We start from the raw sequence: 144179 nt of genomic DNA on the forward strand, positions 1-144179 counted from the left end.
TAAAATGCAAAGCACCTTTTTCTCTATCCTCTTTTTGACTTGTTTTAAGTATATTGTAAACAAAATTTAATTAATTAATTAATTTTTTATTTATTTATTTTTTAAATGACTTAGCTTTTATTCATTAGTATCTTGCATCTTAGAAGAAACAAAAGACAGACAAGTTAGTAGAGCCAGGAGAGCTCCCTGGACAAATGCAATGAAACAGGTGCAGACAGGGCTCAAGAATCCATCTGAACAGATGGAGGCAGCACTCTCTGAGAGTGGGCCCGGACCCAGGGGTGCTCCAGGATCTGCGCCAAAGACAGCCGATCCAAAGGCTGGTATCTGAGAAGCTTGGAGATCAAGTCCTGGGCCCCCAAAGGTATTGACGGAGGAAACCTGATGTCCACCTCAGAGATGGGGTGTGCACAAACCAGCCAAAGTCTGTAATCTTCACCTCACCCCTGAACCCCAGCAGCAGATTCTCTGGCTTGATATCCCTGTGAATCACCTTTTTCTCATGGCAGTATGTCAGAGCATCTGCTAATTCCTCCATTATCATGGCTGTGTGCTATTCATCCAAAGTGTTGCTCTTTTGCAGCTCCTTGTAGAGCTCACCCCTTGGAGTATATTCTAGAATCAGATACACCCGGCATGCATCATGGAAGTAGTTGTATAGGCGTAGGATATTGGGGTGCTATAGATGTGCCTGGATCTCAATTTCCCGGTGCAGCTGGTACACCAGTCCTTCCTTTTCTATCTGGGACTTGAAGATGACTTTCAGGGCCACAAGGAAATGGCTTTCCTTGAGCCGAGCCAGGTACACGTTCCCAAATTTTCCCTTGCCCAGAGGACGCCCGATTTCAAAGTCCTCAATCGTGAGGCGCCGCACAGGGGGCATGCCGAGCTCCACGAGGCCTGCTGCAGCTGTTCCCTGATCTCAGGTCTGCTCCTCTTCTTCATCTGCGGGCTGCATGCTGCCTGACTGCATTGCAGCGTTTGGGTGGCTCCCCAGGAGACAGCAAGGCAGCAACAGGACACCTTCCTGGGCCCTTTGGAACTGTCCTCAAAAGGGGTGAGGGTAGGCAGCAGCCAGGCTGAAGCGCTTCAGACACCGACGGCCCCCCACAAAGCCTCAGCGCAGCGCACGGAGCCGCACCTCCGGAGATCAAGGAACTCAACAAAATTTAATTTAAAAGAAACCAAGGAGGAGCCAAGTTGGCTGAACAGCATGGAAGTTTTTCGTGTGCCTCTCATCCATGAAATACAACCAGACCAACACTAAACCATCCTACACACCTAGAAAACTGATTGGAGGATTAACACAACAATCTGCACAACCTCAACCACAGAATTCAGCAGGTACAAGGCGCAGAGAAGTGAATTTGGGGAACGAGAAGCCACAGAGGGTAGGGAACTGCTTTTGCGGGAGGAGAGAGGACACAGACTGGGAAGGCGGGGGAGAATACAGGAAAAGCACCCCTCCCCAAAAGCAGCTGGAGAGAAAGTGGAAAATTGGAAATAGCCACAGGGACTAAACTAAAAAGGGAGAAAGGAGAGGGTTTAAATTCCATTAAAACTGTAAACAAGGGGAGTGCAAAGGCTGCAACTCCACAGCTTGATACCTGGCAGTGCTCTGGTGGGAAGAGCAAATCCCAGAACAGAATGGGGTCTGGGAGGTTCTCAGGCCACATGGGGAAAAGCAGTTCCAATGCTGAAAGGATATTTGGTAGAGACTGCTGAAGCCACCTGGTCCCAGCAGACCCCGGAAAATGGCAACATTCACTGATGCTGGAACAAGATCATTAAGGGTGAGGCCTGGTGCCGGATGTGTGTTGTGATTTTCCATAATCCCTGAAATGCTGCTACTACACTGTCTTGTGAACTTTTTCTGGGGAGGGCTGGCACCTGGCTGCAGTCTCGGGGCACCAGCAACAGCAGGGGTCCAGCGGGCATTCCTGGGTGCAGCCAACATTCAGCCATTGCTCATTCAGCCATTGCTTGGTGAGACCCTCCTGCAGAGGGGCAGAATGGGTCAAAGCCACAATGCTCCAGAAGTAAGGGGCCGGGGAAAACAGCCGCATCTGAGACAAAATTTGGGAGAGAGGTACCACCTGGGGCCTTGTCACAGACAGTGAAAAAGCAGGGAGTAAGTGCACAAAACCTGAAGACAGAGGACAGGTGAGCAATTGCTAACCCTGGAGAACAGACTGGGTAGCTGGGTGGCGCCATTTTCACTGCTCTCATGCATGCGCATATGCACCTAAAGCTCCACAACCCTCCACCTCAGTAGGCTAGCAGCGCCATCCAGTGGAGAGCGAAGCTGTTACACTGAGCCCCGCCCAACTGGGCCAACTTTGCCCTTCAAGAACAGAAGTCTCACCGCGGGCTTAGTTGATGGACTATAAAATGCTACAGAGACTGACTTCTAGGAAAATGAAGTAATTTCAGTCCTACTTCAATCTGTTAGCAGGTTCATCCATTCAATTTTCTTTTTTTCCTCTTTTACACTTCTATTCTTTTTCTTGAATACAGAAAGAAAAAATTTTTATTAAAAATATTTTTCTTTAATGTTTATACTGTATTTTTTGCTTCTGTGTAAATTTTTCCAAATTCGATTTTATTTCAATCATTTTATTTTAGTCTACTTCAGTGTATTCACCTTTTCAAATTTTCAAACAAATTCCTTTTTTTTTTTCTTTTCCTTTTTTCTTTTTCATTTCTTTTCTTTTTCTTGAATGCAGAAAGAGAAAAACTTAATTTTTACTTTCAATTTCTTTAAAAATCTCAATTTTTTACTATATTTTTTGCTTTTATGAAATTTTTTTCAAATTCTATTTTACTTCCATCATTTTATTTTAATCTACTACAGTGTATTCACTTTTTTCAAAAATGCGAATGATTTTTTCTATTTTTCTATTTTTCATTTCTTTTTTTTTGAATACAGAAAAAGAAAAAAATCATATTCATTTTTAATTTTTTATTAAGAATACTTTTCTTTATTTTTTTCTACAATATTATTTACTTTTGTGTATATTTTTTCAAATTCTATTTTATCCCACATCTCATTTTACTCTACTTCAGTGTATTCATTTTTTCAAACTCTCAAATGATTTCCTTTTTTTTTCTCCCCCCCCCTTTTTCTCTCATCTGTCAAACTACTTTCAACACCCAACCAAAACACACCTAGGATCTACGATCATCTATTTGATTTGTGTGTGTGTGTTTAATTTTTAATTTTAATATCTTTTTTAGTTTTAATTTTTTAATTTCAATTTTTCTACCTCATTAACTCCTTTTCTCACTTCAAAATGACAAAATGAAGGAATTCACCCCAAAAGAAAGAGCACAAAGAAACGACAGCCAGGGACTTAACCAAAATAGATACAAGCAAGATGTCTGAACCAGAATTTAGAATCACGATAATAAGAGTACTGGCTGGAATTGAAAATAGATTAGAACCCCTTTCTGCAGAGATAAAACAAGTAAAAAATAGCCAGAATGAAATTAAAAATGCTATCACTGAGCTGTAATCAGGGATGAAGGCAGTGGTTGCAAGGATGGATGAGGCAGAACAGAGAATCAGCGATATAGAGGACAAACTTACAGAGAAAAATGAAGCACAAAAAAAGAGGGAGATGAAGGCAAAAGAGTGCAATTTAAGAATTAGAGAAATCAGTGACTCATTAAAAAGGAACAACATCAGAATCATAGGGACCCCAGAAGAGAGAGAAATAGGGGTAGAAGGGTAATGTGAGCAAATCATAGTGGAAAACTTTCCTAACCTGGGGAAGGACACAAACATCAAAATCCAGGAAGCAAAGAGGACCCCCATTAGACTCAACAAAAACCGACCACCAACAAAGCATATCATAGTCAAATTCACAAAATACTCAAGCAAGCAGAGAATCATGAAAGCAGCAAGGGAATAAAGTCCTTAAGCTACAAGAGAAGATGGATCAGGTTTGCAGCAGTACTATCCACAGAAACTTGGCAGGCCAGAAAGGAGTGGCAGGATATATTCAGTGTGCTGAATCAGAAAAATATGAAGCCATGAATTATTTATCCAGCAAGGCTGTCATTCAAAATAGAAGGAGAGATAAAAAGTTTCCCAGACAAAAATTAAAGGAATTTACGACTACTAAACCAGCCCTGCAATAAGGGGGACTCTCTGAGGGCAGAAAAAGTGAATATGTATGTATGTGTGTGTGTGTGTGTGTATTTATATATATATATATATATATATATATATATATATATATATATATCAAAAGCAACAAAGATTAGAAAAACCAGATACCACCAGAAACTCCAACTGTACAAGCATCATACTGGCAATAAATTCGTATCTTTCAGTACTCACTCTAAATGTCAATGGACTAAATGCTCCAATCAAAAGACATAGGGAAATAGAATGGATACAGAAACAAGATCCATCTATTTGCTGTTTACAAGAGACCCACTTCAGACCTAAAGACATCTTCAATTTGAAAACAAGGGGATGGAGAACCATCTATCATGCTAATGGTCAACAAAAGAAAGCCAGATTAGCCATACTTATATCAGACAATCTAGACTTGAAAATAAAGACTGTATCAAGAGATGCAGAAGGGCACTATATCATAATCAAGGGGTCTATTCACCAAGAAGACCTAACAATTGTAAACATTTATGCACCAAATGGGATAGCACCCAAATATATAAATCAACTAATCACAAACATAAAGAAACTCATCGATAGTAATACCATAATAGTAGGAGACTTCAACACCCCACTCACAGAAATGGACAGATCATCTATTCAAAAAATCAACAAGGAAACAATGGCTTTGAATGACACACTGGACCAGATGGACTTAACAGATATACTCAGAATATTTCATTCTAAAGCAGCAGAATGTACATTCTTCTCCAGTGCGCATGAAACCTTCTCCAGAATAGACCACATACTGGGACACAAATCAGCCCTAAGCAAGTACAAAAAGATCGAGATCATACCATGCATATTTTCAGACCACAATGCTATGAAACTTGAAATCAACCACAAGAAAAAATTTGGAAAGGTCACAAATACTTGGAGACTGAAGAACATCCTACCAAAAAGTGAATGGGAGAACCAAGCAGTTAAAGAGGAAATTTAAAAATATATGGAAGTCAATTAAAATGATAACACCACAACCCAAAACCTCTGGGACGCAGCAAAGGCGGTCATAAGAGCGAAGTATATAGCAATCCAGGCCTTACTAAAGAAGGAAGAAAGATCTCAGATACACAACCTAACCTTATGCCTTAAGGAGCTGGAAAAAGAACAGCAAATAAAACCCAAAACCAGCAGAAGACAGGAAATAATAAAGATTAGAGCAGAAATTAATGCTATCAAAACCAAAAAAAAAAACCCAGAAGAAACCAGAAGCTAGTTCTTTGAAAGAATTACCAAAATTGATAAATCACTAGCCAGTCTGAACAAAAAGAAAAAGGAAAGGACCCAAATAAATAAAATCAAGGATGAAGGACGAGAGATCACAAACCAACACAGCAGAAATAAAAACAATAATAAGAGAATAGTATGAGCAATTTTATGCCAATAAAATGGGTAATCTGGAAGAAATGGACAAATTCCGAGAAACATACACACTACCAAAACTGAAACAGGAAGAAATGGAAAATTTGAACAGAGCCATTACCAGTAAGGAAATCGAATTAGTAATCAAAAATCTGCCAAAAAACAAGAGTCCAGGGCCAGATGGCTTTCCAGGGGGATTCTACCAAACATTTAAGGAAGAGTTAACACCTATTCTCTTGAAGCTGTTCCAAAAAATAGAAATGGAAGGGAAACTTCCAAACTCTTTCTATGAAGACAGCATTACCTTGAATCCAAAACCAGACAGAGACCACACTAAAAAGGAGAACTATAGACCAATTTCTCTGATGAACATGGATGCAAAAATCCTCAACAAGATATTAACCAACTGGATCCAACAAAACATTAAAAAAATTATTCATCACGACCACACGGATTATACCTGGGATGCAGGCCTGCTTCAATATCTGCAAAACAATTAACATGATTCATCACATCAATAAAAGAAAGGACAAGAACCATATGATCCTCTCAATAGATGCAGAGAAAGCATTTGACAAAATACAGCATCCTTTCGTGATAAAAAACCTCAAGAAAGTAGGGATGGAAAGAGCATACCTCGAGATCCTAAAAGCCATATATGAAGGACCCAATGCTAATATCATCCTCAGTGGGGAAAAACTGATAGCTTTCCCCCAAAGGTCAGGAATAAGACAGGGATGTCCACTCTTGCCACTGTTAATCAACATAGGATTGGAAGTCTTAGCCTCTGCAATCAGACAACACAAAGAAATAAAAGGCATCCAAATTGACCAGGAGGAGGCCAAACTTTCACTCTTCTCAGAAGACATGATAGTCTATATGGAAAACCCAAAAGATTCCACCAAAAAACTGCTAGAACTGATTCATGAATTCAGCAAAGTTGCAGGATATAAAATCAATGCACAGATATCGGTTGCATTACTAAACACCAACAATGAAGTGACAGAAAGAGAAATCAAGGAATCGATCCCATTTACAGTTGCACAAAAAACCATAAAATACCTAGGAATAAATCTAACCAAAGAGGTGAAAAATCTATACACTGAACACTATAGAAAGTTTATGAAAGAAATTGAAGAAGACACAAAAAAAAAAAAATGGAAAAAGATTCCATGCTCCTAGATCGGAAGAACAAATATTGTTAAAATGTCAATACTACCCAAAGCAATCTACATATTCAACGCAATCCCTATCAAAGTAACAGCAGTATTCTTCACAGAGCTAGAACAAATAATCCTAAAAGTTGTATGGAACCAGAAAAGACCCCGAATAGCCAAAGCAATCTTGAAAAAGAAAACCAAAGCAGGAGGCATCACAATCCCAGACTTCAAGCTATACTACAAAGTGGTAGTTATCAAGACGGTATGATACTGGCATAAAAAGAGACACTCAGATCAATGGAACAGAATAGAGAACCCAGAAATGGACCCACAAAGATATGGCCAACTAATCTTTGACAAAGCAGGAAAGAATATCCAATGGAATAAAGACAGTCTCTTCAGCAAGTGGGACTGGGAAAACTGGACAGAGACATGCAGAAGAATGCACCTGGACCACTTTCTTACACCATATACAAAAATAAACTCAAAATGGATGAAATACCAAAATGTAAGATAAGAAGCCACCAAAATCCTTGAAGAGAAAACAGGCAAAAACCTCTTTGATCTTGGCCACAGCAACTTCTTTCTCAACACGTCTCCAGAAGCAAGAGAAACAAAAGCAAAAATGAACTATTGGGATCTCATCAAAATAAAAAGCTTCTGCACAGTGAAGGAAACAATCAGCAAAACTAAAAGGCAACCAACAGAATGGGAGAAGATATTTGCTAATGACATATCAGATAAAGGGTTAGTATCCAAAATCTATAAAGAACTGATCAAACTCAACACCCAAAAAACAAATAATCCAGTGAAGAAATGGGCAAAAGACATGAAGAGACACTTCTCCAAAGAAGACATCCAGGTGGCCAACTGACACATGACAAAATGCTCTACATCACTCATCATCAGGGAAATACAAATCAAAACCACAATGAGATACCATCTTATTGGTATGGCTAACATTAACAACTCAGGCAACAACAGATGTTGGCAAGGATGTAGACAAAGAGGATCTCTTTTGCATTGTTGGTGGCAATGCAAGCTGGTGCAGTCACTCTGGAAAACAGTATGGAGGTTCCTCAAAAAACTACAAATAGAACTACCCTGCAACTCAGCAATTGCATTACTAGGCATTTATCCATGGGATACTGGTGTGTTGTTTCAAAGGGACACACGCACCCCTGTGTTTATAGCAGCACTATCAACAATAGCCAAAGTATGGAAAGAGCCCAAATGTCCATTGATGGATGAATGGATAAAGAAGTGGTATGTACACACACACACACACACACACACACACACACACACACACACACACAATGGAGTATTACTCGGCAATCAAAAGGAATGAAATCTTGCCATTTGCAACTACGTGGATGGAACTGGAGGGATTATGCTAAGTGAAATTAGAGAAAAACAAAAAATCATATGACTTCACTCATATGAGGACTTTATATAGAGACAAAGCAGATGAACATAAGGGAAGGGAAACAAAAATAATATAAAAACAGGGAGGGGGACAAAACAGAAGAGACTCATAAATATGGAGAACAAACTGAGGGTTACTGGAGGGGTTGTGGGAGGGGGGATGTGCTAAATGGGTAAGGGGCACTAAGGAATCTACTCCTGAAATCACTGTTGCACTATATGCTAACTAATTTGGATGTAAATTTAAAAAAATAAAAAATAAATAAATAAATAAATATATATATAAAAAATAAAAATAAATAAATAAATAAAATATATAAAGATCAATAATAAAATATTGAATATGTTCCTATATACAATAACAAAAATGAGAAAATAAAATTAAAACATCAGGACAATTCGTAATAGCAACAAAAACCATTAAATTCCCATAATTAAATCTAAAAAATATTTGTAAGACTGTGACACTGAAAATACTGTCAAGAGAAATTAGAAAAGACTTAATTCAATTGAGAGATACAGCATTCGTGGTTGAAAATGTACTAATTTTACCTTACCAATTCTCCCAAAGATTCAACAATATCTGACTGAAAAATTTCAAAAAAAAAATTTTGGGGGAAAAAACTGACAAGCAGATTGTAATTTTTTTTAATGCAAAGAGCATAGAATAGTTGAGACAATTTTTAAACAGAACCAAGTGGGAGAATTTACCAAACCAGACTTCAAATTTAGTATAAAAATCAGTGAACATGAGTAGAAATAGAAAGTATTTAAAATTAAGTACACAGGGGAGGAAACATGGAAAAATGAAGGGTTCTGTAATCTCTGGGAAAATATCAAGCAACTAAATATGTGTAATTGTGTGGGAAATGCAGGAGAGAAGCATCAAAGGAAAAGACTTCAAAAGGGAAGGACTGGAGAAGGTGCAAGGCCTTAGGACATGTTTACATAGTTGAACGTGGCTGCAGCTCATAAGGAGTGCCTAGAGCCATTAACATTGTCCAGGGCTGGATCCTCCTTCACACCTGACCCTTCCTAGTGTTATAGAACCAATTAACTCGAAATTCACCCTTGAAAAGCTAAACCATTAGATCGATTAACATATTTGCTTAGCTAATTTTATGCACGCAGTCTTTAGCAATTATCCTAATAAAAAGAAGCTTCATTCTGGAGTCGGGCACCTATGAGGACCTTCATTTGAATGCACTTTGTGGACTCATCTTTTGCGACTCCGGCCGTACTCCCTGCAACATAATTGGGAGTTCCAGAAAGAAGTAGCAGATATATTGCTGGGGGAGGAGGAGAAGGGATAAATTATATGAAGGTAAAAGGGGCAAAATTTTTCTAAATCTAAAGAAAACTATGAATTCAAAGATCCAAGAAACTCGATAAATCCCAAGAGAATAAAAATATAAATCACAACAAGTCACATTTTTTTTTATTTGAGAGAGACAGAGACATGTGAGTGTGGGAGGGGCAGAGAGAGGGGGGTAGAGAGAGAGAATCCCAAGCCCAATGTGAGGCTTGAACTCAGGAAACCACAAGATCCTGACCTGAGTGGAAACCAAGAGTCAGACACTTAACTGACAGGCACCAAGGCGCCCCACAGCAAGTCATATTTTATTCAAAATGCTGAAAAACAGTAATTAGAAACAAGTTTTCAAACTATCCAGAGATAAAAGAAATATTACATACAAAAGGATAAGATTGACCACAGACTTCTCATTATAACATTTGTAAGAAGAGATCAACATCTTTAAAGTTCTGAAGAAAAATCATACTATAATCTTACTCAAAGTTAAAATATTTTCTTAAACTCGAGCAAAATAAAATATTATTCAAGAAACAGAAGCTTGAGAGAAATCACTGCAAGCAAACATACACTACAAAAAAATGATAGAAAGACCTCTTCAGAAGGAAAAAAATAAGATGATAACCCTGATTTATACAAAAGAATTAAGAGCTACAGAAAGATAATAATGTGGATCAATACAGATGTTATTTCTCATCTTAAATATGCTTAAAAAGATAATAATTTAAAAAATTATTAATATAATGTTGGGTTCATAACATAAGTAGCACTGAAATATATGGCAACAATAACCAAAAAGATGTGAGAGAAAAATGGCTGTATACCGTTGGGAAGTTCTTACCACTTCCATGAAGTAGAACGTTATTTGAAGTTAGATGTGATAACATAAACATGCATACTGTAAATTCTAAAGCAACCACTAAAAAGGATAAAACCAAGAAGTATATCTCATAACCCAATAGAGGAGAAAACAATTAAATCATAAAAATACTGAAATAATAAAAAATAAAGAAAATAGTAAAACAAAAAAAAGAACAAATGTAACAAAGAGGAAACAAATAGCAAGATGATTTAATCCCATACATTGAAGTCTCCAAATATGTCCTATATGTATAATATCCATGTTACCAAAAAGAAATCTCTCTGACACTACATATTACACAAATGGTATCTCAGCTCTTATCTGCTGACCTTCTGTAATGGTAGATGTTTGCACCAGGGCTCTATAAGAGACTAGCAATTGTCCAAAAAAGTAATACTTTGCTCCTACAGCAAGGAGATTTTGAATCCAGAATCCCAAAAAACACCACCAGATGGCAGTAATTGACTTTATCTGCAAGTGTCTAGTGAACACCTCCAAAATCATGATGTGTGCGTGCCAGTTGTTGTTCTAGACCCTGGCCAAATTCAATACTATTTCAGTGTATAAAGTTAGCAAGTTACTTATGTTGGTTAATACATCTAGCAATATCTAAATACATCTAACAATATTCAAATAGCCTGCAAGGACCAAGTTTATTTCTTAGTGTTCATCCAGCAGAGACTATTTTATTCCATACCTCCATGGAATGTATCCCGAGATCCTGGATCAAGTTATTCTTAGAAAATTTATTGATTAGGTTAGCTCCTGTATTTTATCTAGTTGGATTAACCATCTTCAGCTACTCATGTACATCAACATAGTGTTTGGTTTTTTTCCCCAAAGTGAAATTATCCTGCTATACAACCAGAATGAACACAGAAAACAAACAAACAAAAACCTGGGGAAAAACTAGATACCCCAAAACAAGAAAATGGTTAAATAAATTGTGGTATATTCTGGTAATAAAACATTTTATACCTTGGTGAAAATGAATAAGCTTACATTCCCTGCACTATCTATGGCTAGTATATATATGATTGAGTGAAAGTCATATCTCAAAAGACTACATAACATATAATTCCATATTTTGCCCCTAAAGCAAGCAAAACTAAGCATATTGTTTAGGCCTGCTTACATACATCTAAAAAATATTTTTAATTAAAAAAAAAGAGAATTGCATACCTCCAAATCAGAATTTTAGCTGTTTCTCAGGGGAAACAGACTGGATAGGAAAAACATATAGGTAGATAAAACATATTGGTGATATTCAGTTGAAGTGAACACAATAGCAAATTTATGGTGTTTGTTATATTATTAAGACTTTCAAAAGAGAGAGAAGATAAAGAAGGAAATGAATTCACTATTGAATGGCAGAGGGAATCTGTTAATAAGTGTAAGTCACAAAGAGAGTCCGTTTAAGACCTTCCATCCTTTTATAAGCTCTCCCTCACCCCAAGACCCCTGTGCTGCTCAACCAAACTATTCCCCCAGGTTCCAAGGAAAAAGAAAAAGGAGTATTTTTAAAAACGTAGCTTCTTAAATGAGATTCTCTGCATAATTAAAGTGTTACAGCTGCTAATAGAGGTCTACAGAGCAAAAATGGAGACTAGACAAAAGTCGTGGCCAGGAAGGTCTTGTAATTAGAGGAGTTTGTATGAGCACAAGTCCATAGGTATGACAGTCTGATGTGACTACGGGACTTTATGGTATTTTGAGGACTAGACTGTGGAAGGCAGAAGGGATTCTGCAAAATACAAGCTGAAGACTTCATCAGATGGATCATTTAGCTAAATGGCAATTGACCTTGCTTCTATTCTAATGTATGCATTAGAAATTATCATGTATGTTATAAATTCCCTTCTAAGACCAGCTTTACCTGCTCCCACAAGTCATGTGTTTTCATTATCATTCAAAACATGTTCTAATTTGTATAATGAGTTAGTTTTTAACTCTGAGTTATTTAGTAATACATTTATTACTTTCAAACAGATGGGGATTTTTAAATTTTCATGTTGTTATTCTAGCCTAATTTCACTAGAGTCTGAGAATATGCTTTACCTGGTTTCTATCATTTTAAATTTGACAATAATTGCTTAATGGCCAAGAATATTTTTAATGTTCAAAGTATACTTGAAAAGAATGTATTATGACATTATTTGCTATTGAGTTCAATATTTGTAAATTAAATCATTTTTATTAATTATGTTGTTGAAATCTTGTATACTTATCAATTTGGGTCTGTTTCTTTTTTTTTTTTTCTAATAGTTACTCAAAAAAAAAAAAAGAATTCAAATATTCCACTATGGGTGCTTAATTTTTGAAAATCTCCAAATCTCCCCCATGAGAATCCACACAGAAATTTGGGTAAGAAAACCAAAAATCTATGGACAGCATTATATGAAGTAAAACATGAGCCAGAATATAAAGTATCCTACAAACCTCTAACTATGAATGGTAAGAACAATCCACCAACACCTACAAGGCCTGTGCAGCATCAGTGCCTATACAAGAGATAGCACAGGGGAGCAACAAAGCATTTGATACACTAAGATTTTAACATGTATTCACCAGAAATCTTAGTAAAATTTAGAACACAGTTGAAACTCTCAGGGATTTGTGCGCCCTATTAGTTGGCGAATACAAGCCTTTTGCAATTACATCTGAAGGGGCTGGGATAGTGTAGACCCTACCATCCCTCAACATAAACCAATTAAAGCCTCTTCCGGCACAGAGCTCCACACTGACTAAACTGCTGGGAATAGAATCCAAAGTAACCAGGACAGGGGAAAAGACAATACCGATTAAATGGCCAGAACAAAACGTAGTATTTCACAATAATAACAAAAGAGGGAGCTCAAGAGTCATAACGTGAGAAAATCTGTAAAACCATGCCTTCCCCATACCTTCTAGAAGTTAAGATAATTAGTTTCATGTAAAAATGAGCATCAGAAAATGATTGTAGTTATATATCACTCAGAATTAATAAGAGCAATTTGTAAGAGCAAACATAATAAGAAGCAGAATAAACTCTATACAGGCAATGAGAGCATAAACAGAAAAACTTGCCCACAAAGCAAAGGACAACTATATCCTAATGTTTTATAATTATCTGAAGTTATTAACACAATGATCTACAATGTGAAAGAGAAACATAATCCAGAATTATCAAAACTCAAAAATTAATTAATAACACCCAAGAAATAATTCAGAAAACAAAACACTGTTTCAAAAATGAAGATTAGACCAGAATCAACACAAAGGAAAATAAATACAGAAAATGTCAGAGGGAAAAACAGCCTTAAATTAGGAAAAAGTTTAAAGTACAAAGGAATTTAATGGCTCCCATATGATTCCATTTATATGATAATCCAGGAAAGGTAAACTCACAGAGACAGAAAACAGAACAGTAGTTGACAGGGGCTGGGGGAAACAGGAGGAAACACAGAACAGAGCTGTTCCGTGTCTTCGCTGTGGAAAAATTTACATGATACTGTGCCTTTGTCAAAACATATAGGCCTATACCTCAAATGTAAAAAAAATTGAGTGCAAAGTAGAGATTAATAACAAGATTAAAATGATTTTAAAATCTACAAATAATGAACAGATGGAAAGAATATCTAACATAGATATGATGAAATTTCCCAGAGAAGAAAAACCAAAACAAGGAAATGGAACAATTACTAAAAATTATTATTCAAGATGTCACTGAAAGTTTTTAAAGAATTACTTGAACTTAGATATTAATGAGGTAAATGGCATACCTGGGGAAAAAATCAAACCAGAAATATCAACACTGATTCATAGTTTAGTAAAAATTATTAGTCTTTAAAGAAAAACAAAAAAGAATCTTTTACACATTAATGAAAACAGGACCAAATAACTTCTAGAGGAAAGGTCTTCAGATAATGTATAACTATTTTCATACCAAAAGGAAATACTTATTTATGTATATGTGTGTGTATGTACATATGTACATGAAATGCTCTGAATATATCTGTCAAGTCTATCTGGTCCAGTGTATCATTCAAAGCCATTGTTTCCTTGTTGATCATCTGCTTAGATGATTGTCCATTGCTGTAAGTTTGTTATTAATTGATGTATACGCTTGGGTGCTCTCAAGTTAGGGGCATAAATATTTACAATTGTTATATCTTCTTGCTGGATAGATCCCTTAATTATATATTGTAGCCTTCTTCATCTCATATTATAGTCTTTGGTTTAAAATCTCATTTGATATTAGTATGGCTACTGCAGCTGTCCACCAACACCTACATTAGCCTGATAAATCCATTAGCCTGATAAATGGTGTTCCACCCTGACCTTCAATCTGGAGGTGTCTTTGGGTCTAAAATGAGTCTCTTGTAAGTAGCATAACTGTGGGTCATGATTTTTTATCCATTCTGATGCCCTGTCTTTTAAATGGAGGATTTAGTCCATTTACATTCAGAGTAATTGATAGATATGAATTTAGTGCCCTTGTACCACCTGTAAAGTCACTGTTCCTGTAGATGGTCTCTGTTTCTTTCTTGTTTCTTTTGGTATCTTTCCCACTCAACGGTCCCCTTTAATAATTCTTGCAGAGCTGGTTTAGTGTTCATAAAGTCCTTTAGTTTTTGCTTGTCTTGGAAACTCTATCTCTCCTTCTATTCTGAATAACAGCCTTGCTGGGTAGAATTCTTGGCTGCATATTTTTCCCATTGAGCACATTATATGTATCATGCTACTCCCTTATGGCCTGCCAGGTTTCTGTGGACAGGTCTGCTGCTAACCTTATGTGCCTACTCTTGTAGCCTAAGGACATTTTGTCCCCAGCTGCTTTCAGAATTCTTTTCTGAAATTCTTTTCTGTCAGACCAGTGCTAGTAAAGATGCACCTGTAGGGAACAGCAGGGTGAGGTTTGTTGTAAGTAGTTCCAGCCTCCATTGGTGGCACTGTTTTGGCTGGTGAAGTCCCACCAGGTACTGGGTGGGGGAATGGCATCACCCCACTCTCCTTTCCTGGCTAGGGGAGCTGCTGCTCACCTCTGTTCAGTTAGACTTCACAGACAAGCAAACCATCTCCCTTCCTATGTCCTACACTTCAATCAGATCCCTGCCTTCAACCCATTTGTGCCTAAGTTGTCAACATGCCCAGTGACACATCTCTCCTGTGTTTTATCTCTGGTGCATGGCTAGTATTCAAAATTACTAATCTTAAAAGACAAGGTGAGCCAGAGGCCTGTACACCCCTCCAGAGGAGATCCTCACAGTGCTGTGCCTGGTCCTGTTATGTCCATGAAAATAGGCTGCACAGATGTACAGGTGCCTGGAGTTTATGGTGAAGCATAGCCAAAAGCTGGAACCAGGTTATCTGCCCTATGCACACACTTCTGTCCCCTGCTGTTGAATGGTTGCTCAAAGGCACCAGCCAGGTCTTTTGTCCGTGGAGAGGAAATATACCATCTTCCAAATGCATAGCAGGGAAGAGAAACTTTCTCTCCCACTGTGACCCAGGGGCTCCCCACAACCCACTATCCGCTGTCCACTGCTGACCTTCCACCCTCCTTTCCCCAGGAGCACTGCTGCCCTCTCAGATTGACTCCCACGAATGGTAGAGAATTCCAAAACCTCGGAATTTCAGCTCCACTGTTTGCAAATATTGCAATAATCATTTCCTCCCAATTCCCCAAAGATTCTCAGAAAATCCTTTTCTTGTGCAAACCCAGTGCCATGCTCTCTCACCCTGTTTCCCTCTCCTTTCTGTAAAAAGGTCTTCCTACTCCTGTGGCACTGCAGCTTTTCTCTCCCCTAATGCACGTCTCCACACCTCTTAACCTGCCACATTCTCTCCTTCAAATTATGCAGATTGTTCTCTTAATCCTCAGATCAATTTCCTAGGTATTCAGAATGATTTGATGTGATCTAGCTATGTTTGAGGAAGGACGCAAGCCCAGGTTACCCCTACTACTCCACCATTTTAACTCTTCCCCTCGTTGAGTGCATATTTAGATGTGATTGAATTATAACAAATTATAATGTTGATCTGTTGCCTTTTTAAAACATTTGACTGAAAATGTGGAAAAACAAAAGGCCTTCCAGAAAAAAATCTAAATCCTACTCCGTGGGAATGTCACCTTACATGGGAAAAAAAAAGGCAGGTATTTGCAAATGCAATTAAGGATTTTGAGATGGGGAGAGGATCTTGGATCACTTCGGTGGAAACACATGTACCTTTCTAAAAGGGAGGCACAGATGAAGGCCAGTGAAGATGGAGCCGAGAAAAATTTGAAGACGCTAACCTTGAAGATAATGTGATCTGGCTACCCCAAGGAATAATGACAGCCATTGGATGAAGGAGGCAAAGAGCTCCATCTAGAGCCTCCAGAGGGAGTGTGGCTCTTGCCGGCACCCTGATTTGGTGACCCTCTGAGAGAAAACATTTCTGTTGTTTTAAGCCACCAAATTTGTAGTGAAGCATTACAGCAGTCACAGGAAACTAATCCAATTACCTTGTAACTTTTTCCCTTTATTTTTCCTTTGCCCACTCACTATTATAATTTCTCTGCCATCTTCTCTAACGTGTCAGTAACCATTCTTATTCTCAACTTGAATAGGTGTTGGTTTGTATTAGGACCAACATAATTATCATAAACTATAAATAAAAGGATTATATACATTTTACACATGCAGTTCTAGGAATAAGAAAAATTAACTAGCTCAAGGACATACAGTCACTTTTATAACTGATTTTAATCTCCATTCAGATAACACAAATGACATTGTTCTTTGTACCACACCTGTGATAATTTGTATATCACAAATTACAACCCATTAACTGGTGGCCCTATATATTTTATATATATTATATTTATAAATTCTTATCCAGCCAACTAATATACATGTCTTTTATCCTGAGACCTAGACGTAAGTACACTGGTGACACCATGAACGATAAAGCTCCATGGAACCCATTCTCAATGTGGTCATGAGTAACTTGAACTCCAACATTTTGAAGTCTTGTAACATACATAAGTCCATCATCCCTTACACAATCATACTGACAGGTAAGAATATAGGTTGATGGCAAATTCTGTAACTGAGAATCATTGGCTAACAAGGGAGATACTCTGATATCCATAAGTGCTGGCAATGAATAATTATGTCTTCCGAGAACTGGTTCGGTATAAACATGGTTTTTTCTATACTTCTTGGGTAAAAGAGTACTCCAGTTAACAAACTTAAACAGGTGTCTTGATTCCAGAGGCATATGTTGGTTTCTTCTCATTGCTTGGGTAACTGTTTCATCAGTGGTGATATATGAGCTAATGAGTTTTATGCCCAAGTCCTTTGTTAGAATTATACCATGCTCATTTTCTTGGTGAGATGGCAAACAAGAATCTATTATCTGTAAGACAGGGTAAATTAAAGCTTGAAGCTTGATTTTATGCTTTATTTCAAGATCAACCTGCACCTGAAAAAAACATAATGATGTCCTATAAGCAAAAATTCCAAAACTTCAGGAGGGAGAGATTTAATTTTTAAAATGTAAGCAATCATGAGATAAACAAATCTACATAAATTGATGTGATAAAATATTATTTTCACAATATTTATAATGACCTTCAGTGGCATAAAAACTTGTCAAGCTCATTTCAACAGTAAAGTTTTAAAAATGTTAGTTGTGTGTGAAAAAGGGAGAGAGATAGAGACGCCCAGGTATAAAACAAATAAGTCCCAGGGATGTCATGTATAGTGTGGTTACTTGGTTAATAATCCTGTGTTGTATATTTGAATGCTATTAAAATAGTAAATCTCAAATGTTCACATCACAAGAAAAACAATTTGTAGTTATGTGTGGTGATAGATGTTAACTTGACATATTACTATGTTGATCAATCTGCAATACGTACATCTATCGATCATGCTGTACACCTGAAACTAACATGATGTTGTATGTCAATTGTATACTGATTAAAAACAAATTTAAAACAGACAATGTCAGGAAGTGAGGCACTACTGGGGTGTACCCAAGAGCAATTTGAGAGACTGGGAGCAGCAGCTACAGGAATCTCAATCCCAGGTAGTGACAGAAGTAGCAGCAACCTGGCTTTGTAACCACTAATAGCACACACCTTGCTAGATTTGCTTTAGCAATTTGATGCCTTATTGTCAACTGGGTTGGTGCATCAAATGAGTTCATTACATTGGGTAAATGGGAAAAGAGAGAGAGAGAGAGAGAGAGAGAGAGAGAGAGAGAGAAACATGCATACATACATACACAGAATGAGGTTTTTGTCAAAAATCACCAATGCAAATAATCTAAATAGGATAACCCTGGAGGAAACTGACACTATAAATAAATCTGCAAGAATTATTGACTGATGGCACAAAAACAGACACATAGACCAATGGAATAGAATAGAAACCCCAGAACTAGACCCACAAACATATGGCCAACTCATCTTTGACAAAGCAGGAAAGAACATCCAATGGAAAAAAGACAGCCTCTTTAACAAATGGTGCTGGGAGAACTGGACAGCAACATGCAGAAGGTTGAAACTAGACCACTTTCTCACACCATTCACAAAAATAAACTCAAAATGGATAAAGGACCTAAATGTGAGACAGGAAACCATCAAAACCTTAGAGGAGAAAGCAGGAAAAGACCTCTCTGACCTCAGCCGTAGCAATCTCTTCCTCGACACATCCCCAAAGGCAAGGGAATTAAAAGCAAAAGTGAATTACTGGGACCTTATGAAGATAAAAAGCTTCTGCACAGCAAAGGAAACAACCAACAAAACTAAAAGGCAACCAACGGAATGGGAAAAGATATTCGCAAATGACATATCGGACAAAGGGCTAGTATCCAAAATCTATAAAGAGCTCACCAAACTCCACACCCGAAAAACCAATAACCCAGTGAAGAAATGGGCAGAAAACATGAATAGACACTTCTCTAAAGAAGACATCCGGATGGCCAACCGGCACATGAAAAGATGTTCAGCGTCGCTCCTTATCAGGGAAATACAAATCAAAACCACACTCAGGTATCACCTCATGCCAGTCAGAGTGGCCAAAATGAACAAATCAGGAGACTATAGATGCTGGCGAGGATGTGGAGAAACGGGAACCCTCTTGCACTGTTGGTGGGAATGCAAATTGGTGCAGCCGCTCTGGAAAGCAGTGTGGAGGTTCCTCAGAAAATTAAAAATAGACCTACCCTATGACCCAGCAATAGCACTGCTAGGAATTTATCCAAGGGATACAGGAGTACTGATGCATAGGGCCACTTGTACCCCAATGTTCATAGCAGCACTCTCAACAATAGCCAAATTATGGAAAGAGCCTAAATGTCTATCAACTGATGAATGGATAAAGAAATTGTGGTTTATATACACAATGGAATATTACGTGGCAATGAGAAAAAATGAAATATGGCCTTTTGTAGCAACGTGGATGGAACTGGAGAGTGTGATGCTAAGTGAAATAAGCCATACAGAGAAAGACAGATACCATATGGTTTCACTCTTATGTGGATCCTGAGAAACTTAACAGGAACCCATGGGGGAGGGGAAGGAAAAAAAAAAAAAGAGGTTAGAATGGGAGAGAGCCAAAGCATAAGAGACTGTTAAAAACTGAGAACAAACTGAGGGTTGATGGGGGGTGGGAGGGAGGAGAGGGTGGGTGATGGGTATTGAGGAGGGCACCTTTTGGGATGAGCACTGGGTGTTGTATGGAAACCAATTTGTCAATAAATTTCATAAAAAAACAAACAAACAAAAAAAAGAATTATTGACTGAATGAAACCAAAGTGAATGGAAAAAATAAATATAGCTATTGAAATGATATTTTATCATAAATTTGAAAATTAAAATTAAAAATTAGCATTACAATTAAAATATTTTAAAACAGTTTACAGTTTAAAATAATATTATTTGCCTGTTAAGCAAGTTCCCAGCAACATACTATAAATTTTAAGAAATATTATTTAAATGCAGAAGTACAGAGACAGAAAAGAGAAAAAAAGCCAATGGATAGGTAGCTTACCTTCTGAAAGAATGGTGATATTTGGAAAACAAAGGGATGAAATTATTTTTAAAAACCTTGTTGATATTCCATTTGACATACAAGGAGAGAATGTGGAATATGTAACATGGAGCCCTTTTTTCTTTCCAGAGGTGAAGGGGGGTGTCCTGAGGTTCACCTATGACCCTGAGAACCCTAAAGGAGAACCTGAAAATAATTTCCAAAAAGCAAGTGTCTAGGCTAGAGTGTGGCATCTGAGACAATGATATCTGGACAAATGAAAACGCCTGCTGTAACTAGAAGATGTACCTGTAAGTCAACCTCTCACCAGAGTAGCTGGCTGAACTCAAAGGAGGGAATCAATTGAAATCCAAGATGTACCTCAGAAAGGGAAATAGTATCCCACCACCTCTATGATGCTCTCTCAGGGCATTAGAGGCTTCACAAGTTTAGAATGAAAATGAGCCAAGACAATGTTCCTGACGGAAACTCCCAAATCTCTCCCAAGTGTCCTCATGAAGATAGATGATTTACTGAGCCAAAGTCTACCATCAACATCCCACTGCCAATGTCCCAAACCTAGACAAGGAAACAAACAGCCCACATCCACAGGGAGAGGGCAAACAGAAACACACCAACCAACACCTTATCTGGCCCTAACTGTCCTTTCTGGAATGTCATATGAAATAAATTGTTTTCCCACAAATGTGTCACTACTTACTATGTCTACGACCTTACTATATCATTTGTTGCTTTGCCAGTCAATACCTCTTCCTATCTCTCTGTCATCCTTTGAAGCTCATTTTAAAGTTAACTCTGAAAATACTGGAAGGGCACCTGCTGGTCAGATCCACCAAGTTTGGCAATTTTACCCTAGTTTTAGCAACCATGTTATCAGTCTAGTATGAATCTTCTTAGATGTTTTCTATATATTTACATATATTTCTAACCAAAAATGTATGATTATGCATGTAAGTACCTGATCAAAGTTCACTTCTCTATCTTCAAACGCCTCTAAACTTCCAAAACTCTCTAGCTCTTTCAGGTCAATGATCAATTTCCCCTTACCTTTTAAAAATGTATATAATGGATCTCTCTCCTCGATTTTGAATTCCACAAGCACTGATAATATCTAAGTTGTCATTGTATGTCTTACCAGTTCTAAGATAATGAAAGGCTAAGTATAATATTTTTTAAAAGCAGAGAAATAACTAAATCAAAATTGCTGCTCAGTTTCTAATTCTAAGAGGACATTGTGTTCTCTTAGAACCAGAAACCAGAGGACATACGAAGCAGTAAGAGACTTATAATGAGTAGGTCCCAACAATAACACTTAATTATTGAATTATCTATAGCATTGTTCTTTCCTTCTAGATCCACATGGACTCAAAGACAAATGGCCAGAGTGCAAGAGTGCAAATAAGCATTAATACTGAACCATAAACATTACTACTGAAAAGCTCTGAATGAACCTTCCTATAACATAAATGTGAATATCACATTAATGGATACATATTTCTCATTCTGTGAGCAATCCATATGTACCTGGCTGCAAAAAGTGTGTAAGACATTTATCTCAGGATATTATCACTTCAAAAAGAACAAGAATGAAAATACAAAAGCAAAAAAAAATTGAGAGAACACATCTTGCTTGTTGTGGTATCATTGAGGTTTAAACATTGGTAACTGTTCTTAAATTGTCCACTTAAATTTTTATTATTGTTTTCAGTATAACAAAGACCTCTGGGTAACTCAGTAGAAGGTTACAGAATACATTCAAAAAAGCCCATTCTTATTTTTAATCCCTTCTAATAATTAACATTATTTCAATGAGAACACAATGGATGTGATATATTTCAACTTTTCTTTTGTACTTAAATACCATTAATTCTAAACTCATGAAATCTAAAATAGAATTCTCCCATATAAACTATTCCCTCTGCTCCTCTTTTATTAAACCATGCAATTTAAATTTCTAACTGGCTTTTCAAGTTACAGGTCATGCCACTGACAGTATTGTTACCCTGAGAGTAGTTTATTAACACCATGGTAAAGACTGATCTCCTCAATCTAGAAAGTTGGCAACAAAATTCGAAACCAGTTCATAAAAGGCTTCTGTATCATACTAAAAAGCTTAGAATGACATGTAGGTCAGAAGGATTTTCACTCCTGCGTTAATTTCTTTCTTCACAACTAGCCCCCATTAGTTGGGAATGGTGACTGAGGGGTAGCTGATAGGAAAGACAGAGAAAAACCACTCATGACTTTACGCCCTGCCCAGAGAGCCCTATATCAGTTTACTGACTCAACTGCTTTGAAGCCCATGTATTTGCCTGTCATGAATACTTGTGCCTGACATAAAGCCTGCTCCAGACAGTCTGAAGCATTACTGAATCCTCTCCCATTCCCCAAATGCCCCAAGGCCATCTATTAGGGCAATGGTGCTTTCCTAGAGAATGGCCGGTTCTTCCTGCCCAGCACATACATTACTGTTCCTGCATTGAGTCCCTCATTATCCACAGCCCAGCTCAAACCAGTCACTGGTTTGCAAAGGTCCTTACCATCTAGCCCCCTGGTTTAGATGTGTATTATTTAACGTTCTGCACATCCACAGCAACTTCTCCTGTGCTTGTCATCCATAGAAAGATAGATGTATGTAAAATATTAGTTATATATGGAGTTCCCAAATCACTACTGACAATCCTGTTCATCAAACTTAGCAGATCTACTATTTTTTAATCCGGTGCACCCAGCTTCATAGCAATTGTGATTGCTTCCCTCACCACTCTTCCTTTTCATTGATCACCCCCACCTCATACCACATCCAACTTCACCAACACACAGATAGCCAGTGAGTATTTGGGTGACTACGAGCCACCATGAAAGAACTCCAGTACAAGAGGACTTTTGGCATCACCCTAGAGCACATGTTCCAACTTTTGTAGGAGCTGGAGAACTCCCACATGGAGCCTACTGTAGTCTGAATGTTTATATTCCTCCAAATTCATACGTTGAAAAGCTAATGTCCAAGATGGTGGTATTAGCCCATGGGGTGTTTGGGACTCCTTAACGTCCAACACTTATTTCACCAATTCCCCCACCCACCACCCCTCTGGTATCATCAGTTTGTCCTCTATGGTTAAGAGTCTATTTCTTGGTTTGCTGCTCTCTCTTTTTCCCCATGATCATTTGTTTTGATATTTAAATTCCACATGAGTGAAATCATATATACAATGGAATGTTCCTCAGCCATAGAAAAGAATGAGATCTTGCCATTTGCCACAAAGTGCCTAGAGCTAGAGAGTATTATGCTAAGATAAATACAACAAGCAACAGTATTTTTTAAAATACAAATGTGATTAAAATTTTTCTATGACTTCACGATGCTCTTGGAGAAAAAAAATCAAAAGAGGCATGATTTGCCCCTGCCATCCTTTCTAACATCACTATTCACCATACTTCCACTGATGTAGTATCTATGCACTTAGTTTTTTGTTTTTGTTTTTGTTTTTTGTTTTTTTGAACCAGGATTCCAAAAGACACAAACAGTAACTGCATAAATAGGGAGGGGACAGAATGAATCCGTTCAACTCTTCTCAGCAAGTCGCAAAAACAACTTGATTCCAAGGTGAATAATCAGTTATGGTTCAATTCAGCAGCATGTAGGACCAGTGTCTTTATTTAACCTCTAAATTTTTCCCACAAAGATGTGTTGAGGATAATCTGTAATATCGTGCTGTGTTACACAAGGGGACAGATAAAGAGGCTGCCCTCAGGTAAAATAGGCAAAAGAGAGGCAAAGGTCCAACTCTGGAGTATTCTGAAGGGTGGAGGAAGAAGACAGCAAGAGTACAGGTATGATGGCAGGGTTTGGATATATAAAGATTAAAAAAAAAAATTATTGTCTCAGATTCCAAAATACTTAGAGTCCAGTTGAGATTGTGCACATGCAACAAATAAAAGGATGATCACTAGAGTGTAACTGCTTTGGGTAGTATAGAGGAGGTTCGCCTGTAAGGGTTTCTAGTGCTTATGGAATATCCAGGTGGGGAAAACTATTTGGATACATGGGTTTTGAGCTCATGACAGTGGCATTAGTGGGAGGCATAACTTTAAGAGCCTTCAGCAGATCATTCAGAGCTGAAGTCATGAGACCAAGCAGAGAATGGGATAAAAGCCAGAAGGACCAAACGTTGAGTCCTAAGGAAAATCAGACTCAAAGGAGTGTATAGACCAAGAGTTCATCTCCCATAAAACTGAATGGAAGAGAATATAAGAACAGGGAGAGTGAGTATTTTAAGACAAAAGTTGGCAAGAGTTTCAAGTGATGAAAAGAAGTTAAAGAACAACAACAAAAATGCCCTTAGATATAGAAATAATGAGATCCCGGACCTACTTAGCCACAGCAAGTTGAACAAATGGCCAGGGGAGAATACAAAGTGATTAAATGAGGAAGGTATACATTAGGAGTATGTAGAAAAAGAGCTTAAAATGATGAGAGTTGAATATCTGATGTTAGGCTGTAGCAAAACAACTTTCTTACTTACCAAAGTGACCTCCACCTGTAACTCCAGAGTAAGGCAACTTTGTTGTTACTGTGTGTCAGGTAAACAGCTTTCAAATGTTGAAAGGTAATCATTTCAAAGCCAGATGAATTTCAGGCTTAACTTGCACTGTTAATAAAGGTCTTTTAGTTTTACAGAACTGAGCAACCTAGCCAATCTTTTATTTAATATAGCCAACTTACTAAGTCATTTTTTCCCTGAAATGAAGATGTAAATCCCAAGACAAGATGCTTTTCCTAGACACGTCTTCCGCTTGGCCAACACAGAGAGAGAAAGACCTACTGCTAATCGACCCATGAAAGAAGAATGGAAGAATTTCTCTTAGTCTTAAGAGAGGGATAATTGGTCCAAGATCTAACAAATGATGACAAAGACCTCCTGAGACTACACAGTGGCTTCAGAAAACCATCTTGATTGTGCTGGCACAGATGGATAGAGGTTTCCAGAGAGCAATGGTGATGCAAGATTGAAATTAACAGAGGATTGGTATTTCTACGTTCAGTGGATTTCATGTAGTCCATGTGACACTGATATGTTGTGATTACATGGAGATTAATAAACATGGCAGAAGATAGTATACCTGCTACTGAAAATATCCCAGGTTGAAGGGTGTGTAGTGTCACTTTTTTTTAAGGCATCATCATTGATTAGTCTCTGATTTATATTTACTCTTAAGACTGGTAAAGAAAACATTAAAAATATTTTTAGAGAAGTGTAAAACATATAAGATCATATGTGGCCATAGAAATATGTAGAGATGTCACAGAAATATTGTTATAAATCGATCACAAGGCCACGTTGACACCTTATGACAAATGATGCAAATTAGTAGAAACAATATATTTAGAAAGTTTAACCTATAACAAATAGAGATATCTTATATTACCACTACCTTTTCAAATTTCCTACATAGAATCACATAGTTTTTAAAAACTGAGAAGAGTGGAACTTAATAATTACTTCAGAGTATTGAATCAATTCATATTATTTTCTAAAATTAAGAAGATGTTTATGCCATAAATAAATAAAAATAATGCATAAATTACTCTAAAATATAATTGGATGAGATGGCCAGGAAATTGAATTTAAATGCTATTAAATTAAAAAAAAATTGCTCCTTAAAGTAAAGATTAAGGAACTTTGTTGAGAGAAAGTTTTTCGACTATAGTGACTATTCAGATCATTGTAATTGGTAAGCAACATTAGTAATTTTAGGACACATTATGTGACTTTGCCAGAAAATCTCAGAATTGTAGGGAAAAGATATTCATTTCTCTTTCAGTAAGTAGAAGAGAATTGAAAAATGGACAAAGTCCGAAAAAGAAAATTACAGAATACAGAAGAATCTATTTAACCTCTTAATCCACAAGAACATCTTTTTACACTATGAATTATATATATATTTGGTATCCATTAGGAAGGATATATCTAATATGTCGCCTGAAGTCTTCTCAGAGTACACAAAAATACCGATCTCTAAATGAGGTATTCTTACTGAAACTGAGCTTTTCAGGCCATAAATCTGTAACATACTATTAAACGCTTTGTTGAAACATGAGACTTTGAAAAAAAGGGGGATTGTGGTATAATACTTACAAAGTAAAAGGTGATTTTAATTAGCCAGATAAAGAATAAACCTAGCGTGGGGAATAAAACTTTTTGATTAAAATACAACTCATGTAGAAAGTTTAGCCGACCATGAAGAATAAGCAACTTAAAATATGATCATAAAAAACAGGAGGGGCACCTGGGTGGCTGAGTCCGATGAGCGTCCAACTTTAGCTCAGGTCATGATCTCGTGGTTCATGGGTTCGAGACCCACATCGGGCTCTGTGCTGACAGCTCAGAGCCTGGAGCCTTCTTAGGATTCTGTATCTCCCTCTCTCTGCCCTTTCCCCTCTCTGTCCCTCTCCCTCAAGAATAAATAAGCATTAAATTTTTTTAAAAAAATAAACAAGAAATGCTAAAGGAAATCACTTTTTTGTCATACTATGTAACCATGTTGAGTTCTGATACAGTATTTTCAGCTGTAAAACAATTTCTTTGATCAGATATATCAGAAAGTTAAATAGATATTATGTTCTTCTACAAGTAGCCAATTCAAAGAATATGATAATGTCAAATTTTAATTCACTTCAAGACAACAACTTGTACTGTCCTACAAATTGTACTGAGAATCGCATCTGTTTTTGGTAGCTGTGTTAATATTCAGGATTGCCCTGCTGGAAAGGTCTTCACATCTTGATGGATCTTTATGGCTACATGTCATAACCATTTCAAAAGCTTTCTTCATTTACAAAGCCTGGCAAATATTACAAAATGCAAACAGACATTACAGGTGTTAAAGGTGCTTCTTGATCATTATTGGGTAATTATTGGACAGTTTCCAGAATTTCTATATCCATAAAACCAGTTTTAGATAAAATTCTAGATTCGATTGCTGTATGATTTGGTGTAGCGATTCGTATGTAAAACAGGGGACAGTCTCCAATATTCATTCTCTACCACACTTCCTGCCCCATCCCAGCAAGATTTTTCAAATAAGTGATGTATTAATTCAAATACATAGCAAATTAGTTTAGGTTGGAAGAGGCCTCGGGAATCAACAAGTCTAATGGCTTACAAATTTTCTTTTTGGTAATGAAATTCTGCAGAGCCAAAGGTGAAACTTTGCTAACTACTGCCATTCTGGCTCCACAATAGGGTTTTGTATGTGTATGTGGTGTTACAGATTAGTATACATGCATATGTATATGTACACTTTCATATTATGAATGTGTGTATCTCTCTTTGCAATGTGCATTATGTATATATAAAATATAAATATATGTGTCTGTATATAATTTTCTTCTGAGTGGTCTGAGTATTTTATTTTCATTCCTAATTTTTTTTTAATGAGCAAGATTCTGGGTTTGTGAAGAGGTGGACATTTGGGAAGAGTGGAACACCTGGAGAGGGTTTCAAAGCTCTGTGCACTCAGCCCATACCTTGCCCTATCCATGTCTTCCCTATCCTTTTATAATTACCTGCTAATCTAGGACATTCTCCCTTGGGAGTTGGGCATTGCAACGAGATGGTCTCTTGTGCTGCACTATGAGCAGAATATGCTGGATTTCTTAACTACACAGGAAAACAGATTTTGATGGTGTGTGCCATGAAATTGAAGCAGAAAAAGATCAGGTGACCAGAAGGAATGCAGACATTTCCTCCAATCCAATTTATTTATGACTCTATTCCATACATGTGTGAAATCCAATCCTTATCGCCCTACCTGGATAAAGTGTCCACGGGAAATCAGTCACCATATCAGTCACCAATCAGAGAAATGATTTCACAGTTCATCATGCAGGAGAACTGATACTGGCTGTTACCCCAGCCAATACCAATCTTACAAACTAAGATCCTGGAAGATAACTAAATAACTTGATTCTCAGGGTGCCTGGTTGGCTCAGTCAGTTAAGCGTCAGACCCTTGGTTTGGGCTCAGGTCATGATCTCACATGCTGACAGCACGAGCCTGCTTGGGATTCTCTCCCTCTCCCTTTGCCCCTCCTCCACTCACACTCATGCTGTGTCTGTCAGAAAAGAAAGAAAGAAAGAAAGAAAGAAAGAAAGAAAGAAAGAAAGAAAGAAAGAAAGGGAAAGGAAAGGAAAGGAAAGGAAAGGAAAGGAAAGGAAAGGAAAGGAAAGGAAAGGAAAGGAAAGGAATTTGATTCTCAAGGTCTGAAAACTACTGGAGTCATCACCAAACTAGACTTTATAGACAAAGAAACAGATGCCAGAGATGTCCTAGAGAACAAGATGCTGCCCCTTCACAGGGATTATGTGATGGTGGCAAACAGAAGCTGGAAGAATATATATGGGAAGGAGGAAAGGAAATTGTTTCTCTCACATTCAGCTTACAAACATATTGCCAGTCATATGGGCACCCCATACTTGGAGAAGTTCCTCAATCAGCAACTTACCAACCCCATTTGACATAATCTGCCAAACTTCAGGAACAAATTAGAAGGACAGTTGTCCTCCACGGAATGACAGAATGTGAAGTAGGAGCCTACAAACACTTCAAGCCAGAAGAGCCCACCAGGAAGACCAAAGCATTGCTGTAGGTAGGGCAACAATTTGCTGTGGACTTTGAGAAGAGAATCACAGTGTGAGGGGATCAAGTAGTTACCCTGGAATTCTCAAAGGGCTTTAAATCCATTGTATTTTCTATGAAGGCTTTCCTTCTGAGACAGTAAAGATGGGGTTCAATGAGAAAGAACTGTGAATAGAAATAACCTACGCAATCAAAAACATACACTGTATCAGGACAGGGTTGTTTACTCGAGACATGGCATTTTGAGCAATAGTCAAGAAACAAATTGCAAACCCTTCCTTAAGGTGTGTGGATCTGGTAAAACAAATATGTATCAACAGTGTCAAAAAGTACACCAAAACAAAAAAAGACTGGCAAACTTCCCCAGACTCTTCAAGTAAATGGAAAGGATGATTGGTGACCACATTTGACAGCAGAAGGGAAGACAAAGTACTAGGTCCTGATATTGATTGACATCCAGTCTCCTACACCAACACTAATCATAAAGATTTCATAACTTTGCAAATGTTCAGCAGAGAATCAGTCAGGTTCACAAGAAAAATAGATTTGGAAATTAAGTAATTTGAAAGATGCAGCTAACCATCAGCATCAGTGGCATCATGAAAGGAGGCTCTAAAAGATACTGGTTTATACTTACCCCTGAAAGTTTGTCCTGGTACAAAGATGACAAGGCAAAAGCAAAGAAGTATGTATTTCCCTGGGACAACCTGAAAGTCTGGGATGTGGACAAGAGCTTTATGCCTAGCAAACACATATGTATATTATTTAATAAAGAACAAAGGGCTGTATACAAAGACTGTTGCTTCCTTGAGCTGGTATGTGATTCACAGGAGGATGTAGGCAGCTGGAAGACGTCTCTACTAAGAACTGGGGTTTCTCCTGATGAATCTTTTACTGCAAATAATGAGAATAGCTAAGCAGAAAACTTTTCCATGGACCCACAAGTGGAGAGACAAGCAAATACCACTCATAACCTGGTAGATTCCTACATGTCTACCACCGACAAATGTGCCAACATCAAATTCCCAAAATGATAATGCATCTGCTAATCAAAAATGTTAAAGATTTTTATAACTTCAGAGCTCTTAGCACAGCTTGGTTCTTTACAGGACCAAAATACTCTGATGAAGGAATCTGCTGAGCAGCCTCAGCACTGAGATGAGATATACCAAACCCTTAAAAAAGCCCTTGTAATCATTGGTGATATTAACACTGACACTTCCTTCATCCTAGGGATTTATGTGGATGGCTCCTGCAAACAGCATTCCTGTAGGTCACCACCTCCAAGTCCCACAACCTACAACAGACATTGAGTGCTCCCCTCATATGGCCCACATGGCCCACATCTCTCCCAAGGTCTGCCCCTGCCAATCCTCTCCTGCACCCCACTTGGGAGCTACCCCAGTTCCGTTCCAGCTGACCCCTTACTTCTTTTTCCCAACAGCAAAAGTTCACTTGGAGTACCTCTGCAAGTTTCCTCTCAACCCACAAGAGTCCCTCCCAATGTTCTAAGTCATTCCCCCAAATTTTGAGTGAGGGCAAACCCATGACTCTTTTGAGTGTCTCTTTGAGTCTCTCTTTGCATATGTAACATCAAACTTTTGTGCCGTCAATGATGAAGCTAGTAAGCCTTGAGGACTTGGGCTCAGGAAACACAGACAACTAATTGACTTGTGTGACTGGCCTGTGTCTGATTTCCCCACAATCACATGGTGGAAATTACCTAACTTAGTCCCTCCTCAACATCCCTCTATAAGTTTGACTTTTAGGAGCTGAGTGTCATTTGGACAAATGAATTCATCTTGTGACTTCTGATTTCAGCTGTGAGCTTTCTATTTTCCTCACCATTCTTCTCCTTTAAAGAACAAATAAATAAATTTATGATTAGGTATTCTGAAAAAAAAATTGGAGGAGGAGTTGGGATGCTTCCCAAATGATTGAATGAGGCCAGTATAACTTTATGTCAAAATCTGACAAGGGGTGCCTGGGTGGGTCAGTCAGTTGAGTGTCCAACTCTTGATTACAGCTCAGGTCATGATCCTGGGACATGGGATTGAGTCCTGTGTAGGGCTCCACATTCAGTGTGGGGTAAAATTCTCTCTCTCTCTCTCTCTCTCTCTCTCTCTCTCTCTCTCTCTCTCTCGGCAACTAGGTGGTTCAGTTGGATAAGCATCCAACTCTATCTCAGGTAATGACCTCATAGTTCATGGGTACAAGCCCCATGCTGCACCCTGCAATGGACTCCACATTGGTATCTGCACTGACAGCTCTGAGCCTAGAGCCTGCTTCAGATTCTCTGTCTCCTTCTCTCTCTGCTCCTCTGCTGCTTACACTCTCTCTCAAATTAAATAAACATTTAAAAAAAAAGGACTCTCTTTCTCTACCCCCACACCTTCTTGCCTGTGCTCACTCATTTGCTCTCTCTCTCAAAAAAAAAAAATAAATAACTTTGACAAAGAACTTTTAAAAGATAGACATCAATCCCTCAAATCTTTAATTTCAGCAAAAAGAAACCAGCAAAATATAAGAGCTTTAAGTCATCATGACCAGGGAGGCTCATGTCTGGAATGCAAGCATAATTTTACATCTGAAAGTCAACTGACATAACTTACTACATCAAAAGAATAAAGGAGAAAAATCACACTGTAATCTCAATAGATCCATTAAAAACATTTAGCAAACTTAATACCTATTTATGCAAACACTATCATCAAATCAGGAATAGTAAAAACTTTCTCAGCCTGACAAAAGCCAACTGTAAAAAGCTTTCAGTTAACATCACATTTGTTGGTGAAATATTGAATGATTTCCTTCTAAAATTCAGAGAATGACAATTGTATTCAATATAGTCCTGGTAGCCCTAGCTAGTGCACTAATTAATAAAAGAAAAGCATAAAGATTAAAAAGGAAGAATTAAAATGGTCTCTAGTGGCAGGAGATATGACTATGTAGAATATCCTAGGAAACATTAAAAAAAAACCCTAGAATTTATAAGTGAAAATTTTAAGGATATGATTGTAAAAGGTCAGTGTAAAATGAAAATGATTTCTGAATACTTTCAAAGAGGCACTTGAAAAATATCATTTTACATGAAAATTTTCCCAAATAATTCAGGAATAAATTTAAGAAAAGATTTGTAAGATTTCTACACTGAAAAAGGAAAATACTGAGGAAAGTGAAGAGGACTTAAGTAAAAAATGACATAAACCATGTACTTTAATTGGAAGTACCAGCATTATTAACCTATAGATTCAACACAATACCATACAAAATCCAAATTAGCCTTTTTGTTTTTAGAAATTGACAAGATATCCCAGTATTTTGATGGAAAAGATCTAGAGTATTAGAAACAATTCTGAAGAAAGACCAAAGCTGGAGTCAGAATAGTATCAGGCATAAGAACAGACAAACAGGTCAATGAAACAAAAGAGAGGATTCAGAAATAGTCATATTGATAGTTAAATGATCTTAGACTCCAGTATCACTGCAATCCAATGAGAAAGTATGGTCTTTTCAACAAATGATGCTGAAAGAACTGGTTATGCGTATAAGAAAAAAAATGATTTGTGACCTCTACCTCTCAGAATAAAAACAAATGCAACATACCTGTTGAGTCACAGCTGCTGCCAAATTGCCCCCAGAACTGTCTCCTGAAAGACAGATTCGGGTGGGATCCACTCCATATTTTCTAAGAATTTTATCTTGAAGAAAAAATTTGACTGCAGTGAAACTGTCTTCAAACTGAGCAGGAAAATGGTGTTGAGGAGCTAGTCTATAGCTTTAAAAAAGAATGATTTATTTAAACAATTTTTTTATAACGGACCATTTATGGTTGTATCTTTCCATGTAGTTTTTCAATACCATAAGATGCAATTTAACACCAGTTTCTATTTTTAATCTGTCAAAAAAATCACACTTGAGTTTTCCACTAACTCCTTAGTATATGGAAAAAAAAGAAAAGAAAATTCATATAAAGGTTTTCAACCTTGTATCTACATTCCACAGATAGCATTGTGTGTGAGGAGTAAGGAGATATTAGGAACTCCCTACAATTGTAAGCATAGTTTTTAGTCCACATGCATTTTAGATTGGAGATACTCTATAGTTTATACCATATTCTCAATGTAACTGGCGTTCCAAACATTAAAAAAATTATTGAAAGAGCACCATGGATATTTGAGGACAGCATATCTGAGAGATTATTATAGGGACAGTGTTACATTTTTCAAGATCATGTGGATAAAAATCCTACATGCTTGCAATGTATATATCTCACCAAGGATAATGCCAAGGGGTTGATTTTAGATAAAAATTTTGAAATATAAATAACCTTTTAGTATGCTAGGAAGATTGTTTGTTTCTGATGAATTCATTTCTGAGGCAAACTATCACACTATTCTTTTAATAGATACAAATGGATTTTTTCCCCCACTATGTACATGGACCAGTAAACATAGGAGAATGGTTCTATCAGCCTGCTATCTATCAGGGCTAACTTTTTTCCTCATGCTCTTTAGGAAAACAAAATTTGTAAATATCTGTACTTAACATTAAATGTTAGTGTGATGATCCTTAAAATTTTATCATAAACTATCTTTAGAAAATCCTAAACAAAGTATGTTGGTATCTATTACTTTAAATGCAGTATATTTAGACGTTAGGGCAAAGAACACAAATCATAAGGATATGAAAAAATATATAAGCCAGACACAGACATATCACTATATTAAAATAGATTTAAAATGATAAGTTTTAGATTACTTCAAAAGTTATGGAGGTATAAAGGATATATCCTAATGTTATAAATGAGAAGTATCCCTGAAAATAGGAAGTTCTAGCCACTGCGAGTAATCAAAATAAACAGCATTGGCAATCACTCTTTAGATGACCAAACTGTCACTTTAGTTTTCTCCCTAAACTTTCATAGCTTCCTAGCTAAAAATCAAAACAAAACAACAACAAAAAAAACCCCAAATCTATGTCACTATTACAGATTAGAAGTCTGTAAGTATGTTTTTGTTACTATGGACTAGGTTAGAGAGGTACGAAAAAATCCCTCCTGGGGATGTCGGCTTCAGAAATACAGACTGCATAAGTATGAGAAAATATTGAACTGTCCTGACACATTCTGATATTTTCTAGCAAAATCCAGAAGGTAAAATTCACTTTTCCTGAGAATGACTTAAAATTCTTAGCTGATCCCAACCTTTACCTCCTACGTTACTCCAAACAAGAATTATTATAAAACATTTTATTACCAACCCAAATATAATCTACCATCCCAAATTTGTAGGATTTATTTATATCTTCTTATCTAGCTATGTTACTTGGGGCTTAAGTTGGGACCTGAGTTTTAAGTGTCTAGAGCAAAAGTGTATCCAAAAATGCTCACTCAGGGATGTTACTCAGAGATTTCCAAAATCACAGAAGAATATGAGATAGTGGACTCTTCAGGAATGGTTTACATTGCAATGGTGATAAATAAATAGAATAATTTTTTTAAATTGATATTTCAGGCATAGCTAACTTGATTTGGAAATCAAACCTCTACCTGGTGGAGGCAAAAATCATAGTAGCCAAAGAAAAACATTCTCTTACTCCAATCCCACAACAACAGCGTTGAGTTTGTTTGCAGTCCATCTATTCAGGGAGTCATAAGCGTTCTGCTCTGGAATGAAGAAAGAAATGTGAGAGTACTTTTGGTAAAAAAACAAACAAACAAAAAAACAAAAAACAGCAACAGAAATGCTTGTAGCTATGAACTTGGAAAGAAATGTGAGTGTTATATAGAAACCTAAATTTCCCACTCCATTTCTATTCAGAGGGACCAGAATCAGCCTGACACAGTATGGAGGAGTGTCTCCTCTGTCACTGTCTCCAGTGATGAAAAGATGACTTTGCAGATTGGTGTTTTCAGGAAGGGAAAGTAGCCTTGGGCCATTCTATTTTTTCTATTTGCATCCGCTGCCTGTACACAATGATCCTCCCAAGAAAATTTTGTGGCTTGTTGCGTTTTACTCTGCTTGCTTTTTCAGGCAGCAAGTTCCATAGGGAGGAACTGCGTGGCTGGTTAGCAGGGCCAGCCACGACAGATGAGTCAATCTAACTCAGTACCTAAATACACTTTCTCCCAAAGCCTTCTTTAGAAATAATGGTTATGTTTTGACTGTCATTTATTTGAATTTTGTATATAATCTTCAGTTGGTTCAGAATTTGGGGGGAAAGAAAGTAATAGATACACTGACTCTGTAAAACCACAGCACTCAATAATACGGTTCCTTGAATCTCCATATTCTTTGCATATGTCACATTAGGAAATGGTGTAATAACCTTGGTATTGAAGACAGAGTCTAAAGAAAAGTAACTTAATTTTGAGAGAGCCTCTAGCGAGTGAGAGATTTCCAAAATCACAGAAGAATATGAGATAGTGGACTCCTGAGGAATGGTTTACATTGCAATGGTCACAAATAAAGAGAATTATTTTTTTAATTGATATTTCAGGCATAGCTAACTTGATTTGGTAATCAAACCTCTGCTTAGTGAAGCCAAAGAAAATTATTCTCTTACTCCAATCCCACAACAACAGCATTGATTTTGTTTGCAGTCCATCTATTCAAGGAGTCCTAAACCTTCTGCTCTTACATGTTCATTTTAGCACACGAGGCATCCCCTCTCTCCCTAGTACACATGTGTCTCTAACCCCAGGTACCTCCAAACCCAATTTACCATTAACCTGGCCACATAACTTTGGCAACTCTGTGACATCTGCTACTACTTTATTTACCACAAGATCCTAGAAATTCAGAGAAGCTGTTCCAAGATGTCTCCTGCACATTAACAAAACTTCAAATTAAAAACTAATTAAATACTGGGTATGTGAATACCATGAAAACAGAAAAGTAAATCAACTAGCCTTTTAGGTAGATAAATGTTTTCATTCAAGACTGAGTTGATAATTTGCAAGAAAAGGCAATGGGTGGATGAACACCAAAATGTACAAGACATAAGAAGTCACTGATACCCACAATGAAAGACCCTCAATGATATATTTCAAACCTGTCTTCATTTTATCTCCCAATACTTTTTATTTATCATAAAGCAAAAGTCATTTTAAGTTTTTTGTTTCCTATTCTTTATCTCCAGCTGTCTGAAGTCACACCATATTTCTGATAAAACTTGTTGGCTCATGTTTTTCCCTCTTCAATGTCCAATAATTGAATTTACATCACTTGTAGAACCCAGGTAGAAACAGGAAGGTATTAGTATTGAGGTTAAAAAATAACAACCACTGTTTTATGTAAATAAATTGACTAGAGAAAGATATTCTTATATTTCTTTGTTCTCAAAACAACTTCAAGTTATAAAGAAGAAAAAATAGGAAGCCTAGGAAACAAAAAAGGAAAAATGAAATTTATAAATAAATAGTTATATTATCTATGTCCTGATCTGTCAAAAAATAGAAGCTATCTAAGTCCTTTCTAGTTTATAAATATAAGCTCTCACATATCTATAAACAATACACAAATATAAAGCCAAGACATAGAATAAAGACACAACAGGAATTTGGCTGAACAAAATGTTGGAACATGCATCCTGAATGATAATTTGCACATTTTTTAGGAACTATTGATCACAATCATTGCATTTGTCAATAAAGGGGAAATCAACATGATAATCAGGAGAACTTCCAAGTATTTTCCAAAGTGATATTTTCCTATCTGTGAGCATTTGTCTTGTGCTCACTGAAGACCCAGGTAATGTGTATATAGATACTTGGATATTTCATAGACCTTATAAGAACTTTAAGGGTATTAATACATCTCTTTAGAGAAGCATCTGGGCGGCTCAGTCAGTGAAGCATTAGATTTTTGGTTTCTGCTCAGGTCATGATCTCACTGTTGGTGGTATAGAGCTCCATGTTGGGCTCTGTGCAGAGAACATAGAGTCTGCTTGGGATTCTCTCCTCTCCGTCTCTGCTGCTCCCCTGCTTACACACTGTCTCTCAAAATAAATAAATTTTAAAAATGCATCTCTTTTGAGACAAATGAGGCCAAATTGGCCTCATTAATTTATCTTTTTATATATCTTAGAATATCTTAAAATGTATTTTATAAAGGAAGCATAATATTCCAACTACAAATGCCTAGTATAAATTAAATTATATGTGAACTCTAATTTACAGAAAACATTAAGGAGACAAAAAAGATATAGAAATACTAGGAAAGCAAGGAGCCAAGACGGCAGACAGCATGGAAGTTTTCTGTGTGTCTTGTGTCCATGAAATACAGCCAGACCAACACTAAATCTGATCTGAGGATTAACACAACAATCTGCACAACTTGAATGACAGAATTCAGCAGGTATGTGGCATGGAGAGGTGAACGTGGGGAGACAGAAACCGCAGAGGGCAGGGAGCTGCTTTTCATGCAGAGAGAGGATGGAGACGGTGGGCGGGGGGGAAGAATATGTGAAAAGCACCGCTCCCCAAAAGCAGCAGAAGAGAAAGTGGAAAATTGGAAACAGCCACAGGGACTGAACTAAAAAGTGAGAAAGGATAAAGGAGAAAGGAGAGGGTTTAAATTCCATTAAGACTGTAAACAGGAGGAGTGCACAGTCTGAAACTCCACAGCTCGATACTAGCAATGCTCTGGTGGGAAGGGTGAATCCCCAGGAGCAGAGTTGGGTCCAGAAGGTTCTCAGGCCACACGGGGAGAACAGTTCCACTGCTGGAAGGACATTTGCTGGAGGCTGTGAGGCCACCTGGTCCCAGAAGACCCCAGAGAATGGCCCCATTCTCTGGCGCTAGAACAAGATCATTTGGGGTGAAGGCTGGTGCCAGATGTCTGTTGTGATTTTCCAAAATCCCTGAAATGCTGTTGCTACACTATCTCACAAACTTTTTCTGGGGCAGGCTGGCACCTGGCCACATTCTCGGGGCACCGTCAGCAGCAGGGTCCAGCAAGTGTTCCTACGTGCTGCCAGCACCCAGCCATTGTTCGATAAGACCCTTCACAGAGGGATAGAGACAAAGCCACAGTCCCTCGGGGCGGGGGGGCTGGGGAAGGCAGATGCATCTGAGACAAAACTCGGAAAGGAGGTGCTGCCTGGGGCTTGGTCATGGACAGTGTGAAAGGGAGGAGTGGATGGAAACCGAAGATGAAGGATGGGTGCGTGATTGCTGATCAAGGAGAACAGAGTTCCGATACTAGAGACTGGGTAGCTGGGTGTCGCCATTTTTATCACTCCCACATATGCAAATATGCACCTACAAGCGCCACAACAATCCACTCCAGTAGGCTAGCAGCGCCATCTAGTGGAGGATGGAGAATGCCAACTACCAGAGCTGTGACACTAAGCCCCGCCCAACTGGGCCACCCTCACTCTTCAAGAACACAACTCTACCCACCTACTTAGTTTATGGTCTGTCAAGTGCTTCATACTTTGACTTCTAGGGGAAAACAAAGTAATTTCAGTCGTATTTCAGTCTGTTAGCCAGTCCACCTATCCGATTTTCTTTTTTTCTCTTTTTCTTTTCTTTTTATTGAATACAGAAAGAGAAAAAATCATTTTTATTATCATTCTTTATTAAAAATACTTTTTCTTTGAATTTTTTCTACTATATTTTTTACTTTTTTGTAATTTTTTCCAAACTCTATTTTACTAACGTCATTTCATTTTAGTCTACGTCAGTGTATTCATTTTTTTTTTAATTTTTTTTTCAACGTTTATTTATTTTTGGGACAGAGAGAGACAGAGCATGAACGGGGGAGGGGCAGAGAGAGAGGGAGACACAGAATCGGAAACAGGCTCCAGGCTCTGAGCCATCAGCCCAGAGCCCGACACGGGGCTGGAACTCGCGGACCGCGAGATCGTGACCTGGCTGAAGTCGGACGCTTAACCAACTGCGCCACCCAGGCGCCCCTCATTTTTTAAAATTTTCAAAATATTTCCTTTTTTTTTCTTTTTTTCCCTTTTCTCTAATCTATCAAGCACTTTCAACACCCAGACCAAAACACACCTAGGATCTAGCATCATTTATTCCATTTTGTGTGTGTGTGTTTGTTTTTAATTTTTTAATTTTAATATTTTTTAATTTTAATTTTTTAATTTTAATTTTTCTACCTTATTAATTCCTTTTTTCCCATTAAAATGATGAAACAGAGGAATTAACCCCAGAAGAAAGAGCAGAAAGAAACGACAGCCAGGTTCTTAACCAACACAGATACAGGCAAGATGTCTGAACCAGAATTAAGAATCACCATAATAAGAATACGAGCTGGTGTCGAAAATAGATAAGAATCCCTTTCTGCAGAGATAAAAGAAGTAAAAGCTAGTCAATGAAATTAAAAAATGCTAAAACTGAGCTGCAATCTCAAACAGATGCAGCAGTGGCAAGGATGGATTAGGCAGAACAGATAATCAGCGATATAGAGCACAAACATATGGAGAATAATGAAGCAGAAGAAAAGAGGGAGACTAAGGCAAAAGAGCACGATTTAAGAATTAGAGAAATCAGTGACTCACTAAAAAGGAAAAACATCAGATTATAGGGGTCCCAGAAGAGGATGAGAGAGAAATAGGGGTAGAAGTGTTATGTGAGCAAGTCATAGTGCAAAACTTTCCTAACCTGGGGAAAAACACAGACATCAAAATCCAGGAAGCACAGAGGACCCCCATTAGACTCAACAAAAACCGACCATCAGTAAGGCATATCAGAGTCAAATTCACAAAAGACTCAGGCAAGGGGAGAATCATGAAAGCAGCAAGGTAAAAAAAAAAGTCCCTAAGGTACAAGGGAAGACAGATCAGGTTTGCAGCAGACCTATTCACAGAAACTTGGCAGGCCAGAAAGGAGTGGCAGGATATATTCAGTGTGCTGAATCAGAAAAATAAGAAGCCATGAATTCTTTATCCAGCAAGGCTGTCATTCAAAATAGAAGGAGAGATAAAAAGTTTCCCAGACAAACAAAAATTAAAGGAGTTTGTGACCACTAAACCAGCCCTGCAAGAAATTTTAAGGGGGTCTCTCTGATGGGAGAAAAGATGAAAAAATAAACAAACGAGTAAATAAAGACCAAAAGCAACAAAGACTAGAAAGGACCAGCGAACTCCAACTCTACAAGCAACATACTGGTAATAAGTTCATATCTTACAGTACTCACTCTAAACGTCAATGGACTAAATGCTCCAATCAAAAGACATAGGGTAACAGAATGGATTAGAAACCAAGATCCATCTATATGCTGTTTACAAGAGACCCACTTGAGACCTAAAGACACCTTCAGATTGAAAATAATGGGATGGAGAAGCATCTATCATGCTAGTGGTCAACAAAAGAAAGCCAGATTAGCCATACTTATATCAGACAATCTAGACTTGAAAATAAAGACTGTATTGAGACGTAGAAGGGCATTATATCATAATCAAGGGGTCTATCCACAAGAAGACCTAACAATTGTAAACATTTATGCACCAAATGGGATAGCACCCAAATATATAAATCAACTAATCACAAACATGAAAAAACTCATCGATAGTAATACCGTAATAGTAGGAGACTTCAACACCCCACTCACAGAAATGGACAGATCATCTATTCAAAAAATCAACAAGGAAACAATGGCTTTGAATGACACACTGGACCAGATGGACTTAACAGATATATTCAGAATATTTCATTCTAAAGCAGCAGAATGTACATTCTTCTCCAGTGCGCATGAAACCTTCTCCAGAATAGACCACATACTGGGACACAAATCAGCCCTAAGTAAGTACAAAAAGATCGAGATCATACCATGCATATTTTCAGACCACAACGCTATGAAACTCGAAATCAACCACAAGAAAAAATTTGGAAAGGTCACAAATACTTGGAGACTGAAGAACATCCTACCAAAAAGTGAATGGGAGAACCAAGCAGTTAAAGAGGAAATTAAAAAATATATGGAAGTCAATTAAAATGATAACACCACAACCCAAAACCTCTGGGATGCAGCAAAGGCGGTCATAAGAGTGAAGTATATAACGACCCAACGATAATATCATCCTTAATGGGGGAAAACTGACAGCTTTCCCCCTAAGGTTAGGAACAAGACAGGGATGTCGACTCTCGCCACTGTTATTCAACATAGTATTCAAAGCCTTAGCCTCTGAAATCAGACAACACAAAGAAATAAAAGGCATCCAAATCGGCCAGGAGGAGGTCAAACTTTCACTCTTCTAAGATGACATGATACTCTATATGGAAACCCAAAAGATTCCACCAAAAAACTGCTAGAACTGATTCATGAATTCAGCAAAGTTGCAGGATATAAAATCAACGCACAGAAATTGGTGCGGTGACTGGGTTGCACAGAATAGGTTGCATTCCTATTCACCAACAATGTAGCCACAGAAAGAGAAATGAAGGAATCGATCCCATTTACAATTGCACAAAAAAAACGATAAAATACCTAGAAATAAATCTAACCAAAGAGGTGAAAAATCTATACACTGAAAACTATAGAAAGCTTATGAAATAAATTGAAGAAGACACAAAAAAATGGAAAAAGATTCCATGCTCCTGGATAGGAAGAACAAATATTGTTAAAATGTCAATACTACCCAAGACAATCTATATATTCAATGCAATCCCTATCAAAGTAACACCAGCATTCTTCAGAGAGCTAGAACAAATAATCCTAAAATTTGTATGGAGCCAGAAAATACCCTGAATAGCCAAAGCAATCTTGAAAAAAGAAACCAAAGCAGGAGGCATCACAATCCCAGACTTCAAGCTATACTGCAAAGCTGTAACCATCAATTAATATATATATGTAATCATCAAGACAGTATGGTACTGGCACAGGAACAGACACTTAGATCAATGGAACAGAATAGAGAACCCAGTAATGGACCTACAAACATATGGCCAACTAATCTTTGACAAAGCAGGAAAGAATATCCAATGGAATAAAAGACAGTCTCTTCAGCAAATGGTGCTGGGAAAACTGGACAGAGACATGCAGACGAATGAACCTGGACCACTTCCTTCCATCATACACAAAAGTAAACTCAAAATGGATGAAAGACCTAAATGTAAGACAGGAAGCCATCAAAATCCTCGAGGCGAAAGCAGGCAAAAACCTCTTTGATCTTGGCCACAGCAACTTCTTACTCAACACGTCTCCGGAGGCAAGGGAAACAAAAGAGAAAATGAACTACTGGGACCTCATGAAAATAAAAACTTCTGCACAGTGAAGGAAGCTTTCGGCAAAACTAAAAGCCTACCAATAGAATGTGAGAAGATTTTTACAAACAATATATCAGATAAAGGGTTAGTATCCAAAATCTATAAAGAACTGATCAAACTCAACACCCAAAAAACAAATAATCCAGTGAAGAAATGGGCAAAAGACATGTACAGACACTTTTCAAAAGAAGACATCCAGTTCTGGGGTGCTTGGGTGGCTCAGTCAGTTAAAGCATCCAACTTGGCTCAGGTCAAGATCTCAGAGTCTGTGAGTTCAGGTCCCGCATCAGGCTCTGTGCTGACAGCTCAGAGTCTGGAGGCTGCTTCGGATTCTGTGTCTCCTTCTCTCTCTGCCCCTCCCCCATTTGCACTCTGTCTCTCTCTGTCTCTCAAAAATAAACATTAAAAAAATTAAAAAAAAGACATCCAGATGGTTAACAGACACATGAGAAGATGCTCCACATCACTCATAATCAAGGAAATACAGATCAAAACCACAATGAGATACCACCTCACACCTGTCAGAATGACTAACATTAACAACTCCGTCAACAACTGTTGACGAGGATGCGAAGAAAAAGGATCTCTTTTGCACTGCTGGTGGGAATGCAAGCTGGTGCAGCCACTCTGGAAAACAGTATGGAGGTTTCTCAAAAGATTGAAAATAGAACTACCCTACAATCCAGTAATTCCACTACTAGGTATTTATCCAAGGGATACAGGTGTGCTGTTTTGAAGGGATACATGCACCCCAATGTTTATAGCAGTACTATCAACAAGAACCAAAGTATGGAAAGAGCCCAAATGACCGCCAATGAATGAATGGATAAAGAAGATGTGGTGTATATATACATATATATATATATATATATATATACACACACACACACACACATACATACATACAATGGAGTATTACTCAGCAATCAAAAAGAATGAAGTCTTGCCATTTGCAACAACGTGGATGGAACTGGAAGGTATTATGCTAAGCAAAATTAGTCAGAGAAAGGCAAATATCATATGACTTCACTCATATGAGGACTTTAAGATACAAAACAGATGAACATAAGGGAAGGGAAACAAAAATAATATAAAAATAGGGAGGGGGACAGGGGCCCCCCGGGTGGCTCAGTTGGTTAAGCATCCAAATTCGGCCAGATCATGATTTCACAGTTTGTGAGTTCGAGTCTCACGTCTGGCTCTGTGCTGACAGCTTGGAGCCTGGAGCCTGCCTCAGATTCTGTGTCTCCTTCTCTTTCTGCCCCTCCCCAACATGTGCTCTGTCTCTATCAAAAATAAATAAATGTAAAAAAAAATTAAAAAACAGGAAGGGGGACAAAACATAAGAGACTCTTAAATATGGAGAACAAATAAAGGGTTACTAGAGGGGTTGTGGGAGGGGGGATGGCCTAAATGGGTAAGGGGCATTAAGGAATCTACTCATGAAATCACTGTTGCACTATATGCTAACTCATTTGGATATAAAGTAAAAAAATGAAGTTAAAAATTAAAAAAAAGAAATACTGTGAAAGCATTTTGACTAAAAATCCCTCTAGAACAACAACAACACAAGTTCCTTTCAGCAATTCAGTATATTTTTTCCAGAAGACATTTATCTGTTTAACCTTCATTATAAGGAATGTGCTTATTAGCTAGATGCTCAGTGGTGATCCCACTTCCTGGAGAGAGGCTAACCCAAACATGCAACACGATTCTAAAATAAAACAAGGATTGCTGCCAGCAGGTAAACACAAGCTGCAATGGACACATGGAAACATTAATAAAGTCTTTTAGAGCCAAGGAAAAGTACACACACACACACACACACACACACACACACACACCACACAAAATGATACTTTACTTGAATATAAAAGGGTGACCAAGAGTCTTCTTGCAGTAAGATGGGAAGAACATACTAGAAAAGCACAGGCAGAGATAGAAATAAGAATGTACAGGTCGGTGGGGAACTAAATATTAAGTTCAGTATGATTGAAACAAAATTATGAATGAGAGCACTGGCAAGTTAAAAATGTAAGAACCTGGAAATCTGAACACTATGCTAATGGATTTAAATTTATTAAGTGATAAAAGTGAAGTTTAGACAAAGAAATCATATAATCAGACTTGCATGTTAGAAAGATCCAGTATACTAAGTGTAGAAGATGAAATAAGGTTGAGCAGGGAAAGGCAGAGACATCAGGAAAGATTATCTGTAAAAGATGATGAAGTACTAAATTGTGTTAATGAAGTCAAAATGTTCAGAAGTACAATGAATGGGATATGGTAATTAGATGTAAGTGCTAAGGAACTATAATTAATTGATCATAAGTGCTATTTACTGAGAGCATTCAATGTTGCTTTAGATCGATAGTGGTTCTTTTGTTTGTTTCTTCTGAGGCCATTTGGACACAAGACAATAAATTATACTCGATCATGTGGAGCGTGAGATGTCTGTGGTTTGTCCAGTTGTAATGTCTAAGTGATAGGTGTATATGTGGAATCAGGACTCAGGAATAGTGTCAGAGAAGCAGATTCAGGACTGGATGTCAGCAGCATGTGGGTATTTGGAGAATATCAGGGATTGGAAAAGAGATATGTACAGTCAAATCCCAAAGATAGGGAGAGAATTCTGGGGGACAAGAATATTCATGAAGAGTAAGTATGGGAAACCTGTTATTTTGTTTGCTTGGTTTGTTTTTAAATGAGAGAGGGAGGGAGATGAGAAAACAATGAATAACAGAGGAAATCTAGGAGATACTTTGTCATAGAAAGAAAAAGGAGCAGCAGTGAGAATGTCAAAGAAGAGAAGAGACTAGTATTCATCAAATGCACTAGAGTAGAGAGATCGAGGAATTAATTAAAGGTGGGTAAAGAAGGAAATAGGGAAGGCCTAGAACATACAGTATATAGAAATTGGTCTGAGAAGGAAAGGGAAATCAAAGGGACTAATGAGACAGAGGAATTCATGGCCAAGTGGAAAAATATTTTTTCAAGATAAAAATGAGCATAACATGTTTTTCAAAGTTAAAAAGCAAAAAAACAGAGTATTGGTGGAGATACACTGATGAAGTCAAATAAGAAGGAAAGAGATATATGATATGGAGCAAAGGGAGAAAGAGTGATTTTGTCTACAGATTTTGTCTGATATTCCTGTGAGAATATTAGAAAGAAGTGAGCCAAGGATGGATATGGTGCATAACAAACTTACAGAAGGGGGGATTGAGCCAAGGACACAGCGTTCGAAATGTGAGGGCATACAATCCTTCATACCCTCTTTCCTCTGAAATAGCAACAAGCTTGCTCTCTAGCTGAGTGGGAGGCACTGGGAGGCCTAGAGTCAAACAGGCCGTGAGTGACACACGAATGAGAGACAGAACTCAGATACATGGGACAGGATTTCTGAGCCACGGCAGGGCACAGGTCATTGATCTCCACAAGCAGTCAAGCATAGTGTAGTGCCCAGATCAGTATCATCAACAGCACCTGGAAATTAATTTGAAATGCAAATCATCGGTCCCCACCATTACTTATTGAATCACAAATTCTGTAGGCCAGGCCCAACAGTTTTTAAGTCTACTAGGTCATGCTGAGACACTAAAATTTGAGAAGCACTGTCTTAGGGCTTCATACATTACTAGAAGTACGACATGACTGTCCTTCCCTTCCTTGTCACAGTGTGTGCTTTAGAATTCACTTTCCAGAATCTTTTAAAATCTTTGAGAAATAAAGCAATCTTTATGAGGACTTCCTGAAGGACATTCAGAATACCTGCTTCCCTGGATGTTATAAAATTCACCTATGAATCACATCTTTCCAAGAGTCTTGATCTTTACTGTATCCTATTACCTCCTCCTAGAATTGCTTTGACTGGGCTGCCTGGGTGGCTCAGTCAGTTAAGTGTCCCACTCTTGATTTCAGCTCAGGTCATGATCTCATGGATCATGACTTTGAGCCTTATGTTGGGCTCTGTGCTCACAACTCAGAGCCTACCTGGGATTCTCTCTCTCCCTCTACCCCTACTGCATTCTCTCTCTTTCTCAAAATACATAAATTAAAAAAAAAAGCAGAATTGTTTTCACTAATTATTGTCTTGGAGGCAAGCTATCATCCTATACTTGTAAGGATGATCGTAAATTCAATAGTGACTATTGGGATGGTTTTCAGGAATCTACCAACCAACCAACCAAGGGACATGAACACAGGGACCAAGCCCCACCCACGAGTTTTGGTTAAAGTTGAATAGTGCCTCCTGAGCTGGAATTACAAGGACTCAATTTTTCCCAGCTTATCCTAACCAAAACCCAAACCCAAATCTCATCATCCTTCTTCAAGTGAGGACCTGTGGGGTCATCAAATGATTTTCAAGTGAGCCTGGCCAACTAAACTCTCTAACCTCTATTTAAATCACGTAAATAATTTTCTTTTGACAAGTCACTATGAAATTTTACTGACTATATATTATTTCTAATTTGTTAGTTGTCAGAAAGCTAGGAAGGAGAAATCTGGAAAGCCAAAATTTCAGTCTGTTTTGGCCTTTTGTATATTCATCTGAATGTTTGTGCCTCATCAATTTTCCATGCCAATTTTCTCTGTGACTAATCCTCATAACTTTTGTTTGGTGAAGTGTAGCTTCTTATATGCACATATTTTTATAAGGTTCTCACTATTTAGAACCCAATGAGGCTTAGAGAAAGGCAAAAGGTTAAAAAAAAATCACTTCTTACCTGTTTATCTTTCCTCCATTCTCTTCATTTGTTTAATTAAATAGAATGGTGCCTCCTCCTGATATACCAGCACCATTCTATCAAAGAGTTTTCCAAAGCTTTCATGAAGGAAAATTTATTCATGTTTTTGGTTTGAATCTTCTACCTATTCCTCTTAAATCATAGCCAGAAATGAACGGGGAAATTAGACTTCATAAGAAGGAGTTTAATGAAACCTATGTCTATTTTGTGTTTTCCTTTAAAAGAATTGAGACTAGCTATCATTCTAAGCTTTACTAACTGTTAGCATTATTGTTATTGGTATTTACAAACTTGATCTTGTAGCAACCAACAACATGTGATTCTGATTTACTGTTTACAACATCCATATCACTTCAAAGTTTCTGCTCCTGAATATATTCTAATGTCACAGGAAAGAAGTTGTACTAATTGACTCCTTCATGTCTTATTTTCATTTGATATGAGATGATTCAATATGGAAGCTGAGAAGAAAGAGCTTATCAAAACCAAGCAAAACAAAAACAGAAATAATGGTCTGCCTATTTTTCTCCAAACATATGTCTATGTCTGTTCAATATCTAATATTTATAGCTATACTTATCCCTATTATACATATAAGTATGTATATTTATATTAAATATTTCTTATACCAAAAACATATTGCCAGTTATAGTTTTTTCCTTATGTGATAAACTTACTGAAACTTCCAAAGCAAAAACCACCACCATGAATATAGATGACAGCTGGTCTTCGGATTTCTGACTTTCTCTTTGGCAAGTACAAACGTACTGGAGTATCAACAAATTTTGTATCGGTCACTGTGACATTTTCATCTGAGAGTGGCTGTGTATAGTCCAGACTGAATATCATGGAAATTAAGTCCCCATGTTTCATAATACCTAAGTTTTCAAAACACATATCCTGTAAAAGCAAAACAAAATTGAACATTTTCATCTTATATTACACCAAATTTGTAATATTTATTTCCAAGTAATACTGTATAGACTTTATTCCATACTTTTTTGCCTTTGAAAATCTAAAGTATCCTGTATTTTATTAGTAACTGGGTCATTCAAAAGCTGTCAATTAACTGGAAGTTATTTTATAATTGTAAATTCTTACCTGGAAAATTTCCAGGTCTTATAACATCTTTTCTTTTCTTTTTGTTTTATAGGAATGTTGTCATATTTTTCTTCTTTATTGTTCATTTTATCTAATCCAAAATTTTAAAAGTTCTCTTATGCTCACACTAACAGTTATTTAATGCCCTGGTTATCTTTTTTTTTCTTTTTATTGCTTTTTATTTATTTATTTTAATCCAATTTAGTTAACATTCAGTGTAGTATTGGTTTCAGGAGTTGAACCCAGTGATTCATCACTTACATATAACACCCAGTGCTCAGCCCAACAAGTGCCCTCCTTAGTGCCCATCACCCATTTAACCCATACTCCCAATTACCTCCCCTCGAACAACCCCTAGTCTGTTCTCTGTATTTAAGAGTCTCTTATGGTTTGTCTCCCTCTGTTCTTATTTTTCCTTTCCTTCCCCTATGTTCATCTGTTGCATTTGTTAAATTTCACATGAATGAAATCATATGGTATTTGTCTTTCTCTGCCTGACTTATTTTGCTTAGCAAAATATATTCTATCTCTATCCATATTGTTGCAAATGCAAGATTTCATTCTTTTTCATCACTGAGTAGTATTCCAATTTGTGTGTGTGTGTGTGTGTGTGTGTGTGTGTGTGTGTGTGTGTATGTGGGTATGGGTATATGTATATATACACACACACATACCCATACACACATACATACACACCATATTTTCTTTATGCATTCATCAGTTGATGGACATTTGAGCCTTTTCATATTTTTGGCTATTGTCACTATTGCTGCTATGAACACTGGAGTCCATATGCCCCATCAAATCAGTACTTTTGTATCCTTTGGATAAATGCCTAGTAGGGCAATTGCTGGATTGTAGGGTAGCTCTATTTTTAACTTTTTGAGGAAGCTCCACACTGGTTTCCATAGTAGCTGCACCAGTTTGCATTCCTACCAACAGTGCAAAAGTCTTCCTCCTTCTCCGCCTTCTTGCCAACATCTGTTGTTTCCTTAGTTGTTAGTTTTAGCCATTCTGACAGGGGTGAGGTGGTATCTTGTTGTCGTTTTGATTTGTATTTCCCTGATGATGAGTGATGTTGACCATCTTTTCATGTGTCTGTAAGCCATATGGATGTCATCTTTGGAAAAGTCTTTGTTCGTGTCTTCTGTCCATTTCTTCACTGGATTATTTGTTTTTTGGGTGTTGAGTTTGTTTGACACATTCTTTATAGGTATTTCATATTAACCCATTGTCTGATATGTTATTTCCAAATATCTTCTTCCATTCTGTAGTTTGCCTTTTAGTTTTGCTGATTGTTTCCTTCATTGTGCAGAAGCTTTTTATCTTGATGAGGTCCCAATAGTTTATTTTTGTTTTTGTTTAATGCCCTGTTTTCAGCTTTAAATAGCTGTGTCCTAGCACCCAACCCCCATCTCTCAATCCCATATTTGATAGCACTGAAAAAAAAATATCTCCCTGTTATTTCTGATAACTTTTCTAGGAAATTCGTGACATGTCACTGGGCAGTTTACCCAAAAGAAAAAAACTTAAAAATACATGGTCCATAGTACATCAAACACATTCCTACAATTATTTCAGAGTATGGTATTACAGGGTCTTAGAGAATGTCTAATTCCTATACTTTAACAATGAGGAAGCATGCAGAAGCCCTAAGTTGCAGCCAGTAAAGGTCAAAGCCAAATCTGCACTCATTTTTCCAGACCAACCACTTATACCATCACTTACTGAGTATATGATCTGAAGCAAATTACGCTCTACCTCAATTTTTTTATCTATACAATTGTAATCATAATAATAACAACAACAAATCCCTCAGTGGGCTGTTGTATGCTCTAAGTGAGTTAGGACTTCTAATGTACATAGAGGAGTGCCTACTACATGTACGTATTTAATGAATCTTGCCTTATTTAAGTATTCTTTACTACTAAAAATTCTTAAGTAATTTCATGCTAACTGAATATAATCAGGTAGAGTGTCCTTTAAGGCAAGATTTTGGGAAATGGGTAAATTAAGCTAATTTTTCATTTAGTGAAGTGAATTTTAAAAAGTGAATTGCTTTTTTTTCTCATTTCTCAGACATTTTGTTTTTGAGCTGGTAAGTATTTTTGAATAACAAAAGTATCACCTTAGAGATTATTTTGTGCTGTTCTACCATACATTATCTGTAATTCTCAGAGAAATCCTCTAAAGTATTTATGATTAATATCCCCATTTTATAGGTTAAAAATGTACAATGGAGGATTAAGGAAAGTTTAGAAGATTGGACATGCTTTCTTTTACCAAATTCAGCCTTCCAAGTTAACATATGACTTCATAGCAATACATTTTATTTATCAAGATTACTTCCTCAAAAACTTTACTTTTCACTTCCATTTCCTATGATACAGTAATCTACCGTACTGGTATCTCAACTTTGAGTTACAAAATTCAGTACTGACAAGAATAAAATTGGTTGTTGTTTTTGTTGTTGTTGTTGTTTTGAGAACAGCCAAGGACTGTTAATTTTACTAGAATAATCTTGCAAGTAAATACATGGGTGCTCTTCTTAGCATCTTTTTAAAAATAAAGAACAATCCATATACAATGTGAAATCTATAAGGTACATAATTGTGTTATAGATGGACAATGGTGGGAATAATTTGTAGCTGGAAAAGGAAAAGACTATGGAGTCGGCACTTGTTTCCCCACATCTTCTTTCATGTTATGTTAAATCAAGGAGTAGGAGCATTGGAGAAAGAGGCAGTTATGCTTAAGGTCAGCCGCTAGAAGTGATCAGGGAGAGAAATAGCAGGACTCGGCAGATGCAGACAGGAGATGGTTGCGTTTTCACAGAACCACTGTCTGCTGTGCAAAGTACCATGGGACAGCCTCTCCTTATATCATAGATTGTTCTCTCTTCTCTAATCATTTGCTGCTGCTTTGTCTTCTCCTTTCAGCTTCTTACTGTTTCCGTCACCAAATGACCTTTCTGGGAGCCACTTGGTTTGGCAGAAAGAGTACAAGTTTTGGAATGAGGCATTTGTGGCTTCAAATTTTGAAGTGGTCGCTTTCTAGCTGTGTGAGATCCTCTGAACTTCTTTTCCTCCTCTGTAAACTGGTCCAAATAGTTGGAAGGTAGTGGGGATTCAGAGAAGTATACATTACTGAAAACCTGTGTACTCTAAGAGCTGAAAAATGCTATTCTAACCATATCTCTGCCTTACCAAGAGCTGTTTTTGCTTGAATTCATAATCGACCCTGCATATTTCAAGTCAGACAATCTCTGAAATCTAGAAATTTTGATTAAAGATAAGCAATGGAGTGGCACCTGGGTGGCTCAGTTGGTTCAGTGTACGACTTTAGCTCAGGTCATGATCTCACAGTTCGTGGGTTCGAGCCCTGCATCGGGCTCTGTGCTGACAGCTCAGAGTCTGGAGCCTGCTTTGGATTCTGTGTCTCCCTCTCTCTCTACCCCTCCCCCACTCATGCTCTGTCTCTGTCTCTAAAACATGAGTAAACCTTAAAAAATTTAAAAAAAGATAAGCAGTGGAAACCAATGAAATACTGAGAGCCCTAAATTAACACCAAATAGGCACAAGTCTCAATAATGTTGATAAGTATCACTTATATATAAGTAAAATATAACTGGAAACTCAAATACGTTAAATATAACTCGAATGTAAGGTATCAAGTAAGCTTCAAAGCTTTCCTGTCAAGAATACCACTTATGCATATCACAGTATGCACAAACTTTACATCTGGATACAAACTCCTGGGGCGCCTGGGTGGCGCAGTCGGTTAAGCGTCCGACTTCAGCCAGGTCACGATCTCGCGGTCCGGTAGTTCGAGCCCTACGTCGGGCTCTGGGCTGATGGCTCGGAGCCTGGAGCCTGTTTCTGATTCTGTGTCTCCCTCTCTCTCTGCCCCTCCCCCGTTCATGCTCTGTCTCTCTCTGTCCCAAAAATAAATAAAAAACGTGGGATACAAACTCCTTAGAAGCAAGAATTCTGTCCCACTCTGTTTGCACAGATGTAGATATAGCTAGTTTTATAACTTAAGTTAATTTTGTGTAATTAATTTTTTCTAAAAAAGAAGCAATGGTTATTTCAAAACAGTAATTTCTAAAAAGTTCAAAAGCACTGATTTTTAGTCAACAAGGCATCCCAATATCCAGAAGAAAAAATGTTAATCTTACCATAAATGTGCAGGTTTTAGCAACTGTAAATAAGGCTATTACTTTCCAGTATTCTTCAATGTTGCCTGGAATGGTGATATAAATGTAAGAAGCACAGAGAGCACAAAACAGACCCAAACAGAGAGCTTTGAACCCCATAATATCCCTTTCTCCAGTCTCTTCACAGTGCTGAGAAAAAGAGATTCTGAGACAGATACTGCAAGACATTAGTTAAAGCCTTAATTATTATTAAGCAACTCCTACAGTGTTTCTTCACCCTATGACGCTGTCATCTTCCTAAAGCATGATAGGTGTGAGTCAGAGCCTAGATGAGAATTCTTAATAAGCCACAAAATCCAATTTTGTGATTGGTTGGTTGCAGCATTTTGTAAGAAGAGGTTTAAAAAAACTAGCTAATATTTCATCAAGATCCTGGCTCATAAAATTAGCATGGATTACTAACTCTGTTGCTTGTTGTGCTGGACCAAAATTTGAGCTAAAAGATAAGGGGTGTGGGGACTTTTCCACATGACATTATTCATCAAGTTGGAACTTTAATAGTCTGAAGTACAACAAGGCTCGGTATAAGTATCTCAGGAAACACTTTTTAAAGAGATTGTATAGTGACTTTATTCTAATGGTTAACTGGTAAATCTTTAAAATCAATCTACACCAAGTAGCCTAGTGTGGCAGGCAACCACAAGCGCAAATATTGGACTTAACGCTTGCTGCAACCTAAGATAGCCTGAGAAGCTCCTATCCATAAAGCTGATCATTTCAATGTTCTTTAGAGATGTAAGGCACTGGAGATTTTCTGTCTGATCTGTTAGGCCCTAGGAATTAAAAGAACAGTCATAAATCAATAAATCCACAATTCTCAAGCTCATTCCCAGAGATTGGGACTTAAAGAAAGTAAATTTTAGTGACAGAATTAAATTCAATCAGGAGTCTAATTTAAGTATATACTGGACCTCTTGAAAGCATAAGTATTAACTTCAAAGTCTCTCCTAAACTTTATTACAACAATTTTTATTTTTTTTCATTTACATTGCAGTTTCCCTGAATCCCCCAGGAGTAATTTAGGAATATTATTTGTTTTTCAAACTACAACACTATAAAAAGTGCTTTCACTATTAATAATGCATTTAAACTGGAACTTTCCTGGAGAAACTGGTACTAACAGACCTACCCTAATTATGTAACTCTTTGATCACATTCAATTGCTAAATACATATTTTTAATAAATTAATGTATGAACAAGTTAAGTGATTAATTAATGCTTACGAATATTGGGAAGGGGGAAATCTTAAGTTCACCGACAACAATGAAGTTTGAAAACTAAAATCAGGAGTGGTCATTGATGACAAAGACTGAGAGGAGAATAGAGTTAAAGTTAAGATAAAGTTTCTGCCTTCACATCACATGTCTCTCCTACTCCACCCCCACCCCATGCACATATGCATGCACACACACACACTCACAGAAGGGGACTGGGAAGAAACAGAAATAATGTTATCAGGCTAAATATTTGCTGTACCTGTGTGAACATGAAGGCCCTAATCAGAAGCAGTTAGGAGATATAATCAAAGTATACCAAGAAGTATGCAGAAGGTGTTTGGAATCTTTCAAAAGCCAGATATCATGTAGCTGATGTGGTTTTTTCTCATATTTTGAACAATGAACAGAGGCATCTGATGTAATGACTGAATTACTTTGATCATGGCAGTTTGCCTAACACATAGTAAGCAATCAAGAAATATTACCTGTTATTGTCATGACATGGTTTTTTCTCATATTTGGAAAGATGAACAGAGGTATCTGATGTAATGACTGAATTACTTTGATCACACAGTTTGCCTAACACATAGTAAGCAATCAAGAAATATTACCTGTGTAATATTACTAGTGTTATTTTATTATTGCTGACATCAAAGAAAAGAGGTAACTTAAGAATATGGGATCCTCCAAGAAGACCCAAATCTATGTAGTGAGGTTATAGCGGGACTTTAGATCTCTGACTGTAGTCAAATGTTAAAAGCATCTGAAGAGCTAGAGAGAGGGGTGAAGACAAGGAGAAAATGCCCCCCAAATTTATTTCACTTTGCAGTTCCTTAGATTCAGCCCTAGGTTTCTAAAGATCTCTAACTTTCACAATTTTGCAAGTCCCTTGGGTCACCATTGTTCAGTATGGAAGGAGAACATATCAGATGCACAACATGAAGAAGGAATAAAACTAATACCATCTCCTCCAAGATTCAATGGCTGTGGGTCTTTTCCTACTTTAAAGAGCTGTCAACAGCATCGTACTAGGTCTGTCTTTAATCTTCATTTTATTTTACTCACTAAATGAAAGAAAGGTAGTGTTTTTTGCATACAATAGTTTCTTTTGGCATTTTTTTGCCTTTGGCTTGTGAGATTACAAAAACACCATGCACTCAGTTGACAGCAAAGTGTGCTTAGTTTCCCCACAGGTTTCCACCACACAATATTATAATCAGTCAACTAACATCTGTGGAGTATCATCTCAATTCTATGCAGATTGGACAATCTCAAACATCTTTATATTTTTCCCATTTCCTCCAAGATAAAATCCAAATTTTTCCGTAGCACATTGTATGTTTCTATTCATCTTCACAGAGTCTCTCCTTTGATCCTACAATCCAGGTCAACTTCAACTACTGAAAGTTATCCTATAGCAACAAGCCGTATAAGCCCTCTGGAGCTTTTGTCGTATCTCTTTTCCTAGAGAAAGCTTCTCAAGTTCTCTCTGCTCATACCTGCTTATCAAACACTTTTCCTGCTTTGAATATTCAAGGCAGTCACTTCTATGATGCTTTTTGTGATCCCTGACAGATAGGACTGATCAATTTCCCTTTCTTTACACCCTCCTAAAGAAGTGTAGACTTTTGCCATAGTCCCAGTAACACTAAACTGAATTTACATAGTAGGCATGAATCTCTCTTAATGGTATGTACAAATATTTCTTTAAACCCTGTTATAGACTGAATGTTTCTATTCCCCCAAAATTTACATGCTGAAAATTTAATGATCAAAGTGATTGTATTAGGAAGTGACCTCTGGGGAGCTGATTATGTCATGAAAGTAGATCCCTCATGAGTGGGATGGTGCCCTTATAAAAGAGACTTCAGACAGCTCCTTTGCCCCTTTTGCCAGTGAGGACACAACAAGGAGATGGCTGTCTGTGAACCAGGAAGCAGTGCCTCACCAAACAGCAAATCTGCTGAACCTTGATCTTGGGCTTTTCTGACTCCAGAATACTGAGAGATACATGTTTGTCTTTTAGCTACTCAGCCTACAGTTTGGTTTTGTTTGTTTGTTTTTTTATAGCAGACTAAGACAAACCACAAACAACATTAACATCAATGTATTATGCCAGTTAGGCATTACAAATAAAACATAAATAGGTCAGGGACAAGACAAGGATCCTGCTTCACCTCTATTACTTGACACTACACTGGAAGTTCTAGGTAGAGCTACCAGATAAGAAAAGAAAAGCCCATCCAAATTGGAAAGGAAGAGACAAAGCTATCTTGATTTGCAATTTACATGGTCTTTTTAAAAATGTTTATTTTGAGACTGAGAGAGAGCAAGCAATGGAGAGAAAGAAAGAGAGAGACAGAGGGAGAGAACCCAAAGCAGGACCCACACTGTCAGTGCAGAGCCTGATGTGGGGCTCAAACTCACAAACCGTGAGATCATGACCTGAGCTGAAATCAAGAGTGAGACACTCAACTGACTAAGCCACCCAGGCACTCCTGCAATTGACATGATCAGAGGTATAGAAAACCCAGTAAACCCACAAGAAAGATACCAGAGTTAATAAAATAATTCAGCAAAGTTGCAGAGTACTAGACCAACATGTAGCTGTTCACTAGCAATTACAAAGGAAGTTAGGAAAGTAATTCTGTTTACAATAGCAATGAAAAGACTTACATACTTAGGAATAACTCTAACCAAGGAGGTGAGAAGCTTGCATGTTGAAAACTATAAAACAGTGCTGAAAGAAACTTTAAAATACATTAAAAAAATAGAAAGACATAACATGCTCATGGATAGGTAGACTTAACATTGTTAAGATGTCAATACAACCCAAAGTAATCTATAGATTTAATGCAATTCCTATCAAAATTCCAACAGTCTTTTCCACATAAGTGGAAAAGCCAATCTTTCAATTTGTATGGAATTGCATGGGGCTCCAAATAGACAAAACAATCTTGAAAAATAATAAAAGAGTTCCATACTTCCCATTTGGGGCCAGTGGAAGTTACTACTGAATCAGAAAATATCTGAAAGCAAGACACTCTACTTTTTAACACTTCATAAAAACTGAAGCAGGAACTCTTGATATTAGAAGAAAATATCTGAACTGTCTCTTTCTACAAGTTCAAAAAGCCAAATTAAAAAAAATGGTGAAGAAGAAAAGTATCAAAGTCCAAGTCTCATACAAAATATACAACATAGACAAGAAAACTAAAATAGAAAAAACAGAAAGAAATAAACACAACTAACCATTTATATCAAGAAATGCAATGTGGAAAAGGAAAAAATTAAATATTGAAAAGAAAAGAAGGGGTCGTCTGGGTGGCTCAGTTAGTTAAGCATCCGACTCTTGATTTCAGCTCAGTTCATAATCTCAGGGTTTGTGAGATCAAGCCCCGTGTTGAGCTCTGTGCTGACAGTGTGGAGCTTGCTTGAGATTCTCTCTCTGCCTCTGTCTCGCACACTCTCTCCCGCTCTCTCACTCTCTCTCAAGAAAAAAATAAATAAAATAAAACATTCTTTAAAAATAAAAGAGATAAATGATATTCAAGGGAAAGTGACAAATTTAAAGATAGGCAAATAAATGACAAGTTGGACAATTGCAGTTATTAAAAAAATTAAAACAAGAGAAAAATATTAAAAACTATAATTGAAGAAACTTTCCTAAAATTAAAACAAAACCTTGAAAATACATAATTAGATACTGCTTTTGTGTACCTGAGAATATTGAACCAGAATAGCCAACAGCAAGATATATTCTTGTAAGTTACTATACTGAAAAGAACAAAGGAAAGAAATTATATCTTCAGGCAAAAAGTCATTTGGCTTATGAAGGAAAAAATTAGACTATCATGAGAACTTAATTATCATTATTCATGTCAGGAGAAAATATAATACATATATAACATACTTAATAGAAATAATGTGACTAAATAATTTAATATCTGGAATTATTCAACATATAATAAATCAGTGTATTGTACCAAGAGTGTTTCGTAAGAAATCTAGTAGAGAATGAGCTTCATGTAATCAAAATTAATAGTGAGACAACCTAAATACTGCTTAACATTATTAAATATATTGTTATTGTAGAGTCAGTGTTCAATTATGGTTAAAAAGGGGCGGGTGTAGTAGTAAGGGCATTGTAGTCTAATAGCACCAAAAGGTGAAAGCAGATCAAGTAAGGAAGAAAAGAAAGAGCAGAGAGAAAAAAAATTTAACTGTTTTTAGTCATCAAAATTAGTGGTGGTGACGTTCATATTGTTATTCTAAGACCACTAAATTTGTAAGGTGAGTAAAAACAAGTAAGAAATTGTGGGACAGGGGTGTCTGGATGGGTCAGTTGGTTAGGCACCAGACTCCTGATTTCCATTCAGGTCATGATATCACAGTTCGAGAGTTCAACCCCTATGTGGGGCTTTGTGCTGACAGCGCTGAGCTTGCTTGGGATTCTCTCTCTCCCTAACTCTGCCCCTTCTCCGCTAAAACTCCTTTTCTCTCTCTCTCAAAATAAACATTAAAAAAAATTGTGGGATGTCTTTATTCTCTCATATATATGTTTCCCCAAGTGCCTAGATTCTTGGGTTGTCAGTGTGCAAAAAAAGGGAAGTGATACTAAAGAGATCAAGTAAAAACCCTATGGTCTTGAATTTGAGATGGAAATAACAAACTATTTACTATCAAGGATATCAAGAATTATTTTTTCTTTTAAAATAGGTATTCGTTGGGGCGCCTGGGTGGCGCAGTCGGTTAAGCGTCCGACTTCAGCCAGGTCATGATCTCGCGGTCCGGGAGTTCGAGCCCCGCGTCAGGCTCTGGGCTGACGGCTCAGAGCCTGGAGCCTGTTTCCGATTCTGTGTCTCCCTCTCTCTCTGCCCCTCCCCCGTTCATGCTCTGTCTCTCTCTGTCCCAAAAATAAATAAACGTTGAAAAAAAAAATTAAAAAAAAAAATAGGTATTCGTAAAAATTCCTAGTTTTGCCCGCTGAATAACCCTACTGCTCAGATTGTGGTATTGAAATATCACCACCATTAAAATAAATCAAATATTAAAGGAAAACCAGGGATCTGGGATTAATGGCTAATCCAAGATCTCTTTCATAAAATGTGTAAAATGAGCCTGGAAAATATTGACATATCAGGTTGCAAAGAATATCATACCAAGAGTCATATCAAGAGGACTGCAAGGAGCTTCCACTGGCCCAAAGAGGGAATACTGAACTACTTTAACACGAAATTAATCAACATGGGGCACCTGGATGGCTCAGTCAGTTGAGTGTCCAACTCTTGATTTTGGCTCAGGTCATAATCACATCACTTGTGGGGTCAAGCCCCACATAGGGATTCTCTCTCTCCTTGTCTCTCTGCCCCGCCCCTGTTCCCTTGCACTCTCTCAAATAAAATAAATAAACAAAAAATGCTTTAAAAAAAGAGAAATTAACCAATAAAATAGGCTTTAATTCTCAAATGTGTACTGATATGTTATTTTTTAATTAATCGGTTGATTACATCCTGAAGATAACAGGGAATCAATTCGCTATCTTGAAAAGAGGAAATGAATACAAGGAAATAAATACTAAAAATGAAGGTAACCATCTTGCATAATACTTTCAAGGTAATGTATAAAAGAAATAATCAAATTAAAATATCATTTTGCAATCTCCACTGAATTAATAAATCTGTATTTTCAGCCTCGATGGCTTTTAACCTAACATGTAGTGACAAATACGTGCTTCCTGATGAAATAAAGCCCCATCAGATATATTCTTGCTAAACAGATTGAACCTAAGTCTGGTCAAACCTCTGGATTCCAACTGATAATTCCCAGGAAACACAGAAGACAGAGGAACATGGTAAACTGCCAAGAAGTGTGCAGTCAGCAAAATCTAGACTGTAGGAAACCGTACAGGCTGAGATTCTTCCACAGATAAATTAGAAATAAAGTGTACTTGTAGGAGAGCCCAGTGGCCAAAGGAAAAAAAAAAAGTATGAACCGTACTTGGAGATTGATTCAGAACACTGCCATGTTTCAAGTTGTGAAAGAATAAACTAGAGTTTCTAGGGATTCATACTTGGGTGATAATATTATATAGAAATGCAGTGAAGCTATAACTAAAATTCAGAACAGTGGTTCCATTTGGAAAGAGGGGAGAGTAGTGATTTAATTGTGACACAAGGATGGGCACATGGGTAACTTGGCAAAGTTGCATTTCTTAACCAGAATGGCGGTTGATACGGGTCTTCACAGTATCCTAATTCATTAACTATATACTTGTTTAATGTGGTTTATCATATCTGTTTGATTTTACAGTAAAAAGTGTTTTGAAATAAACATAGTCTAACAACATATAAAAAAAATTAACTCCATAACCTAATATAAGACATAAAACTATTCAACTAGAAGAAAACATGGGGAAATTGGATTTGGCCATGATTTCTTGGATATAACACCATAAGCACAGTCAGTGAAGCAAAATAGACAAAAATTAAACTAAAATTTTTCAGGGAATCAAAGGAGTCAATCAACAGAGTGAAGAGTGGGGGTGCCCTGGAGGCTCAGTTATGCATCCAACTCTTGGTTTCAGCTCAGGTCGTGATGTCATGGTTCATGGATTCAAGCCCCATGCTGGGCTCTGTGATGACAGTGCAGAACCTGCTTGAGATTCTTTCTCTCTTTTCTCTCTGCCCCTGCTCTGCCTGTTCTCTCTCTCTCTCTCTGTCTCTCTCTCTAAGTAAATAAACTTAAAACAAAAGCAGAGTGAAAAGAAAACCAGTGGAATGGGAGAAAATATTTTCAAATCATATATCTGATAAGAGGTTAATATCTAGAATATATAGACAACTTCTACCACCAACAACAAAAACAAACAACATCCTTAAAAACTGGGCAAAAAACTTGAATAAACAGTCCTCCAAATATGATATACAGATGGCCAAAAAGCACACAAAAATATGTTCAACATCTCTATTCATAAGACAAATGCCAATCAAAACCACAGTGCGATATCACCTTATAGCATTAGTATGGCTATTATTCAGAAAAACAAAACATAACATGTGGGTGTGAGGATATGGAGAAATGGAATACTTGTGCACCGGGTTACATTAATGTAAATGTAAGATGGTGCAGTCATGTGGAAAACGGTATGAAGATTACTCATAAAATTAAAAGTAGAATTATCATGTGATCCAGCCATCGCACTTCTGAGTGAGATGAAAGAGAATGAAAAGCAGAATCTCAAAGAGATATTTGCACACCCATGTTCACTGCAGCATTATTCCCCATAACCAAAAGGCGGAAGCAACCCAAATGTCTAACAACAGATAACTGGATAATGAAAACATGGCATATACATATATTAGAATACTACGCAGCTTTTAAAAAGAAGGAAATCATGTCATATGCTACAACATGAATGAAACTTGAGGACATTATGCCAAGCAAGAGTCAGCCAGTCACAAAAGAACAAATAGTGTCAGATTTTACTCATATGAAGTATCCAAGACAGTCAACATGATAGAAACAGAAAGTAAAAAGCTATTGCCAAGGCCTCTGGGCAGGAAAGAGGGGAATCAGTGTTCAGTTGGTGAAGAATTTCAGTGATGCAAGATAAAAAAAGTTCTAGTGATCTGTTGTAAAACAACGTGAAGATATTTAACACTACTACTGAACTGTACACTTAAAAATGGTTAACGTGATAAATTCACTGTGATGGGCTTTTTTAAGCCCACATTTTAAAAAATGGGCAGTAATTCTCATGACTAGAACCATAATAAGAGTTGCTTTAATATAGCGTAAAAATAGAATAAACATAGTCTGATAGCATTCTTAAATATCCATATATTGGTCACAGAAATCAAATCTAAAATATAGTATGCAAAAATATTGGCATTCAACATATTACAAAACATATTTCAAGAAACATATGGTCTAGTTGGCAGCTGGTGTAGCTACATTGCTCGAGGCAAGAATCATTTCTTGCCTATAGACAAAGAAACTATAGATAGATAGATAGATAAAGAAACTATAGATAGATAGATAAAGAAACTATAGATAAAGAAACTCACCAAATAGTGACAAAAAATTTTTATGCACCTAGATGACAGATCAATTCCATACTCTAGTAAACTAGCCTCAAAATAGGGACAGAAAAAACATAAAACTCAAAAAGAAACTGAAAAATTCACTGCATTAATGAGAGAATTTTAATACCTCTTTCCTATCATTAAGAGATCAAGTAGATAAAAGTTTTAGGAAAGATGTGGAAGATTTATACAGCACATTAACAAGCTCAAACTCATGGTATAAGTGGACTGTTTCAACCAACAATTAAAGATTAATATTCTTTAGAAATGCATATGAACGTATACACAAATTGATCACATGTTATGCAATAACCCTAATCTCAAGAAGTTTTGTAGGACTGTAACATACTGACCATACTGATAAGACTGACAGGTCTTATCACAATTAGGTTAAAAACTAAAAAAAAAATAATCTCTAAACAACTAAATATCAAAAAAAGACTCAATTGAAATAGAAAATACTAAGAAAAAAATAGACATTAACAAGTATAGAAAGCCATTTAACAACAGGAGAAAATCTATGCTAAATTCTAAAAAAAAAAATCTTAAAATTTATGAGTTATGCATCCATGGCAAATTCTCCATTTTTCCTAGCTCTCACCAATAAATGAAAGATCAGCTGTATAGAGACATAGTGTATGCATATGAATGTATGTACATGTGCGTTTGTACACACTCTTTTCTCTTTATTTCAGTGGTGAATTCTACTGAGAAAGGGTCACAAAAACCTATCATAGAGCAGTTAAATACCTCTTAAGAAGTGAATGGAAAGCTGCATATGTGCTTCTCTGGTGTTTGAGGAGGGTAAGAGGTAGCATCTTCCTGGCACAAGGAAAGCCTCAGGCATGTAGAAGGTGTTGGTTTGGTGGCCTCATTATATACAGCTAAAGCCACGGAGACAGACAGACCTGGAGACAAAGACAGGCTTTGTAAGACAAATGTGGGAATTTGAGCTCTATCCTGAAGGAACTGGGGAAACGCTCCATGCTGTAGAGGGTGATCATATGTTCCTCTCACCTGAGGTCATCACCTTCACAATTACCTTGGTTTACACAATACATTATTTGGACATCCATCTATAAAGGTATTTAAAGAAAACACAAGTCTGACCTGGTATAGTTAGGCTGAGAGGGGAAAGGTACTGGAAAAAACACCCAAACACCCACAGAAGATCAGATAACTCCGAATTGTGTGTGATGCAAACACATGCAGAGAGGACAGAGATCTTCCTCCTGTTGCTTCATAAGGCAGAAATTCACAAACTAAATCCCTGGAGTCATGACCTTTAACTTGGAACTGTAACACCAGGCCTGAATATTTCAGCAAGGAGGAGAAACAATACAAGCTAAAGCCCGATGAGAGAAAAACTCTCTAAAGGCCTGGTCTTTAAAGGAAGCCCTTTAGATTTCTTTCCAAGTCAGCACGAGTGTACATAAACTTTACTGAAACCGAAAGCCTGATTTATGGCCCACCAAATGTATGTTGTATACCTGGTTTGTAAATGAGCAGCCTGAAAGAAAATCATGTTGTCTTTAAGATGGTCATCAATGCTTCTAGTCCCTGCATTCCTTGATGTTAAAACTCATGATTCCTGTCTATATGTTAATCTAAATCTTTTGAACTTTCACAAAATGTACAAATATTCATTCTCTGTAAAAACTGTTCATTCTCTGGAACACTTTCTTCCCTGTGAGAGCCTGTTTAACAGGTAGCAATGGAAAACACTACCTGGTTCCTTTCACAGGACAAGTGAGACATATTGCTTACTCCTAAAATTTCTTTTAATATTTTTAATTATTCTTGAATTATTATTCATATCTTTAGTATTTTTACAACTTATTTTTATTTATCATATAATATGGTGTTCCACTTTATTTTCCTCAAGTTTTTATTTGAATTCAAGTTAGTTAACATATACCTGTCGTATTGGTTTCAGGAGTAGAATTTAGTGGCTCATCACCTACATATAGTACCCAGTGCTCACAACTGCCCTCCTTAAAGCCCATCACACATTTACCCCATTCCCTCACCCACTTCCCCTAAGGCAACCCTCAGTTTGTTCTCTATAGTTAAGAGTCTCTTTTGGTTTGCCTCCCCATTTTTATCTTGTTTAATTTCCTTCCCTTCCCCTATGTTCATCTGTTTTGTTTCTTAAATTCACATGAGTGAAATCATAGGCTGTTTTTCTTTCTCTGATTTATTTTGCTTAGCATAATACATTCCCACTCTATCCACATCATTGCAAATTGCAATATTTCAATCTTTCTGATAGCTGAATAATATTTCATTGTATATGTATATACCACATTTTCTTTATTCATTCATCAGTCAATGGACATTTGGGCTCTTTCCATAATCTGGCTGTTGTTGATAGTGCTGCTATAAACATTGGGGTACATGTGCTACCTCGAATTTTTGTATCCTCTGGATAAATACCTACTAGTGTAATTGCTGGGTCATTGGATAGTTCTGTTTTTTAACTTTTTGAGGAACCTCCATACTGTTTTCCACCAGTTTGCATTCCCACCAGCAGTGTAAGACGATTCCCTTATTTGTTTATCCTCGCCAATATCTGTTTTTTCCTGAGTTGTTAATTTTCACCATTCTGACAGGTGTGAGGTGATATCTCATTTTGGTTCTGATTTGTATTTCCCTGATGATGAATGATGTAAGCATTTCTTATTTGAGCATTTTTTCATGTATATGTTAGCCATTTGTATGTCTTCTTTGAAGAAATATCTGTTCATGTCTTCTGCCCATTTCTTAACTCGATTATTATATATATTTTTTGGATGTTGAGTTTGATAAGTTCTTTATAGATTTTGGACACTAGACCTTTATCTGATATGTCACTTGTAAATATCTTCTCTCATTCCATAGGTTGCCTTGTAGTTTTGTGGATTGTTTCTTTCATTGTGCAGAAGCTTTTTATCTCAATGAAGTACCAATAGTTCAATTTTGCTTTTGTGTCCCTTGCCTTCAGTGATGTGTCTAGTAAGAAGTTGCTCTGGCTGAGGTCAAAGTTTGTTGCTTGTGTTCTCCTCTAAGATTTTGATGGTTTCCTGTCTCACATTTAGGCCTTTTATCCATTTTGAATTTATTTTTGTGTATAAGAAAGTTGTCCAGGTTCATTCTTCTGTATGTGGCTGTCCAGTTTTCCCAACACCATTTGTTGAAGAGACTGTCTTTTTTACATTGGATATTCTTTCCTTGTTTGTCAAAGATTTGTTGATGATAAAGTTGTGGATCCATTTCTGGGTTCTCTATTCTGTTCCACTGATCTATTTGTTTTGTGCCAGTACCATACCCTCTTGATGATTACAGTTTTGTAATACAGTTTGAAATCTAGAATTGTGATGCCTCCACTTTGCTTTTCTTGTTCAACATTACTTTGGATATTTGGGGTATTTTTTGATTACATACAAGTTTTAGAATGTTTCTTCTAGCTCTGCGAAAGATGCCAATGTTATTATGATAACATGAAATATGTAGATTGTTTTGGGTAGAACAGACATTTTAACAGTACTTGCTCTTCCAATCCATGAACATGGAAGGTTTTCCATTTGTGTCTACAATTTATTTAATTAGTGTTGTATAGTTTTCAGAGTACAGATCTTTTACTTCTTTGGTTAGGTTGATTCCTAGGTATCTTATGGTTTTTGGTGCAATTGTAAATGGGATTGATTCCTTGATTTCTCTTTTTGCTGCTTCTTTGTTGGTGTATAGAAATGCAACCAATTTCTGTACATTGATATTATATTCTGTGACTTTCTTGAATTCACGTATCAGTTCTAGAAATTTTATGGTGAAGTCTTTCAGGTTTTCTACATAAAGTATAGTAACATCCATGAAGTGTGAAAGTTTGACTTCCTCCTTGCCAAGTTGGATGCCTTTTATTTCTTTTTATTATCTGATATCTCAGGCTAGGACTTCTAGTACCAAGCTGAACAACAGTGGTCAGAGTGGACAACCCTGTTGTGTTCTTGACCTTAGGGGAAAAGCTCTCAGTTTTTCTCCATTGAGGATGATATTAGCTATGGGCCTTTTGCATATGGCCTTTATGATATTGAGGTAAGTTCCATTTATCCCTACTTTCTTGAGGGTTTTTATTAAGAAAGGATACTGTGTTTTGTCAAATGCTTTTTCTGTAACTACTGAGAAGATCACATGGTTCTTATACTTTCTTTTATTAATGTGGTGTATCACATTCTCCATTAGCATGATAAATGGCTATTTCCTCATTTCCAATATGAAGGTGTCTAAAATGAGTCTCTTGTAAGAAGTATATCAATAAGTCTTGTTTTTTATCCATTATGATACCCTATGTGTATCATGTGTATTGGAGGATTTAGTCCATTTACATTCAGAGTAATTATTGATATGAATTTAGTACCATCGTGCTACCCAGAAAGTCACTATTCCTGTACATTGTCTCTGTTGCTACTAGTCTTTGTTGCCTTTGTCGCTCTTCCCCAAGTGTCGCCTTCAATAATTCTTGCAGAGCTGGTTTACTGTTTACAAACTCCGTTAGTTTTTCCTTGTGTTGAGAACTCTCTCTCTCCTTCCTTGCTAGATAAAGTATTCTTGGCTGCATATTTTTCCCTCTTAGCACATGATACATATCATGCTCCTCTCTTATGGCCTGCCAGTTTTCTGTGGATAGGTCTGCTGCTAACCTTATGCATCTACCCTTGTACATTAAGGACGTTTTGTCCCCAGCTGCTTTCAGAATTCTCAATCTTTGTATTTTGCAAATTTCACTATGATGTGTCTTGGTATTGTCCTGTTTTTGTTGATTCTGAGGGGAGTTCTTGGCCTCTTGGATTTGAATGCCTGTTTCCTTCCTCAAATTGGTGAAGTCCTCAGCTGTAATTTGTTCAAATAAACCTTCTTTTTCTCACTCTTCTTCTTCTGGGACTCCTTTTATACAGATATTATTATGCTTTGTGGATCACTTAAGTATATATTCATGATCTAATAGTTTCCTTTCCCCCTTCTTTTCAGCTTCATTATTTTCTGTAATTTTATCTTCTGTATTACCTAGCCATTCCTCTGTCTCTTCCATCTTCATTATGATTACATCCAGTTTTGCATTTCAGTTATACTGGCATTTTTTTATTTTGACCTGACTAGTTTTTAAGTATTTTATCTGGTGTCTTCTATGCTTTTCCCGAGCCCAGCTAGCATTCTTATGACTGTTGTTCTAAATTCTTGTTCAGATATATGGCTTATATCTGTTTTTGAGTAAATCCCTACATGTGGTTTCTTCTTGATCTGTCTTTTGAGCAGAATCCCTCTGTCATGTCATTTTGTCTAGGTTTCTCTTTCTTCATGTTATGAAAGCTTGTTATGTTTCCTGCTCCTGACAGTAATGCTATATTAAGAAGGGTTCATACACCGTCCAGGGCATAGCACTTCAGGAAGTGTTTCTGGTGTGTGCTTTGTGCACTTTGCTGTTGTGTTTTTGCTGCTCTTTTCCACAGGTCAGTCCTCTGTAGAGTTCCTCCTTTCTTGCATGGAGGATTATTTGGACCTTTAACTAGGTGTGCTTTGATTTGTTTGTTAAAATAAGCCCGATCCAAAAAAAGAGAAAATGAAAAGGAACTAACAAAACACCAAACAAAAAACTATAAGCCTGATTTCAAAGAAAACGAGAGAGAGAGAGAAAAAAAGGAAGCAAATGTAAAAACAACCAAACAAAAACTACAAGCCGAATCTAAAGAATGAAAAAAAAAAGAAATCCTGGTCCTATTTCTATCAGAACTGAAACTCACGCTTTGGAGCACTCTATGATGTGTACACTTGGCGCATGCATTTGTTCTATGTGCGACAGGCTTTCTGCACTGGTTCACAGTCAGACCTGCCTTAAGATGCACCTGCAATATGCAGAGGTTGGGGTTTGGTATAAGTGGCTCCAACCTGCATCGCGGGCACTTTTTTTTTTTGCTCACTGAGCAAAGTCCACTGAAGTCCAACAGTGCTGGTGGGTGGGGTGAAGATGACATCATCCCACTCTCTCCTCCCTGGAGAGGGGAGCTCTCACCCACCCCTATTCAGGAAACCCTTAAAGACAAGTGAACCAACTCCCCTCTTGGGTTTCAGACTTCTATCAGATACCTGCCTGTGCCAGGGCCTCCAACACCTGGCACCACAATCTCCTGTGTTTTATCTCTGGCATGGTTCGGATTCAAAACTCCAAATCTTAAAGAGCCTGACACGGTGTGGACCCACTCCCTTCCTCTGGAGGAGACTTCACTGTGCTATGTCTGGTGCCATTTTGTCCCAGAAAAGCAGCTGCATGACCTCACAGGTGCTTGGAGTTTATGTTGAAGTACAGTGAAAAACAGTGACCAAGTTATCTGCCCTCTCCATGCACTTCTGTCCTTTGCTGATGAATGGCCATTCAATGATGCTCTCTGGGTCTTTTGCCCTTGGAGAAGCAATATACCCTCCTCTGTATGTACTCCAAGAAGGGGAATGTTTTCTCCCCGTGCAACACAGGGGATACCTCCACCTTCCTTCTCTCCAGGAGCACCACTGCCCATGTGGCTTGACTATAGCATATGTTGTGGACTCCTAAAATCTCAGAATTTTGAGCTCTTCTGTTTGTAAAAACTTGCAATAGTCAGTTCCTCCCAACTCCCCATTTTGGCGAAGTGTTTTTCTAGTAGGAATCCTATGTGCTGCTGTTTCTCCCCAGCTCACTCTCTCCTCTCTCTGTGCCACTGTGGGCTTCTTTCCCCCAATTCACATCTCTGCACTTCATACCTGACAAGTTCTCGCCCTCTAATTGTGGAAATACTTCTCTTAATCCTCAGATCAATTTCCTAAATGTTCGAAATGATTTGATGTTAATCTAACTATGTTCGAGGAACAAGGCAAGTCCAGGGCCCCTTAATACTCTACCACCTTAATTAACCCTCTATTGTGTTCCACTTTTGTTCTTCCACATAGAAATTCATCGATATTGGGATTCTGTATTTTCTCGTCTGTTTTACTGCTTATCTTTGTCTTCTCCCACACTGAACCAATATTGATTTATGTGACATATTATAGAATGATTCAAACAGCATTAAAGGATTGCAAAAGTTTTACTCAATAACTTTATGTTAATATGTAGTAAAACCAAATTTATAAATGTTATCAAAGTTATACCTATAATTTCATGACACAACCTATGTGTCCCCCATGTGAGAGCACATCACTCAGGATTTTATGTCATCCTAGTATCTTCAGGTCATTAGAACTACATTCTGCTTCTTCATTTAATCAGTGTTCAGAATGTGACTAGAAACTTTCTTGGATTGATAATATAGCAATCAATATTTTTAAAAGTTTGAGTGTTGGGTGGGGGTGAGGGGGTGCCTCAGTGGCACAGTTGCTTAAGCATCTGACTCTTGATATTAGCTCAGGTCATGATCTCACAGTTCATGACAATTCATGAGTTCGAGTCCTGCAATGGGCTCAGCACTGATGGCATGAAGCCTGCTTGGGATTCTGTCTCTCCTTCTCTCTGCTCCTCCCCGACTTGTGCTCTCTCTCAAAATAAATAAATAAACTTAATTAAAAAAAAAAAAAGCATAGTGAGAGCCAAATATTTAGGCTTTTGAAAGAATTTATAGTCTACATGTTAATCCTTTCCTTCTATAAGAAACTGAGCAATATATTTGAAAGCAGATTTTGTTTGTATTAGGTGAATTGAAAAAAATAAAAAACCTAATGGAATTTACATTTGGTGAATACAATTAATGTATGGACCATTAATTGAAAAAACAGGTTTTCAATATAATGTAGTTTTCCTCCTACACACAAATGCCATTGTGACTTTTCTTCTTTAAAATTTCTCCTCACTTACCACTACCATTCCTATCACTACCTGGATACTGTCCTGCTTGTTTTGTTTATAATCACACTTTTTAAAAAAAAATTACTATTATTGGTGCATATTTAAAACTTATCAAGCAAAATAAATTGTATTTAATGGGATTAATACAGTGAATCTCTACATTTATTAAGATCCAAGTTTAGGGAAATTAGGTAACTTGTTCAAAGGTACACAGTAATCTTTGCTTTTAAACTTACATTTATTCAAAAAGAATATCATTGTTCTGTTCCTTAAAGTCACAAACTTTCAAATATAACCTTTGGATTATATTACTAAATAATTAGCTAGCTACATGTACTATTTATAGATTTTCTTCAAGCCAATTAATATATTTATCACTTATTCTAATGCCTACACGTAAGTAAAATGGTGTTGTCATGAAAAAAAGTGCTCCATGGACCCCATCCTCTATGTGGTCATGAGAAACGTTAACTGCAGCATTTCGAAGTCGTGAGACGTATATAAGTCCATCATCTCTTAGGATATCATGTTCACAGGTGATGATATAAGTTAGTGGCAATTTTTCTAATTGGGAATCAGTGACTAACAAGGGTGATAACCTGCTATCCAAAAGTACTGGATACGAAGAGTTAAGCTTCCCAATAATTGGTTCAGTATATATGTGATTCCTTCTATATTTTTCAGGAAGAAGAGTACTCCAGTTAACCAACTTGAACAGATGTCTTGATCCATGGGGCATATGTTGATTTTCTCTCACTGCTTGGGGCAGTGCTTTATCCTTGGTCAAGTACAGGCATCCCATTTTAATTGCCATATCCCTTGACAGAATCGGACCATGCTCATTTTGTCGGTGAGAGGGCATTAAAACATCCACCGCCTGCAAGCCAGGGTAAATTAAAACTTGTGCCTTAACTTTATTTTTGAATTCTGGATCATTTTGTACCTGAAAAAAATTGATAATAAAATGTGAAAAGACTCCAAACTATACGATGGGGAGGTTTTACTCCAATAATATGAGCAGTTATGATGTAAATAGTTACAAAACCAATACAGGACCTAATGGTTATTTCTTTTCATAATACTTAGACTTTATTTTAAGGGCATTAAAATGCATGCATCAGCCTGCTTTCAGCAGTTATGATACACATATACATCAAACACTTACACATGTTTATTCATATATGACCATGAAATAAAATTATAATAATGAGATTCTTAGAGAAGATTACGAGCTATGTTTAAAAATCACTTTTTGATCTAAAGTAACCTGAGAAGAAAGACTCTAACAATAAAATATGAATGCTCAAACACACATACTAACTAAATTTAGAAGGAGTTGGACCAAGTTAAAGGAAATATTCCTAATATACAAGTTGCCTTCTGGAGAACATAATGTATTGTGATGGTAAATAAGCAGAGGAATTTATGAAAATTTGAAGGGCAGGCAAAGACATGGAGCATTGTATCTGGAGTTTCTCTTTCTTACCAGAGGTACGAGATATCCTAAGCTCTCAGTGATGGGGTGAGAAAAGCTACCATATATTTCCCGTTCCTTCTCTCTTAGTCCTAAACACTACAGGAGAGTTAATTTCTCAAGAAAAATTACCTGAGCCACAGACCAGCTTCTACAACTATGACATCTGGGCAAATGGCTATTCCTGCTGCCATAGCACATGTAAGTCTAGGTATCTGGAGAGTGATTTTGAAATCCAATCCCCTCACCAAAGTAGGTGACATACCAAATGAGGCAATTAACTGTAATCTCAGTAGTACCTCACAAGAGGAAATGATATCCAGCCAACTCTAAAATGTATACTCATTGTATAGTCAGTGCCACAAGTTCATAAAGAAGCTAAGACCAATTTCCCTAACAGAATCTCTCCTATGCCCTTGATCCCTCCCTAGCATCCTCAGACAGATAATTTTCTAGAAAAAAAAAATGGATCATCTCATAAACTGAGTGGAAGAAACGGTGACCATATAAACAAAAATGAAGCAGATAGATTCAACAGATACATTCTCAAGCTAGTAAAAGTGATCCCACAAAATAAGTAAATAGATTCTGCTGATTGTAAATGTATATGTCCCTCTTCTTATGCTAATTTTGTTCCATAAGTGGTTTTGGGAGTAGGAACTATGTGTGGGGCTGAATTCAATTTTCAAATATATCAATTGTTTGGATGGTTATTACTTAACTATACAAAGCAATAGTTTAGCCTAGGCCATTGTTCTTCTTCATCACAGTAGTGATTCTTCCATACAAGCATGGCACATGCCCCAAATGCTATCTGATGACATTCTACTGGATTTAAAACATGGATTACAATAATGCCAAATGCTTGGAAGATTTTACAATTTAGCTAAGTAGAACAAAAAAAATCCCTTGTGATATTCAATAGTAGTTCCTAGACATTGTCCTATTTTTCTGAAACTTGATGGCTGAATCAAATCCTTATTTAGCAATATATGTAGTCTCCCCTTAATGCCTCTAAAGCCACATCTGTCTACAGAAAAAATTATGCAAAAGGACATTAGGTTGGTTTTATATATTTGCCATTTCACAGTGTAAAACACAAACCAACTTTGGAAAATGGCATGGAGGTTCCTCAAAAAATTAAAAATAGAACTACACTAGGACCCAGCAATTGTACTACTAGGTATTTATCCAAAAGATACCAGAATGCTGATTCGAAGGGGCACAAGTACCCCAATGTTTATAGCAACGCTATAAACAGCCAAATTATGGAAAAAGCCCAACATCCACCAACTAATGAATGGAAAAAGCAGATGTGGTATATACATACAATGAAATATTTCTCAGCAATCAAAAAGAATGAAATCTTACCATTTGCAATAACGTGGATGGAATTAGAGTATGTTATGCTAAGTGAAATAAGTTAGTCAGAGAAAGACAAATTCCATATGATTTCACTCATACATGGAATTTAAGAAATAAAACAGAGGAACATAGGGGAAGGGAAGCAAATTAATATAAAAACAGAGAGGGAGGCAAACATAAGAGACTCTTAAATCTAGAGAACAAACTGAGGGTTGCTGGTGGGGTGTTGGGTGGGGGGGATGGGGTAAAGAAGTGATGGGAATTAAGGGGGGAACTTGTTGGGATGAGCATTGGGTGTTATCTGTAAGTGATGAATCACTAAATTCTATTCCTGAAATCATTATTATGCTATGTGTTAAATAACTTGGATTTAAATTTTAAAAAACACACACAAGGCCAATAAAAATATCCTAACAAATAAAATGATTCTTTTGTGTTAGAATTATAACATATGTGTACTATCAACATATATAACACATAAAACATACCAGTTGAGTAACTTTTGCTGCCAATGTGCCCCCAGAACTATCACCTGAAATACAGATTCGGGAAGGATCCACTCCATATTTTGCAAGAATGTTATCCTGTAGAAAGAATCTGACCACAGAAATGACATCTTCAAGGGGAACAGGAAATTGATATTGAGGAGCTAGCCTATAGCTTAAGAAAAAAAGAGAAAGTAACAAAGCATATATAATTAAACTTCAGTTGCATGTATCTAAGCAACTCAGTTTAACCAACAGGTCCAATAAACCAAATTGGCCCCACTCTGAAATTTTAATCTCACCAATTGAACCCAGATTTACTACCAACTTCTATTTTTAAAATAAAAAGTAAATTCTGGTATAAAGGTTTTAAAATGTTGGCTCTATGGGAAGATGAGAGAGACAAGGATTGTGTCTTTATCCTCGTAAAATTGCATGTACACTTTTCAGCAAAACAACAATTAGTAGGGGAGATGCTCTGTAGTGTTCATCAGATTCTCAATGTAATTGGTAATTCAAATTTTTTCAGAACCACTGCTGGGAGGACACAAGAGATTTTAAAAGCATCAAATCAGAGAGTAAATGATTTGAAAGTGTCTAATGTAAGAAATTTATTTAGGTTAAAATTCTTCAAGATGACATTCCATGTTTTATATCATGAGCACTACTTAGAAACTTGATTCAAAATAAAATCCTTATAATATTTGAGAAAAAAAACTTTAATTTTAAATGCAAAAAATTAAAAGCTTTGAAATATAAGTATTTAAGTATAGTAAGTTATTTGGCTCAATGGTTGGAAAGTCATTTGTAAATTCAGGCATACTCTACTTCACCCTCAGTATGAAGAATTTTCTTTTCCCATCTCTCCTATAAATTACATAGTGCAGATATACACCTAGAGACTTCAAGCCCAAAACATGTTAGAGTTTCTTGGTAAGTGAGAAGCTAGAAAGTACTTGACATTTGCTAGTCTTTCCAGTATATTTTTGGAAATTCAGAAAAAAATCATGAGCAACTAAGATCTCTCACTCTGACAATGCCTTAAAATTCTGAGATAGTCCCAAATTAAAAAAAAAAAATGATTGTCTTACTCTATTCCCACAACAACAGCACCAAGTTTATTTGCTGTCCATCTATTCAGGAAGTCATAAGCCGTCTGCCCTGAAATGAAAGAAAAAAAAAGAAGAATATAAAAGTGTACCCTGTCAATAAAGAACAATAGAAAACCATCTATATTTGTGGATAATGACTGAAATATGATTGATTAACTGGCGGAATCCCTCTATTTTCACTTTTTCTGTTGCGATGTATTCAAAGATATAAGATTTGATGACTACCACCAAATGGAGAATGTCATTGCAGAAGAAAATATACTTAAAGACAGAGTCATGAGAATGCATAAAGACCTCAGAGAAATAAATGTTAAGCACAAGTGATGTAAGAATTTGGAGAAAAGTGGCGGCATAAACTAAAACCACGAAGGAAAATAACTGGTGATAAAATTCCTTGGGAAATCAGCCAGTGGGTGGGAGTGGGTAAGTTTGAAAAGTTTAAAGAACTAAATAAAAGAGCATTGCAGATTCAAAAGCTACAGAAAGGAATACTGGGAAACATGAACACTTATAAAGTATAAAAATGGAGAAGCTATTTTTGTGTTTGTTTCTATTTGTATTGTTTTGGAGAGGGAGATACAGATGAAGGGAAAGGCGAGAGGCAAAAGGAAGTTCAAAGAAATTTGTTTCACACAACCAAAGGAGTAGAGGGTGAAATGGCCATTTCAGTGAAACAGAAGGGAATGGCCATTCTCAAATTACACAGCTTAAAGAAGTATTCAAAATGGGAAAACAAACTCCACAGTATATAGAAGTGAGTCTGAGAAATAAAAGAGGACTACGTACAGAGAAGGATTTGGGAACAAAGAAGAGGTAGTAGCACTTAGGAGTCAACTGGGATGACATGCTTGTAGGTAGAAAAATGAAATAGAAGTAGTGATAAACCAAATAATAGGAGGAAAGTAGAGAGCAAAGTAGAGAGATTCAACTGTGCCCAAAGATAAAAATGCCTTTTCCTAGGACACAGTTAGAAAGAAGAGAAGCTGAGGATTAATAAGGTGCTAATAATTTTTAAGGACATTTGAAAGTCCTTATGTGGGAGGAGGGGAGCAGTGGTGGATTATGGACATACATCCCTGATAGCTCAGGAGGGATCAGCTGAGGGCTGGAAAGAGTGCTGAAGGTTTACAATAGTCATTGGCATGAAGGAGAGGAAGTAAGGACATATAGAACACAGCATCTTAAAGCCACATGATGAGGCTGCTCACTAGTAGGGTGAGGGTGAACGCTGTGGGTCCTGCTGACAAGCTTAGTTTTGACTACTGGTCCTACCACTTACTAACAGTAGGACTTTGAACAAGTTACTTTATCATTCTCTATTTCTTTATTTCTAAGACTGTGACAATAGTACCTAAGAATGTGCTTACCTAACAAAATAAAAGTTGACCATCCACCTGATTACAGTCGCATATGTAGTAGTCTTGAAACATTAACAGATCATGGAGTCAATCTGGGTTTAATGACCCAGGCTGTGGGTTCTTCAAGGAAAGGAGACTTACCATTAGCTTCTTCTATCTTCTGAGTGTCTTGTAAAACATTCTTTGTGTTTTATGCTGTGTGGTGACTCCATAATACTGACATTCTACAAGCAACTCTGTATATATGTTAATATGTATAACTCAGTGTGTGTATGTTAGAGCATGTTTGAGTTTGTGTCTGTGTGAATGTTTGTGGAATGTATAAGCATTTTAGCTACTCCACTAGCATTTCTTAAAATCATCTCCAACACTAGATGAGGATAGCATTTATGGGAAGAGCTGATTATACAGTTCTATTTTATGTTTTATTTTAAGTTCAGAATTATGCATTGGATTCTAAGTCCCAAAACAAGTATTGTTGTATCACAGTCTACAATATGAACATGTATTTGCTACTTGGAAGTTGTAAATAATATCAGTTCTGACTCAACATTTACAATATCTTGTTCACTTCTATCTTTCTGAACCTGAAGTCAGGTCATTTGCTAATTTCAAAGTTAGGTTTTAAGGTTAATAATTGAATTTGAAATTTTACAACGTCAATGTAACTTTATTTGATAAAGTTTTTCAAAAAACTAAAATCTAATATACTTATTTTCTAAGAAGTTTGTGAAAAATATGTCTAAACTATGATTGGTAAAGTCTCTAAGATACATACACATAGTCACAAACACAAATAACATAGAAATAAAGTTCTGTCAGTTATATATACAAATATATTTGAATATATATCTACATAATATGCAACACACACACACACACACACACACACACACACACACACACGTTTGCTTATATAAGATACACTTACTGCAACTTCCCATAACAAAGGCACCACCATGAATAAAAATTACAGCCCGTCTCTGGCTTTCTGACTTCTTCTTTGGCAAGTACAAACACACTGGAATGTCAGTAAACTTTGTATCCATCACTGTAATGTTTTCATCTGAAATTAGTACTGTATGGTCCAATTTCAGTAACATGGAAAATAATTCCGCATAACTAATAAGACCCATATTTTCCAATAACGTAGCCTGTTAAAAAAATTTCAAACATTGAATATTTCAATTTTAAGTAATACCAAATGCATAGAAAGATGCAACCAAAATGGAAGAAGGAATAATATAACACCCTAGAGTTCTTATTGCACATCCTGACACATATACTATTGTTGCTTCTAGATAAATCTTAAGTATGTTGTATTTTGGAATAAGAGTAATCTCATTAAATGTCATCATTGTACTGTGGCTACTTATTTTTTAATTCTAAACTTTTATCTGAAAAATTATCTGAGAAATAATAGAGTTTATACTTCTTAAAAAAAACTATTTCTTTTTTAAAAGTTTATTTTGAGAGAAAGAAAGCGTAAGTAGGGAAGGGGCAGAGAGAGAATCCGAAGCAGGCTCCACACTATCAGTGTGGAGCTCAAACCCATGAACCGTGAGATCATGACCTGAGCTGAAGTCAGACACTTAACTGACTGAGCCATCAGGTACTCCAGATTTTATACTTCTTTATGTATATAATCTCAATATTTTCATGCTATTTCATTGGTCAGTCAATTTTATTTAAAATTTTAGAAGCATCTGGTTATCACATTACTAATAAAGCTATTTCAGTTATTTCAACTACAAATAGGTTATTTTTTTTATTTAAAAAATGCTTGAAGAAAAAACGCTACTTTAAATAAAACTATCTTTAGTATTTTTGGTAAATTTTATAACATCTTTGTAACATTTCAAAGAATAGTTCACATATAAAGAATCCTGAAATACTGTGGGGACAAAAGAATATTACAGAGCATTTACAATACCTATATGAGGTGGCTATAATTTTACTAGGTGTTAAAGATCATCTAACTCATCTGCTTTAACATTGGGAATACTGACACCTGGTAAGTCCAATTTACTGACCAAAATGAGATAACCAGTAATTAGCAAAGCAAAATGTAAATCTATTTTTCTAGGCCACTGTTACACAAGGCAGGTACTCCTCTACATAAAAGTACTAAATTATGTTTTTTTATAATAACCCATAAAAATGGAAGGAAAGAAGTTATTAAGTACTAGAACAATAGGAAAAGATTGTATAATAGGAAGAATTTGAATTTTAAAAATGACAGTTGTATGAGGAATAATAAGTTGTTGACACGATATGGCCTTAAAGCCGCCATTTTGACATTGACACTTTAAGTAGCTTTAAAATACCATTAAGGTCTCAATTAAAACATATATAGATACACATATATAGAAATATTTATATCTTATTATATATTAGAAATATATGTTATATCTTATATATTGGAATACATATACATTATATATTAGAAGCATGTATCTTATTACATATTAGAAACATATATTTATATAATATATAGTATATGTCTCTATATAGTACTTATATATTTGTATAACATTATTTATAATATTTATATACATTTATATGTCAAACATTTGTCAAGTAGACAGCCATATCTAATCCATAATATATACTTATCTTTAGGGATTGGAAATAGGCTAGGTCAGAGAGATAATACCAAATTTCAAATTCCATGTTATAGACATCTTCTGCCTTTAGAATCTGAGTAGACATAAACATCCCTTATTTTGGTAACAGTGTTCTAGTCACTTTAGGGAGCTACCAACTCCCATTATTTGAAACCTTTGATGAGCCAGTTGATCAAGAATAACCACTCACTAGTTAAGAGGTGAGAAAGTAAACTTAAGGTAGATTTAGTGCACTATCCTTGAAAGCTGGATCTTAAGCAGAGAGACAAAAAGAATGAGAACAATGAGAGATGAGAGAGAGGCAGACACAGAATCCAAAGCAGGCTCCAGACTCTGAGCTGTCAGCACAGAGCCCAATCAGAGCTCGAATTCACCAACCACAAGACCATGACTTGAGCCTAAGTCAGATGCTTAACAAACTGAGCCACCCAGGCGCCCTCATTTTCAACAATTTCTTAATCTTAGTTGAAAATACACCAAGACCTAACTGGTGAAATGATATGCCAAAGTCAGAAAATAACTTCAGGCAACACCTCAGCAAGACCTTGGGATCTTCATACTAGGCTCATTGCACTTTCACTGAGACCCAACTCTCTTGTCACTCATTTATTCCCAAATCTTCAAGAGATTTCTCCAACTTTGCTGGGCTTTCAAATTTAAAATCTTCTCCACATTTTCAGGGATCTCCTTAAAGTGGCATTTGCAATTTTCTTAGACATAATGTTATTGCTTTTTAATGCATATTTTCTTCTATCTGGAATTATTTATTTTTTTGTTATGTGATGCTTGTATTTACCGATTTTTATTCATAAATATTATTTTCCTTGCTTGGATGCCTTTTTCTAGAAACAGAACATTTTACGTATCTCTTTGAGGCAGACATTTTGAAGAAGACACATTCAAACTTTGATGTCAAAATAGAAAATAACTATTTTTTTTAGCTAAGTAACATCCACAGCAGACATCCCCATCTCTTATCACCTCTTGACCCCAATCTCATCATAAGGCAGTCATAAGAGGTAAAATTGTTTCATTGTATAAGGAGATGAATTTGAACAAATGCTTGGAGGTTGAAACATTGAAAGGGAAAAAGTCAATGCTTTGCCAAAATAGTCCTTAGAATGCCTGCAAATAAACATTACATATCCCTTCTCTAGAAAGTTTTTTCAGATGATCCTGATGAAAAGGAGACACTAGTCTAGGAAAGCAACAGAGGAAATGGAGATGCAATGAGAAGACACATTTTTTAGGAAAAATTTATCTTATTTGCTATGTTTGGGGAATTAAGGAGACGAGTGAGTCATTTGACTTTTTAATAACCCATCTGTTTATTTTCATCCTGCTCTCAATAGTCGCTCCAAACCGGTTACTTACTTTACCCCCATTTGTCATTTCTTTCAATTACAGTTAGTTATCATCTGATAAAAGCCAGATCATTCAGGGATAAAATGAGTGATGAGACTCAAGTTATGGCAAGAAATGAAAAGAGATGTTAATTTTCTTCTCTTCCTCCTTACATTACTTATCTATTTTTTTTTTTGCAAGGAAACCATGGACTTAAGTACCATAAATTATTTGTTTTTCCAATATCCATAAGCTCTGGATCAATTTGTCCCAAGTCAAACCATTGAATGATCAACTCTTAAAGATTGTTTGTCAAAGAGTATATTCCGGGGATGGAAATATTTTCCAAATTTACCACAAAGTAGTTTTATACTATATTCTTCCTGAATATATTTAACAAATATATTTGTTTCAAAACATGTATTTATGAATTTCAATATTTTCTTCTCAACTTATTTTTCTTGGAATCTTAAAGAATATATTCATGGTGAATACATTTATGAGTATTATTGAGTTTCATTTGTAATGAAGTAGTTAAAATTAAAGGTTTTGATGGCTTTCTTTGGCCAAGATAAAGCTCACTAAAGCCTATCTCTCCTACTTATTACAACTAAAAACTCTAGACAGAAAAGAATCTACCTGAGCACGCTGAAAGGTAAAACAAAACAAAACAAAAAAGAATTTGAGGAAGTCAAAACTGGAAGAAATATTCATAAGAGAGTTTCACCTTTTTTTTTTCTCTCTTGCCCTCTGGCTTTGACCTGAAGTCACACTAAGCCCTTTAACAACCCAGGAGATGAAAGCAAATATCCCCAGAGAAATCCTTGATTTCCAGGTATTACTGGGAAATACATATCTTATACAGCAGAGTGTGAATGGGGGGAGGGAGGTGGGTCTCATTTTCTTTTCCTTTCTTTTTCTCCCTTTTTCTCTCCTGTCAGGCTCCAAGGCCAGTTCCATCTGCAGACAGCAGCTTTTCCACCGTGGTGAAGGCAGGCATGTAAAACACTGAGCAAAGATTCTCTGCCCAGAGAAATTGTGAAAAGGGTCTTCTGTTATCCAAAGAGTATTAAGGAATAATACATTATTTTTCCTTATTTTTTCTCTCAAAGCTTCACCCTGAAGGTGGACCCAGTTATGTAGAACTGTAAAATATAATGGATGACTAAAACCCTAACTAAAAATTGTCTTTCTGGCCAGAAACACTGGCGAGAGGGAATATCAGAATTCAGAAATCAAGGAAGAAAGGGTGAATGAAATTAACAAATTAATATTCCTTCTGAAATTATTTAAAATATTTATTACTGTTGAAAACAAAATGTGTTAACATATATGGGGGTTAATGCATATAAATACAATACACATGACACCTATATATACAAGTGTCAGGGTAAAGAGACCTATGTGATTGAAATTTTATGCACTATGAAAAGTGGTAAACTATTAAATCTATGTAAGCTATGAAAAGTTACTAGGGTTAAAGAGATGCATTCCATCATTATAAAAATCAATTTACCAAGGCAATAGTGCAAAATAAATAAACATTTATAAACAGAACTCAAAAATACATGAAACAAAACTGAATAAATTGTGAAGAGAAATAGATAATCCACGTAATTATAAATGTCAACACTTCTCACTTGGTAATTGAGGGAAAAAAATAGACAGAAAATCATTAAAGATATAAAATGCCTGAATAACTTTGACATTTATAGAATGAACAAAAATGGCAGAATATAGAACCTTTTTAAATGCATATGGAATTTTCACTAAAATACACCACATTCTAAGCCATAAAACAAATAAACTGGAAGAACTTGAGTTCACAGAAACTATGTTCTCTGACTATAATAGAATTAAGCTAGGATTCAAAAACAGAAGATAGAAAAATTGCCAGATATTACAAAGTAAAAAAAAATAGTTTTAATAAAAATTGTACATATTTAAGGTGTACTACATACTTGATTTGATATGCATATACATAGTGAAATGATCGCTATAGTCAAGATAATTAACATATCTCCTTACAGTTATCTTTTTTGTCTATGTGGTGAGAGCCCTTGAAATCTACTCTCAGCAAATTTCCAGTATCCAATACAGTGTTATTAACTATAGCCATGTTATGAAATATTAGATCTCTAGATTATTCATTCTACCTAACATCTCTTCACTCCTACTACCCACCCCTGGCAACTACCATTCTACTCTCTACTTTTATGTATTAGACTTTGTTAGATTCCATATATAAGTGAGGTCATGTAGTTTTTTTTATTTTTCTGTGTCTGGCTTATTTTACTTAGCATAATACCCTCTGGGTTCATTTATGTTGTCGCAAATGGCAGGATCTCCTTCTTTTTTAAGGCTCAGTAATATTCCATCGTATATATGTGCTTTTTTTTATTCACTCATCCACTGATGGACATTTAAGTTGTTTCCATATTTTGGCTATTGTGAGTAATGCTGGAATCAATTTGAAAGAGCACATATCTCTCATTTTCTTTGGAAGAAGGATCTGGAGGAGGGATTTCTGGATCATATGATAGTTTTATTTTTAGTTTCTTGAGGAACCTCCATATTGTTTTCCATTGTGGTTCTACCAATTTACATTGCCGCCAACAGAGCACAAGAGTCCCTTTTTTCCACATCTTTGCCAACACTTGTTTTTATCTTTTCATAACAGCCATCTGAAAAGGTATGAGGTGATGTCTCTGTGATTTTGATTTTCATTTCTCCAATGATTAGTGATCTCAAGTACCTTTTCATATACCTGTTGGCCATTTATATGTCTTCTCTGGGTGGGGGAATGTTTATTCTGGCTATTTTCCTATTTTTATTTTTATTTTTTTTTCAACGTTTATTTATTTTTGGGACAGAGAGAGACAGAGCATGAACGGGGGAGGGTCAGAGAGAGAGGGAGACACAGAATCTGAAACAGGCTCCAGGCTCTGAGCCATCAGCCCAGAGCCTGACGCGGGGCTCGAACTCACGGACCGCGAGATCGTGACCTGGCTGAAGTCGGACGCTTAACCGACTGCGCCACCCAGGCGCCCCTGTTTTCCTATTTTTAAAATAAGAAAAATTGCTATTGAGTTGTATGAGATCCTTACATATTTTAGATGTTAGCTCTTATCAGAAATGTAGTCTGCAAATATTTTTTCCCATTCTGCAGATCGCATTTTCATCTTGTTTTGCTGTGCAGAGACTTTTTAGTTTGATGTAATGCCACTTGTCTATTTTTGCTTTTTGTTACTTGCACTTTTGGTGTCATCTCAAAATGTCATTGCCAGTGCCAATGTCAAGGAGCTTTTGCCTTATGTTTTCTTCCAGGATTTTTTATGGTTTCAGATTAAAATCTGAAGTCTTTCATCATTTTAAATGGATTTTTGTGTATGGTATAAAACTAGAGTCCAGTTTCTTTTTTTTTTTTTTTTTGCATATGAATATCCAGTTTTCTCAACACTATTTATTGAAGAGATTACCCTTTTTCCATTGTGTATTCTTGGTGCCTTTATCAAAAATTAATAGACTATACATGCTTTAGTTTATTTCTGGACTTTCTATTCTGTTCCTTTGGTTTATGTGTCTTTTTATGCCAATGCCATATTGTTTTTATTGCTATAACTTTGTAATACAGTTTGAAATTGAATACTATGATGCCTCCAGCTCCATTCTTCCTTCCCAAGATTGCTTTGACTATTCAGGACCTTTTGTGGTTCAATGAACTTTAGAATTGTTTCTTCTATCTCTGTAACCAATTTCATTGGAATTTTGATCAGGATTGCATTGAATCTGTATATTTCCTTGTGTGGTATGGAGACTTTAACAATGCTAATTTTCTGATCCATTAACATGGCATATCTTTTTATTTATTTGTGTCTTCAATTTGTCTCATCCATATTTTATGGTTTTCAGTGTAAAAAAAAAACCTCAGGTGTCATAAATTCTCTGGGGAAATTAAAAAATATTTTGATTTGAATAAAATAAAAATAAAACATGTTCAAATTTGTGGCATGTAGCTAAAGAACTGGTTGGAGGAAAATTTATTAAATTAAATTATCATACTAGAAATTAAGTCTCAAATCAAGAGTTAAAGCTCCTCTCTTATAAGCTAGAAAAAATGTATCAAAAGAAAACTAAAGAAATCAAAAGATAGAAATAATAAATATAAGGGGAGCAGAGTTCAATGAAATGAAAACGAATCAAAAAATACAAAAATAGTGACACAAAAGCTAATTCTTTTCAGAGAATAAAATTAATCAATTTTATATGTAGACTGACTAAAAAAATAGAGAAGACCCAAATTACCAAAATGAATATTGAAGGAAGGGATATCACTACAGATCTTATAGACATAAAAAAGATAATAAAGAAATACTTTTAAAAAGGATTTTATGCTCATAAACTTTACAACTTGAGAAATCTACAAATTTCTGAAAGGACACAATCTTCCACAACTTATAAAAAAGAAATAGATAATTTGAATAGTCTATAACTATTTTAAAAATTGAATTTGGCATTGAAAATTTTACAAAAATAAAACTTAAGGCCCAGTTTGTTTCACTGTAAATTATACCAAATATTCAGGGGAAAAACCAATCTTACACAATAGCTACTGGAAAATAAAACACAAAAGAATGCTTTCCAACTCATTTCATTGGGTTGCCATTACCTTGTTACCTAAATCAGAAATATAGTACAAGAAAAACTACAGAACAATATAGAAGCAAAAATTCTCAACAAAATTTTAAATCAAATCTAACAGTATAAAAAGAAGATAATGTATCACAATCCATTGAGTTTTATCTCAAGGAAGCAAGATAAGTACAATATTTGAAAATCAATGTTACCCATGACACTGAGAAAGGAGAAAAGCTATATATCATCTTAACAGATGAAGAAAAAGAATTTGGCCAACCTCAGTATCTTTTCATGGTAAAAATTCTCTGCAAACTTACCATAAAAAGGAACTTCCTTAATATAAAAAGCAGCTACAAAAAATAAAACAAGATCTTATTTAACGGTGAAAGACTGGGGCACCTGGGTGGCTCAGTAGCTTGAGTGTCCGACTTTGGCTCAGGTCATGACAGTTTGTGAGTTCAAGCCCCTCATCAGGCTCTGTACTGACAGCTCAGAGCCTGGAGCCTGCTTCCAGTTCTGGGTCTCCTTCTCTCTGCCCCTCCCTTCCCCTACTCACACTCTGCTTTTTCTCTCTCTCAAAAAGAAATAAACATTTAAAAATTTTTTAAAAATGGTGAAAGACTGAATACTTTTTTTCTAAAAGCTGGAAAAAAGAATGTTTGCTTTCCATCCAACCTAATTCTGGAAGTCCTATTCAGTGCGATAAAGCAGAGGAAGAAAAGGTTATACATATCAGAGAGAAAGGAAAAACAGTCTCTCTCTGCTTTCAGTAAACATGAATATCTAAGTAGAAAATATTACGGGATCTATTAAAAAACTCAAAATGAATAAGCAGGTTTAGCTAAACCATAGGATACAAAGTCAATATAAACAATCAATTTTATTTCAAATTTAGCAATGAATAGAAATCAAAATTTAAAAATACCAGTTGCAACAGTACCAAAATTTAAAATTCTTAGTTATAAATAAAACAAAATACATCGAGGGGCGCCTGGGTGGCGCAGTCGGTTAAGCGTCCGACTTCAGCCAGGTCACGATCTCACGGTCCGTGAGTTCCAGCCCCGCGTCAGGCTCTGGGCTGATGGCTCAGAGCCTGGAGCCTGTTTCCGATTCTGTGTCTCCCTCTCTCTCTGCCCCTCCCCCGTTCATGCTCTGTCTCTCTCTGTCCCAAAAATAAATAAAAAACGTTGAAAAAAAACACAAAATACATCGAGTATTCATATGCTGAGAAGCATAGAACAATGATGGAAGAAATCAAAGTCCTAATTAAATTGAGAATTAAGTTAACTGTCAGAAGACTTAATATTAAAATGTCAATTCCTTCTGAATTGATTTATAGAGTGAACCTAATCCCAGTCGAAATCTCATCAGAATTTTTGGTCACCAATATGATAAATTTAAATTTTCATGGAAAGAAAGATGAATTATAACAACCAAAGAGATTTTGAAAAAGAAGAACAAAGTTGGAAGACTCATACAACCTGGTTTCAAGATTACTAACAAGCTATGATAGTCAATACAGTCAATACAGTATCAGGAAATGCTGGACTCACAGATCCAGGGAGGAGATTAATATCAGTCCAGAAATAAACCAATTTGTCCAATTTATTTTTGACATACTGTATAAGACAATTTAACGAAGAAAGGAAGATGTTTCAACAAATTGGAACAATCAGACATATCCATATGCGAAAAGAATGTACCTTGACCTGTTCCTCACACCTAATACAGAGATTAACTAACAATGGGCCTAATACTTAAATGTAAAATGTAAAACAACAAACCTTTTAGAAGACAACATAGAAGAAAATCTTTGTGATCTTAGGTTAGGTTAGGCAAAAGTTCTTAGACACAATACCAAAAGATAATACTAAATTAAAAAAAAAAAGATAAATTGGACTTCAACAAAATCCAAGGCTTTTGTTGTGTAACTTAAGACAAAAGGGAAGAAACAGACTAAGAAAAAATGTTTGCAAATCAAATACCTGCCAAATGTCTTGTGTCCAGAATAGGACAATGCTCAGCATTTGACAAAAACAAAACAAAGAACCAATTTTCTTGAAACAAAGAAGAGGTTTGAACATACATACACATCACCTCCCAAAAACATGAAACAGCAAATAAGTACATGAGAAGATACACATCTTTAGGAACTAAGGGCATGCAAATGGATATCAATGAGGTTACATTAATTAGAATGGTTTTTAATGCAAAATAGAAAATACTAAGTGATGATCAAGAGGTAGAACTGCTAGAACTACCATATACTGCTGATGTGAATGGAAGAAGAGACAGGATTTTTGGAAAACAATTCAGTAGTTTTATATAAAGTTAAACACACACTGTATAATAACACACAGTATATCCAGTTCTAGGTATTTACCCAATAGAGATTGGAATTTTGGTTCCCACAAAGCCTCTCTATGAATTATCACTAACTTTATTTGTATCCACTCCAAAGTGGAAACAACCCAAATATCCTTCAACTATTCATTGTGGACAAACTGTGACACATTCAAATAATGGAATATTACACAGCTTTAAAAAGGATTTAACTTTTGATACTCTCAACAACATGGATTACTCTCAAATGCATTTTACTAGATAAAATGTGTTAAGCCAGACTCAGAAGACCACGTGCAGTATGAATTCATTTATATGACACCACGGAAATGGCAATGTACAAGGACATACAGGGAGCAGTGATGACCAGGTGTTTAGGATGGGGAAGCTTTACTGGAAGGAGCAGCACAAAGGTGATTTCAAAGGATTATATTCCTTCATCTTGATTGTTGTGGTTGCTACTTGAATCTATACACAACTTAAACCTCATAAAACCGTATAACCAAAAGAACAAATTTTACTATACACAAAGTTAAAATTAAATGTAAAATTTGGCAAGAGAAAACAAAAAAGAGTCTGAATCAAGACTGTCTGGTTTGATTCCCAATTCCACAAATTATCAACTGTAGGTCTTTGGCTGGCTTACTTATTCCCTGTGCCTCATTTTCCTCGTCTTTAAAATGAGGATAATAATAGTGACTTCTTCAAAGTGCAGTTGTAAAAGTTAGGTAATACTTTTCAGGAGATTAAAGTTGGTCAGGGTACACTGCAAATGGTCAACACATTTTAGCTTTCTTCACTATTAATTTATATTGAAAATATTCTTAAATATTTTCACTGCTAGTTGAAAATAATTATAGTGAAGAGCTTTTCAATTTAGTAAATATGTCACTTTAAATCTAAATTTTATAGAGTTTTGGCTCTTCATATCTCACAGCTCCAATGAGTAGATGCTGACTAGCTCTTTATTGAACAATAACCAGCCACCATTTAGACATCATTAAGCAATGTTTAAAACACACATCCCTTTATTGTTCTAGAAAAATTGCAACATGTTGTTTACATTTCTTATTTTGCAAAGGAGGAAACTGAGCCACAAAAGCATTAAGTAGACTCTTTAAAATCTGATTGTCCTTAATGCTCATGCTCTTTTTTCTACTTTTGGCTGTCTCTAATTTGAATATGTAACTGCATAGTCTTATACTTATTCCACACCATTGTATCAAGAACTGTGAGGTTTGCCTTCCTGGCATATATTTTAAAAAATTAAAATTCTCTCCGGGAATCCCTGGAGTTACTATAATTCAGAAATGACAGGGACAAAATGGTTATCCCTTTAACAAGAAGAAGCTGATAAATTATTAGTATAATTAATTCATATGTTTGTATGTAAGCTAATTGTAGTCAGTTCTATTTTTTTTTAATTTTTTTTTCAACGTTTATTTATTTTTGGGACAGAGAGAGACAGAGCATGAACGGGGGAGGGGCAGAGAGAGAGGGAGACACAGAATCGGAAACAGGCTCCAGGCTCTGAGCCATCAGCCCAGAGCTCGACGCGGGGCTCGAACTCACGGACCGCGAGATCGTGACCTGGCTGAAGTCGGACGCTTAACCGACTGCGCCACCCAGGCGCCCCTAGTCAGTTCTATTTTAGATGTGTAATGTCTTAATTCTATTTTGCATCTGATAAAGCAACAGTTGAATTCTATAGCTGCATACTTTCAGAATGTGCTAACACTGATGAGGAAATAAGCTTTGGTTTATTCTGAAGTTTAAGGATATATGAGCTATTCGAGAAGATAACATTATGGTTTCTCTATAGGGCTGGCACTTGCTCATCTATTATCCAGTGAATGAAAAGGTGAAGCATTAGCAATAAAGAGGGAAAAAATGGGGCCAGGGGTGACTCAGCATACTTTGGATTTTGAGCAGTAGACATCTCAAGCTACCTAGGGTGACAGATCTCTCATCTCTTCTGTGTAGCACACTAGGCGGCCTCTTCCATACACCATGCACTATTCTCCTCTCATCATTTACTGTCTGTTGAAGCATTTCCCCTAAAACTTCCTATTGTCACCATCATTCATAGGCCTCAGGAACAGCAGCATGTTTTGACAGGGGAGAAAATATTTTTAATGAGGTAGATTTGAGTTCAAATTCTGTCACTGTCACAAAAAAATCCAAAATCCAGCACCTGAGGATGAAGGGTAGAAAAAAGAAATGGTTTTCAAGGTGTGGTCTTAGAATCCCTGTGGTTCTCTGGTTCCCCCAGAGGCTACAAGACATGTGATGTTGCAACAGACTAAATGCAAGAGCATATAAAATAATCCAGTTATATTTTATAAAGAGATATTAAAAAGATTTGCAAAAATAGAAGACAATGTCACTATCATAACTAATTTTTCTTGTGTTAAAAATATATTCAACTTTAATAAAATTATTATCTATGTTAACCTTTAATGAGCTTATTATTATCACCATCATCATTAAGAGAATTTTTAATGAGGCCAGTTTCTAATTCAGTAAATATTGATAAATATTATAAATATAAAAAAGCTCTTTAGGGTCCTTAATAACTTATAGAGTTCTGTGACCAAAAAGTTTGATAACCACTAAGAAAGAAAAATATATTAAAATAGTAAAGGTACAAAATATACATCAAAATATAAACATAATCAATATAGACATGTAAGTTTTAAGAGAATGAATGAGACGAGGTTCAGGTTCCCTCAGAAATGTCAAATATAATCCAATGATTTAATAACCCCCCAGATTTTCCACTTAGACGATACCATTTCTTTTATTCTTATCAAAACATATGATGGATTTATCTTTAGATATAGACTCTTATCAGCAACAATTTTATCTCCCTCTGCTTTGTATTAGAGATTAAATTGGTTTGTTAATAATTAATATTATTTTGCTAATTTGTTCTAAAAGAAAACCAAAGTCTCTTTCAAAATACTAATTGAAAGAAAGTTTATATGTACTCATAACAAGGTACCCCAGTCCCCCGGCGGGGAAAAAATTACCGTAAGAGAAGTAGTTTTTATAAGAGCATCGATGACCCCTACTTTCCAAGGTTCTTCAACGTTTTCTGGTAACGGTGTATAAATATAATAAGCAAAGAGAATCAAAGTCAGTCCAAAGCACAGAGTTTTGCACCCCATGATATTCTTGTCACAACCTTGTATAGGAATAATTTAATCCACTCCATATATACTGAAGGCTAAGTAGTAGGACAAAGGGAAATGACAAATTCTCTCAAGTAATATCGCCACTTCAGCAACAGTGACCTTACATTCGGTTCCAACATTAACAGTGACAGTAGCAACTGGTTTAACAATTACACACTGTATCTGAAACACAACTCACACACAATATATCCCATCACATAGTCTGACAGAATAGCAAACAATTTAAAATGCTGGCAGAAGTTCTTTCACCTTGGGACACCATAATCATCCTAGCACAATAAATTTGACTGAGTGTCTTAGCAGAGCATAAGGTAAGCCATGAAGTCTGTTTCTCCCATTAGTTTTTTGCAAGGATTAGTGAGGAGTTAAAAAAAAAATCACAAGGTAATACTGAGTCAACCTCAGGGCTAACACCTATGGCATAGATCACTAACAAAATTAAAATTCAAGGTCATCAACTGAGCATGACACAAGAAGAGAAGAAGCCAGGATTCTTGTCCCAAGCTGATAATTAATTCATCCAGTACAGAAACATTTATGGAGAGTTTACCTCATGTTAAATTAATTTATGGAGTCCAAAAATATTTATAAAGTGATTACCTAATGTTATACCTAAAAATTGCAATCCATATTGTTGTATAATCATGGGAAAGTTATTCATTAAGCAAATATTTATTACATGCCTTATAAATACTTAAATTCAGTATTAAGCGAAATGATTATAGAATTGAGCAAAACCTGGTATTTTTCCATTCCTCTGCAGAGCTTTCTCTTTCTGATTTACCTTTCCTAAGACCATTTTTGGAAATTTTATCATAGAGTAATTTGTTTATTTGGGACACATTTTGCAACAGAAGTTGTTATTGTTACTGTAATAATTGATGTGTTATCCCCACACCATAAATTTCTTACTGCAACCCTGCTTTTTTATATATCTAAGCACCAAAGTGACAGGAAAAAGGTCATTCCTCTAAAACATGTTCTAAATTGAGGAATAAGAACCACATCGGTGGAAGGGGATAAGAAGGCTGAAAATAAGCTAAATATGAACAATCCAGCATGTGCATAATGAAAAAGTCAACATTTTAAAATATCAGTCTCATTTTGCATGCCTTCCTCCCTACAAATGTTAAAAGAAACTAATGGGGAGGGGACATCACATTATTAAAGAAAATAACAGTATTAAAGATGGATGATATTACCTACCAAGCAACAGACATAAGACAATAAAATGAGATATGTAAAATACTGAAGGAAAAAAAAGTAACTGCCCATATAAAATGCTATACATGTAAAAATATCCCTCAATGGAGAAAAATAAAAATAAATAAAGCTCATTTTTCACCAGCAGATTCACATTACAAGAAATACTGATTAAAAATAAAAAAAATAATACCAGATAAAAACAAAAATAATACCAACTCGCAAGAAGAAACCAAAATGTATGTGAAACATGGTATGTCTATCTATTCCCATCACTTCTTTTTTACCTTCTACTGGTTATTCACTTAATCCAGTGAAATAAGTCCAGAAAAGTATAATGATGCATCAAGACTGAAAACAATCAATCTTTTTTGCTCTCAGGGGATACACTAATGCACACAGAAAATCTAGGAGACTAAACCAACCAGAAATGAAATGTAAATTTAGCAACATTGCTGAATAAAATAGAGATATTTCAAATCCACTATCTGTTCACATGCTAGTAACAAATAAAGAATAGAAGTTTTAAAGGCAAACGTCGAGAAATCTATTAGTTTCTGGACAAAATAGAGTAATGGAGCAGATCTACCTTTCCTAACATCTATGGACAGAAAAACAAACCGCAAAGAATAATTGAAAATATATGAGGCAATAGTTTTTAAGACAGTGAACATCAGGACAGAGTGTAATTCATGAAAGGTTTGGAATAAGCAAAGTGAGTCCACTTATTGCCCTAGCTTACTGCCGTGGGAGAGTTTCCTGTGGCATAGAGAAGGGAAACCAGAAGCCTGGTGATCCCCTAAGATGAAGAAACAGACCAAGGCGTCCTTAGACAGCACAGTGGCTGTAGTTCACAGGACAGAAAACCATAGCAGAGAGCTGCACACAAAAAGAATTCCTGAGACTTGCAGCAGGGCATCCGTGAGTACTGATTGGCACATGCATAAGGAAAGAATATCTAGGGCAAAGGTACTTGAAACAATGAGTGTTAACAGTGATTAGTACTCACAAAGGGCCAGGAATCAAGTCTGTTCTAAGAGTCATATTGTAAAATCTAAACATTCATGGAGCACATTCATGGGTCAACCACACAGAAGGGCCTTACCTCAGGAGTGGGGAATCATCAGCCCCACACTGAACACTGCTCTGGTTCTGACCAACCAATCTTAAAAGTGAGAAGTGAAAGAGTCAAACTATTAAAAGAACAATCTGCAGCACAGAGAAAGGTAAAATTTATAATTTCTGACACCAATAAAAAATAACCTAGCATGAAAATATGCTGAGGAAAGAAATCCATAATGAATAAACAAATCAATGAATTAAAACTGAACAGACTGGCACAAATGTCAGAATTAGCAGCCAAAGAAAGTATTCAGAATGGCAAACCAGAATGTTCTATAAGCTATATAGAAACATGGAAGGTATAACAATGAGCCAAACTGACCTTCCAGTCTACACAAAATGACACAGACTCATTTATTCCTTGCTTCTTCTAAGTACAACTATCAACTCTGGAAACAATGCAAGAGGTAAACATAGAAAAGCTCTAAAAGTTGGAAAGAAGAGGGTGGACAGATTAGGGCACCCAAGACTAGAGAAAAAACATAGCAGCACAGCAACAGAAGGTGATTCAGGTAGGTTCATTCCAGCCCCAGCTCAAACAATACACCCTATAAACACTCTGTCACCTCCCTTCCCCCTTTCCCTTTTCTTCCCCTCCTCCTTTCCTCCCTTCCCTTCCTTTCTCTTTTCTGTAAGGAATACTTCTATGACTTGGAAAAACATCTGAAAATGCATTTTTATAAATGTAGAAGAAACTGAATTTCCTGGGATGGAGCCTCAGTCTTCCCAGCTGTGCTCTGGGAGTTGGTTGGATTTCCCTGTGTATAAAGTAGATCCTCCAACCAGTTTCCTGGGATGGAAGGTCCCAGTTCACCCAGAAAGGAGAGGGTACAGGTTGGTCTGTGTCTCTGCAGGTTCCATTCAATTCATGGCCCACCTTTTCCCTGTCCTGTTTCCAGTGGAACAGGTGATCAAAACCCACATTCTCAAACTCTTACAGAACCTGGAAGATACACTCAAAAATTTTACCAATTTATCAAGATGGAATCTTAAATTTTTTTTTTAAACTCCAACATGTATAGAGCTTGTAAGTCATCAAACAATCTTCACACACACACACACAAAAAGACAAAATCTGAACAATCATAAAGCAAAATCTTTTTCCTAGATTCATCAGAGAATTGAGGTCAGAGGACAAAGAATCTCTCCAAATCTTGACAGATACGCAAGTACAAAGAATCACAGCCAAGATCAGATTATCTGAAGCAGAAACGACTGAAGCCAGGAACTGGTAAAAAGACTTAAATGATAATTTTGACAAATAGTTTGATGCTGAGTGCAGACAAGCTGGGGAGTTAAAAACTACTGGAGACCCAGACAAAAGAGGTTCACCACCTTTCCTGGGTGTTACATCCAGGACATCCACTCAGTAGGTTGTCATGGTAAACAATGGAGAAAAATCCTTCCTATCTTGAGTAGGGGGAGAGAAAAAGAAAATATTGGAATTTTCTCAGATTATTCTAAGAAAGGCCTAATATCCACTGTAGAAGACTTATCTCACTTGGCAAAGAATAATTAGCCAACTCTATTCCTCTTTAATTTTCCTGTCTCATTTAAAGTATAAAGGGATGGGGCCGCCTGTGTGGCTCAGTCAGTTAAGCATCAGACTTTAGCTCAGGTCATGATCTCGCACTTTGTGGGTTCGAAACCCATGTCACGCTTTGTGCTGACAGCTGCTTTGGATTCTGTGTGTCCCTCTCTCTCTCTGCCCCTTCCCTGCTTGCACTCTGTCTCTCTCTCAAAAATAAATAAATAAATAAATAGATAAATAAATAAATAAATAAATAGATAGATAAATAAGTAAGTAAAATAAGGATGAATCACTGGGTTCTACTCCTACTCTACATACTCTACTACACAGTGTGTGAACTAACTTGCATTTAAATAAATAAATTTATTATTAACTAAATAAATAAAGTATAAAGGGAGAAAACAGAAAAGGTTAAGAAGTATTTTAAAAGATCACAGCTCAAAGACTCAGAGCCACGGAAACAAAAACAAAAACAAACAAAGCCCAACACCACAGTCTAAAGAGACAAAGCAAGCATCAGAACCTGATTCAGATACAACATTGATTTTGGAATTATCAGGGAATAACTGATAAATATATTTAAGGATCAATATATTGCTCATTATATTTAGGACCAATATATTTAGGAATCTAAAGGAAAAGTAGGCAATATGCAAAAACAGATGATTAATATAACCAGAGAAATGGAAGCACTAAGAGAAACTTAAAAGGAAATTCAAGAAATAAAAAACAATGTAAAAGAAATGAATAATGCATTAAAGGCTCACTGGTAGACTATACAAGTTCAAAGAAAGAATCAGTAAGGTTGAAGATACGGTGATAGAGAGTTCCTAAACTAAAATGTAAAGATAAACAAGGAATTTAAAAAATGAAAGAGAATATCTAAGCCCTATGGGACAATTATAAAATGTAGAATATATACCTAATGAGAATACAATGAAAAGAAAAGAAAAAAGAGGAGTAAAAAAAAAAGTTCAAGTAATAATGGCTGAGAATTTTTAAAAATTTACACCAGACACGAAACCACATATCCAGAAGGTTTAGTAAACACCAAGCAGGAAAAATATTTTTAAAAATTTATTTAAAGAATAAATTTTGAAAGAAGCCAGAGGAAAAAGCACCTTACAAAGAGCAACAAGGGTAAGAATTCCATGAGACTTCTCTTCACAAACGATGCAAGCAAGAAGAAAGTTGTGTGAAATATTTAAAGTGTTGAAGGAAAAAAACCCCAACAAACTAGAATACTGTATGTAGCAAAATTATCCTTCCAAAGTAAAGAAGAATTTGGACTTTATCAGACAAACAAAACTGAGGGAATTTATCATCTATAGACCTTCCTTGAAAGAAATATTCGATGTTCTCCAAAAATAAGGAAATTTATATAGGTAAGGAATTCAGGTTTACATAAAGAAAGGAAGAACATCAGAGAAAGAATAAACTAAGTTAAAACCAAACTTTTTTCTTCTTATTCTTAATTGATTAACAGATACCTGCTCAAATTCATTAAGAGCAACAATGCATTGTGTCATTATCACATCTGAATAAGCAAAATGAATGACATTACTGTTAGGAGGGATGAGAGGGAAACATTGAGAATGCTGTGTTATATGGTGCCTATACTAACAGTGAAATGCTACAGTGTTATCCAAAAACAGACACAAATGGTTGTGTATATTTCAAGTAACCACTAAAAAATTTTATAAAATAAGCATGATTGATATACTAAGAGAGAAAAAAGAATAATATAAAATGTTTGATTAAATCTGAGAAGGGAGAAGTGAGGGAAACATGAAGAAACAAAGTGTAATGAACAGCAAATAATTACAAACGTGGTAGATACTAATACAACTTTACCAATAGTCACTTTAAATATCACTAGTCTAAATAACGTAAGAGCTGGCAGAGTGGATAACTAAACAAGACTCATTTTTTATTGTCTACAATTAATACATATAGACACATAGAAATATTGTCTACAATTAATCGACATATTGTCTACAATTATATAGACACATAGATTCAAAGTAAAGAGACAGAGATACAACATGCTAACACTGATCAAAAGAAGCATGGATTTATTACATTAATTTTAGACAAAGCAGACTTCAGAACAAGGAAACTTATCAGGGATAAGAAGCATTATATAATAATAAAGGGATCAGTTTCCAAAAAGACATCAGAATCCTGAGCACGTATGGACCAAACAACAGAGAATCAAACTATGTGATGCAAAAAATGGTAGAAATGTAAAGTGAAATAGACAAAACAATGGTTATAACTAAAGCCTTTAATATCTGTTAGTCACTGACAGATCTAGCAGGCAGAAAATCAGTAAAGATATGGTTGAACTGAATGAACAGTATCATCCAACTGAACAGTATCATTCCAATATCGAATCTCATCGATATTTATAGAATACTTTATTCAATAGCAGCAAAATACACATTCTTCACAAGCTCACAAGGAATGAGACAGACCTCAATGTGGGCCATAAAACACCTTAACAAACTTAAAATAGAAATCATACAAAACATGCTATCTTGAATAATCCATAACTGAAGAAAATAATTTTAATGAGATTCAAGTGATCTATGCAGTGCAACGTGTGGAGAGTAATGGATCATGTAGGTGAGCTACTCAGATCTTAGATACTTTTTAAACTATTTTTGTGTATCCTGGGCTGAGTATGCTCTGTTTCAGATATCCTCCTGTGATTCATTTTGAAGAACTTCCCCAAGATGCTAAACCAGTACACTTTGTCACACATCAAATCTAAACAATCAGAGTGCCTCAAATTTCATACCACAACAACCACCACTCATGCCTTAAATGTATTTTATTAAATAAGGTAATATTGAAGCCCAGCTCTACTTCCTGGGGTCCAGACAGGAAGGCTGTGGTGCAGCCTACACTTCAGAAGTTTTGTGTGGAATCAGGCTACATTCTGAGGGTGCTATATTGACACCATATACTTACATGGCTTCATCACCTTCCTTTTCCCTACTTCCTATGTTATCTCACAGATTTCTCTGAGAGCACTTCCTTAAGAAATTATTGGTACACGTCTCTGTCTAGGGATCTGCTTCTGGACAACACTACCTATGACACATGGGATGACAACCAACATTTAAGCAAGAAAGAACAACAATCTTAATAACTACTCCTCCACATGATATAATAAGAATACTTCCCAATTCATTTTATGAGTTCAGTATAATCTTAATATCAATCCTGACAGGCATTACAATGAATATTACAGAAAGTTATCACTCATGAACATAGATGCAAAAATGTTAAATAACTTGTTGGCAATTCAAACCAAGATGTATACACACAACTAATTACATCTTGGTCATGTTTTACTAGTTTGTTAAATCTATGAAAATTTTAAACACCCTTGGAAATATCTTGAGCATTACTAAAATGTTTTTAAAATGCTCATTTGCATAAGGTGTTAATTCACAAGCAATACAATTTGAAAGATAAAAAGGGGTAAATGGCACACTCACCCTTCATCTTTGCCACTAGCATTGAGATAATTAATGAAAATCCAGATATAAAGAAATGTGTAACTTTGTGCATTTGTGTACTTCCTCCCTTTAATCCAGAGGTAGAACAAAAGGGGAAGTGGTTATATCTGCTAAGGAATTATCACAGGGGGATCCAACATGGCAGAGTAGAAGGGGGACCCCAAGTTCCCCCATCTCTCAAACACAGCAGTGTTGAGGCCAAAGGACTTTGAATTCTAAGAGTCCAGGCTTCAGGGTGACAGAGACGTCTCCAGAGATCCACAGGGACAACCTGGCAGGCCACAGGTACATGACTGCGAACTGGGAGAGACATAACGGGCTGCATAGGCAGGATGGGGAGGGATCCCCTACTGTGAAGAAACAAAGGGAAGAGAGAGGCTGGGGAAGTGTAGGACTCTATCTGGACAATAGAAAAAACACGGACAGGATTGGAGAAAGATCCAAACTCTAACTGTGGGGCTTCCACCAGAATGGGGGCAGCTGCCCTGTTCACATACCTGGGGAGTGGGGGAGCCAGCCCTGGGTGTGGTGGCTAGGTCAGGGGCGCAGTCCACAGAAGAAAACAATCCCCTCCCCAAAGTGCTGTGGGAAGAAGGTATATATCCCTTCAAAGGACAAAGACTGCCTGTGTCCACCAACCAGAGGCCATATATCCATGGCATGGAGTGCAATTCCCTGGAACTGGGGCACAAGGAGCAGGACTCTTTAACATCAGGGTTTAAATCCCAGCAGAGCAGAGGTACGGGAGTCAGCAGAGCAGCACAACCACTTCATTCATGCCCGCGGCACGGTGAGGTCGGTCTGACAGAGTGGTTTGGGACACCTGGTCCATGGAGTAGAGACTGGGGGAGTCACCATTTTTTTCCCCATCACCACCAAGGTGGGGCTTCAGGGAACTGACAAGGGCCCACAGTAGAGGTGGGAGCTGCCTACACCAAATCACACCCCTCCACGCCTGGTAACTGCTTATCTACAAGATAGGATTGACACAGAGGAATAAGATAGACCCCTCCTCCCAACCAGTACTGCCACCAGTTCCAAGGCAACCAGCTGTTTGGCATTTCCTGATTTAATTCTTGGACAATTCTTAGTGTGTGTGTGTGTGTGTGTGTGTGTGTGTGCGCGTGTGTGTGTGTGTGTGTGTGTATTTTTCCCCTCTGTCCTATTTCTTCCCTCCTCTAATTTGGTTATTCTGGTTGTTGGCTTGTTTAAGCAGACATATTTAATCTATTCTCTTTATACCTGTTATGTATCTCCTTTATTTTCCTCTCTCTCTCTCTGGATTAAGCCATAGAGTTTCTCTGCCTGCTCATTTTTCTTTTTTCTTTTTCTCCGCCCTTGTCTTTTCTCACTTTGTATTGGAAAGGCCTCTTCCAACAACAACACCCCCACCCTGTTGTTTTGCTGTAGCTGGTGTTTTTGTTTTTTCTTGTTTATTTGTTTTCTTTTCCTGGGATACTTCAACAAACAAATCAAAGCACATGTGGTGGCGGGTGGAAAACATCACCAGGAGTAAGGAGATAAAGCAACCAGAGTAACAACAAGAAAGAGCAAGTAACAGACTCCAAAACACCTCCTGAGGGCCAGGCCCTGGACAATGTATGACCCCACTTTATTATAGTAGTGCTTGCAGGTGGAGGACACATAACAAGCTTTTAAAACACATAAGGGACAGAAAACTAGCCAAAATGATGAAACGGGAGAATTCTCATTTCAAAAGAAATTCCAGGAAGAAATAACAGCTAAAGAACTTATCAAAACAAATACAAAGAATTTTACTGAACAAGAATTTATAATAATAGTCATAAGATTCACTGCTGGGCATGAAAAAAGCATAGAAGAGAGCAGAGAATCTATTCCTGTAGAGATCAAGGAACTGAAAAATAGTCATGATGAATTAAAAAGTGCTGTAAATGAGGTGCAAAATAAACTACAGGAGGTGACAGTGAGGATTGAAGAGGCAGAGGGGAGAATAAGTGAAATAAACAGAAGATAAAACTATGGGAAAAAATGAAGCTGAGAAAAAGATTTAAAAATTCTGGATAATGAGGAGAGAATTAGAGAACTGAGTGATTCAATGAAATGGAACAATATCCGTATCATAGGAGTTCCACAAAGGAAGAGAGAGAGAAAGGGGTTGAAGGTGCACTTGAATAAATCATATCTGAGAACTTCCCCAATCTGGGGAAGGAAACGGACATTGAAATCCAGGAGGCACAGAGAACTCCCTTCAGACATAACTTGAATTAATCTCCTGCACGACATATCATAGTGAAACAGGCAAAATACAAAGATAAAGAGAGAATTCTGAAAGCAGCTAGGGACAAAGGGCCTTAACCTACAAGGATAGACACTTAAGGGTAGTAGCAAACCTATCTACTGAGACTTGGCAGGCCAGAAAGGAGTGGCAGGAAATTTTCAATGTGCTGAATAGGGAAAATATGCAACCAAGAATCCTTTATCCAGCAAGTCTGTCATTCAGAATAGAAGAGAGAAAGGTTTTTCCAGGCAAACAAAAACTAAAGGAGTTCATCACCACTAAACCAGTCCTACAAGAGTCATGAGGCAGACTCTGTGTGGAATGCTGCAAAGACCACAAAGGACTAGAGATATCACTACAAGCATGAAACCTACAGATAACATGACACTAAGTCCTTATCTTTCTTTTTTTTTTTTTTTTTGCAGAAGCAGAGATGAGACTCCAGCTGTATTTAATTAAAGCAGATATTAAAGTGATTTGCAAAAGTGTAAAGTGATGCTACTCTTCTTAGTTATTTCTATAAAATATGTTTTTACATTAACATATGACTTTATTATTGCTATTTTAAAACCATTTTTTTAAATATGAAATTTATTGTCAAATTGGTTTCCATTCAACACCCAGTGCTCATCCCAACAGGTGCCTTCCTCAATGCCCATCACCCACTTTCCCTCCCCTCCCACCCCCCATCAACCCTTAGTTTGTTCTCAGTTTTTAAGAGTCTCTTATGGTTTGCCTCCCTCCCTCTAACTTTTTTTTTTCCCTTCCCCTCCCTGGTCTTCGGTTAGGTTTCTCAGGATCCACATAAGAGTGAAAACATATGGTATATGTCTTTCTCTGTATGACTTATTTCACACTCTCCAGTTCCATCCACATTACTACAAAAGGCCTTATTTCATTCTTTCTCATTGCCAAGTAGTATTCCATTGTGTATATAAACCACAATTTCTTTATCCATTCATCAGTTGTTGGACATTTAGGCTCTTTCCATAATCTGGCTACTGTTGAATGTGCTGCTATAAACACTGGGGTACAAGTGCCCGTATGCATCAGCACTCCTACATCCCTTGGGTAAAGTCCTAGCAGTGCTATTGCTGGGTCATAGGGTAGATCTATTTTTTAATTTTGTAAGGAACCTCCACACTGTTTTCCAGAGTGGTTGCACCAGTTTGTATTCCCACCAACAGTGCAAGAGGGTTCCCGTTTCTCCACATCCTCTCCAGCATCTATAGTCTCCTGATTTGCTCATTGTAGCCACTCTGACTGGTGTGAGGTGGTATCTTGGTGTGGTTTTGATTTCTATTTCCCTGATGAGGAGTGATGTTGAGCATCTTTTCATGTGCCTGTTGGCCATCTGGATGTCTTCTTTAGAGAAGTGTCTATTCATGTCTTCTGCCCATTTCTTCACTGGATTATTTGTTTTACGGGTGTGGAGTTTGGTGAGTTCTTGATAGATTTTGGATACTAGCCCTTTGTCCTATATGCCATTTGCAAATATCTTTTCCCATTCCATCAGTTGCCTTTTAGTTTTGTTGATTTTTTCCTTTGCAGTCAGAAGCTTTTTATCTTCATGAGGTCCCAATACTTCCTTTTTGCTTTTAATTTCCTTGCCTTTGGAGATGTGTCAAGTAAGAAATTGCTGCAGCTGAGGTCAGAGAGGTTTTTCCTGCTTTCTCCTCTAGGGTTTTGATGGTTTCCTATCTCACAATCAGGTCCTTCATCCATTTTGAGTTTCTTTTTGTGAATGGTGTTAAGAAAGTTGGGGCGCCTGGGTGGCGCAGTCGGTTAAGCGTCCGACTTCAGCCAGGTCACGATCTCGCGGCCCGTGAGTTCGAGCCCCGTGTCGGGCTCTGGGCTGATGGCTCAGAGCCTGGAGCCTGTTTCTGATTCTGTATCTCCCTCTCTCTCTGCCCCTCTCCCGTTCATGCTCTGTCTCTCTCTGTCCCAAAAATAAATAAATGTTGAAAAAAAAATTTTTTAAAAGAAAGTGGTCTAGTTTCATCCTTCTGCATGTTGCTGTCCAGTTCTCCCAGCACCATTTGTTAAAGAGACTGTCTTTTTTCCATTGGATCTTCTTTCCTGCTTTGGTAAAGATTAGTTGGCCATACTTTTGTGGGTCCAATTCTGGAGTCTCTATTCTATTCCATTGGTCTATGTGTCTGTTTTTGTGCCAATACCATGCTGTCTTGATGATGACAGCTTTGTAGTAGAGGCTAAAGTCTGGGATTGTGATGCCTCCCGCTTTGGTCTTCTTCTTCAATATTACTTTGGCTATTCGGGGTCTTTTGTGGTTCCATACAAATTTTAGGATTGCTTGTTCTAGCTTCGAGAAGAATGCTGGTGCAATTTTGATTGGGATTGCATTGAATGTGTAGATAGCTTTGGTAGTATGGACACTTTAACAATATTTATTCTTCTAATCCATGAGCACGGAATGTTTTTCCATTTCTTTATATCTTCTTCAATTCCTTCATAAGCTTTCTATAGTTTTCAGCATACAGATCTTTTACATCTTTGGTTAGGTTTATTCCTAGGATTTTATGATTCTTGGTGCAATTGTGAATGGGATCAGTTTCTTTATTTGTCTTTCTGTTGCATCGTTCTTAGTGTATAAGAATGCAACTGACTTCTGTACATTAATTTTGTATCCTGCGACCTTGCTGAATGCATGTATCAGTCCTAGCAGACTTTTGGTGGAGTCTATTGGGTTTGCCATGTATAATATCATGTCATCTGCAAAAAGTGAAAGCTTGACTTCATCTTTGCCAATTTTGATGCCTTTGATTTCCTTTTGTTGTCTGATCGCTGATGCTAGAACGTCCAATCTATGTTAAACAACAGCGGTGAGAGTGGACATCCCTGTCATGTTCCTGATCTCAGGGGGAAAGCTCTCAGTTTTTCCCCATTGAGGATGATATTAGCTGTGGGCTTTTCATAAATGGTGTTTATGATGTTTAAGCATGTCCCTTCTATCCTGACTTTCTCAAGGGTTTTTATTAAGAAAGGATACTGGGGGCGCCTAGGTGGCTCAGTCGTTTGAGTGTCCGACTTCAGCTCAGGTCATGATCTCGTGACTCGTGAGTTTGAGCCCCACGTTGGGCTCTGTGCTGACAGTGTGGAACCGGGAGCCTGCTTTGGATTCTGTCTCTCTCTCTCTCTCTCTCTCTCTCTCTCTCTGACCCTCTCCTGTCTCTCTCTCTCTCAAAACTAAATAAACATCAAAAAAAAAAAAGGATGCTGAATTTTGTCAAATGCTTTTTCTGCATCGATTGACAGGATTATATGTTCTTATCTTTTATTAATGTGACATATCACATTGATTGATTTGCGATTGCTGAACCAGCCCTGTAGCACAGGAATGAATTCCACTTGATCATGGTGAATAATTATTTTTATATGCTGTTGAATTTGATTTGCTAGTATCTTGTTGAGAATTTTTGCATCCATATTCATCAAGGATGTTGGCCTGTAGTTGTCTTTTTTTTCTGGGTCTCTGTCTGGTTTGGGAATCAAAGTAATGCTGGCTTCGTAGAATTAGTCTGGAAGTTTTCCTTCCCTTTATATTTTTTGGAACAGCTTGAGAAGGATAGATATTATATCTGCTTTAAACGTCTGGTAGAATCCATAGTGCTGCAAATGGCAGGATTTCATTCTTTCTCATTGCCACATAGTATTCCATTGTATATATAAACCACATCTTCTTTATCCATTCATTAGTTGATGGACATTTAGGCTTTTTCCATAATTTGGCTATTGTTGAAAGTGCTGCTATAAACATTGGGGTACATGTGCTCATATGCATCAGCACTCCTGTATCCCTTGGGTAAATTCCTAGCAGTGCCTTGCTGGGTCATAGGGTAGTTCTGTTTTTAACTTTTTGAGGAACCTCCACACTGTTTTCCAGAGTGGTTTCACCAGTTTGCATTCCCACCAACAGTGCAAGAGGGTTACCCTTCCTGTATGTCCTCGCCAGCATCTGTAGTTTCCTGATTTGTTCATTTTAACCACTCTGACCAGTGTGAGGTGGTATCTCACTGTGGTTTTGATTTATATTTCCCTGATGATTTGTGATGTTGTGTACCTTTTCATGTGTCTGTTGGCCATCTTTGGTCTTCTTTGTGAAAAGTGTCTATTCATGTCTTCTGCCCATTTCTTCACTGGATTATTTGTTTTTCGGATGTGGAGTTTGGTAAGTTCTTGATAGATTTTGGATACTAGCCGATATGTCATTTGCAAATATCTTTTCCCATTTCATTGGTTGCCTTTTAGTTTTGTTGATTATTTCCTTTGCAGTGCAGAAGAAACAGACACAGAGACCAATGGAATAGAATAGAGAACCCAGAATTGGACCCATAAAAGTATGGCCAACTGATCTTTGACAAAGCAGGAAAGAGTACGCAATGGAAAAAGACAGTATCTTCAGCAAATGGTGCTGGGAAAACTGGATAGCAACATGCAGAAGAATGCAACTAGACCACTTTCTTACACCATACATAAAAATAAACTCAAAATGGATGAAACACCTGATTGTGAGACAGGAAACCATCAAAAGCCTAGAGGAGAAAGCAGGCAACAATGTTTTTGACCTCAGCCACAGCAATTGCTTACTCGATACATTTCCAAGGCAAGGGAATTAGAAGAAAAAATGAACTATTGGGACATCATCAAGATAAAAAGGAGATGCATTTCAAAACAGGTTTTGGAGGTTTTGCCTCCAGATACAGACAGTATAGGCCAGTCAGAAAGTACGACATCTGCAAAGGCCAGACCGCGTCCCAGAGAAGCACCATTATTGATTTCCGTGTAATACACCTTCAACCACCTCATTTCAGCTAATTCATAAAAGCTGAAATTAGGATTCACCATTTCCATATTGATACATACCAATATAAAAGAAAGTGGTTCCACTTAGAGCCAGAACCATATCTAAATATAGTATATTACTATAACCAGCTCTAACCATCTAGACTGATAGACCCAGCCCTCTGGTATACCCCAGAACTAATGGAAGACTTTATACTGAGCAATAAATAAGAAACCTCATTTTAACCAATCAAAAACACATTTTTAGACTCCTGTCATTCTATCCAAAGTGCACGTTTCAAACCCCAATTAATGTAGCTACAGAATACATCCTCTTCCTAATGCATAAAATTACATGATATTCCTTCTCAATGATCTAGCAAGTGTTTCTTTACCTCCCAAGTAAGTAAATTTAGCATTTACTCGGGGTGCCTGGGTGGCCCAGTCGGCTAGGTGTACGACTCTTGCTATCGGCTCAGATCATGATCTCACGGCTCATGAGTTCGAGCCCTGCCTCCATCTCTGGGCTGACAGCATGGAGCTGCTTGGGATCCTCTCTCCTTCTCCCTCTCCACAGCACCCCCTCTCTAAAAATATATTAAAAAAAATAAACTTTAAAAAATTTAGCATTTATTTGATCACTTTTGCATTTATACATTAATATCTTGGGTTGCTGGTTTGATTATATTTTATATAAAGTCTGCAATTAACCCTAATACTTTAAAGAGGTTTATTATACTCTTGTAATAGCAATTCTATTCTGAATTTTAATAGGAGGTCCAAAAGCTGAAAATTACTTCTCACTGAGTACTCACAGAGCTTTGGGTACATTATTACCCATGAAGATGTAAGTTTGAAAGTAAAAAGCCAGTAAATATATCTTCTAGTTTCAAAACTCTGTTTCTATGAGTAGAGAATGACCAATGGCTATGAATGTGAAAAAACTCCAGGAAACCAATTCTATAGAAACTTCTTTCTCTGATCGGAAGTGAACATAGTCTCATAATAAGATTTGATCTTCTTTGTCCACTATAGCCAACAGTGGATACACACTAATTTTTAAAGTTTTATCCCTAAATGAAGTGACTAAAGTTAGTATGTAAAACTCTTAGAAACAAGAATGGTTTCTGCCACTCTTAGACCTGAGAACTGAACTCAAGCCAGCACCACACAGATGGTTTGTAATTAGCTCCAGGCACTCAGCAGCACACTATGGATCATAAAGATCTGAACCAGCCTTTTGCCAGGTTCTTTTGGCTCTTCAAGCTCTTACCATAAAGATATTGTGTTACCAAGTTGTGTCTTGGTAACACAAATTGACTACTTCATTCCTTGCAAAGTTTCAAAGACCTGAATATGGAAAAAGATCTCCATCTTTGATACACAAAAATCTACAGATTTGATATAAATTCATAGTTAGCAAACTTGATCAACCACCACTTCCCTACATCATGTTATGCAGTAATTGTTAGCCTTGTTTAAGAGCTTCTCTTCCTCAAATTCCTAAAATGTGTCATTGCAAGTATCATGTAGGGCTAGAAATTCTGTGATTAAGAAATTGGTTTCTGATAACCAGCAAAGAAATTGAATCTATAATCAAAAAGCTCCCAACAAACAAAAATCCAGGACCAGATGGCTTCACAGGTGAATTCTACCAAACATTTAAAGAAGAGCTAATACCTGTTCTTCTCAAACCACTCCAAAATATAGAAAATATAAACTCATTCTATGAGGCCAGGATTATCCTGATACCAAAACCAGATAAAGACACCACTCAAAAAGAAAACTACAGACCAACACCCCCAATAAAAATAGATGCAAAAATACTCAATAAAATATTAACAAACTGAATCCAAAAATACATTTAAAAAAATCATTCACCACAATCAAGTAAGATTTATTCCTGGATTGCAAAAGTGGTTCAATATTCTCAAATCAATCAAGATGATACATAATATCAAGAAGACAAAGAATAAGAACCATATGATCATTTCATAAGAAACCAAAAAGGTATTTGACAAAATACAACATCCATGCATGATAAAGACCCTCAACTAAATAGGTTTAGAGGGAACATAGTTTAATCTAAAAAAGGCCATTTGTGAAAAACCCATAGTTAATATCATCCTCTATTGGAAAAAACTGAGAACTTTTCCTCTAAGGTCAGAAACAAGACAAGCGTGTCCACTCTCACCACTTCTATTCAACATGGCACTCAAAGTCTTAGACACAGCAATTAGACAACAAAAAGAAATAAAAAGCATCCAAATTGGTAAGGAAGAAGTCTAACTTTTACTATTTGCAGATGACATGATACTATATATAGAAAACCCGAAAGACTCCACCAAAATATTGCTAGAACTGATATACAAATTCAGTAAAGCCACAAAACATAAAATCGATGTACACAAATCCGTTGCATTTCTATACATCCATAATGAAACAGCAGAAAAAGACACTAAGAAAATAATCCCATTTACAACTGTACCTAAAATAAAAAGTTACCTAGGAATAAACATAACCAAAGAGGTGAAAGACCTATGCTCTGAAAATTATAAAACACTGATGGAAGAAATGCAAATGCATGGATTAGAATAAGAAATAATGTTAAAATGTCTATTCTACCCAAAATAATCTACAGATTTAATGCAAACCCTTATCAAAATACCAATAGCACTTTTAACAGAACTAGAACAATCCTAAAATTAAAATGGAACCACAACCAAAGCAACCTTGAAAAAAAGAGCAAAGCTGGAAGCATCACAATTCCAGACTTCAAGCTGTATTACAAAGCTATGTAATCAAAACAATATGGTACTGGCACAAAAACAGACACATAGATCAATGGGACAGGATAGAAAACCCAGAATAAACATACAGTTATATGGTCAATTAATCTTCAACAAAGCAAAAAAGACTATCCAATGGGAAAAGGACAGTGTCTTCAACAAATGGTGTTGGGAAAACTGGACAGCAACATGCAGAAGAACAAAATTGAACCATTTTCTTACACCAGCCACAAAAATAAACTCAAAATGGATTAAAGACCTAAATGTGAGACCTAAAACCATAAAAATACTGGAGAGAAGGCAGGCACTAACCTCTTTGACATCAGCCATGGCAACTTTTTTTCTGTTTCAGTCCCCGAGGCAAGCTAAACAAAAGCAAAAATAAGCTACTGGGACATCATCAAGATTAAAAACCTTCTGCACAGCAAAGGAAACAGTCAACAAAACTAAAAGGCAACCTATGGAATGGGAGAAAATATTTGCAAATCTGATAAAGGGTTAGTATCCAAAATGTATAAAGAACTTACCAAACTGAACACCTAAAAAACAAATAATCAATTTAAGAAATGGGCAGAAGACATGAATAAACATTTTTCCAAAGAAGACATACAGATGGCCAACACACACATGAAAACGTTCTCGATATCATTCATCATCAGGGAAATACAAATCAAAACTATGATAAGATACTACCTCACACTGGTCAGAATGACTGAAATTAACAACACAGGAAACCACAGGCATTGGCGAGGAGGTAACTTCTTACACTGTGGGTGGGAATGCAAACTGGTGCAGCCACTCTGAAGACTCTATGGAGGTTCCTCAGAAAGTTAAAAATAAAACTACCCTACGATCCAACAATTCCACTACCAGATATTTACCCAAAGAATACAAAAATACTATCTAAAGAGATTCATACACTCCTATATTTATACCAGTATTATTTACAATAGCCAAGTTATGAAACAGCCCAAGTGTCCATCAAGTGATGAAGGATAAAGATGTGGTATATATACAACGGAATATTATTCAGCCATAAAAAAATGAAATCTTGCCATTTGCAGGCTAGAAAGTATATACTAAGCCAAATAGTCAGAGAAAAACAAACACTATATGATTTCACTTATATGTGAAATTTAAGAAACAAAACAAACGAACAAAGGGAAAAAGAGAGAGACAAACTGAGAAACAGATTCTTAACTACAGAGAAAAAAAAACTGATGGTTACCAGAGGGGAAGGGGGGGGGGGGGGAATGGGTTAAATAGGTGATGGCAATTAAGGAGTGCACTTAATGTATGAGCACCAAATAATGTATGGAATTGTTGAATCACTACATTGTATATCTGAAACTAATACAACACTGTATATTAACTAACTGGAATTAAAATAAAAACTTTAAAAAAGAAATTCGCCTCATGATGACAGACTATAGATTTCCTGTCAATCACAGCTGAACCTAACATAAATACATACACATAAGCACAATTTTTAAGTACTATTTTTAAAAACTAGTGAAAACAAAGCAAAAATATGATGCTACTTACATCATCAACAACACTCTAACTTCTGTGTTACATATTGAATTACCAACAATCAGTGGGAAAAGATCAAAATCTATTTTTAAAACTTGACAAAAGGAATGGGAAAATTCAAACATGAAACTGGGTTTAAAATATATGAAAGAATTAAATTTGTAATAAAAACCACATATCGCCTGTCACATTGGTAAAGAACAAAATCTTTAGAAATGATTCATTGCAAGAATGGAAAGGAGACACAATCATATATTGTTGTTTGGCATGTAGATTGTTTTAGGCAATATAATTTATTATTTAAACCAGAACACTTCTGAGAATAACACAAGCACTATTAATAATAGTATTCATAATTTGTTTTACAATTCTGGCTACCTGTCACTCATGTAATTTATGGAATCATAACACTTTCACTATGTTTTATTTGTGTGTCTTTCCAAATGGGCAGTAAACACATTGATGGAAGGCATTGTAAGATTTCTCTTTTCTTGTAACTCCTAAATGTTACTTTGCTTATTGTATGTGCTTAATATTTTTAAGTGAATTTAAAAATGGCTAATTCATTAATGTCTAAAGGCACTAAGAAATGGAACATATTAAATCCACCACCTGCATTATCATTTGGAATAAACACTAGGAGAAGCCAGTGATAAGAAGGGCTGAGATGAGAAATGAAATGGAGATTACAATAAACAAACATTCTGTCTTGGAACCACCAAACCAATTAGAGAGAGAGGAAATGAGTAATTTTATGAGGCTAAATTACAGCTGTAGGTATGTAGAAATCAAAGGACCAATTTACATAGCTAAAGAAATTAAGTGTCTGAAATGGGTGTCTGAAAACTTTCAAAACCTGGACATCAAATGGTTGGAGCTTATTCTCTCAAATTAGGAATAAATTTGGAATTTGGAATGAACTACCGTGGTAGACAGAATAATGGCCCTCCCAGGATGTCCATGTCTGAATCCTTGGAACTTATGAACATGTGATATTACCCAGAAAGAGGGAATTAAGGTTACTAATAAACTCACCTAAAATAGGGAGATTATCCTGGAATATTTGAGCAGTTCCATTATCATCACAAGAGTCTCTAAATGATGGAAGACAGAAGCAGCAGAATCACTGCCAAAAGGATGTAATGTGAGAAAGCCTCGCCTGGCCATTGCTGGCTTTGATGATAAAAGGGGCCACAAGCCAAAGAACACAGCTTTTAGAAAGTAGAAAAGGCAGGCAAACAGATTCTCCCCTAGAGACTTCAGGGAAGACTACACCTGTGCCAATACCGATTTCAGTCCAGTGAGACCCATTATAGGCTTCTGACCTACAGAACTGTAAGATGACAAATTCACATTGTTTTAAGCCACTGGGTTTGTGGTAATTTGTTATTCCAACTACAAATATGCTAGGCAGCAGTTATAACGGCAGTTAGTGTTATAACTAATAAATTCCCCAGCAGTTATAAAACATTATGTCACACTCTTATCTCAGCCCTAGGAAATTTAGAGAATAACCAAATACATTTTATTTAGAAAAATGGTAAAATATATGTGAAATGATGACTGAATCACTGTAATACTATTATATGTGCTTGCCTGGCACTCAGTAAGCACTCAGGGATTCTTATTTATTGTCATTATTAGAAATATTATCATGCATTACAGCTGACACTGTAAAGTTAAAACAAACTTGGGAGCATAGGGCCCTTCATGATTCACAGGTCTTAGTAGATAATCAGTGAGGGACCTCAGATCTGCAGAGAACAGTCTAGGGGCACAAGCAGCTGGGGAGCTGGGGTGCAGATCAAGAGAGAGTATGTTGTATATAAGCAATGAATCATGGGAATCTACCCCCAAAACCAAGAGCACACTGTATACACTATATGTTAGCCTACTTGACAATAAATTGTATTAAAAAGAAAGAAAGATGGGTGTCTAGGTGGGTCAGTGGGTTAAGTGTCCAACTTTAGTTCAGGTCATGATCTCACAGTTTGTGGGTTCGAGCACCGTGTTGGGCTCTGTGCTGACAGCTCAGAGCCTGGAGCCTGCTTCAGATTCTGTGTCTCCCTCTCTCTCTCTCTGCCCCTGCCCTACTCATGTTCTCTCTCACTCTTTCAAAAATAAATATTAAAAAAAAGAAAAAGAAAGATCAACGCACAAACACACACACACAGAGAAAGAGAGAGAGAGAGAGAGAGAGAGAGAGAGAGAGAGAGAGAGAGAATATGCAAAGATTTTGTTCCACTTTGCAGTTAGACTCTAGAGTGTGTCTGGAAATGATGCATGTCCCTCGGGTCATCAGTGTTCAGTTAAGGGGAGAACAAATCCATTATACAAAATGAAGAAGCAGTAAAATTGACCCCATCCTCTGCTAGACCATTTTCCAGGAGGTGTCAGCAGCACTGCCCTGTGAATGGCTCGAAACTTCATCTTGTGTTACTCAATGAAATGATCAAATGAGACTTTCCGAAGTCTAACACTTGGATAGGTCATTTTTTTTCACTTTCAGTTTATGGCTGTTTTGGGTGAATTTTGCAGTTTTATCATTAGGGGATGGTATTTGCCAAGGTCCTACTCCATCACTCTTCTCCTTTATTTAAAACTTCTCTCTTCAGTGTTTTATACTTACAGAAAAACTTACAGAAAAACTATACTTACAGTGTTTTATACTTAGCAAAAATAGTACAGAGAGTTCTCATATACCCCACACCCAGTAACCCCTTTTACTAACAACTTCTGTTAGTATGGTATGTTTGTTTAAAAAAAAATCAGTGAACCAGTATTAAAGCATTAACTGAAGTTAATACTTCTGAACTGAAATTCATATTTTCTTACTTCTTAATGCCTCTTTTCTGTTCTAGGATTCTACACAAGCTATTTTGAAAGATGCCCCTCAATTGAGATTCTTCTAGTGCCAGGGAACCAGCACCTGGGGAACTAGAAAGAGGCATCCAGAAATGGAGCAATGGACAACATGCAAAAACTTTTTCCTATTTTGTAATTCTTTAGATTCAGGCCTGATGTCTGTGAAGATCTTTTATTTATTCTGGCAAGGACACATGTTCCTGTAAATACCACTGTTAGGAAGTGAGGGGAAAAAAAGATCACGTGCATGACTTATAGAAGTTTTAAAACTTTTCTCATGGAAAATGAGAAGGGCAAGAATTTCCTGGAGCATGTAGTTAAGTTTGGTTTTTGCTTTGTTTTGTGTTTGTGCATTGTGAGTTAATGAAGCAACATGAAAACAATTCAGGGCAGAATATGCTTATTACATATTCTCTGTGATGTTTTCATCACATAGAAACTGTGTTAAACAAATACCCACGGAGATACGGGAGCTTTTCTGAGACAGACGTGGGTTCCCAAGTGTACTCTACCTCAAACAAGTTTATAATAATATTCACCCAATTTTCTCCATGATAAATACAAATATCAGAGCAGAACATTGTATGTGTCTGGCCTCAGCTACTGAACATACCATAAGGCATCAACCACATAAGGCCACTAGAGTTTTGTCACATCTGTCTCCCACCTCCTGTGGGATCTAATTTCTCAGCTCAAACCTTACCTACCTACCTCCATGCTGACTTTTTAAACCCTCATAAGAAGGATTTCCCACCTCTTCGTGTGTTCCCTTCCTAAAGCATTAGAGACTTCCGATACAGTACCATAACACGGCGCTGTACTTGTTTATGCAGCAGGCACAGATCACATTTTCTCAATGATATGGGCCAGAAATGCAAGCTTTTTATTTTCTGCTGAAATGTATTTCTTACCACAAATAAACCCATCTCTGTGCTTTACGTTATTTGCAGTTCTAGAATTTCTACTTTTTAAACAATTTCCAGTTAAGTGCCAATTTTTCTGAATTATGCCTTTGTATCCCTGAACTGAGCATAGAACTTTTTACAGCTGTCTCAGATTATCTGGATTCCTGTGGCTCTGTTTTTATGGTCTGGGTTTGCCTCAGATTTTTATCACGTGACATTGCCTCCTTTTGTGTCTGGGGATATTTTTTGTTTCTCTTTGAGTATCTGTACTTGAAAAACTAGAAATAATTTGAGACTCATGATTATGTTCTGTTCCCCTTCACTTTCATTCTGATAAATTCCTCAATCACCTTAATCCAGTTATGGGGATTGAGAATAAATTGAATGTGAGTTGCAGTACCTATTAGAACCATTATAGGTTGTATTTACCCCCAAACTTTTGGGATGCTCACCAGGACCACACCTTCTTAACAGAATATGGACTTCAATTTTTGCCTGTTTTACACCCATGAGCAAAGCAAAAGATCTGCTCAGCCTCCCAATCTCTTAGAATGAGCTCATGCAGAAAGAGCAGATGGCTTTAGGGGAAAAGAGCAACTTTCAGGTTGTTATTGGTTTTCTTCTTTACCTGGGCATTGGCCCTGAAATTTGTCAACACCACGTTGACTCTATGATGCTTTCAGAGAGTGGTTTTTTTAGTACTGAGTGTTGTTTTTCCAATGTTTGCAAAAGAAAGGTTAGTTTTGCCAAAACATAAGAGACACTTAAACACTGAGAACAAACTGAGGGTTAATGGGGGTGGGAGGGAGGGGAGGGTGGGTGAGGGGTATTGAAGAGGGCACCTGTTGGGATGAGCACTGGGTGTTGTATGGAAACCAATTTGACAATAAATTTCATATTAAAAAAAAAGAAAAGAAACATTTACAAAATAAAATTTTAAACTTTAAAAAAAAGAAAGGTTAGTTTTATTACTTGGTTCACTATGCTTTAAAAAAAGTTTTAATATTTGCCTTGTTTATTTTTATTTTATGCCTTTTCTCAGAAATCCAACTAGATGACCTAAAAAATATTCTATAATTATTTCTTGAAGTGTGACTCTCATTTATATTAATCCATATAAAAATGGGTTTTATATGTAGTGTGAGTTATGAGTCCGATTTTTAAAGTATTTTTTATATTTTTATATATTCAATTTTTATAAATTTATAAATTTCTATTTTATAATTTTAATATAGATATATTAGCCCTGAACTATTTATTAAATATTTTTGCCACTTATCTGTTATTTCTACACCATCATATTTCATATATGCATGGCAATGCTTCTGTACTCTCAACTCTTTTACATGGGTTTATGTCTAACCTCTAATCAATATCACTAATATAGCTTCATTTGTTTTAATATCTCACGCAAATTTCCCAATCTTGTTCTTAAGTGCATAACATTATCTTGTCCTGTCTTAAACTTTTGTCTTCCATTTAAATTTGGAACCAGATTGTCAAGTTGCATTATAGTTATTGAAATCTTTCCTGTAATTTCATTGAAACTATAACTTATGTTGAGCTACACTGACAACTCTATGATATTAGGTCTTCCAATCCATGAACATGGCATATCTTTTCATCTATTTAGGATTATTTAATGTCTGTCAGTAATATTAAATTACTCTCCCCATAGAGTTCTTTTTTTTTTTTTCCTTCAACTATAGTTTTTTGTTTTTTTTTTTTCTGAAATTTATTGACAAATTGGTTTCCATACAACACCCAGTGCTCATCCCAAAAGGTGCCCTCCTCAATACCCATCACCCACCCTCTCCTCCCTCCCACCCCCCATCAACCCTCAGTTTGTTCTCAGTTTTTAACAGTCTCTTATGCTTTGGCTCTCTCCCATTCTAACCTCTTTTTTTTTTTTTTCCTTCCCCTCCCCCATGGGTTCCTGTTAAGTTTCTCAGGATCCACATAAGAGTGAGACCATATGGTATCTGTCTTTCTCTGTATGGCTTATTTCACTTAGCATCACACTCTCCAGTTCCATCCACGTTGCTACAAAAGGCCATATTTCATTTTTTCTCATTGCCATGTAATATTCCATTGTGTATATAAACCACAATTTCTTTATCCATTCATCAGTTGATGGACATTTAGGCTCTTTCCATAATTTGGCTATTGTTGAGAGTGCTGCTATGAACATTGGGGTACAAGTGGCCCTATGCATCAGTGCTCCTGTATCCCTTGGATAAATTCCTAGCAGTGCTATTGCTGGGTCATAGGGTAGGTCTATTTTTAATTTTCTGAGGAACCTCCACACTGCTTTCCAGAGCGGCTGCACCAATTTGCATTCCCACCAATCTCCCCATAGAGTTCAATGTTAGATTTGTTGTTGTCATTGTTAGATTTGTTTCCATACACTTTATAATTTTCTGTAGTTGTTAAAATAATAGTCTTTTTGCCCTGGTAAGGAAACTGCAACTGATTTTTATTACTGACTTTAAATTGTTATGTCACTAGAAGATTCCTTTGAATTTTTATGTAATAATCACATTATTTTAAAATGTGTTCTTTCTTAATTTATATTTCTTTTATTTCATTTTCTTGACTTACTACATATTCTAGCTAGAATTCCCAGTAAAATATTGAATACAAATGATTATGGTAGACCATCTTGCCTCATTCCTAAAATCAAATGAAAGAATGCTACACTGTATGTATGTATGTATGTATGTATGTATGTACACACACACACACACACACACACACACACACACTAGAGGAATGTATTTACTTTCTAGGGCTGCCATTAAAATCTACCACAAACTAGGTGGCTTCAACAACAGAAATTGCCTTCTAGTATTGAAGGATAGAAGTTCACAATGTTGGCAGGGTTGTTTCCTCTTGAGCTAGAAGAGAAGGATCTCCTCCGGTCCTCTCTCTTTGGATTACAGATGGTCATCTTCAGGTTTACATAGTGTTGTCTTATATCTTCACATTACCTTATTTCTGTATGTATATCTCCATGTCCAAAGATCCCTTTTTTATAAGGTCACCAGTCATACTGGAGTAGGGCTCACCCTAATAGCCACACTTTAACTTGACTAGCTCTGGAGGTGCCTGGGTGACTTAGTTGGTTAAGTGTCCAACTTTGGTTCAGGTCATGATCTCATGGTTCATGAGTACAAACCCCGCATTCAAGTTCTGTGCGGACAGCTCAGATTCTAGAGCCTGCTTTGGATTCTGTGTCTCCCTCTCTTTCTGCCCTCCCCGGCTCACACATTCGTTCTCTCTCTCTCTCACAAAAAAGATAAACATTAGAAAAATATTCTAAAAAAATTTGGCTAGCCCTGTGAAGACTTAAAAAAAATTTTTTTTAATATTTATCTTTGAGAGAGTGCATGTGAGAGTCAGGGAGGGGCAGAGAGGGAGGGAGACACAGAATTCAAAGCAGGCTCCCATACTGTTAGTACAAAGCCCAATGTCAGGCTCGAACTCACAAACAGTGAGATCATGATCTGAGCCAAAATCAAGAATCAGAAACTCAACAGACTGGGCCACCTAGGCACCCTTAGCTTGGTGAAGATTTTATCTCCAAATAAGGTCATAGTCTGATATACCAGAGATTAGGCCTTCAGTGTATGAGTTGTGGGTGGGTTGGGGTACAATTCAACCCTTAACAAGGAGGGAACACTTCCAAATTCATTTTATGCAGCCAACATTACCCTAATAGCAAATTATTACAGAAATAAGTAAACTAGAAACCAAGAGCCCTCAGAGACATAGATACCAAAATTCCAAGCAAAGTATTACCATATAGAATTCAACAATACAGAAAAGATAATATATCTTGACTAAACAGATCCATTTCAAGAAGGCAAGCCAGGCTGAACATTTGAAAATCAATCCATGTATTCATTATATTAATAAATGATAAATAATAAAAAGGATGACTATCTAAATAAGGTACAGAAAATACATTTGACAAAATTTAACATTGATTAATGATAAAAACACTCAGTAAAGGAATTGAAGGGAAATTCCTTAATCTGGTAAAAAAAAAAAAACAAAAAAAAAAACCTCTAAAATCTGTACAGCTAACTCAACAGTGAAAGACCAAATACTTCCCCCCTTTAAAAGTGAGAACAAGGCAAAGATGTTCTGTCTCACAATTCCTATTCATCTTTGTACTTGGAGTCTTAGTTATTGCAGTAAGACTAGAAAAAGAAATAAAAGGCATCAGATTGGAAAGGAAAGTGAAACCATCTCTATTTACACACATTATTGTCTATGTAGAAAATTGCCGAGGAGCACCTGGGTGGCTCAGTAGTTAATCACCAACCTAGGCTCAGGTCATGATCTCACGGTGTGTGGGTTTAAGCTCTGCCTTGGGCTCTGTGCTGACAGTTCAAAGCCTGGAGTCTGTTTTGAATTCTGTGTCTCCCCTTCTTTCTGTCCCTCCCCCACTAGTGCTAAGTATCTCTCTCTCTTGTGCTCAAAAATAAACATTTAAAAATGGAAAAATAAAATTTCCAAGAATCTATTTTTTTAAATCTCCCAAGAATAATAAGTGAATCTTAGCAAGGTCAAAGACTACAAAATCAATGTACGAAAGTCAATCTTCCATATGTTAGCAGTAAATAATTGGAATTCAAATCTGAAAAAAATGTCATTACACTAGAAGCAAAAACTTAAATACTTCAGTATAAATTTAACAAAATGTGTTCACGATATATATACTGAAACTCTACTAAAGACTATTAAACACTGATGAAAATAATCCAAGAATATCCAAATAAATGGAGAGATATACCATGTTTATTTGCTAGAATGATCAATACTATTAAGATGTCATTTTAACCCCTGTAAAGATCAGTGAGCAACCCATTCTTGAGTGATATCACAGTCCAGAAATACTAAGTAATACAATAAAAATGATAGTCATGTACAGTTGAATAAGAAACATTCTTTTTTTTTTTTTAATTTTTTTTTCAACGTTTATTTATTTTTGGGACAGCGAGAGACAGAGCATGAACGGGGGAGGGGCAGAGAGAGAGGGAGACACAGAATCGGAAACAGGCTCCAGGCTCTGAGCCATCAGCCCAGAGCCTGATACGGGGCTCGAACTCACGGACCGCGAGATCGTGACCTGACTGAAGTCGGACGCTTAACCGACTGCGCCACCCAGGTGCCCCTGAATAAGAAACATTCTTAAAGCAGTAATCTGTACTACGGTACATGGCAGGTCCTATGACACTTGTATTTTTACAGTTGATGCTGCAAATGGGAATCAGACTCCAGATGTAAGTACATCTGACTGTCCCATGAACCTAAACTGACTTAAAAGTATGCAAGAGGAGGGTTGCCTGGGTGGCTCAGTCAGTTAAGTGGCCGACTCTTGATTTTGGGTTAGGTCACAATCTCACGGTTCATGAGTTTGAGCCCCACATTGGGCTCTGCAGTACCAGTGCAGAGCCTGCTTGAGATTCTCTCTCTTTCTCTCTCTGTTCCTCCCCCACTGTATATGTTCTCTCTCTCTCAAAATAAAGAAACTTGAAAAATGTTTTTTAAAGTATGCAAGACGATACATGCAAATGCTCTTACAATCTCCATTTATTAACTTACACCTTCTCACTCATTATCATCCTTGCCACTTTCTGAAAAGTGTAATCACTTCACTTTTTCTCTTAATACAGTTGGCCTCTATTAACAGCTGTTCCATCAGAATGGATCAAAGTAAGGTAAAGAGTATACACAGTTTTCTTCATTTTACAGATGCCAGATATAATATCAGAAATATATCTTTCCAAAAGAATACAATAATTGTTATAGCTCTCATTCAAACCTAGTTTGGCCAACATTAATTTTATAATTCTTTGTACTGTATTTCCAAACATTGTAAGTTAACAACTGAACTACACCCTACTAAATGATGAGCTACATGTACTTATTATATATTTATGAATTCTCATCTAGCCTAGTAATATGCTTATCACTTATCCTAGACCTAGGTATAAATGGAAAGGTGATACTGTGAATGTCAGACTTCCAAGAAATTCATCTTCTATGTGGTCATGATTAACCTGAACTCCTACGTTCTCAAGGCTTTTAACATAAAGCCAACAGCTATTTTGAAATTATATTGTCAGGTGAGAAAGTGGGTTGATGTCCAATTCTGTAACTGGGAATCATTAGTCAACAAAAGTGATATCCTATTAATAATAATAATATTCATTCAATGAATAATAATATTCATTCTAGAAATGAATAACTGTATTTTCCAAGAGTTTGTTCACTATATATCTTTCTATACTTCTAAGTAAATAAAGCACTCTAGTAAATAAACTAATCTTTTGATTCCATGGGCTTATGTTGGATGTTTCTCCCATTGCTTGGGAAATGGTTCTTCCTTAGCCAATTAGTTTTATTGCCAAACCTCTTGTCGAAAAGGAACATGCTAATTTTCTAGGTGAAGTGGCATTTAAGTACAACTGTGTGTGAACCAGAATAAATTAAAGCTTGCTTCTCAAAAATTTTTTCTTTCAATGTCAGGATTATTCTCTCTGTGGAAGTTACAATAGTACATGAGTCAGAGGCTGCCAAAATACAGACTGATAAATTTCACTCCTAACATAGGTTAGGTATTTCATAAAGCTATAAAAAATAGCATAAGACTTATTAATATTATTATAATTTTGGTGTCTTTCAAGTATATGAAAATTATCATAACTTTAACACTAAACTAATTTTACAGATTTTCTAATCATAAAGATCCCCTATTTCAAAGTATAGAAATTACTAATACAAACATAATAATAAAATATCATGATCATGGACCTAAGGAGGAATTCCCAATTTCACATATATTCCAAATGCAAACTGAATTTCACACACCCAAAAATAATACATAATAACTTCCCTTCTTGAAAGAAGCTGCAGTGTGGTAGGAAATAAGTGGCAGAAATTATAGAAAACAAAAAACCTTAATATGCATGAGTTTGAAAGGCAGGGCATTGTGTTTAGAGCCTTTTCTTTCCCCCAGAGAAGAAAGGCTTATCCTTAGCTATTGGGCAAGTAGAGCCCCAATACATTCTCCTTTCTTTCCCCCTGGCCCTGGAGATTGCAGGAGGAAACCCGAAATTAATTTCCCAGGATCAGTAGTTTCAGGTCTGCAGCATCATCTGCAACAACAGATTCTGGACACACGGACCTACCTGCTGCTGCTCCAAGCAAAAATCTCAACATTTTGAGGATGTGTCTCTAAGGCAAACTCTCACCACAGCTACTAGCTAATTCCCAAGGATGGAAATAAAGTGAAATCCAAGAGGCATCTCACAAGAGGCAATGGAAACCAACCACCTGCAGTATGATCTCCAAACAACAGAGATTCTGTAAGTTTACATGAAAATGCACAAAGACACAGGAGCCTGCATGACTCAGTTGGTTGATCTTCCAATCTGGCTCAGGTCATGATCTCATGGTTTGTGAGTTCAAGCCCCACATCGGGCTCTGTGCTGACAGTTCAGAGCCTGGAGTCTGCTTCGGATTCTGTGTCTCCCTCTCTCTCTGCCCCTACCCTGCTCTTGTTCTGTCTCTGTCTCTCAAAAATGAATAAATGTTAGCTGGGACCTCAGAAGATAATGGCATAGGAGGACTCTGGGTTCACCTTGTCGTCCTGCTGATCACTTAGATTCCACCCACATCTGCCTAAATAACCCAGAAACCCACCAGAAGACTAGCAGAACAGACTCTCCAGAGCCAAGTGTAGACAAGAGGCCCACAGAAGAGGGTAGGAAGGGCAGAGAGGCGGTGTGTGCTACAGGCACTGGCAGGAAGGAGCCGGGGCAGTGGAGGGGCAGCCCACTAGACAAGGCAGAGCCCCCGAAGTCTGGCTTGCAAATGCGGAGGGGCCAGACTCCATGAGTTCTGACAGCCAGCGGGACTTAACGTTTGGGATGTTAAAAGTCAACAGCTCTGCTCTCAGGGGAGAGATCTCACAGGGAGGGAGAGTTGTTGAGCCCTGGAAGGACAGAGCTCAGCTCGGTGGGGGAACAAAGGCTCTGGCAAGCGCCATCTCCCTCTCCCATCCCCAGCCAAAATTCCAAAGGGAACCGGTTCCTATCACTGAACTTGCTTGCCCTGCACAAACACCCAATGCTGTGCTTCTGTGGATCCATCCCTCCAACAGGCCTGCCTCCCTCCCTGTGCTGCAGGACCCCTCCCACAGGGAACCACCAATGGCAAAGTGAGCTAAGCCTGCCCCTCCCACCCCTGTGCACCCTGTGGATCCACCCCAGCTAATACACCAGATCCCATGGAAGCAGTACCACAAGCCTTGCAGTGTGCAAGTAGCCCAGACAGGCGCCAACCACTCCACAGAGAGTCCTGCCCCTGGGAGAGAGGAAGATAAGGGACACACCAGTCTGACTATGGCCCCAGCAGTGGGTTGGGGACAGACATCAGGTCTGACTGCGGCCCCACCCACCAACACAAGTTACTCCAGACAGCACAGGGGAAGTGCCCTGCAGTTTGGAGCTAGTGCAGGGACTGCCCAAAATGACGAAATGGAAGAATTCTCCTCAAAAGAAATTCCAGCAAGTAGTGACAGCTAACGAATTGATCAAAAATGATTTAAGCAATGTAATGAAACAAGAATTCAGAATAATAGTCATAAAATTAATCTCTGGGCTTGAAAAAACCATAGAGGACATCAGAGAATCTATTGCTACAGAGATCAAGGGACTAAGAAATAGTCATGAGGAGCTAAAAAATGCTATAAATGAGGTACAAAATAAAATGGAGGTGGCCATAGCATGGATTGAAGAGGCAGAGGAGAAAATAGGTGAATTAGAAAATTATGGAAAAAAGGAAACTGAGAGAAAGAAAGATAAAAAAAATCCAGGAATATGAGGGGAGAATTAGAGAACTAAGTGATGCAATCAAATCGAATAATATCCGTATCACAGGAATTCCAGAAGAGGAAGAGAGAGAGTAAGGGGCTGAAGGTGTACTTGAACAAATCATAGCTAAGAACTTCCTTGATCTGGGGAAGGAAAAAGGCATTGAAATCCAAGAGGCACAGAGAACCCCCTTCAGATGTAACTTGAATCAATCTTCTGCACTACATATCAAAGTGAAACTGGCAAAATACAAGGATAAAGAGAAAATTCTGAAAGCTAGGGACAAACAGGCCCTAACTTACAAAGGTAGACACATAAGAGAGTAGCAGACCTATCTATTGAAACTTGTCAGGCCAGAAAGGAATGGCAGGAAATAATGTGATGAACAGGAAAAATAGGAAGCCAAGAATCCTTTATCCAGCAAGTCTGTCATTCAGAACAGAAGGAGAGATAAAAGTTTTCCCAAACAAACAAAAACTGAAGGAATTCATCACCACTAAACCAGCCCTACAAGAGATCCTAAGGGGGATTCTGTGAGTGAAATGTTGCAAGGACTACAAAGTACCAGAGACATCACTACAAGCCTGAAACCTACAGACATCACAGTGACTCTAAACCCATATCTTTCAATAGTATAACTGAATGTAAATGGACTAAATGCTCCAACAAAAAGACATAGGGTATCAGAATGGATAAAAAAAAAAACCATCTATTTGCTATCTACAAGAGGCCCATTTTAGGCCTGAGGATACCTTCAGATTGAAAATGAATGGATGGAGAACTATCTATCATGCTACTGGAACTCAACAGAAAACTGGAGTAGCCATACTTATATCAGACAAACTAGACTTTAAATTAAAGGTTGTAACAAGAGATGAAGAAGGGCATTACATAATAATTACAAGGTCTAGGGGCGCCTGGGTGGCGCAGTCGGTTAAGCGTCCGACTTCAGCCAGGTCACGATCTCGCGGTCCGTGAGTTCGAGCCCTGCGTCGGGCTCTGGGCTGATGGCTCAGAGCCTGGAGCCTGTTTCCGATTCTGTGTCTCCCTCTCTCTCTGCCCCTCCCCCGCTCATGCTCTGTCTCTCTCTGTCCCCCCCCCCAAAAAAAAGTTGAAAAAAAAATAATTACAAGGTCTATCCATCAGGAAGAGCTAAATTTGCCGAATAAAGGAGCCCCCAAATATATAAAACAATCAATCACAAACATAAGCAACCTTATTGGTAAGAATGTAATTACAGGGGACTTTAATACCCCACTTATAGCAATGGATAGATCATCTAGACACAGGATCAATAAAGAAACAAGGGCCCTGAATGAAACATTAGATCGGATGGACTTGACAGATATATTTAGAACTCTGTATCCCAAAGGAACAGAATATACTTTCTTCTCGAGTGCACATGGAACATTCTCCAAGATAGATCCACAATGGGTCACAAAACAGCCCTTAATAAGTATAAAAGAATTGAGATCATACCATGCACACTTTCAGACCACAATGCTATGAAACTTGAAATCAACATTAGGAAAAGTCTGGAAAACCACCAAAAGCATGAAGGTTAAAGAACACCCTACTACAGAATGAATGGGTCAAGCAGGCAATTAGAGAATAAATTTAAAAATATACAGAAACAAATGAAAATGAAAATACAACAATCCAAATGCTTTAGGATGCAGTGAAGGCAGTCCTGAGAGGAAAATACATTGCAATCCAGGCCTATCTCAAGAAACAAGAAAAATCCCAAATACAAAATCTAACAAGCACACCTAGAGGAAATAGAAGAGCAAAGAAACCCCAAACCCAGAAGAAGAAGAAAAATAATTAAAGATCAGAGTAGAAATAAACAATATAGAATCTAAAAAAAAAAAAGCTGTAGAGTAGATCAATGAAACAAAAAGTTGGTTTTATGGAAAAATAAACAAAACTGATACACCCCTGGCCAGGCTTCTTCAAAAGAAAAGGGAGAGGACCCAAATAGATAAAATCATGAATGAAAATGGAATTATTACAACCAACCCCTCAGAAATACAAGCAATTATCAGGGAATACTATGAAAAATTATATGCCAACAAACTGGAAAACCTGGAAGAAATGGACAAATTCCTAAGCACCCACACACTTCCAAAACTCGAATAGGAAGAAATAGAAAGCTTGAACAAACCCATAACCCGTGAAGAAACTGAATCAGTTATCAAAAATCTCCCAACAAATAAGAGTCCAGGACCAGATGGCTTCCCTGGGGAATTCTACAAGACATTTATTTATTTTTTTTTATTTAAAAAAAAATTTTTTTTTCAACGTTTATTTATTTCTGGGACAGAGAGAGACAAAGCATGAACGGGGGAGGGGCAGAGAGAGAGGGAGACACAGAATTGGAAACAGGCTCCAGGCTCTGAACCATCAGCCCAGAGCCTGACGCGGGGCTCGAACTCACGGACCGCGAGATCATGACCTGGCTGAAGTCGGACGCTTAACTGACTGCGCCACCCAGGCGTCCCTCTACAAGACATTTAAAGCAGAGATAATACCCATCCTTCTCAAGCTGTTCCAAAACCAGAAAGTGAAGGAAAACTGCGAGACTCATTCTATGAAACCAGTATTACTTTGGTTCCTGAACCAGACAGAGACCCAGGAAAAAAGAGAACTAGAGGCCAATATCCCTGATGAATATTGATGCAAAAATTCTCAATAAGATACTAGCAAATCGAATTCAACAGCATATAAAAGATTTATTCTCCATGATCAAGTGGAATTCATTCCTGGGCTCCAGGGCTGGTCAACATTCACAAATCAATCAATGTGATACATCACATTAATAAAAGAAAAGAACCATATGATCCTGTCAATCGATAGAGAAAAAGCATTTGACAAAATTCAGCATTCTTTCTTAATAAAAACCCTCGAGAAAGTTGGAAAAGAAAGAACATACTTAAACATCATGAAAGCCATTTAAGAAAAGCCCACAGCTAATATCATCCTCAATGGGGAAAAACTGAGAGCTTTCCCCCTGAGATCAGGAACATGACAGGGATGTCCACTCTCACCATTATTGTTTAACCTAGTGGTGTTGGATAGTCTAGCATCAGCAATCAGACAACAAAAGGAAATCAAAGGCATCAAAATTGGCAAAGATGAAGTCAAGCTTTCACTTTTTGCAGATGACATGGTATTATACACAGAAAACCCAATAGACTCCACCAAAAGTCCGCTAGGACTGATACATGCATTCAGCAAGGTCGCAGGATACAAAATTAATGTACAGAAGTCAGTTGCATTCTTATACACTAAGAACGATGCAACGGAAAGACAAATAAAGAAACTGATCCCATTCACAATTGCACCAAGAATCATAAAATCCTAGGAATAAACCTAACCAAAGATGTAAAAGATCTGTATGCTGAAAACTATAGAAAGTTATGAAGGAATTGAAGAAGATATAAAGAAATGGAAAAACATTCCATGCTCATGGATTGGAAGAATAAATATTGTTAAAGTGTCCATACTACCAAAGCTATCTACACATTCAATGCAATCCCAATCAAAATTGCACCAGCATTCTTCTCGAAGCTAGAACAAGCAATCCTAAAATTTGTATGGAACCACAAAAGACCCCGAATAGCCAAAGTAATATTGAAGAAGAAGACCAAAGCGGGAGGCATCACAATCCCAGACTTTAGCCTCTACTACAAAGCTGTCATCATCAAGACAGCATGGTATTGGCACAAAAACAGACACATAGACCAATGGAATAGAATAGAGACTCCAGAATTGGACCCACAAAAGTATGGTCAACTAATCTTTGCCAAAGCAGGAAAGAAGATCCAATGGAAAAAAGACAGTCTCTTTAACAAATGGTGCTGGGAGAACTGGACAGCAACATGCAGAAGGATGAAACTAGACCACTTTCTTAACACCATTCACAAAAAGAAACTCAAAATGGATGAAGGACCTGAATGTGAGACAGGAAACCATCAAAACCCTAGAGGAGAAAGCAGGAAAAACCTCTCTGACTTCAGCCGCAGCAATTTCTTACTTGACACATCTCCAAAGGCAAGGAAATTAAAAGCAAAAAGGAAGTATTGGGACCTCATGAAGATAAAAAGCTTCTGACTGCAAAGGAAAAAATCAACAAAACTAAAAGGCAACCGATGGAATGGGAAAAGATATTTGCAAATGACATATAGGACAAAGGGCTAGTATCCAAAATCTATCAAGAACTCACCAAACTCCACACCCATAAAACAAATAATCCAGTGAAGAAATGGGCAGAAGACATGAATAGACACTTTTCACAAAGAAGACATCCAGATGGCCAACAGGCACATGAAAAGATGCTCAACATCACTCCTCATCAGGGAAATAGAAATCAAAACCACACCAAGATACCACCTCACACCAGTTAGAGTGGCTACAATGAGCAAATCAGGAGACTATAGATGCTGGAGAGGATGTAGAGAAACGGGAACCCTCTTGCACTGTTGGTGGGAATGCAAACTGGTGCAACCACTCTGGAAAACAGTGTGGAGGTTCCTCAAAAAATTAAAAACAGATCTACCCTATGACCCAGCAATAGCACTGCTAGGACTTTACCCAAGGGATGTAGGAGTGCTGATGCATACGGCACTTGTACCCCAGTGTTTATAGCAGCACTTTCAAACATAGCTAAATTATGGAAAGAGCCTAAATGTCCATCAACTGATGAATGGATAAAGAAATTGTGGTTTATATACACAATGGAATACTACTTGGCAATGAGAAAGAATGAAATAAGGCCTTTTGTAGTAATGGGGATGGAACTGGAGAGTGTTATGCTAAGTGAAATAATCCATACAGAGAAAGACAGATACATATGTTTTCACTCTTATGTGGATCCTGAGAAACTTAACAGAAGGCCATGGGGGAGGGGATGGGAAAACAAAGTTACAGAGAGGGAGGGAGGCAAACCATAAGAGACTCTTAAAAACTGAGAACAAACTGCGGGTTGATGGGGGTGGAAGGGAAGGGAAAGTGGGTGATGGGCATTGAGGAGGGCACCTGTTGGGATGAGCACTGGGTGTGGAATGGAAACCAATTTGACAATAAATTTCATATTAAAAAATTTAAAAAAATTGCTGACAAAAAAATAATTGCTAAGACCTGAAAAGAAAAAAAATGAATAAACGTTCAAAAAATTATTTTTAAAAAGAAAATGCACAAAGACAAACTTTTCTGACAGAAGGTCTCCTGGTCCCCATCTCTCTCCCTAGCTTCCTCAAGGAGATGATCTGCTGAACTAAGAAGATCAGCCATCAACCTCGATTTCAGAAGCTATTAGAAAGAAACTCACAGTGCATACACAAACTGAGAGAGACCAAAGAGACTTCATTTATACCTTTCGTGGGCAGATTCTTGCTGCTTCCGAAGTATAGAGAGCTCACGTGTTCTATTTCTTTCCTTGCCAAATCATTTTGAAATCATCTTGAAATAAAGTTGGAAGTTGGAAATTTTTCTACTCCTTAGCAATGTTGAGAAAAAAAAATGAGTAGACTTTTATTCTAGTAGAGGTTGAAGAAAACCTCAAACTTTAAACCAAAGAAATCTAGAAGCAATATCAGACTATAATTATGAAACAAAAATAGCACAAAACAAAAAGGAGCAGGCTAAAGCACCTTTGCTCTTATAATATTAGACCACTGCCATTATTTCCCGTGCCCAAGCTAATTTGCTGAGATAGAGAGAATATCTTTCCTTTGGACACACATGAGAAGCACGGTTGTTTATTAGTCTCCAAACAGAGCTGCTTAGTGTTCAGACTTATCTGAAAGCAGATACCAAACTCGTCAGAGATAGGTAGGAAATCATGAGTAGCCATTGTTCACAATGGAAGGCTTTACAAGGAGGCTTCAAACTGCCTGACATAACCTGAGCCACTGGCAACCTGAGGAACATCAATGGAAGTTACTACCTGGCTTCCAGAATAAGGCAAGTCAGGAGGTTGCTGGCACAGAACCTGGCTGGAGTTATGGGATAGTATCCAGGGCATTAGATATGGCCAACTTCCAAAGAAGTCTGTGGTATTTCTAGAACATCTCACATCTGACAGTCTTTCAGAAAGGAAGCAGTTGTGCTCTTTGTAAGTGGCACCACAGTTAAACTCACCCTATAATTCAGGGAATGCTTTGTCCCAGTCCAGAACTGGTGGCAGAGCCATGAAAGAGAACTCCAGCTGAGTATGGACAACTGATCTATTTCCTCAAAAGCAATTTTTACAGAACAGGGAGAGAAAGAACAGTATGAAGGTGAGTCTACAAAGGCCATTTAATTGATTATAATCAGCTTGAAATACTGTAGGCAGCACAGAAAGAACATCAAAGTGTTTTGTTGTTGTTGTTGTTTCCACACCAACAGCAACCAGGATGGAGGACTGGGGGTGGCCCAAAGAGGCTGCAGCAACACTTTGGCCTGTTTGTGCATGAAGAACACTGGTAATAGCTTGTAAAGTAGCGGCCGCGGTCCAGGAATTCCCTCTTGGGGAAGGAATGTTGACACAGAGAAGGCCACTCAACAGACGGGACAGTCCTAATTGCAGGACCCCTTAATGGTTCTAAAAAATTGCCTTTAACAGTTTTAACTGCCTGGGCACCTGTGTGGCTCAGTCGGTTAAGTGTCCGACTTCTGTTCAGGTCATAATCTCATAATCTTCTCATGAGTTTGAGCACTATGTCAGACTCTATGCTGACAGCTCAGAGCCTGGAGACTGCTTCGGATCCTGTGTTTCCCTTTCTTCCCCTTCCCCACTCGCATTCTGTCTGGATGTCTCTTTAAAAATAAATAATAAACATTTTTTTTAATTTTACAAAAACACTTTTAACTCTCTGATAATATCTGGCTCTAACCTTCCTTTGGGAAGCTAAATATAATAACTTTCTTTTCCCAAAATTGAGTCATTTTTCCTGACTCCATTATATTGCCTGTTATTCCAACACTCAATTTTAAGACTTACACTTTTAAAAAATATAAAAAAGATGGTCGGAAAAAATAAAAGTAAACCAAAAATTAATATGGTAATTGCATATGAAAATCAAATTTAAAAAATGAAACAAAAAATATATATGTATGAATATCAATTCAAAATAAAGCTATAGAGACATCATTGCATAAAGTAGTACCTTTTTGTAGTCCTTGAAGGAATCTTAAATATTTAGTTTTAGAATAAGAGTAACTTCATTCAAAAACCATTACTATACTGGCAGTTTCTTTGATCTTTTATACTTGGCCTAATTAGGTTTTAATTGTGTGTTACCTGAAAATAACAGATTTTATAATTCTGCTTTATTTTCTTAGTAGGGTTATTTCCAAAAATTTCCTTTCATTATTTATTCTTTCAATTTCATTCAAATTTAAAACTATCATTGTGTTACCACATCATTAAAAGGTTGAATTTTCTGTTTTTTTCCCACTAACAAATGCCCATTTCCTTCCTTTAAAAAACTAAAAAAGAGGGGCGCCTGGGTGGCTCAGTTGGTTGAGCGGCCGACTTCGGCTTGGGTCACGATCTCACAGTCCGTGAGTTCGAGCCCCACATCGGGCTCTGTGCTGACAGCTCGGAGCCTGGAGCCTGTTTCGGATTCTGTGTCTCCCTCTCTCTGACCCTCCCCCGTTCATGCTCTGTCTCTGTCTCAAAAATAAATAAACGTTAAAAAAAAAAAAACTAAAAAAGAAAAAAAAAACTAGAAAAAGGACATACTTTCGTCACTGATACAAGGTCCCTCTTACTATATCTGCCCAGGCATTTTAGCATTTTATGATGTCATTGCTGAGTACCCACAAAAGGAAATTTTAAAAATTCTGCAGGCACTTAGAAGCACTTAGAAGTTATACCACACTCATTTTATACCTGTATAATACAGAGTATTACACATTAAACATTAAAATCCCTCTGCTTTAGCAATAAGAAAACTGATGCCCAGAAAGTCTGACTGAACAAATTTTCACAGCTAGGAAATGGCAAAGCTGGGTCTAACATCATTTTTTTTTACATCAGCGTTCTATCTGCTTTGAAAAACATATAATTAACTTCTAAATTTTGTGAAAGAGTCTATAGGGATTAAAAAAAAGATTAATGAAGATAAATCAGAAAAGACTTTTCAGAGAAAAAAGAACTTGACTTATACTTGAAGAATGCCTAGGATTACAAGAAGCAAATGAGGCAAAATGAATGTGAACGACATGCTATGTGGTCTTGAAGGAGCCATGTGTCACATTGACACTTGGAGCCAAAGACTTTCTCATGGGAACATTATTTTGGTAAGAGTGCTCTGGTTTGATTTGGGAACTACCACCCACACCCCTTTGATGCAGCCTTTGACAGGACTGTTGATAAAGAGGCTACCCTCCTTCAGTCAAGAGATGGGAAGGTAACCCATGTGCGATCAAGTGCTCACTCACTGGGATTTGGATCTGAAACAGAACTACAAAATATAAGCAAATACAGAAAGTGAAATCATATAAAATCCTCAATTAAAACCACAAAGGCAGAAAAAGAGTACAAAACAAAAACAAGGGCAACAAATAGAAAATTGTACCAAATATGGAAGACATTAATCTAACTATATCAATATTCACTTTGAACATCAATGAGCTAAATGCAGGAATTAAAAGACTGAGACTGTCAGAATGGATCAAAATACAAGACTCAATTTTATATTGTTCATAAGAAAACCACTCTAAAGACACACAGATTAAAAGTAAATGGATGGAGAAAAATATCTACCAAACATTTTTTTCTAAGCAGGGGTAGCTGTATTAATTTCAGAAAGAGCAGACATCAAAGAAAGAAAAGTTATCAGGGATAAAGAAGTCATTACATAATGATAAAGGGGCCAATTCTCCAAGAAAACATAAAATCCTTAACATGTATGCACCTAACAACAATATCCAAATACATAAGGCAAAAACTTACAGAACTGCCAAGAGAAATAGATGAATCTACTATCATAGTTGCAGACTTAAATACCTCTCTATCAGAAATAAACAGATGCTGGGGCACCTGGGTGGCGCAGTCGGTTAAGCGTCCGACTTCAGCCAGGTCACGATCTCGCGGTCCGTGGGTTCGAGCCCCGCGTCGGGCTCTGGGCTGATGGCTCAGAGCCTGGAGCCTGTTTCCGATTCTGTGTCTCCCTCTCTCTCTGCCCCTCCCCCGTTCATGCTCTGTCTCTCTCTGTCCCAAAAATAAATAAACGTTGAAAAAAAATTAAAAAAAAAAAAAAAAAAAAAAGAAATAAACAGATGCGAAACTAAGTATATCCTTATCATGCAATCCAGCAATTAAATTCCTTGGTCATTTACCAAAAGGAGTTAAAAACTCATGTCCACACAAAAACCTGAACACAGGCCTTTACAAAAGCTTTATTTATAATTGTCAAATCTTCAAAGGAAACGTGACGCACGTTAGTGGATAAATGGATAAACTGGTACATCCAGAAAATGGAATATTATTCAGCACTGAAAAGAAGTGACCTATCAAATGCTGAAAAGATATGGAGGAAACTTAACATTACTAAGTGAAAGAAGCCAATCTGAAAAAGCTATGTGCTATAGGATTCCAACTATTGGAATATATTTGGAATATATAGTTGGAATATATTCCAACTATTCTGGAAAACAGATGAAAACAGTAAAAATATCAGTGAGTACCAAGAGTTGGGGTGGGGATGGGGAAAATGAATAGGCACAGCACAGAGGAGTTTTAGGGAAATGAAAATATTCTGTACGATATTATAATGATGGGTACTGATCCTATAGATTTGTCCAAACCCACAGAATATGCAACACCAAGAGTGAACCGTAACATAAACTATGGACTTTGGGCAACAATAATGTGTCAGGGTAGGTTCACCAACTGTAACAAACATACCACTCTGGAAGGGGATGTCATTAATGGGGAGGCTATGCATGTGTGTTGGCAGGGGGTGTATGAGATATTTCTTATCTTCCTCTTAATTTTGCTATGAACTTAAAACTGCTCCTAAAAATACACATAATTTAAAAACAATAATAAAATAACTATCAGTCACTCTGAAGTTTAAGGACATATGAGATAATCGTGGAAGTTTCTTTATGAGAATGTCATGTGCTTATCCACTTCTTTCTTCACTCCCCTTTAAACCAACGTGTAGCAGCCTCAGTGAAAGAAATGGGTAGGGAAAAGGTAGGGCACTAGAAGTGATTAGGAAAAAAGGGACACAGCAGACATCGCACTTTCAGCAGAAGGTACCTAATGTATCAGACTGACAGAATATGAACTATTATGGGAAGCAGGACAGTATGTAAAGGAACCAGCTCATAATGGGTGTCAGAAATAACTGTTAAAACGTTCAGCTCTTTTGTAAGCCAGTTGTTAAATAAGCTGTAACAAAAAATAACATAAACCTACAACTAAATTATATTAAAAATAAAGTTAATAAGTATTCAAAATTGAGCACTAATAAAAAATTAGTTTTATTACATTTATAGTTATCTATGCTCATGGGGTATTTATGTCTCTAGCATGGACATGGTGGAAAAAATACATAACGGTGTGCTACTGCACATCTCTTCCCAGCTTTGTGTTCAATTACATTACATTGATCATTTAACAGCAGCCAGGATTATAGTATTTATAGCATTGAACCAGGCAACACTACAAGTCAGGGCTTTTGTGGGACAATCAGCTGTTGAGTGTTTACCAGCACACCGCTCGCCCAGCTTTACCTGCAGGTGCTAATTCCCACTCTTAATTGGCATCAACCATCTACCACTGCCTCCGCCTATTAGTCTCCTGTGGTAAAAACCAACCCCTGTCCTCAGGAATTAGCATGCTTCAGAGAAGAGGACATGGGTTCACGTTCTAGTTTGTGACCTCTTCTGAATCTCAGCTTCTTCCTCTTTAAACTTTCAAATATATTGAAAAAAAAATAGTGGAAAATGAAGTGAGATACATAAAAAACTTGGAACATCAAAGCAGCTCAAAAATATTATTTCTAGCCATATTTCCCATTTATGGGGATCCTACTTTGAATGAACTTGAGGAACAAGAGGGAGATATTGAATAGTAACGACACTAAACAAAGGCCAAGCAGAATAAAATATAAGTAATCTACATATATAGGTTGTGAGAGAATATTAATGAAATTTCAAGAATTATCAAGATATTTAACAACTCACAAACTTCTCCCTTAGACATTTCTTTTATGCAATTCACAATATATGTTGTCTTTCTATACAGATTTATATACCATAGGGTGCAAGGATTCTACTGCCTTTCCACTGCACAAAGCAAGGATTCTGTCTTCTTTATACTGCACTAAGTGAACATATTACTGTGGTAAATATAATTTACTAGATTTATTCTACAAAGACTCTTTCAAAATGTAAATCACTATAAAGTCTGCAAGTGCTCATTTGTGGTCAACAGAGACTTCCATGCCTAAGGGGGCCGCGGGGGGGGGGGGGAACCTTACCATAAGTGCACTAGCATTTAAATGAGATCTATGACCATTACTCTCCAGGCTTCTGTAATATTATCTAGGATGAATGCATAAACACTACAGTCAAAGAGAAAACAAGTCATTGGATCCAAAGCACTCAGCTTTGTACCTGTGATTATCTTTTCTCCAATCTCTGCACAGTGATTAGTTTGACATTGCTCCATGTATCATAAACATTGAGCAGCAGGTCAAAAGTACAATCCTCTTAGGTAATATCATTACCTACTAACTCGGACCTACTGTTCAGTTCCAAAGCTGACAGTGACAGTAGTAACTGCTTCTGCAATCATATAGATTAGTAGGAACAGAGTGCAAATCAAGAATGCATCATTAGTATGTAACTAGTACCTCTCACAGCAGGCTTTCACCCTGGGACATGAGCCCAGCAACACTTTTTTTTTGTTTTTGAAAATATGAATAGAGCACTGAATAAACCAAGACATCTAGCTATATGATTGGTTTGTTGCAAATTTTAGTGAGACGAGGTTAAAAAAATATGCCTACTAAATCTAGTCAACTTCAGGCTAACACCACTGAAATGAAACATTAATAGTCAAAAACCATTGCTTAGTGCAGTGAACTGAGCTTTGGATAATAAAGGATTCACTTTCAGGTGGCTCAGTTAAGCACCTGACTCTCGATTTTGGCTCAGGTCATGATCTCACAGTTGTGGGATGGAGCACAACTCCCCCCACCCTGCACCAGGCTCTGTGCTAACAGCGTGGAGCCTACTTTGGATTCTCTCTCTCCCTCTCTGCCTTTCCCTGCTCATTTTCACATTCTCTCTCTCTTAAATAAACATTAAAAACAGACAAAAAACACGAATATAAAGGATTCATTCTTATCCAAGCTCCACCTTTCATTTATCCAATTCAGAAAAATTTATTCAGTGCCTACTATATGCTGGACATTCAGTGCATCTCGAGTTTCATCATAGGAAAATCAATTATTCTATAAGCAAATACTTATTGTATGCCTATTTTGTACTAACTCTATATTAGGTAAAGGATTACAGAGATGAGCAAAAGGTGGCATAGTTCACACCTTCCTAGAATTTAGTGTACCTGTCTTTTCTGAGTTTTACTTTTCTAAGTTTGGCTTTGGAGTTCTTATCCTGCAAGTTTTTGTTTAATTGGTACTACTCCGAGGTTTTCCAACTAATTTTACAAAATGTGCTGCTATTGTCACTCCTCCTTCTGTTCTTTCCCCCCACCACATAATTTCTCATTGAAAGCCTGCTTGCTTTCTTTTCCTTTTTTTCCATTAGTTATAAAGAAACATTATCATTACTCTGAAATATTTGAGGACTAAAGACAATCAAGACATACAAAATCGTAAAGTCAATACAGTGGACAGATATTTTATTTAAATGTTTATTTTTGAGAAAGCAAGAGCGAAAGAGAGAGAAAGTGGGGGGGGGGGGACAGAAAGGAAGGTGGACAGAGGATCCAAAGCAGGTTCTGTGCTGACAGCAGTGGGCCTGATGTGGGGCTCAAACTCATGAACTGTGAGCTCATGACCTGAGCTGAAGTCAGGCCCTTAACTGACTGAGTCACCCAGGTGCCCCATGCAGATGTTTTTTTAAATAACCAAAATATTAATAACTTGGTGCACTTTCCATTTTCCCTGCTTTACCTAGCACTTCCTTTTCCTCATTGGTCCTTATCTTTTCCCCATTTGGGCAGCTATGTTCTCTTTTCCCATTGTCTCAAAGATGAGAATTTCCTATGACAATTACCTTTCACTCTATAGGTCAAAACACCAATATGAGAATTCTTCTACCTGCTAGGAATGTTCATCTATATTATGCATTCAAGAAAGAAGGAGAAAGCAATGGGAGTAAATGAATCCATTAAACTCACTGCAAGATAGACTTGGACCAAAACATCAATGATCTAATTTCTATGTTCTCTTGCTCTAATGAGGGGATAATCAGGGGAAGGGGATGCCATGATGGTTTTTTGGGTCTGCAGGTATGTGTGTGGGTTCAGAATCTGTACCAAACATCCCATGAAATATGTGAATATTTTCCTTTTCTCAGTGCAGTTATTCAGGTAAATGGCTATATGTCCCTTTGGACAAGGGTAGAAGAATCATTACTCAAATACATACACTAGCTGTGCAAGGACCTTCCTAAAATTGACTCAGTCTCTCCTTCAATACATAACTCTGAATTTAAAAAGTAAACTAACAATATTGGATCAGGGATTGGAACAGCTGACATCAATCTTCTATTCATCTTTATCTTTTCTGAAACTAGACAGATAAGTGCACAATGAAGAAAACGCTTATGAGCCACCCACAAATCTTGTCCCTTAGAACTCAATGGTCTCTTGACCATTAATATTAATTGACTATAGGTCAAAGCCTCCAAGTGACTAATCTGACATTGCTCTTCATTAGTGTGTTTTCATCTTATCTATGATGATAAAGTTCTTCCACCTGGCTTCTGCTATTCCAGAATTCTGTCAAACCCATGGACACTTGGGGAGACAATATTGCCCTTAAAAAAAACCTGTACATTTTACCACATGTAGTGTTATCTCATTATTAACTGTGTTTTCCTAGTGACCAATAATATTACAAAGTTTTCATGTACTTTTCTGATCTGCTCTTGTTTCTGAGAACATTACCTGGATAATTTTGTTGATCTAGGAAGGGTAAATCCTTATCACAAACCTGTATCTATATTTTTGGTATAAGATAGCAGAAAACATCATGCCCAATGCTAATTCTTGTTCCTCCTATTCAGGGGTAGATGCTCTCACAGATTTTCTTACCTGGAGACTCTTCAGAGCTACAGTGAACTGAATATTTCCTGTTGATCAATTTACATACACATCAAGTTCATGACATCAAAAAACAGGGGACTTCCGACTATGAATGAGATCAGTGCTAAAATTCTCTCAAATCAGGTATCGTATAGAGGAATAAAATCTACCTCTGAGAAGGGGAAATACAAATTGTAAAGCCTAATAGAAATGGAATACAGTGTTGTCAAATACGAAATATCACAAACCATGATGACGCTGTGCCAGTTTGAAGTAAAACTTTTATGATTTATCTGGGGTGTAAAATATTTGAAGGAGTTCTGGGTTGGAAGTCAGGACAAGTAGCTCTGATTTACAGAGGCCTCCAGGTATTCTTTTGTTTTCACAGCTGCGATGCCCTTGGACTTGGCTATGTTTTCACCACCTGTGGGGCAAAGGTCTCTTCACCATATGGTCTACCCTCAGAGCAGCCTTTTGAAAGAGTCTTTCATCTTCCACACAGGATTTAAACAATCTATATCACGTGTTCTAGTTACCCTTATAAATCAGGTGACCACATAATCTTTATCAAAATGGGGGGAATTTTTGCATAAAAATGGTTACTCACACCAAGAAAATGGGTATAAGCCAGGACTGACAGGCACAAACTGGGACTTTTGGTCATTCTATTGTAAATTGTTTGTTTCTGGACCTGCCCTTTCAAATAAACAGTATTTTGCTTGTATTACACATTTAGTAAACATTCTAATGAAATAATCAATGTCTAAGGAGACTAGGAGAAAATCTCAAATCCATCACTAGTAATAGTAAGTAGAAACTAGAACAAGAAGAAATCAAAGAGGACCACAACAACTGTCAAGAATAAAGGAGAAGAAAAGCTAAGAAGATTCTAAACAACATACGCACATGACACATGCACAAATTGTAGCAGGTTAAACCACGGCTGCTCTCTGTAAAGATAAATGGGATAATAATAAAGCTTCAGGGGATGTGGTCCAAAGAATTTAAATTAAGAAATTAAGAAAATGGGGGACGGGTGGCTTGGTCGGTTTGTGAATTCAAGCCCTGCATTGGGCTCTGTGTGCACAGCTCAGAGCCTGGAGCCTGCTTCACATTCTGTGTCTCCTTCTCTCTCTCTGCCCCCCCACCTCCACTCACTCTCTCTCTCTCTCTCTCTCAAAAATAAACATTTAAAATTTTTTTAAAAAAGAAATTAAGAAAAAATTTTCACAGCAGGGATCATGTAGTTTGCTTCAACTTCTATTTCAAAAAAAGAGAAAAGGTATGTACAGAATGAATATGAATTAATTTTTTTAATTTTTTTAATGTTTATTTTTGACAGAGAGGGAGACAGAGTGTGAGCAGGCAAGGGGCAGAGAGAGAGGGAGGCACGGAATTGAAGCAGGCTCCAGGCTCCAAGCTGTTAGCCCAGAGCCTGACGCGAGGCTTGAACTCACAACCCGGGAGATGATGACCTGAGCCGAAGTCAGACGCTTAACTGACTGACAGACCCAGGCGCCCCTGAATTACTTTAATCAGATAACACTAATTGATACATAGTAAAGCACTGATGTTGTTATTGATATCATCAAAATTAGTGCTAAGATTGGCACTCTGAAAACTGGAGATTTTGGTAACATCAAGAGGAGTGGAGATAACTGGGAGCACTTACCATTTCAAGAAAGAGTGGATCTAAGTTGGGTGATTATGAGGGAATTCTAGAGGTAGTCCAAAGTTGCCAGCACCTGAAAAGCAGAGACCAGAGAAAAATGGCAGGCAGTTGCCCAAAGAACCTGATCCACCTTGTATTTCTGTCACCCACTTTTGTACTTTTGGGCTCAGTCACGGTGTCTCTGAATATCTTCTGAGCTACTCATAATGGCACATACCCTCAGGTCACCAATATTAAGGTCAAGTGCACAAAATGTGGAACCAATAAAGCCAACTTAAATTTCTCCCAGTCTCAATAGATGTGGGCATGCTTCCCAGTTCTGGGAATGGGCACAGGTTTGTCTGTGGCTGGATTTTACCAATATATTTCCTATACCACTGAAAGGAAGTAATACTGCACAGATCAAGGGAAATCAAAAGCTTTTAGGGAGATGGGAGTTCTATTTGACAGTTTGTGGCATTTGTTAGTTTCCTTGCTTTTCTGTTTATGGAGCCATTGAAAACAAGTTAGGGAGGAGTACGGCCTCCCCCTGAGCATTCATCGCGCATTATCTGTGTCAAATACCTACCTGCAGAGGCTTGAGTAACTTTCGCACACCTGTACCCTGGCAACACACCCTAACGGCACACCTGCACAGCCCCAATGGACTCAATTTCAAACACCTTTATAGTAAGTAACACTTTTCCCCCAGTTTTCTCAGATGAAACCCAAGTCCTCTGTACAGTACATGATGCTGTTTGTCTCCGTGTACGTAGTTACCCGATAATGCCCAAAAGTTTCGTACTATGTACTTCTTGTCACACTTTCCTGCCTACAATGTGCCACCTCATGTTCTCTCCACCCATCTCTCTGTAGATGCAGGGTAAGGTAGGAAAAATAATTTTTACCTCTCTGAGCTCTTACCTGAGACTCCTGTAATAAAAGGCAGAGTAACAAGAGAAAGACAGGGGTTTAATTAACATATTTACCTCCTGTATACATGGGAAATACCCAGAGAAAAATAAAATTCCCTGTTCTGATCTAAACCACCAGCTTTGAAAACCACCTTCAACTGAGGGCAAAAGAAATGTGTGGAGGTGGGCAGTTATGGGTCTCTACCAGGAAAAAGCACAGTAAATAACAGTAAGGTTTGTTAGGCAGATTGACATCAGCACTTTCTGTATGGAGAAGACTCTTGTGATTTAGTGCCAGTCTTCTCTTCTTAGTATAGAAAGGGAGACACCCTTACAAATATAGATTTTCTTTATAAGCATAAATGTTCCTTAGAAAAAGGCAACTTCTACTGTGTTCCTAGGTCCACTATTTTTCAAAATGATCCCCATGTAAAGGAGGCCTATTTGCAGGTGGCATATTCTGCTACCCTTCAACTATCTCAACCAGGTGATTCAATTTAGAATCAACAGCAATGGACTACAAAGGACCCAGCATCATTTCTGTGGTATTTTTCACACACACACACACAAAAAACATAACCTGGATGTAATCAAGAGGAAACAGCAGACAAATCAAACTGAGTAACATTCTACAAAATCACGGACTTTATTCCACTTATATGAGGTATCTACAATAGTCAAACTCATAGAAGTAGAGAATAGAATGGTGGGGGGTGGAGGAAGGGTTAATGGGGAATTTTCCAATGAGTATAAAGTCTGTTATGCAAGGTATGGTTGGAAAATATGAAATGCCATGAATACTGCCTTTAGGCCTTTCTCTTAGAAAGCTACTGTCTTTCTGTCATGTCTGAAATGTAAATAAGGATCCACCTTTCACTTGCCTGAAGATGAGGATGGTTCTTCTGATTTGGAGTTCATGTGTTTGCTGAGGTTCTTAGGCCTCATCTCAAGCAAATAAATTACTGTTATCTATGGGATAAAAATCATCCTAAGGAAAAAAATTTTAGAATGATGTAGATAGCCAGAAGAGGAAGAAAAAATGTGAGATTTATAGATACTATCTCTTTTTATAGAACACTTCTCCTCCTTTCTCTGTCATTTCTGCTCTCTCTGCTCTCCTGTATCTCTTTATCCTTCTCAGCCTCCAACTGACTTCAGGAAAGGAGAGTCAATGACCTTTTAGACAGTGGTTCTCTTCATTAGTAAATTTCCCCATAAAGAAGAACAGAGGGCATGATGTCTTTAGCTGGTAACTAATTACATGCCCTGCTTAAGGATCCAAGTTTGTTCATCTCCTGACCTAGTCTGATCCACCTCCAAGAGTCCCTTCTTGGCCACACACCATGTAGCTGGGAAAGCAGACACGACGACAACACCTGATCTGGGAACAACTGAGATCTTGTAAAAAACACCATGGTCCCATATGAAGACAACAGGATGAAAAGCAGCACTAGCTGCCTGGAAAAAGGCAAATGAGCAAGGTATTAAGCTGATGAATGTCAAAACAGGAAGGAAACCAAAGTGCCATATAATTCACATTTTTGCCTTAATGCGAGGAACACCAGACTTTCCTATTTGTAGTGCCAGCAAAGCTGATGTCATTGAGAAGCTACCTGGGGCTCCAGGGTAATTCACAAGCCTTTCTCACCAGCTGATGCTACTCATCTTAAAGACCTCTTTTATCTGTGTGCCAGAAGCTTTCAGAATATATGTTTGGTTTCTGCCATGCAACAAAATAAATTGTTTTTAGGGGAGGATTTTTTATTTTACTGGGAACCTAAATACCTCACAGAGAATTGATAGCTGCCTTTCAGAGGCTTTACAACTGCCTAGTCAGATTATCAGTGACTTATTGTGGAGCCCAGGCAGGGCAGAAGGACAAAATTTCTAAAGGCAACCATTGTGGGAACAGAGTTTCAAAAGCTATTAACCCACAGTGGACTCCAAACTTAGAAGATCCAGTTTGGATACTGTCAGAAATTTTTCTTCATTTTCAAAATGTGCCTCACAAAGGAAAATGGACACATAGGCTACACAAATTGGGCTAAGAAAAATTTGACTGGTTTACGGGAATTGCATAATAAAATAATTCCCACACTACAGTCCCTATTTGGTTAGTATTGTGTCATCAACAAAATCCTATGAATTAGAGATTTTAAGGACACTAGACTTTTACTACGCCTAATAAACAGATTAAATTATTTAAAATATCAAAGACATGAGCTATTCATCAGAATACTTTACAGGTAAAGTATTCTTTCAAAGTAAACGCACGAAGTTTTCCCTAAACCAACTTTTCAGGAACTAGTTGGATTTTATAGAACTAAGGCCCATAAAGAATAAAAGACTTCGTTTAGTTACAGGGTGTATGATGTCTGAATGGCTCGGGCAGCAGTAAAGTCTTAATTACATAACTGTCACTTTGGGCACACCAAAGATATTAGATATAGAAAGTCATTTATTTCTACCATTGTCCAGGAATTATACAAATGTTTGGAGATTTCTACAAGTCTCAGTCCTCTGGACAAATAAAGCAAATAAAACAAACCCTAAAGCAAATCATTGGCAAAGACTCTGAAACCTTCTAGGATAGGAGCCATAGAGTTTTACCATCAGCCTTGTTAACAATGAGAGTACCCCCTACCTACAAGGAGGCACAGATTCTCTCCCAGTGAACTCATATTTGGCAAACTTATGGATTTTGGTCTGAGACCATGTCCTGTGCCTAATTTAACTAAATCCTCTTATAATCATCCCAGTACTTAAAAATCCACCTCTCTTTTTTTTTAATGAAGTCTGAAACAAAATCATAAAAACCTGGAAGGACCCACTGGAAGACCAAAAGATTTCATCTACATGAAGATGTTCCAGAGAAAAGATGGGCTGTCACTGCCCTGAGAAGGACTGATTCAAGTGCCAATCAGTAAGGACTACCAAAGTAAATTACAACTCAGCTAGTTGGTGCTTCCCAGGGGAACCAGATCCTTAGAAGGACTGGATTGCATTACCCACAAAGGACTTGAAACTCAAGATTTTTAAACTTATATTGATACGTAACTCAACTCAATTATGCCTCCAAGATCATAAAGCACTTATGCCTCTAAGATCTTAAGTCAAGCACTTCTTATAACCTCAATCAGATACCACACCATGGGTCCTCACCCAAGAGAGCAACACATGGAATTTTGAAAGCTATTTTTTTCCACAGTCTTATCATTATTCTTTGTATAACATCTTTCAGAGAATTATAAATTACACTATAAAGAGGAGAATAGTTGACACTTTTGATTACCCAATCTATCAACAAATATTGGGTAGTATCAAGAGGAAAAAAACAAACTATTCTCTTCGTTATAATAGCTGATGTACTCCTTGATAATTGAAACCAAATTTTATCTGCCTATGTCTTTCTAGAGTTCCTGGCATAGTTTCCTGCCCCATAGACACACATACATTCCCAAATAAAATTAAATTTAGCCAACTTAATAGGGAGGGGTTTTAAACTTTTACCTAATTTTTAGGATTTACTGTTAGGGCATCAAAATATAAATTAAAAATGAACAAATAAAGCTTAGTAATGTCTGGACACAGAACAATGAATGTTCAGAGGTGAGATTTTCCAACCTAATCATGACCTATACTCAGCCTGGCTTGACTTTCTCTTCCATATTATGTCAATCCCTCCTTTGCATATAGACTCATTCATTTCTGATATGCATACAAAGCACAAGATAATTTACATTGTTGTTACTTTAGGAACTCAATGAACTTAAAATATTGAAAACTCTGTTACTGCAAATTTTAGATTTCTTGTATATTATGATACATTTTGTAATTGAACTAAATATTAAATGAACCACCGAGAGGCAGTGTAGTACCAAAAATTATCATTTTTCCCATGAAAATATGGGTTTTAAATCCTTAGGTTTTGAATCCAGAGTATACTAATATTACTCTCTAAGATTTTAGTACACATAAGGGATGAGAAAATCATTCTCATTCTTCTTCTTGGTGTTCTTTCTGTACAAACCAAAAACAAGCAATTTTGGAAACATATCTTAGAAAGTTAAAACCTGTGCCATTAAGAAAAATAGTTTCACAGCAAAGCCACAAAGTGAATATTCATTACCCCTGAGGACAGAAAAAGGATGGCTCTAACCTTTGTTAAGGAACGTATTTGAGCCACGCATCTATTTTTAGCAAGTAGTTTTACTGAACCAAATTCAGTGGAAAAACCCAGAAGTGAGTAAATGATCCACTGTGAACGTATAAGGCAGATCTGTAAAACTAAACAAAACAGGGTCACAATAAAACATTTTAGTTTCAGGAGATAATTTGTTTAGTTCCTGCTCTGTCTGCAGGTGGTACTATGCCACTCACCACATGGCCTCTGTGAAAAGAAAACTCAGAGGCGCAGAAGTATTAAAAACAATTTTTTCTCTTGCAATGTTTTGCAGAAATGACTATTTTTTTATTTTTATTTTTTTAGAGAAAGAGAGCACATGGGTGGAGAGAGGTGGTGGGGAGACGGGGAGAGAGAGATACTGAGACAGAGAGAGAGAGAGTCTTAAACAGGCTCCGTGCTCAGCATGAAGCCCAATTCAGGGCTTGATATCAAGACTGAGACATGACTTGTGCTGAAATCGAGTTGGATGCTTAAGCGACTGAGCCACTCAGATGCCCCACCAAAAAAAAGCTTAGAATAACTGGTTATCCAAAAAACATAGAAGGTACTTAAAGTAGAAACCAAAATACAAACAAAAATATAACCAAAGTTATTGTCTGTTCAAGATAGTAAAATAAAAATTTGCTCACTTGATTTTCATACCTCCAAGGGTCAAAGATCATCATATATTTACAGTTATCAGTATTTCAAAAGTCAAGGAATTAGCCACTTACTGAAATGACTCATGGCTTCACTGTATTTAGAGACTAGTGCTCTACAGAATGTTTTCGTTTTTTAAAATTTATCTAACGATACAAATTACTTTTTTATTTCTGTTATGTGAAATGCTGAGTCGAAATGCCAGTAGGGCAAGCTGTCTGTTTTGTTTCTTAGTCCCTGCTTCTGGCCAAACTGCATTCTCACTCACACAGGTGAAGTTTTGCCCATATACATTTGTTTAGCTATTTTCTAATTCAGTATCGATAATGTGATATTTTGTTTATTTGGCTTTTTTATTATAATTTAAAAAATTATCCTTGTTAATATGGTTAACGTAACTAGAGCCATCTGAAATTGAGAACATATTTTAAGGCTGGGGTTCAGAAAACATACAATACAAAGCATGCCTACTAAGTTTTGCCTGCAGTACTTACAAATATAGAATTATTTCTGTTTCTCTAAAACCTCCAAGACTTATGTCCTTCCAGAAAGTGGCTCTTTTTCCTACCTGTTGGTCTGGGAATACATAAATGATAGAGCAGTTACCAAAAACTACATCGTGGCATCATTTTTTAAAATTTTTTACTTTTTAAAAATTTTTTAATGTTTATTTTTGAGAGAGAGAGAGAAAGAGAGACAGAGCATGAGGGGGGAGGGGCAGAGAGAGGGAGACACAGAATCCGAAGCAGGCTCCAGGCTCTGAGCTGTCTGCACAGAACTCCACGTGGGGCTCAAACTCAGGAACCTGAGCCGAAGTTGGACACTTAACCAACAGCCACCTAGGCGCCCCCGTGGCATCATTTCCATATAAGAATATGCTTTGTTCTTCAGTAGTGGATTTATCGTGCCTCACTAAATAAGATTTTTATTGAAAGCATGCAAATAACTGCGATGTAATAAAGAGCAACAAAACACGTTAAAGGCATTTTGCCTGCCTAATATTCAACCATTATTCTGAGCTATTCTGTCAATAGAACCAATAGTTTGATTTTTATGAAATCATTTTTCTTAAATTTTTCCAATTATGTATTATTTTGTGTATTAAGTTCTTTTTATTTTTAGGACTTTTACTGAATTGAAAGGAGTCAGTTAACTAAGATATTACTTAGAGGGTTTTTCCACATTGTAATAGGATAGCCTATTAAAATTGATAAATCACGAAGGCAGGCAAATGTTCTCATATTTTTTTTTTAACATTTATTTATTTTGAGACAGAGAGAGACAGAGCATGAATGGGGGAGGAGCAGAGAGAGAGGGAGACACAGAATCGGAAGCAAGCTCCAGGCTCTGAGCTGTCAGCCCAGAGCCTGATGCGGGGCTCGAACTCACTGACGCGAGATCGTGACCTGAGCTAAAGTAAGACGCCCAACAGACTGAGCCACCCAAGCGCCCCTGTTCTAATATTTAAAAAAAAAAACAAAGAAAAGAAAACCTTAAGCATGATTAAATTGCTCTCTAATTCAGTCTGAGGTAATTAATTCTTATTTGATCTTGAGTTACTTGGTAGTCTACTATCATAAAGTCAACTGCATCTACACTAGGAGTGTCAGAAATCCTACTTGACAGGCTTCTTGCTCCCAGAACAAGGATTCCCATATGCCTAAGGCTGTTCAATATAGAATCAACAGTTAAGGGTGTGTGGTAAAGTCCTTTAC

At 36.9% G+C, this 144179-nt stretch overlaps 2 protein-coding genes and 2 pseudogenes across 2 annotated transcripts; 1 reads left to right on the top strand and 3 right to left on the bottom strand.

The window, feature by feature from the left end:
- The window catches only part of LOC122492399, a 1622-nt pseudogene extending 89 nt beyond the window's left edge, over positions 1 to 1533 (bottom strand).
- A 15483-nt stretch (positions 1534 to 17016) lies between these two features.
- Positions 17017 to 52404, bottom strand: LOC122491840 (arylacetamide deacetylase-like 2). The gene is made up of 5 exons (XM_043595112.1): positions 52232 to 52404; positions 47631 to 47853; positions 34573 to 34642; positions 32581 to 32752; positions 17017 to 17756 (listed from the first exon to the last, which is right to left on the bottom strand). The coding sequence occupies exons 1-5, from the start codon at positions 52367 to 52369 to the stop codon at positions 17154 to 17156; spliced, it is 1206 nt and encodes a 401-aa protein (XP_043451047.1). The 5' UTR covers positions 52370 to 52404; the 3' UTR covers positions 17017 to 17153.
- LOC122492230 lies at positions 27201 to 30287 on the top strand (annotated as a pseudogene).
- Positions 52405 to 69645: 17241 nt separating the features above from the next.
- On the bottom strand, positions 69646 to 89375 carry LOC122491841 (arylacetamide deacetylase-like 2). Its single transcript, XM_043595113.1, has 5 exons — positions 89200 to 89375; positions 76147 to 76369; positions 73837 to 73906; positions 72749 to 72920; positions 69646 to 70364 (listed from the first exon to the last, which is right to left on the bottom strand). Exons 1-5 carry the CDS (start codon positions 89335 to 89337, stop codon positions 69762 to 69764), a joined length of 1206 nt encoding a protein of 401 aa, XP_043451048.1. The 5' UTR covers positions 89338 to 89375; the 3' UTR covers positions 69646 to 69761.
- Positions 89376 to 144179: the final 54804 nt, after the last annotated feature.

This window comes from Prionailurus bengalensis, chromosome C2, assembly GCF_016509475.1.
Source record: "Prionailurus bengalensis isolate Pbe53 chromosome C2, Fcat_Pben_1.1_paternal_pri, whole genome shotgun sequence".
NCBI lineage: Eukaryota > Metazoa > Chordata > Mammalia > Carnivora > Felidae > Prionailurus > Prionailurus bengalensis.

What these genes read in the sequence shown, in the direction of transcription:
- LOC122491841 (XM_043595113.1), bottom strand. Translation starts at nt 89,337, where the DNA reads ATGGGGTGCAAAACTCTGTGCTTTGGACTGACTTTGATTCTCTTTGCT. An exon ending in TAAAAACTACTTCTCTTACG is followed by an intron (nt 76,370 to 89,199) that starts GTAATTTTTTCC and finishes TTTTTTTAACAG; the next exon opens with GCTACGTTATTGGAAAATAT. An exon ending in GCTGTTGTTGTGGGAATAGA is followed by an intron (nt 72,921 to 73,836) that starts GTAAGACAATCA and finishes TTTTTTCTTAAG; the next exon opens with CTATAGGCTAGCTCCTCAAT.
- LOC122491840 (XM_043595112.1), bottom strand. Translation starts at nt 52,369, where the DNA reads ATGGGGTTCAAAGCTCTCTGTTTGGGTCTGTTTTGTGCTCTCTGTGCT. An exon ending in GCTGTTGTTGTGGGATTGGA is followed by an intron (nt 32,753 to 34,572) that starts GTAAGAGAATGT and finishes TCTTTTTTAAAG; the next exon opens with CTATAGACTAGCTCCTCAAC. An exon ending in CAGCAGCTGTGACTCAACAG is followed by an intron (nt 17,757 to 32,580) that starts GTATGTTGCATT and finishes TGTTTTTTTCAG; the next exon opens with GTGCAGGTTGATCTTGAAAT.